Source organism: Pinus tabuliformis, chromosome 2_2, assembly GCF_031772625.1.
Source record: "Pinus tabuliformis cultivar Carrire ecotype Pingquan chromosome 2_2, CPIR1, whole genome shotgun sequence".
In the NCBI taxonomy this organism is placed as follows: Eukaryota; Viridiplantae; Streptophyta; class Pinopsida; order Pinales; family Pinaceae; genus Pinus; species Pinus tabuliformis.
The window spans coordinates 19,323,681-19,467,859 of record NC_142300.1 but is presented as its reverse complement, the minus strand read 5'-3'; the positions used below and the strand labels follow the sequence as shown (position 1 = coordinate 19,467,859).

The 144,179-nt window shown below is 38.1% G+C and overlaps 1 protein-coding gene across 1 annotated transcript; it reads right to left on the bottom strand.

Moving 5' to 3' along the window:
- Positions 1 to 7,359: 7,359 nt before the first annotated feature.
- Positions 7,360 to 8,447, bottom strand: LOC149191328 (uncharacterized). The gene has a single exon (XM_089404172.1). It carries the CDS (start codon positions 8,249 to 8,251, stop codon positions 7,514 to 7,516), a length of 738 nt encoding a protein of 245 aa, XP_089260298.1. The 5' UTR covers positions 8,252 to 8,447; the 3' UTR covers positions 7,360 to 7,513.
- Positions 8,448 to 144,179: the final 135,732 nt, after the last annotated feature.

Genomic DNA, 144,179 nt, shown 5'->3' with positions numbered 1-144,179 from the left:
GGGAAAGCTAGTTATGTATCCCTTCAACTTTCTTCCTGAATCAAGCTTGAGCTATCTAGATTTTTTATCGGTGAAGTAACTTTTGCATCTTTCGTTAGAGGCATGTGAGAAAATAATTAATTGTCTTATTTTACCTCTTTATCACAAATTATGGTTATCCTTCATGAATGAGCTCACTAGGAAAAGTTACTAGGTCCTGAGGACAAGGGAGTGGCAGGTGCTATAACTCTTTGATATACTTGCGGGGTCCAAGAGTAGGAACTAACTAAGAAGGTTCAACCATGCACTTAGCTGTACTATTTGACTACCCAAAAGAACTAGAGAGTGGTCTCCCCAAGTATTATTCTTGATGTACTTTAAGAACAACATTGCCGATTATCTTATTTAAATCAGGTTTCAAGTATACCTAGGGGACTTCCTATGTACCTAAATGTTTGTGAAGTGAGGTTCCATATACAAGTACTATCTGAGGCGATACTTCTCAAAGGGGTACTAGCAAGGGTTACAAGAGTTTCCAAACAGGTGAAACCATGTGTATTTCCCATGTGTAATCTTCTCCAACTGCACTTTACCCATTGGATAACAGATCATTGACTTATTTAAAGACACTAGAACACGTCTCTAGAAAAATTAAAGAATGAGCTTGCTAACCCCAGAAAAAGTTCTTGAAATCACCAAAAAATAACTTGTGCAAGGTAGAGTTTGAGATTGAAAAAGTAAAATGATCACAACTTCTATTATACTTCTCAGATTGACTATTAGATTCCAATTATGAAAATCCACATCACTTCTAGATCAATTGCTACTGTTGTATATTTTCCAATCAAAAGTTACACCAATGATAAGTTACATACCTTTCAAACCTTAATTTGAAAATTGCCTAGATAGTTGACCTTTGTCCTAATATATCTATGAAATTTGAAGCCATCTGAGTCTAAAATTTCAGCCTGTAGTACTCTTATATGACTTCTTAAACTTCTGAAAATTTCACACTCTCAAACTTAACAAAATAAAGTTATAGAAAAAATTCCATGATGCCTCTTTTTTAAAATTCATTTCAGGATTAGTCACAAACTCTTCGTAGACTATATCTCTGAAAGTATAGCGAACCAAAACATAAAGTTTTGACCACCTATACTATGATATTGATACTCATCCTCCACAAAATTTCATTATCTGAAACTTCCTAGAAAATAATTATAACAAAAAATTCCATGATGACTTGTTTAAAGTAATGTCAGGATAAGTCACAATCCATATCGTCCATAGGTTATATCTCAAAATGTATAACAAATCAAAGCTTGAAATTTTGACATGAGCCTTGATATTTTTTTTGTCTCCTTAAAATTTCGTTGTCTAAAACTTGCCAAAACAAAATTATATGAAAAATACCAAGATATCTTGATTGAAGGAGAAAAACCCTAGGATCATATGCTCTGATACCAAATGTATGCAATAAATACTAAAATAGCTTGAAAATGCAACCTCTTTAAGGGGTCAACCTTCTTTTACAATAGAACAAGGTATAAATGAAAAATGAGAGATGTTCCTAAGACTAGGTCTCTTTGGTGTGTGTGTGTATATATATATATAGGAAACAGAGGGTACAATTATAATGAAAGGTTCTAGCCAACCAACTAATATAACACTACAAATGTAATGACTTAATATCTATGGTCTTATAAAGAATTATTATGCTTAACATGAGGCCTTGTCTAGGGCTTAATAAAGACAAATAGAAAGCATTTCTCCATTCTTTTAAAGGAAAAGAGGGGCATTAAACCATCATTACAAAAATATGCCATCATGAAATGGTGTGCTCAATACAAGTGGTAGATAACTAACTTCCTCACATAACCAAAGGGATAGTTGGACTAATTATAGACCTTAGACATCATTATCGTGATTTTGAAGGTTATTTCATATAATTTTTCTATCTCCTTCCATGAAATATCATCACCCTCGCCTATTTTTAATTGAAGGACTTAGGAAGTACGGGGATTCGTAGGACCTTATGCCTCATAACCTTATACAACTTATACAACTTATGGTCAATTTGACCTTATGCCTCATAACCCTTTTGTGAGTCCAGAAAAACTTAAAGAGGTTCAATTCATCCAACACAACCAAGGAACAACCCTTGAGAAAAACAAGGAACAAAAGGCAAACAACAAGAAAGGTAAAATGGGGAAAGTTTCCAAATCCAACACCCAAGGGAACAACCAACCACAAAGAGAAGAAGAGATAACTCAACCAAACTAAGCTTTTAAATATGAACCCAAAATAGTTGCAACATTAGAAGTTCAACCCAAGAACTCAAGAAAAACCATATTTTCCTCTTCTATCCAAGGACTTGAATTATCCTTTGACCTAGCAAACCTGGAGCCCCTTTATGCAGAGGTTCAACTTGTAGATTGCTTAGTGAAGCCCATTGCTGATCCAATTTCCTTAATCACTATCATTCCATTATCACTAGCTTAGATTCTCAATGTATCCAAGCTTAAAATGAGTTAGGCGTCGAGCGTGCATCAACCAACCTTTACTGAGAGTTTTGCAAGCCCAGATGAAAAGTTTTACTCCACTATGAATAGTGACTTTCAAATTGTGTAGACAACTCTATGGAAAGAATTCCATCGTTCTCTAAAATCTAATCTATCAATGTCTAATTCTAATTTTGTTGATGTTTATGGAGTTTAGGCAACAAGTTACAACTAACAGTAATATTCATGATGAAATTGAATCCACTACCAAGGCTATTGCTTCCTAGGTTTCTTTGCTTCATCGCCCTTTTTACCCTCCCTCATAAGCTAAACCTGACCAGACAAGGGTTTTATCAAGGCAAAAACTAGTCCCATGGGTGTAAAGTGGATTTTCATGCCCTAACAAAGTGGAAGGAATGGTTGTATAGGTAGTCATGGTTAATCAAACTGTCATACAACATTCTTCATGATCATCCATGGTCACATAGCAAGTTTGTTTGTCTCTTCCATCTTAATTAGAGACATCCAAGTCTACCTTGAGAACAGATTCCAAACTTCAAATAAGCTAGGTGTCAAGGATTTTATCAAGCAAAACCAATCCCATGGGTGTACAATGTATCCTCTTGTCCTAGTAGAGTGAAAATTGTGGTTGTAGAGGTTGTCATGTTTGACCAAACTTTGACATACAACATTCTCCTTGGTCATCCATGGCCACATAGCAAGTTTGTTGTCTCTTCCATCTTATTTAAAGAGATCCAATTCAACCATTAGGAGAGACCAAACTTAAAATGAGCTAGGTGGCAAAATAAAAACCAATTCCATTGGTGTATAATGGATCTTCATGTCCTAATAGGATGAAAACAATTATTGTAGAGCTATGTTGCAGGAAATGTACCCCTGCGTACCAGCCACATTTCAGTGCAAAAACTCCAAAACACGGCTGAAACACGCCTAAAACACATTTCAGTGGGGCTGAAACACATTTCACATTGTTGAAACATGTTTCATCCAAGGCTGAAACACATTTCACATTGTTGAAACATGTTTCATCCAAGGCTGAAACACATTTCACATTGTTGAAACGTCATTCACCAAGTTTCAAAATCCATATGACATATGTTAATGTTTGTACATGCGTAGGGCCATCCAGTGCACTTGTGTGGCCTATTGTTTCACATTGTGGAAACACATTTCAGCCCAGCTGAAACATGTTTCAGGTGCTGTAGACCAAGTTTCAACATCTGTGTGATGTGTTTCAGCATCTATACAATGTGTGTTGGGCCATACAATGCGCTTATGTGTCCTATTTTTGGCCCACGGCCCACTAAAATTCATTTTAAAGTAATTAAATATTAATTCTTTTAGTAATTAGGTTTTAATCACATTTTTTGGAGATCTCTAGAAGCCTCTAGAAATAAAAAGTATCTTATTGCTTATTATTTTTGGAGTAAAAACTGCGTGACCAGAATTTTGGATCTGAAATAAAAAAGTATCTTTTAAATCATGAATCTATATTCTAAACCATAATGTTAAAACTCAAAATTTCCCCATTTCCTAAATTGAGGGGTCACATTTCCATCGCATTTCCATTTCAAATTCAGGTTTCCATTTCCCCATATCATGCAACTTAGTTATAGAGGCATTCCTGCTTCACCAAATTTCGTCATCCAACATTTTCCTTGGTCGTCCATGGCCACATAGTAGATGTATTGTCTCTTCCATCTTATTTAGAGAGATCCAATTCTGCCATTAGGAGACAGTCCATATATGGTGAAGAAGGAATCCAAACCCCTTCAGCCATTACTTCCCTTCTAAACTTATTGGCATCCTTTCTATGCATGTGAGTTGTGCAACATCCAAGTCCCATAAAGGAAGTTGGAACCCACTTCTCGTCGATAAGAGTTATCACTTAATTCCATTTCCCAAGGATTGAAGTCACAAGATTTTGGTTCCATCCATTCAAAAGAGATTTCATACTTTATATTCCCTTTCAAGTTCATCTCTTAAGGCCCTGATCAGTATAGGTTACCTATCCTCCCCTACAATTTGCAATTTCATTAACTACTCTCTATACTCTTGCACTGACATATCCTTTTGTTTCAAATTATAAAATCACCTAAACAAGGTCTAATAATTCCCTCAACTCGTTGTCTGGGACTTAATCTTCTTCTCAACAAACTTTACTCTTCTGGGTCAATCTTCAACTATGTCCTCCATGTCAAATTATTGCTTCTTGAACCGAATCTATTACTACATCTAGGTTTTAAATCTCCTCAATATTGGGTTCATTGTTTCAATATTGCTTCTATGAGCCCTTCTAAAGCATCAAGTGCTTCAATCAGAGTGTTGGCAGGCAATGCTTGCTTTTCCATCTTCAAAATCCTTAATCTCTTCTTTATAGCCTCTACGAGTCTACCCTTTTGCATACTTGTCATCTATACCCCCTGACGTGAATAATCTACCTTCCCCTTCTTCGCCAACAAAAATAACTCTGCTTCATCATCCTCTGCAACCAGGCTTTGGTTTCAAGTGGGATTCTGTCCTCTTCATCTCAAGCTCTATTCAGAGTTCTGGCTACCTCTGTACATTTCACCTCTGGCTCATTTTGACTACAAGTTCCTCCGGATTTTCGGGTTTTCTTTCTGATTTATTGGACTACTAGAGGAATCTTTCCATTCTTTGGCGCCCTTGGCATTATCTTTGGCATCCCATCCTGCATCGGGAGACTTGAATTTGTAGTGGCAAACCCTCATATAAGTTGGGTCAGGTTTTCTGCATTTTCAGGCCTATTCTCCTTTGTCTGAGCACACCAATTCTGAGACTGTCCTGTATATTTATAATCAAGAGGTAAAGCAAGACCTTCAGGTGCACAAGGAGTTAATCAAGGACAACAGGGATGCCCTTGGCACAATTACAGTGAAATTACAGAGTCATGATCATCAAATTTCTTCACAGAATGATACTATTATGGGGATTATGCCCCATTTGAATCAAAGGGTAATGCAGTTGGAAATGGAATGTGCTTTCCTAAGAAGCACACAGTAAAGTCAGAATGATATTTCAGGTGCTTCCAAGCACATAAACTTGGACACTGCAGAGATTGGAGAAATCAGGGAAGAAGACACTGTGTGTCAGCTCTTTGAAGCCATGGAAATAGGAGATTTGGAACCAGTGCACTCTACCCAAGGAATGGAAGAAGCTGACAGCTGTAACATCTTTTATTTTTCTAATGTATCTCAAGGTTTTACTAATACTAGGAAGCTTTTACAGGATTTATACTTGTGTGAACTGTTGGAAATCTTTGTTAGCAGTCTTTTGTAAGCTGGGAATTTTAGACATGGAGGTGTCATGCCTAGCTTATCTGGAATTTCAAAGAACAATGTACTTCTGCTGTTTAGCTCTGCTACAGCTTATTTTTGATTAATACGAAAGTTTCCTAGTTTTGGTTTAAGAAAGAAAAAGGCAACTCTGCTGTGAACAATCTTGTTGCCTCTGACACTAACATTGATGCAACAGCAGTTGTGAAGACCTTGTCGGAGAACTGGTTATCCTTCCTTAAGCAACTTGCCTCCTCTAGGCCTTGCAATACCCTATGACAAATAGCGACTCTACTGTACACAACTAGTAGCGGCCAGGCAACAAAAACCTTATCAGTGCAAAGTAAAGACAACAGGGACTTTGATATCCTCTGAAGAAATATGAAAAATGATTTGTACTCTAAAGAAACAATACAAGGAAAAGACCCCGTTTATACAAGTAAACTATTAACAACACTCATATCACTTCTACCTATGCTTTCTATCAAGTCACCTGTTAGTAAAATACAGTTTCATTTCAGTTACAACAATTTCTATTGCAAATATATACCGGACTTCCAACCATTTGGCTTCCCTCTTAAATTGCAATGCTTCATCGTCCTGTGATATTTCTCCATCGCAGCAATGGAATTGTACAGTACACACAACCCCCACTCCCCACCCCTCTCAATTGTCTACATGGACACTTCATCCACGAAACCAAAGATCTAACCATCTGGGGTACCCAATAATAGATCAGAGGTGGAGCTCTAAGCAATTTGTTTCACCATCTCGTTGAGTATAAGTAGAATAAACAAGAAGAATGGATCGAAAGGCCCAAGGAAAAAAGAATACATAATTGAGTATCGTGCATTTGCATTCTTTAAATTTTCGAGTAAAAATCTCAATGTCATTATTCTTAATAGAATTTCATTATCAAATGAATTCCATAAACTTCATGCTGTGTAAAAATATCCATGAGTTTCGATCAAAGTGCCCTGGAAAAAACCAACAACAAATGAACGCTTTTGAAGCTAACAATGACGAAACGATGAAGCGGAATTGAATAGATACTGTCAACGAGAGCCATTGTTAATATTATACAGTTTCAAAGTCACGACAGGAGGCCAAAGAGTTACAAGGGAAATTTCCCGTAATATTGATCTTTTAGTATTGAAGTTTTATTTCTTTTGTAACAGGGGGTTGGTTACATGGTAAAGTAAGGGATGTTTCAAATCCCGCCGAGGTTAGAATTCCTTGGTGTACACGGTTGGTTCCTCATGGGTTATCTCACCCATGCAAGTACACCGTTTCAAGTGATTGAAGACCAGGGTACAAGTCTCAGGTTACTCCGGTAGAAGGGATATCCCAACACCAGTTGCTTTTATGAAGGGATCTTCTTAAATGTCAAGCTGACTACACTACTGCATTGTAGTATTACAAAATTGGGATAACAGCAAGGAGAAAAGTAAAATTATATATTGAATCAAACAGCCTTATTTGAAGAAAATGGCTCGATCAGAAATTTGCAGAAAAAATATAAATACCTTACCGTGGAATCAATGAAAAGAGAAGTGTCCAGCTGTAAAAACATTGTAAATTTGAATTTGAAATTGAGCCAAACGGATCTAATACAATTTACATTGATAAAGGACCCTCTAGAATCTTTTAATATATACACAGACGTGACATATTGCTAGAGAAGCAGCAACTGCAACCAAGAATTCTTTGTTGTGCTCAGAAAACAACAAGGAAAGAAAACATGATATATATCAAGATGCAGGCATATGCTACCAGGCTCCGGTGTTGATCAGCATGCGGCGCCAACACCACCAACAGGTTGGTAGACGCTCTGGTGCACCACAGCACAGTCAATCCTGCCATGATGAAAGTACCAATTCCCCTGTGCGGGACAACAAGTGAGAGAGCGGAAAAAACCACCATGGGCACCATAGAATAGCCCACCATGCTGAGGCACCTGTACAAGTCCAAATTCCCATCTCTGCCAGCCAACATATTGAACACCACATAGAGAAAAAACGAAGCCATACATATCCACCCCAGTATCACTCCAAATTGAAGCTTCCCTGCCAGCAGCTGAAAGAAGCCCATCATCATACACAAAACAAAGGGCCCTGACAGGTCTGCGTCTTCATGCAAATCAGAATTCACTCTGATGGGGTTCAGAATATTCAGAGTCTTCTTCATTATCAAGTGGGTATTTATTCCAAGTTCTTCCAACAGCGGTGGCTCCTCCTCAAAACTACCAAAAGCAGCCCCTCCATGGCTAGGAAGAGGAGGCGGGAGGCCATAGGATATCGAAGAAGATGAGGAAGCGACTGGGATATCGAAAGAAATAAATGGTAAATTTGGATTGCTGGGGAAGTCTGGGGCACGAGGATTTATGGTTATAGGCCTTCTCTGTTGAGGAACTGTTATGCCCACATGTGATTGAGGGTGGGAGGAGAAGTCCATGGGATTCAATCAACACTCACTGCAGATACAGCACAATTGTATTCCCTTCCTTCAATTGAAACCCAATTCAATATATGCACTGCACTGTAATTTGGTTTTTGAATTTCCCCTTCTTAAATGGTTTTTCTGGTCGTCTCGGCTTTTTAAGGTTTTTCTGGTCGTCTCGATTTTGCTTCCGCTGCAAGGAAGTAAACGAATTTCACTTTAAATGCATATATTGGTAATCTCTTTAGGTGATGGTACTTGTCAATTCTCTATTGGTTAATATATCTGGCACCGCCATAGCTGTCCACAGCATCTTTCCACGTGGATATTTCTTTTCCATGTATTATTAAATAACTCTGATGGATTTTTCTTTAAAAAACACGGTACTGTAAACTAGGTTTTACATAACCGTTGTAAATGCTTAAAAATAATATTAGATTTATATGTTTACGTGTGAAATAATTTCATCCCATTGCTCAAGAATGGGGCTTCTCAGAATTTTCAAATGGATAACCCCAAATAATATTTAAACGCATATTTTTATTTAATTAATCAATTAATTAATTTTATATAGATAGAGAGGGTTAAGATGAAGGAAATAGATGGGCTTTGGAGTGTGTTATAAAATTGTTTATTTATAGTTAAGAGTTTGTTTTTTTTCACATATAAGGAAACATGTTAATGGGTTCCAAGGCCGAGGGGTATTTGGATTGAGTGGAAACTTATCTCTTACGCACTACGAGTAGGTAATCTGAGGAGAAGCAGTGTTTTTTCAATAACAATGATGAGTCATCTTATATTTGCAGATAGTTGCTGGTGATAGTTGTCCCTATTGTTGGTTTGACAACTACATTATGATTGGTTTTTCCACTGTGTATTATAAAACAAAACAAAAAAACAAAAAGTTGAAGGATATGGATCTGGTAAGAATTTACTTCAAGGAGTGTTTGGCCACCAACATGACTTTGCGATAGTAGGGTTTGCTACCAAGTTTGAATTATTATGTAATCTAGTTTAGGTGCCATCAATATCATAGTATGGGTGTTTTGCAACAAATTATTTGTTGTTTTTCAAAAGGTAGATTTGGGTCCTAAAGGATTCGAAGAAGGGTGGCAATTTGATGGCCTCAATAGAGGGCCTCAAGGGTTCTTTTATTGAACTATTCATTGGCTTTACTTGTTTAGCCAAGAGGCTCATTCTACAACTCATATGAAGGTGATGTGTAAGTATGTTCGTGCTAAACATGGAGTTGACACGTGTACTTTTTAAAATTAAAATAAACTATCCTCTAAATAGAAAAGCAACGAGTTGTCTTTAGTGAGACTTTTTGGAAGCTTTTCCAGTTGGTTTTTTAGGTCTAATTTCTCTAAAATCCGACAGGAATTTATTGAAATCGCAAGCTTGATGGGTAACCCCTACACAATCGAAGTGCCCTAGGATTTTTTCAGGGTGTTGAATCCATATATACACTCCAAAAACTAGTTTAAATAACACAAAGCAAGATTTCGCCTCAATTTTTTCCGTCGGATTCTGGCACCGGAAAGTCAAAACAGTTGCACTGAATCCATATATACACTCCAAAAACTAGTTTAAATAACACAAAACAAGATTTCGCCTCAAATTTTTCCATTGGATTCTGGCACCGGAAAGTCCAAACAGTTGCACTAAAGACAACTCTGAAAAGCAATGCCAACTATAATAAAACACAAAAACCAATATGATATGCATGTTTAGTTATTTGTCCATATGACGTAATATAATTTTATGTAAAGTAATTAAAAGTTTAAAAAATGTGAGTAAGATGTTTAAACCGTATACTTTTAAGAAATATTTCAACATGGGATTTAAATAAACTATGTGAAGATCTATGTTAACTAGTTTATGTCAATATCAAGTTCATATATATCTATATATAGAAAAAAAAATATTAAAAGAAAATATTTTAATATTGTATATAATAAAATATTCAATGTGGACTTAAAAATATATTAATTAGATAAAAAATCATTTGAAATGTCTTGATGCACGTGTTATGTAAAATATTTTAATGTCAACTATGTATCTATTATATATTGTTTTAAAAAAATTACGTATATGTCTGTTGACAGTGTTGAACCTGCCAACATTCAAGGGGTGTCCCCAATATGTGGTCCCGATTAGACCTCACACCATTTGGGATAGGAATCCCATCTGGAATACGACTCGGTTACCATTTTCTTAAAGATTTTCCTTGGCTCTAACTGTCAACAAGAGAGAGGAATGCATGTGTGCCTTCGAAAAGCAAGTAAGTGTGCCTGGTGAGTGTTTAGTTGTAGGTGTGTTAAGGTTCTTCTACTGCGAAGGGAAAAGAAGGTGAGCCTCTAGGAGAGAGGTAATAGTACCACTTTGATAGAAACACACACCTACGAGAGATATTTGTCTAACATCCAGTGGAACAGTCCACAATGATGCAATAGGCATTGCAACCATTACAACACATTCTCAATATGATAAGCACTAAAATAACCGAAATAGTTAAACTACTTTAGTACAGGTGAAAACAAACATAAATCATAAACATTCATAGAACAGTGTTACAAACATTCATAATCCATGCATGAAGAACGTGTTGGCCATCAGGCTTCATATATTAAGTAAAAGTCCCAAGACACATGTATACAACGAACACCACTAGCTCCAATAGTGGAGCGTTGGAGCCACTACTTTCTCCCCAAAAGAACTAGCTTGTCTCTCTAATGCATTGTGGGAGGATCCAAGGTTAAAAGTTCTTTGCTCATATAATGAGGGTGCATATGTAACCAATGGGGTGATGCTTCATCTCCCTCGTGAGCATTTAACTCCCCTCATGATTGTTTGACTTTCTATGACTTGTCGACTTTACATGACTCTTCATATTTTTTACATGTCCTTTTGACTTCCACTTTACAATACATTTTGAATATGAATTTATATAATCCACAAAAGTGATGTGGCACATGGTGACTCATGACATGACATGACACTGATGACATGGAAATATCAAGTCATTCTTGTTGCTTCTTGGTATGTGTCTTCTTGAGAATGCTCTTCCTTCCACCTCCATATGGCTTAAAGATGAGGAGTCTTAAGTGATATGAGACCTTGAGCAGCAGTCGCAAACTGGTGTCCCTTGCTTTTTTATGATTGGTCCGCTTCCATATTTAGCTACAGAGGTGTTTTCTTGCATGTTCCCCTTCTCCATCTCCTTCTTCATCATCCTATCATGGTATGATAGAGTACCTGCATTTGCAATTCACTCATGACAAGACGAAATCAATCCGATAAACCCCTAGTCTAACATGCTACATGATAATCCACTGAATGAGCCAGAATCGGATGAGGGAGGGGCTTAGTGGCTGTGCAATTACACAACTCAGGTAGTCAAGTGTCAGGCTTGGGCCTTGAGACTGCGCAATGTGCAGTTCAAGCTGGATTGAGCAAGAAGATTGTGCATTTGGAGAGCTCAGTGAGCTAGGATGAGGGATTGAGTGTTAATTATGCCTACTGTGTAGTTTTGGAAGGCAGAGGAGGCCAAGTGACTACACAATTGCGCAGTTCAGGAGCTCAAGGGCTAGGCTTGAGGACTGAGACTACGAAATGTACAATTCAAGCCTGGCTAGAGGGCATGATTGCGTAGTTTTGGAGGTCAAGGTACGGGCTTGAGCACTGAGACTGTGCAATGCGAAGTCCTGGGAGGCAGGAACTGCGCATTGCGCAATGTCGAGAGGTAGGGTTATAGCATGAGGGTTGGGACTACGCAATGTGTAGTTCAGGAATGTTGGATGAGGCTAAGTTGCTTGGTCGAGGTCTTTTCAAATGTTTCTAAGTGTGGGATCGATGAAGCTAATGTGAACGGTGATAGGACTTGACTATGATCACACACTTAGAACACTTGACGACACAACATAGATCATCCAGAACACATGAACAACAAACTTCCCTAAGTGCAACGACTTTGTGATGACAAGTGCGAAAACAAAGATACACTTTGCGACGACAATGATGACACTTGTGCGATGGTGCTTAAAACTTTGGAAATGAGTGTGACAAATGTTTACACCAATATAAAATGGACCCATGGTAAAACAGAACTCGACAAGTTTTTCAATCACCTTAACTCCATTTCCCCTGATATAAAATTCACTATGGAGCTTGAAGAAAATATGAGCATCCCTTTTTTGGACATTCTTATCATCAGAAAAGAGGATGGCTCGTTGGGCCATAAGGTTTTCAGGAAATCAACTCACACAGAAAGCTACCTTCATGCGGATTCCCACCATCACCCAGCCCAAAAGCTTGGCGTTCTGAACACTCTTGCCATTAGAGCCCTCCGAATTTCTGACTCAGAACATATAAATGAAGAGAAGAGGCATTTAATTTCAACTTTCAGAAATATAGGCTACAAGGATCATGAGATTAAAAAAGCCATAAAGAAAGCTGAAAGAAGGTTGTCCTCTCCCAAACCTAAAGAGGAGGATCAACCTCATGGTGGTAGGGTTTTTCTACCTTATATCCATGGGGTCACAGATAAAATGGCAAAGATCCTAAGAAAGAGAAACATTCTAACGCAATTCTCAGCTCCTGGTACCATCAGACAAAGTTTAAAATCTGTTAAGGATGATATTGATAAACAGCAGCTCAAAGGAGTCTATAAAATAGACTGTTCGTGTGGAAAAAGCTACATAGGTGAAACTGGTCGCTCCCTCCAGACAAGACTGAAAGAACATGGCGCTGATATCAGGAATGGAAGATCTCGTACCTCAGCCTTGGCAGAGCACTCCTCGAAGACTAAACACCACATCTGCTTAGAAAACGCCTCAATTATCGCAAGAGAAGAGCAGCATCAGAAACGGAAAATCAGAGAAGCCCTCGAAATCTTGAAGCATCCTTGTAATCTGAACAGAGACAGCGGTTTGGAGATTAGCGGTAGCTGGCTTCCCCTGATCAGTGAAATCAAGAAACGTCAGCCTGGCCCCAGGTAAGTTGTCTAACAGGTAAGTTGTCTAACAGGTAAGATAGTTATCAATATAGATATTAATATAAGTTTACATATTAAATATAAATAATATTATTATAGATATTAGCAGTGTTTTGATTTTCATAGTAATATTGTCATTAGGTTATTTATATTATATTAAAGCCCTAATTATTAATATAACCTCAATGTTTGATTTTAATAAAATTGAGGCATTAATGCATGTTCTAAAATAGTCTAGTTTTTAATATTGAATTAATATAGAATTTAGGTTATATTAATATTAATTTATTTAGATAGTGGTTAGGTTTTTATTGATATTTCATATATTAAGCTATATAGACTTTATGTTATATAAATATAAATATTAAGTTATATAGTGATCAGGTTTTATAAAAATATTAGGTTATATAGTCATATTTATATTAATATTAAGTTATATAGTCATATATATTAATATTAAGTTTTATGTCATATATATTAATATTATATAGTCATATAGAGTCATTAAGTTATATAGTCATATATATTAATATTAATATATATATATTAGTTTTTAGATAATAAATTTATATAGAGTTTATGTTATATTAAGGTTTATGATATTAAAATATATATATTAGTTTTTTAGATAGTGATATAGGCATTAGGCTTTATTGTTATTAATACTAATATATATATATGAAGTTGTATAGACCTTAGGTTAGAAAAATATTTAGTTATGTCTTTAGGTTATATAAATATTAATGTTATTAGGATTTATGATATAAATATTAATATATATTCTAGTTTTTAGATATTAATACCAATATGGATTTTAGGTTATTTAAATGTTTTTTGATATTAATATCATTATATATATTAGTTTCTAGATAATTATATTATTTAAAAAAAAATTAGTTTAAAGATTTTGTTTTAAAGTTATTAAATAAATAAGATTAATTTATTAAAATTATAATAAAAAATAAAAATTTAAAATTAAAATTAGGTTTCATTATTTATCTTTCCTGCCGACCTGTGCTTTGCCTCTATTATTCATCCCTCATGAGTATTTATTTCCTCCATCTGGCTCTTCTTTTATCATCTTTTTCTTCATCTTTCTCTTTTCCCTGATGATGGATCCCATTTGGGATTCAAAACGTTGGTGTAAAAACTCCATTACTGTGGGTTCTCCGATCAAAAATTCAAAGAACAACTCATCTACACAAATATAACCCCTTGAAACCACCAAAACATGCTTATATGCATCATACGACACTTAACATGTAAAAAGACGACACTTTGATTTTCTTTCAAATGGGAGAAAAACACTTGGAGAAAACACATGCAATGAGTCCCAATGTTTGTGACAACAATATGCAAGATCAAGATAGGGTATGAAATTTGGATGTAGGAAAAAATTTTGGAGGGTGTTGTAGTAGCAACAACACTTAGTGATAGACTGGTAGAACTCTAGCTTCTTTATTTGGTTGACTCTTTTGTGCAAGGTCTCAGTTCTTTAGGGAGTATTGATTCATCGTGTAGATCACTTTCTCTTCCCCAATTACCCTGCGAACAAACATGGTCCCCTTTGTGCCTTCTCGGATAAACACAAACATAAGATTCAATAATATTGCAATGTTTGGAATCGAAAATGGTAGTGTAGTTCGCAAGATTTAGATTTTCAGAGTATATTTTTTCATCTCTAATGTTGCTCCGCTGCCAGCAGGCCTAGACGGTGCCCCAGTGGAGTCACTAAAAGAACACAAACATTGCTCCACTGCCAGCAAGCTTGGACAGTACCCCGGTGGAGTTGTTTACTTCACCTCTCTGCACAGGAAGCCTTTCTCTTCTTTCGCCTTTATTTATATATTTAAATAGGATTGTGCATAGGAAGTTATTCATTTTATGGGCGGAAGAGGGATCTCAACTTATTGAGAGCAGAAGAGGTTGTTCCTTCATAGAAGCATACAAGACCTCTGATTTAGGTTTTCTTCTTTGATTTTTCCCCTTTTCCTCCTCTACTGATTGGATAAGCATGAAAACACCGAAACATAAGGAACTGAGTATGGACATAAGGTTTCCAGAATAGACACAGTTATCATGGTTTGAGGCAAAATTCTCCTTATGGACGGATCATATTTTCCGTCAGAACATCATCGACCAAAAGATGTAACCAACAAAAAGAAGGAGGACCAAAGGTTAGCCAAATGTTGTAGTGTCACAAGACTCTTTTCAACTCAGCCACACACAAAGAATCCGGAAAACACGTCCACACACGATGCTTATTTAAAAAAATGAAAACAAAAACAAGACCAAACAAATAAAAAAACAAGAAAATAAACTATGTACAGGGGGCAGGGTACAACCCCAGATCATCATTTAAAATATTATTTTAAGTCTTGGCCATTAACAGGAAGAGAATCAATCTTCCCGTCTAGTGATTGAAGATGATATGTGTGTTGGCCAAGATTTTCGTGGACAGTTAACAATTTGATCCACATGGATTGAAACTTAATGTGGTTGTCTTTGTCTTCATGGACTTTTTCCCATTTTAAGACTGGGTCACCCACACTAAATTCATTCTTCCCTGCAGACTTCCAGTCGAACCACCTCTTGATACGACTCCGGTGAAGAGAAAAAAATTCTTTTGCTTTTTGTCCTTATTCTTGTAGCTTGCAGAGGGTGTCTATCCTACTCTGAACTAATAAGCACAACTTTCCCTGGGATTCTTGTGAAACTTGAAGGGCAGGAAAATAGATGTTCAGGGGTAGGATGGCTTCTTTTCCATACACCAAGAAGTAAGGAGACATATTCAGAGAAGGTTTTGGCATGACTCGGTCAGCCCATAAGGCATTCACCAAAGTGAAGTGCTAGTTCCTCTGTTCAGAGAAAACAAACTTCTTGATAATGCAGATAAGATTCTTATTTGTTGACTTAGTAAGACCATTTCCCTGTGGATAGTAATTAGCTAAATGTTTCAATACAATTCCATTTTCCAATGCAAAATTATATCATCTTAATGATGAAAAGTACGTTGCATTGTAAAAAATAAGTGAAGTAGGAATGTCAAGCTTGGAAATGATATTCTGCTTAAGGAAATTGATCACTTCTTGATCATTCACCTGTTTGAGTGACACTGCTTCTGCCCATCATGTGAAGTAATCTATGGCAGTGAGAATATAGCGGTGCTAGTTTGATGATTGTGGAAAAATATCACCAATCACATCTAGGCCCCATTGTTGAAATTGTTCTTCCACAACGATAGGCTGCAACGGGGTGGCTGACTTATTTCCTCAGTCGGCTCATTTCTAACAATTCGGACACTTGCAGGCATATGCATGAGCATCTTTGAATAATGTGGGCCAATAGATACTGATCTACATAACTTTGTGCACTCTTGTGTCACCCATAAAGTTCCCCCGGCTGGTCCATCATGGAGGTAACACAACACTCTCTCTGAATCATGTGCTTCTAAGAATCTGAGCAATAATCCGTTATGGTGTTTTTTGAAAAGCACCCCATCCACCAACTGGTAAGATAATGCTTTTAATTTAACTTCCCTCTTATGCTGTGTCGATAAGTGAGAGGTAAAAGTGTCATGCTCAAGATACTAGCGCACATCTTCATACCAAGAGTTAGAAATAAAAATGGGGGAGGTTCACTCAACATTATACATTTTTATTTCTTGCTCCCAACCAGATGGATCATCTTCTTTTGCATCCACCGCTTTTGCTGTTATCTAACATAGACTGTGGCCCTTGATGGTGTGAGCTACTTTGAATTCTAGGTCATAATCTTTCAAACCAGTCATCCAATTAGCTCTTCTCTCACCCAACTTTTGTTGGACAAACAATGATCTGACTGTTGGGTGAAAAACAAAGATAATGTAATGATTCTTCAAGAGATAGGCCTGGAAGTGCTTTACCACCTTATAGACTACATATGCATGTTTATCAATAGCAAGATAATTAAGCTCAGGTCCTTGTAGGTTAGCACGCATAAAATATATTGGTCGCTCATTATTCTAATCATCTTTCTGTGTAAGCATGACGACAAGAGAAGTATCAGAAGCGAAGGTGTAGAGTAGAAAATATTTATTGAAATATGGGTTGTACATGGCTGGTGCTTCTACGACCTCTTGCTTGATACAAGAAAATGTATCCTTTTTCCTTTTATCCCACTTGTATATTGCATCCTTCCTTACCATCTCCTGCATGGGTTTGACAATTTGAGCGTAATAAGAGATGAACTTGCAGAGAAAGTTGATATTACCTAGGAAGGACTGCATAGCTTTTATGTTCACTAGGAAGGGAATCTACATAATAGCTTTGACCATTTCTGGGTCTATCTTAATCCTAATTTTCGCAATAATGTGGCCAAGACGTTTCCCTCAGACACTGAAAAATTACTCTTCTTGGGATTAAGGGATATCCTGTATTTCTGACATAGCTTGAAGATTTTCTTCAAATGGCATAAGTGGTCAAATCTCCTCTTTGAAAACACCATGACATCATCAAGATAAACCACTACACTTTGTCCTATCAGTCTATGAAATGTGATGTCCATTGCATGTTGAAATGTCGCACCGCCATTGACTAGCCCAAAAGGCATTCTTTTGAATGCAAACGTGCCCCACTTAGTTCATAATGTAGTTTTTAGTTTGTCATACTCTGAGACCAGAACTTGGTTGTAGCATGAATAACCATCAAGCAAAGAAAACATCTCTAACCCCAATACTATCTATAGTATATGTTCCATAGACGACATAGGGTAGTTGTCTTTATCCGAGGGGTGGTTCAAGTTTCGAAAGTCAACACACAAGTGGATTTCTCCAAACTTCTTTCTTACAGGGACCATATTTGATACCCAGGTTGAATGTCACACCTTGTGTATGATCCAAGCATCCAACATCTTTCTCAACTCTTTTTTAATCAGGGGCTCAAGCGTCAGATGTACCTTTCGTAACTTTTGCTAAAAAGGATTGGCCCCTTCCTTGATCAGGATAACATGTTGGATTATTCATGTGTCATAAGTTTTGAGCTCATCATATGTCCACGCAAACACATATTAGAACTGATTGAATAAGTGAATGAAGGCTTGTCGCTCTTGTGATGTGCAGCAAGTATTGAGATTGACAAACTTCAGATCTTTCTATGTTCCAAGATTTATTTGTTCATGCGACAATGTTGAACAATGGGTTTTTGTGTTGATTGGCCCTCTGAAGCAATTCTACAAGTCATACAACTTTTTCTTATGATACCATGCCTTTTAGCATGTGGTTCTCTTTATTCATGCAAGCTGCATCTTGCAACGCTATTTCGTGCTAGTCTTCATCAATAGCTGCATCTTTGAATACATCAGTGTTCGCCATATAGGGCGACATCTTTTGGTCATCATTAAAAATGCGTAAATTAGTGATATTGTTAGGGATGTATGGTTTTTAAACAATTTCAATAGAAAAACCGTCCCTAAGCTGTGATAACCTAGTAGCAGCATTTGCTAATGTATTCGCAACTACATTACACATTCTAGGAACAGATATGATATTAAAAGCTTGGAAATTAGAAATCAAGCACCATACCTCTTGTTGTTAACCTTTCAAATGAGGTGACACATAGAGTATAGTATTACGTAACTATCATACGATGATTTCATAGTCACCTACTACTTTGAGAGCCCCAACATTGAGGTAAATGGCCTTTTGTAAGCCCAAGATGAGTGCTTCATATTCTGTCATGTTATTCATGCACTCAAATTCTAAGCGGCTTGAGATCAGGTGTTTTCTCTATGACGGGCTACTAAAACACAACTAGATCTAGAGCCCTCCTGTGTATTTGAACTGTCAAAATATAAAGTCCAAACATCATATGTATAAGAACTATGCCCTACACTACTACTACTACTACTACTACTATGTACTGTACAAATGTCATTTCCGCTAGTTGGACTAGGAAGGAGTTTCAACTATGTGTGGTGGGACTGGAGAAGGTTGAGCAAGGTAGCACCCTGTTTCAGTCTCCAAGAAGCAATTGCCAAATATTAGATCTGTGAAAGCAACTGGTTCATTTTTCCCTTCGAAGGGTGTGACACTATGCTTCAAGTAAGGTTCTGAGTTCACCGGGATTTGGTTATTTCTTCCCCTATACGAAAGCCATAAATGTGACCAGTTGGTAGCAAAATACCCCTGTAATTGGTTGGACCAGTCTCTACTCAACAATACACCATATTCTTCCAGAATGTCCACAATTACTATATTTATACACTGATGAACTCGTTGATTGGATGATAGGTGGATAAGCACATTTCTTAGTTCAATGATAGCATGGACAAGAGTCTTGTCCAGATGAATGATTTGTGCATATGCTTTATCCCATTTTTCATAGATTTTCTTAGCTACAGATAAAGAAATTACATTCACTGATGCACCAGAATCAACTAATAAATTGTGTACATTGTAATTAAAAATTTCAAACGTTAACAAAAATGAAGGGTAGAGTGTGTTAGCTTCTAATGTTAACGTGTTAAGTATTGATTCTAGGGGACCAAAAGACTTACTAGATCCCTTCTGCGAAGAAGCGTTGTTACCTGAGGCGGACTATTCAAGAGTGTGGATGAGCACTTCCCACTGGATTATAATTCTTGTAAGTTCGAAGAGTGAAATGTTAACACAAATTTTCTTCATGTCTTCAACTATATTATAATCAAGTGCATCAGGGATTGCCTAAGTGTCTGGAGAAGTAACTTGATCTCATACTTCCAGAGTAATGGACTTGATTTTACCGTTGGTGGAAGTACTCTTTGTTGTAGCAGTGTTTCCAGACTTTCTCTGAGTATTCTGTGCTGAGTTGACATGCGGTGTGATCTTCCTTAACAAAAGTTCTTTCAGTTTCTGCCTTGTCAAAATTTGGAAACCAGAACTTGGCTTCTCAAATTATATTGACTATTCTGCTTTTGAGATGGGTCCTCACTCAGTGGTTTCTTTTTAGCAATTTTCTTTTTAGATGTGGTGAGCCCTGGTATTGCACCAAGAATTTTGCAAGTCCCAAGGGCTCCTCAACTCAAATTATCAACCCGGGGTTTGTATAAACTTAGAGGTGACAGTGTTATATGCACAACAAATACGATTCCACTCATACCACCCTCAGTTATGACATTATATCAAAAGTGCTCAGAGACTATTCCTCCTACTGAATTAGAATGAAAGCTTGATGATAAAGGTACAATTGGAAATTACTTCTAGCTATGAAAGTGGAAATTCCATTGACTCAACTTGTAAATTCTAACTAATCAACTCATGAAAGGACAAAGGCTAATCTACTTGTAGAAAGAAAGCTAGTTTATCTTGCAAAATCCATCAAACTACCAAATCTACTTGCAGAAAGGAAACTATTTTATCTTGCATAATTCATCAAACTATCAATCAGAATTGCATGTCTGATCTACCTAGTTCACACTTGCTTGTAAATCATTAACCTACTTGCACTATACTTGTGATAAAAAAACTAACTCTACTATGTTTTTGCAGTGAAGAAAAGGAAGGGTTAGAGTGGCCTAGGAACTTCCCCTGATCACAAAATCATAGTTGGGGGTCATTATTCATCTATACTAAGTCAAAGTTGTAGTGGGGATAAAATATTATGAAGGAAAGCAGTTTTATAGGTTTGCTATAGGCGATTGCTACATGAGGTCTGTAATGTTATAGGAAGGTTTGTAATGCTACAAGAAGGCCTATAATGCTACAGGAAGACATCCGAGTGGTTTTTGAACGTGAAAATTTTGTCTTGAGGATATGGATAAGTGGATGGAAGTTGAATCAAATGGAGGGAGGTTGGTTTGAGCCCCTAGCTAAGCTCAGGACCTCTCAGAGGCTTGTCTTGCACTAGGATGAGTGCTCTCGTTATACTAGGAAAAATGACTTATAAAACATGGATTTGGGACAGAATTTGGAAGTGGAAAGAAAAGATGAAGGAGATCAAGATGGAAGTGGTAAAGGTGCCCTTCCCTACAGATCAACCATCCCTGCAACCAATCACATGCATGCATCCATTCATCATTAACAAAATGAAATAACTTATGATGGAAAAGATGAGTTGAATTTAAAGAAGATCTAATTTATGCCATAACATTTATCTAATCACTAAATTGACTTCTAAGTTATAGAAAACAAATGTAAAACAAGACAACTTATCTATTTTCAAGAAATCATAAACACAATATTTTTGGACTTTGGTTATGAATCCTTCCACTCATTCTCCCACAAGGGAGGTGATGTAGAGGCTACAACCATAGGATTTTATAGATTAACTCTACTGGAATGAAAGAAACTATGAACTGCTTGGAATCAAGAAGTAACATAAGTACAAGAAGAGGGACCAAAGCCTCTGGGTTGGGTCCAAACCCAAGGGGCTCAGCCCTTTGAAACTAACTCAGATGCAGCTTAATCTAGCTTCTCATTATAAAAAAGTATAAGTCTAATACATCAAATAAAATTTTAAAGTAATAATGTCAAGCTTGAAGCTCAATAGCTACACCTAGCTGAACAAAAAATTTGAATCCTAATGAGCTCTTCTTTTAGGTTATTTATACAAAAGGTTAGCTGAAGCAACTCTCTTGAAAGTAGGAGTGGTTCCCTCCTTGATCTCGAAAATGGTGGATCTTGTCCCTCTTGGTCTTCACTTGGACTAGGAGTCACTCAGCTGCCAATGAATTTGAACTAGTGAGAGAGGATATTGTGATCCCAAGCCGAGTTTAGGGAGTTAAGGAGGTGGAAAACCCCATAGATTCTCTCCTAGTTGTCTCCATCAAGCCCCTGCATAGTAATAGCCTAAAAAATGCTTCATTTTCCTGCAATTAAACCACATTAGGCCACATACTATGAAAAACACCTTTTACTCCTCTTACTAAGCATAATATAACAAAAAATGTGAATTAATGTAAGAGAAGGATAGTTTTAAGGTTGGAGGATGGCATAATGATCTTCAAAATGTACCTATTGATGGGACTCATCATCACCCCCTGCTGAAGGTGTTTCTCATCCTTTGAGAAACTCATTCATCCATGTGAAGCTCTTTCATGGCCTTGGTGGCCTCCTTGACATCCCAAGGCTCCTCAGATGGTGTGCCCTCTTGTGGGTAAAAACCTACATTCCTCTCTATCTTTTTCCACTCCTTCTACTCTTTTGCTTCATCTCTTCCTTCTTGTAATCCTAGCAGCAAGGGTGGACTGAGTTTGAGTCCTATCCACCTGATTTTCATCCTCTGCATGATCCTCTTGTACAATGGTGTTCTCTCCAAGGAATTCCTTAGCCTTTCAAGAGATTGATATTCTGTGATATGTAGGCTATGGGTTCAGGCATGCCATCTCCTCTAGTAAGCTTACAGACCTTCCCAACATCATAAATATGTCTTCAAAGTGTAGAATGGCTTTCTCCTAGGTATCAATGTATTTGGGTGCTAAATAAGCATCATTGGAGATGAGGTTATGATTGCTAATGATAGCCTTAGGGAGCTCTGCCCTGATATACAATGGTTCCTTCTCCTCTTTTGCCATTACCTTTTTCACCTCTTCAGTGCTTGTCTCCTCATGAGTCATCCAGGATGCTAAAGCCATCAACTGCATATCTTCCAATCTTGAATTGGGATCCCAAAAATTCATATTGGTCAAAGTGATGTTGTGCATATAAAATTCAAACAATTTTTCCTTGTCTTCCATGTTAATTTGGTTGCAAAATTCAATGAACTTCCCGTAGTCCTGAAAAGGCAGAGATCTGTATTGTGCCAAATTTTTGATTTGGAACTACAACCATTATTCTTTGATAAAGATGGCATAAGAATTTAATGGATGTCTGCATTGAAGGGCTTCCATGGAGAGACTTGCCATGGTGGTAAGTTGTGTTTCTTTCTCTTGCAGCCTCTCTCTCAACCTCATGTTTTCTACATGTAGTTACTCCATTATAAAATTTCTAATTCTCAAATCACTTAACTCTTTGCCCATTTCAATTACTTTCTCTCCCATAAGGCCTACATCCTCCACATTCTTATATTTAGTAATTTGCATCCATCTGTGGGTTCTACCTCTCTCTATCTCAAACTCATAAACGAGTGGGGTTGCAAATTTTTAAGGGATAATCCTTCCTCCTCCAATGAATTTGTAGTAGGATACTAGGATAGGTTGTGGGTTAGGTTCTTTGAGCTCTTGCAGGTCCTTTCCAATAGTCTTTGAGTTGGTGGCTTCCTTTTGTAACTCTTTCTTATGCACTTGTAACTTCCCATGTCTCGCCTATAGCAGACTCTGCCCCTCCTATAGCAAACCTTGTCTCTCCTATAGCAAACCTTGATCCTCCTATAACTTCTCTTTTTCTTATTCCTCAAAGGCATATTGTTTCCTTGGCTTTTTTAAGGTGACATACCTAGTGGTAGGCCTACTCAAAGGTGCTATATGTGACTTGGTTTTAGGTTTAGGAAGAGTGACCTCCATAATCTTTCCTTCACTGGGTCCTATTTCTTCCTTTTTGCTTGGTGACTCATCAATAATTATAGGAACCTTTGTAGGAGTTTGTGGCTTCCCTTGTCTAATTCTAGTGCTCTTCCTGGTTCTGAAATACATTTGACTTGGTCTTGATTGCTTCCTCTTGGGATTGACAAGAGTGCCCAATGTAGCTAATGTTGTAGTAACAACATGTTCATAATCTTCTGCTCCTTGGGGTGGAGAAGTATCCTCGGGGCTTACTCTTTCTTCTCCTTTCTTCTCCCCATCTTCTCCTTTCATATCTGCTTATTCTTCCTCTATCTCTGCTACTTCTTTTCCTCTATTTTTATTTCTTCTTCTTTTGTTCTTGCTACCTCTTCCTCCTCCATATTTTCTCCTTCTTCTTCCTTTGTGTTTCCTTCTCTTCCTCCAATACTAGAGGTTGGAGTCTCCCTTTGGTTGAGGGTTTGTGTTTCTATGAAAATCTCCTTGTCCATGTCCACAAATTTGTTCCATATGATAGGGATCCTCAAGTGGTTTAGAGAATCCACCAATATTAACTTGATGAGACCATGGTGAGATAAATTCTAGTGTTTTCCTTTCCTCACCTTCTAGCTCATCTCCATGATTGACTGTAGGATGAAACAAGGGACACTAAGTCTTTGAGAGAGAGGTAATTATGCCTTAAATCTCATCTCCCATAGTAGCCTGAAGTGGTAGGCATAAACCACACTTAATCTCCTTTCACAAGATATATATTTAAGGATATGGTAAGCTGCCTCGTCGTAAGGGTAAGGTAAAATTTCTCTTCTCACTCCATTCTTGTCTTCTACAGGCTTCACTTTTGAAAGGATGAATTTTTCCCTTGCAGTGACACTTACTTGTTTGTCTTCTTTGCTCCACCTAATTCATAGAGGAAAGGTGGTCACTTTTCTCATGGTTTCAATTCTAAGAGAGATGGCCAACCCTGTGATAACTGTTGTCGCATTGTCTTCTTCTTGAGATTGTAATTCCATGGAAAATTCATGGGCTAGATATCATCAACCCATTCAACAACTCAAAGAAACCCAACCACTGGTGTCTTCTTGATTCAAATCTCTTCAACTACCTAAATTAACCAAGACCTTTTACTTCTGTGATGTTAGCATAATTGCATATGAAAGAGTATGAAAAAGACACGTGCATATTCAAAGAATATGAAACATAATGACAACCATGAAATCAAGAACACATAACACATTGATAACGGAGTTCACCCAGTGTGGGTTACGTCCCCAGGCCTTGGTTTCAAGAGTGGGGAGGTCGCTTCATTAAATGTTGCAAGATGACGATGAGTACATATTACATTCTTTATTATTACAAGGATAAATTCCCTCAACCAAAGTGGCATGTCTCTCCATGAGACGTTCTCAGGAACTCTCACTCATATGGGAAAATTCCCTCAACAAGAGTGGCATGTCTCTCCACGAGACGTCCTCCTATAGGACCCCTCACTCAAATGAGTCTTCCTTTGACATGACAATCTAATCAATTCTCACATGACATGGCATACAAGTATCCGTCAACATAATGGTAATAGGGATCTCAACAACAAAAACAATCTCAGCAAATCATAAGAAAAGCATGACATAACTACATCATTTACCTCCACTTTTGGGGATGGCCAGAAAATGAAAAGCTTAGCTATTAAAATGGACATCACCGCTGAATTCATGGTGCGAAATTGTGTCAAATGACTATAAACTCTTCCCCTTTCTGACACGATCAAATTCTGGACCCTCGGGAATCTTGAAGATTCCCCCAAATATTCCTTCCTGAAGATGGCTGAAAAATCTGCTGCTCAGATGAATATTCTGAGCACACCACTACACTCCTTGTGAAATTCTGTCAAAAATGTCTATAAAGTTGGCATCATTCCGCCTCTGTAAAAAATTAGCCTCCAAGGGAATCTTCTAGATTCCACAAAACTCTACCAAGATTCCTTGTTGCTGGCCCCCTGAATTTTTGCTGCTCAGATGGGGAAATAGACTGCATAGTTGGACTCCTAGCGAGAAAACATGCGGAAATGACTATAAACTTGTCAAAATCTGTCATTGGCACCTGTGGCCCTGTAAGGGAATCTTTTTGGCATCTTGGCATATTCCCCCGCTCATGGTTCCGCTACCCAAGCCGCTCCTAGTTCTGCCACTCCTCCATCATCGGGCCCCTAGTGGAATGGCAATGAAAGGTTTAAATACATTTGGACAGACGAATTTTTCCATATGGGCCATTTGGCTCATTGGCAAAGACTGAGATTAGGCGATCGGTGGTCGGGGGTTCCAACCCCACCAACCCCCAAATAGAAAGCGTGTTTTCTTTGTTTTAACCATCCATAACTGTCGTGGTTAGAATATACATGACTTTATTTATTCTTAGCAACATTCAAATGTGACAAGGTTCAAAACATATGCGGTTGGAGTACTGTGTGTGGTTGGTTATGTTTGAATGTGGTTTTGTTGCATAACCATGGGCTATGGGTCATCGAGTGGGGTCTTGGGTCTCCTGCGGGCCTTGACCCGTTTTGATTACAATATATATATATATATATATATATATATATATATATATATATATATATATATAGATATATAATATGACTATTGCAGAGGTGTCAGGGGTGGTAGCTTGCCACCCCAATTTTAATTTTTTTTTTTAATTAAACATAGAGACAAAATTTTCAACTGGGTTTTTAAGGGTCACTAGTGAAATTAAGTAGGCAACGTATTTTCTCATTCCGGTGGCTGGATTTCGTGCGCCGGGACTTTGCCAAATTGTTGCCTCATTAGGACTGCCACTGGGCCAAGTTTGACCAGAAATTTGATCGGCTATAGATTGAGCATACACACTCGGATTTGAGTGTCGTTTGCATTATTGGAATCAGGGAAACGAGCACTACTATCTGGTTCTAGTTTCAATTCAATACAAGGACTTTTATTTTTGAGCTTATCCAAAGCCACTACTGAATTTTGAGCATGTCTGGAGCCACCCAGATCATTCCTCCCCACTGAGGAGCTTTTGGTCCTCCAAAAGAATGAACATAATCTGCAACTTATGTGTTACATTGTCTGCACCACAAGTGTCCTGACAGGCCACACTTCCTTCTCCTTCACCCTTGTTCTTTCGAGCCATAAATGATGAACTAACAATCACATCCTCTACAAACCTGTATTACATATTTGCAAATTACATGCTCAATTACATGACCAACCATGACTGAAGCATCCCCATACTTTCCAAGAGTTTATAAGAAAAACTCTTTGGTCAATTTTACATCAGAATAGAAACAAATACCCCAACTATCGATAAAGGCCAAAACATCATTGTTGCTTTAATAAGCGATGGAAAACACATCATCACTTTTATAGTTTAAACTGCACCACCTGATTTATAAAATGCAGCCATGACAAGCTACCATATCTTGTAAAACCACATCTCACTCATAAAAGTGAATGGGTCATCATCCTGGAGCTGATTCGCTTGTTGAACATATTTTCCAACTGGTTCCTGCATGGGCACTTTGTCCTTGAGACATTGCTCTAGATGGAGCCTCCAACATGTGGATCTTTGATGTCCATCTTTCTTGCAATGACTACAAAAATTCTTCTTCCTCCAAACCTTCTTAACCTTCTTCTTTCCCTAATGTGGAAAAGTCCTTTCACGCCTCATCCTCTTTCTTGCTGTCATTCTCTTCCAACACTCAACAACTACACGGTAATGCATTCTACAAAAACTACATAGTTTTCTATGCCATGATTTATGTTCAGCATTAACATGCTTGTAATCAAAATGAACTTTAGAACACTGAGACTTGTTATACCTTTCTCAACTATTTATGGTGCGATCTTGGCGATGAGAGTTTGCCTTAGCTCTTTATCTGCGATGTGCACTGTCATTGGAGGATTGTGACGTGTTCCAATCATCCTCTTTCTTTGATGGCTTCGACAATGTCTTGGAAGCTTATGATACCTTTGAGCACTCTCCTTCAGTTTACCCCAAACCTACAAATCGAGGTCTTTGTACAACCTCCGATGGCTGAGTCATCCCTTGTCCATTAACACCAAGTCCTCCTCCTTTATAACCCATCTTGGTAAGGAGTTTCATGCTAGTTTCTGAAATGGGTACCTCCATATGTCCAACATAAATAGCCTCATGTGAAAATGAAATTGAAGAACGATCAACATTGTTTACCTCGGTTGTTGATTCTGAAACAGGTGGTGATGGCTTTGCTAAGCCTTTGTTGCGCTCAACTCTCCCAAGGCCTCTTTTGTGGCTCGTAACTGAATCTGAAATCTCTGCTTCTCCTCTTTTTCTTCTCGTATAATTCTTCTCAATTCAACATTATCTTCTTGAAGGATCTGATTGATCTCCTCATCCGAATGATGAGAAGACGATGAAGAAGATGAACAATCACTGGAAGATGGGGATGGAGCTTCATTCTCTACTCCTTCTTTCTCCCATTCCTCTCTTTCCATCTTCTCCTCATAATATGCATACATTATGTCCACCATGTGTGCCATCCTTAGAAGGTCCTTATAGAGATATCTATTGTTCTCCATTTCCCTTCTTGTTGCATGTTCAATCATGCAATTCACATAAGTGAGAAGACCACTCTAATACCAAACTTGATATGGATCTCTTTAGCTAGTGGAATTAACAAAGACCTTTTACTTTTGTGATGTTAGTAGAATTTCATATGAAATAGTATGAAAAATCCACATGTGCATACTGAAAGAAGATGAAACATAATCAAAACCATCAAATCTAGAACACATATGACATTGATAACGGAGTTCACCCAAGGTGGGTTACGTCTCCAGGCCCTGGTGTTAAGAGTGGGGATGCTGCTTCATTAAATGCTGGAAGATGATGAGTACATAGTACAAGGATAAATCCCCTCAACCAGAGTGGCATGTCTCTCCATGAGAAGTTCTCAGGCTCTCACTCATATGGGCAAATTTCGTCAACAAGAGTGGCATGTCTCTCCATGAGACATCCTCCTATAGGAACTCTCACTCAAATAGGTCTTCCTTTGGCATGACAAGCCAATAAATTCTCACATGACGTGTCTTACAAGTATTCCTCAACATAATGGTAATAGGGATCTCAACAAAAAAAACATCATCTCAACAAATCAGAAGAAAATCATGACATAACTACATCATTTACCTCCACTTTCGAGGATGGTTGGAAAATGCAAAGCTCAGTTGTTGAAAAATACATCATCGCTAAATTCATGGCACGAAATCGTGTCAAACGACTATAAAATTTCCCCCTTCCTGACACTGTCAAATTTTGGATCCTTAGGAATCTTGAAGAGTCCCCCAAAGATTCCTTCATGAAGATAGCTGAAAAATACGCTGCTCGGATGAATATTCTGAGCACACAACTATGCTCCTTATGAAATTCTATGAAAAATGAATATAAAGTTGGCATCATTCTGCCTCTATAAAAAATCAGCCTCCAAGGGAATCTTTTAGATTCCACAAGATTTTGCCAAGATTACTTGCTGCTGGCCACCTAAATTTCTGTTGCTCGTATGGGGAAACAGACTACCTGGTTGGACTCCTGGCAAGAAAACATGCAAAAATGACTATAAACTTGTCAAAATTTGTCACTTGCACCTCTGGCCCTCTAAGGGAGTCTTTTTGGTATCTTGGCATATTCCCTCGCTCATGGTTCCGCTGCCTAGGCCACTCCTAGTTCCATCGCTCCTCCATCGTCGGTCCCCAGTCGAATGACAATGAAAGGTTTAAGTACATTTGGGTGGGAAAAGTTTTCCATATGGGTCGTTTGGCTTGTTGGAAAAGACCGATATTAGGCGATGGGTGGTTGGGGGTCAGGGGTTCCAACCCCATTGATCTGAAATAGAAAGCATGTGTTTTTATTTTTAATCAGTCATAATCGTCGCGGTCAGAATAGGAATGAAACTGTTTACTATTGGCGACATTCAAATGTGACATGGTTAAAATGATATGCGGTTGGTTATGTTTGAACGGTGGTTTCGTTAAATTGTCGTGGGCCATGGGCCGTTGGGTGGAGTCCCGGGTCTCCTGTGGGCCCCGAACCATTTTAATTACAACATATATATGTAATGTGACTGTTGTGGGGGTGGCAAGGGTGGCAGATCGCCAACCCAATTTTATTTTATTTTTGTTTTTAATAAAACATAGAGCCAAAATTTTCGACTGGTTTTTTAAGGGTCACTAGTGATATTAAGTAGGAAACAAATTTGCTCATTCCGATGGCTAGATTCCGTGCATTGTGTCTCTACCAAATTTTTGCCTCGTTATCACTTCCACTTGGCCAAGTTTTATCAGAACTTTGACCAACTATAACTTGATCATATGAACTCGTATTTGAGTGTCGTTCACATTATTGGAATAAGGGCAACTAGCAATATGTTCTAGTCCTAGTTTCACTTTAATATGAGGACTTTTATTTTTGAGCTTATCCAAAGGCACTGCTAAATTTTGAGCATGTCTGGAGCCACCTGGATCACTTCTGAAGATTTCAACTAAAGGAGGGTGTTGGTGAATTCTCTTGGTGTCTGAGGGTTCCCTTTTGTTATATCCTCCCCCCATTTCTTCTCTATGACTTCTTGATGCTATGTAGGTGTGGAATTCAAAAAATTTATAACAGTCTCAGTGGTGAAACAATGGTAAAGTTCTTGGTAGTAGTGAGGAAGAAAGGTGGCTCGAATTGATATCAACCAAACTATTTTCTCTTCTCTTAACCACAACAAACTTCAAAAATACCTCCTACTAATCAATTGATTGTTATAGGCTCTTAATTTCAAGCAGACTTCTCATGTAATTGGGTGTAGAAACAAAGGAGGGTGTCACTTAATTCTTGTCAAAGCAATCCCGGGTGTGCATGAAGGTTTTGAGACAGTATCGAGCCACTGTGACTCCTTTTTCTCCTCCCAACTCCTCCTATAGCTCCTCTCATCCCTCCTGTATCAATTTGCAGGCCTACTTGTAGCTTTCTCTTGTAGCACTTGCAGATAAGGTTCAAAGCTCCTTAGTGGCACTCTAGGTTGCTTGATGCACTAGCTCATCCTTCCTCTACCTATTTTTGGAATGAGTGATGGTGCAAATGAATTCGAGCCAACACATAATATCCTCTTTTGGTTAAAATCTTGGAGTGCTTTAGTGACTTGGCATTAACATGAGTTTCCTCTTTTGGACCATTGTCCCCACTAACTGTAATCATTTCTCTCTCCTTGTGATTATCACCCCACTCTTCAAGGACACCACTTCATTTTGAGTTGACATTTCCACATTGCATGGGTGACTTATATCATAGTTGAGTTTACAAGTCGAGGTGGCAAAGTTCACTGGCCACATCCAGCCTATTTGTTAGGCCAGGAGGTAACTCCTCAAAATGAGATAGTGTATTCATTTAGGCTGTTCATTATTATATACATGAGGGAGTGACTGTTGAGTTTCATCTCCTGATGAATCTCCATTTTCTCTATTATTTATTTACACTATTTACAATTGTTCACCCAATCCCTATGATTAGGTGTCAACATCCCCCCCCTTAATCTGAAGGGATGTTGGTGAGTCCAAGCATCGTTTTGAATCTTTCAAGCTTTTCTCTTCCAAGCTCTTTGATGAAAATGTCTGCAATTTGCTCATTAGTGGAACAATGGTGAAGATGGATTGTTTTGGCCTCAACATGATGTTGAATCAGATGATATTTTGTATTGATGTGCTTCGTTCGATCATGGAACTTTGGGTTCTTGGCAAACTTTATTGCCGAGGTATTGTCAATCATGAGTGGATTCAAATGTACTTGTTTTACCTGCAAATATTCTAGAATTTTCCTGAGCCACATAATTTCTTTTGTTGCCTCAGTTGTTGCCACATATTCTTCCTTTGTTGTAGAATCTGCTGGAACTGATTGTTTGCGTGATCTCCAAGAGACAGCTCCTGATCCAATACTCATAGCATAACCCGAAGTAGATACCCCAGTTTCTTTGTCTCCATCGAAGTCTAAATCAGAGTATCCAATCAAGCTGAAGTCGCCCACCTGTGTATACTTGATTCCAAAGTCTCGAGTTCCCTTCAAGTACTTTAGAACTCTTTTTGCAGCAGACCAATGTCCCTCACAAGGCTTTTTCATAAACCTGGAGAGGATTCCAACATCAAACAAAATGTATGGTGTGGTCGTAGTCAGGTAGTTGAGACTTCCTACAAGATGTCTATACTTTGTTACATCTGTAGAGCTGTAAAAAGGGTCTTTTTAACCTCTATTTACCTTCACATTAATTATCAATCCAAGTACGATATTTTTATCTCAAGAGTGTACTCAGTCTGAGGCGGTCACTTGTCCAAGAGTAATGCTTGCAGTATAGTGCTTACAAAAGTAACTGAATGCTAGAAACAAACTCTAATTGTAATGGTAAGAAACTTAAATGCTTTGTAACTAAATCATTCACTCAAGAAACTACAACAATCATCAATCAAGGATGCAGTAATGATAACTCTTTCCCCTGTAAACTAATGTAAATGATAATCAATTATGGACAAGACCTCCAATCTGAGAACTTAGACAACAGTAGTCAATGTTCATTACAGTTGTAGATCTTACTATTCACACCAAAGCAAATGCTGGAAATGACAATTCAATTTGCAAAAAAGGAACATCAACTAATCTATTGAAAAGATCGAACAACAAAGAACTAAATTAAGTAGTAATCTTAACCGAAAGGAATTGAACAACACTCTTCAAGTAATAAAGGAATTGAACGACGATCTGAACTAATAAAGGGGTTGAACAACAATCTAAGAAAGGAATAGCAAACCAAAACAGAAATTGAACAACAAACTTAATTAAGTGCGAACACACAGCGACTATAGAATTAGTAATCTTATTCTAGCATAATGGACATTAACCACAGATATAAAGGAACGGCAATTGCAATTATATTTGAACAGCAATCACAATTGTAAGTGAACTGTAGTTAAATGAACAACAATATCAATCTGTAGATGAACATCAATATCAATCTATAAATGAACAACAATATCCAAATTAGACAGTGTGATATTATTTCAGAATGAATAGCATAACATTTTCAGTTGCAAATAATAATCTTGCTATTTCAATTACGAATTCGATATAACAGAGCGAGTCAATGAAATGTTCAGGAACAGAAGATTACTGAATAAAGCGAATTTAAAGGAATGCAAAGGAAATCAAACCACACACGACTGTAATCGGAAAATAATGATACAAGAAGCAAGTGATCCACTAGGGTCGGGCCCTTAGCCACCAGGGAAGCACTGCTGTGGTTACTCCAAGATCAGATAATGGAACAACAACTGAGTTATATATTAATCATAAAGGCAGAGTTACAACTATCGCTCTTTAAAGAGAGTCGATGATCAAAGTTCAGATTACAACAGTAAATTCTACAAATCAACAATAATATCCGTCCTTTGGGCTACCAGCGCTGTCCCTTTTTATAATAGCCAGGTGGAAGTACCAAGAGTACCGATAAGCCTTGAAACAACGATCCCTCAGGATCAAAGGATCCTGAGGGATTCACTACATCTTTGATCTTCAGTTATCGTTTTGTCTTCTTGCGCTGATACCACGTTTCCTCTTCCTTTTCCTAGGTCATGCGCTCCGATCTTGATCTCCTCGTCTGTATGCGGTTTCCTGTCAAAGCGACAACAGTTGGTTCTGCTTTATCTTTTCCTCCGGAATAGTGATTTTCCATTTTCTTCACTTTCTGCATAGAAAAAGACAATAATTAATCATTTTACATCAATCACAAATCTCCTTAATTCTATCATAATCCTTTAACATATTACCATCTTAGAATGTAAAGAAGTTATGATTTAAAGGAAAAGATAAAGAAATAGATGGTAAATACATACCTCTTCCAATGCTCAACACACCCCCTACTTACCCTTTTTCATGCCCTCATGAAAACATTGTAATTGACATGCAAGGCAGTTAGGGAATAGGTTCGGGAAGGATTTTCATACAGTGGTCTAAAGCCATGATTTCTAGCTAAAACTTCAAAAATATGCCCTATCTAGCCTTCAGGCAATTCATATAGGGCCTTATACCCTGGTGCAGGGTATCAAATGACTGGACTTCGAAACCTACAGCCTAACCAATACAAGCCTTCTCTTAGGATGAGGTTACTATAGGTAACCACGCGACCAGCAGCTAACTTAAAATTTTCGTAATTGAATGGCTCTCTGTGTTGGACATTCTAATTGGAAGTCTTGTATCAGAGTTTAGCTACTGCTATGGCAAGGTATTTGATGGATAGGAAGTATTCTACCCCTTGCTAGACAATTGTTGTGTGAATGGGTCCCATTGTTTGGATCACACCCTTCTTTCTCATTAAGCTTCTATGCTTATTCAACAGTTGTAATGAGTTTCTTGGTTCACCCCTTACCCACAGATCTAACCCATTCTCCTGTCTCTGAAAGGTATTATGGGCTTTAAGCCACTTTATCTAGTTAACAACAAAAGAGATGAATGCATGAAGTTGGATATCACCCACAAAAGAGCTAGGGTTCTTTTCTGTTTCACCGTCCAACATAAGATTATGCAAATAAAACTCACATAGCAATCGCTAAACTTTCACCCCATAATGCTTACAACAGTTTATGAAATCATCAATAGTTTTTAACTCTATAGGCACCCCTGCCTTGACAACCTTAATTTTCAATTGTAAATACCTTTCCATAAAAAACAAAGCATATTTTTTGGCAAGTGCCCTACATGCTAGAACATCAGTATATAGAGAACATAAGGTATCCATTTGACTCATAACTATGTCTAGTCTATTGGTTACCTTTTTAACTTTTTCCTCTGCCCTTCGCCATCTATCGAAGGCCTTGCTCTTCGATGCATTGATGTTCTTTACTTGCTACTATAACTTCTGATATTTCTCTTGAGGAACAGTTTCCTCTGTGAGCTTCTCTATCGTTTGTTGGGCCTGTGCCAAATCCTTTTGAAGTTTCACTATCCTCGGATCATTGTCCATCATAACATTTTTGGGCTGGAGATCTACCTGGATCTCCTTATTGTGACATCTAGTTCCTATAGTCTACGTTTCCTTCTCATGAACTGTCCGATCGGTCATGATGCTAGAGGACAATGCCTCTGTCTGGACGTCCTTATTACAGACTGGTGTGTTTTCTATTTGGGCTTCTGCATTTGTAACAACCACATGCTGTTCCTTGCGGTCTTGAATAATAATGGGTTTGACTTGAGTCCTTCTGGTCTTCACTTTATGGGGTTTCACCTGGGTGGCTGCATGCTTTGCTCCAGGGGTTCTTTTTGAGATCTTCCCCATTTTTAGGACCCTTATTTGTTGTCTGAGTTGTTTAATTACATTTAGCAGTCTCTGTTGTTCCTTTCGCAACTTTTTGATTTCATTTGTTTTCTTCGAAGGAACAGTTGTTTCTTTTCTTGGGCCTGGGCTTTGTTCTTCAGGGATTGTACCCTCGCCCTGGCTTATTTCCATGTTTTCTACTTGGAATACTTCTTCAGTGTTCTCGTCCTCCTGATTAGGTTTTTCAAGGGAGGAAACCCTGGTTTGATCTGCTATTTCCTGGGTGATTTCTACTTCTACTTCTTCTTCGTCATTCATTTCTTCGGATACACTCTTATTGTGAGCAGAGTGTTCCTGAGATTGTCCTTCTTCTTCCTCCTCATCACTCATCTCCTCAGATGCACTCTTACTATGAGCAGAGTGTTCCTGTGATTGTCCTGCCTCGATATCGGGATTGAGTGGGTTGTGGGCTGGACATACTCACCCATATTGGCCAAAATTTGGGCCAATTCATCTTCTTGCAAAGGGTTTTGTAATGGGCTTTCACTGGGTTGCTCTGCTTCCTCCCCTTCTTCCTGGCCGGAGTGGTCAGTTTCCTCTTCCAGTTCCTCTTCTTCATTTTCTTCTAATTCTTCTTCTTCATTTTCCCCTCCTTCAAGTTGTGGGGGTTGCTCGTCCTCTGAGTCATATACCTCTAATGGTTGACTGCTGTTTTCTTGGGGGTTTCCCAACATCCCTCTGCTTCTCCCCAATCTGACAGATTGTCTTCGTTTCTGCAGTCTAATTGATGTGCTAACAGTGCTTTTTTGTTTTGGGGTTGGCAAGGCCAATCCCCCATCTATTGAGAAAAAAAATTCTTCCCAACTACTCTACTGTTGGGCGAGACTGTAACTGGCTATTAGCCAAATTAAACCGTGATGACTTACTACTGATTCTACATGACGAGATTTTCTTATACTTCGAGCAGCATCATGCAATAAAAAATTTAAGTATGCGGGCAAATTCACAACACATTTTTGTTTTAACACAACTAACAGTTTGAGATGGCATGGTCTTACCACGTCTTTTCTGCTATCGCAAGTGATGTAGCTTTGGACAATTTTGGCCAATTCTGCCCAAGTTTCTCCCAAGGTTGCAGGCATGACTCCTTTTCCTTTGACAGTAAGGCTTTGTCCTTCATCCCGGAAGATGGTTATAGCGTCTTGAAGTCTCATTTTTTTCAAGGTCCATACTGGTCCAACAACTAGTAGTCCCGAACTTCAGCAATTATCGCATCTGTTATTGTTATTTGCCTCCCCCTCACCATGGAATGATCTTCTTGCAAATTCTACAGAAATTCAATGGCCACCGTCTCATTAGACTGTTGTAGTCGGTTAAGGTAGACAATCCATCTCACTCTTTCTAAAATTTCGCATGCAGCATCGGAGACCATTAACACCTACGGTTCGCTGCGTATTGATCTGCCTCCCATTTTGTTCAAGCTTAGCACACTGTTAATTTTTAGTGCAAAAACACAGAGACAACGATGGAACAACAAGCTGTTCAAGATTTAGCTCACTGTTAATTTTTACAGAGAAAAAACACAGAAATGGCGATGGAACAACAAGCTGTGCATATTGGGAAATACAATACCGTTAAACTTGCTATTCCCGAGTTTTGATGGAGTCATAATACCTCCAATTAAGGAGTTGACATGTATGCCAGTGTATTATGGAGATCACCTGTGCCCTCCTCGCCCGAAATGTGATAGGTCGTCCTTGGCCGGCAAATAAAGGAGTAGCATGCTGGACTACAGTCGTACAGGAAAATAAAGGAATGGCGTATAGATCCATGACATGTTTACAAAAATGAACGGATTACTGAAATCGAGGCTTATGATGGAAATTGCGAATAAATATGGAAATGTCGTGATATGATGCGAAAAATAGAGGATAGGACAGTTTGACATAAGTAAAAGTTCTTATGCGGTCATTATCCACTTTAACCATTATGATTGATTTATAAATGATTTTCATCTATAAAAGGTTCGAAAGGGTTATATAACATAATCTCATTTGAAAACAATATAACGATATAAGAAGAAGGGTATATAATGACTATTGGTGTATGAGAAATATGACTTCAATACCATCAGCAGAGCTCTGTTGCCCACAGGTGTCCATAACCTTGACAGAGTTGCTTGTTTCACCCTTGGAACCATAATCCTTTGTGTATGCCTAGGAAAGTACTGTGCGATGTTAGAATGGAGACCATTGTGTTGGCTTGGTTACCAGATGAATCACAATGCCATTCACCAAGAAGGAGTGAATGGTGGGCAGGCTGGCTCATGATGAGACCTCCTTTTCCAAGGACTTTTTTACTTTTTTGATATGCCTCTTGGATCATATCCCTAGTGTGGTGGCCATAGTGGGAATGCCACTTCACTTTCTTCCTTATCATTATGGTAGGCTGGCTCTTGATGAGACCCCCTATCCTTCATCTGACAAATCATATTAGTAATCATATAGATATATATTTTTTCTTTTTTCTTTTCTTTTATATAGCACTTTCCTATTTATATACAGAGGGTGGCTCAACACTCCTTAAGAGTAGGGATGGTGGAAGAAGTCTGAACATCTCAATAGAGGAAATTATGCCCTTATTCTTATTCAATAATAATGATCAAAGAGAATTATGAAGATTTAGAAAGAACCAACATGATAAAAATAATCAATCAAATTGGTTTTAGTGAAAATAAAGACAGCAAAGTGATATAAATAGTTGTGTCCTTTCCTCTTTTCTCTTATCGATTCAAAGCAATTTCTCTAGAGATAACGATTTTTCTTTGGTTTGCTAATTTTAGTATCCTCTAGTTTTTGTATTCTTGCATAAATGTATAGTTGTGCCTTAAATGAACCATCATTTACAAAAATCGTCTAAATGATGAAACACATACACACACAAAAAACAAAAAAAATGCACTCAAAAAGTGTTGTTCTTTAGATGGAACAGCTGTTGTTCTTTAAGAGGGACAACAAAAGAACATCTGCACACAAAAACCATGGTTCCTTTAAGAGGAACAACAAGCAAAAGAAAAAAAACATACTCGAAACTGTTGTTCCTTAAGAGGAACAACAAATAAAGCAAGCACGAAATAAAATACCGCTCCTTTAGCGGAATAGCCTAAGATCATCCGAAATCGAAACTGTTGTTCCTTCAGAAGGAACGATGAAAAGGAAAAAAATGCGAAGGAGGGTTTTTCCTTTAAAAGGAATGGCAAAACAATCTGGCGGAAGTGTTGTTCCTTCGGAAAAGAACGGCAAAAATGTAGAAATGCTATTCCTTAGGAAAGGAACAACAAAATGCGAAAGTGTTGTTCCTTCGGAAAGGAACAACAAAAAATGAAGGTGTTGTTCCTTCGGAAAGGAACGACAAAAATGCAGAGATGTTGTTCCTTTGGAAAGGAACAACAAAAAACGAAAGTGTTGTTCCTTCGGAAAGGAACAACAAAAAAATGAAAGTGTTGTTCCTTCGGAAAGGAATAGCAAAACAACGGAAATGTTGTTTCTTCGGAAAGGAACAAAAAAATGCAAAAGTGTTGTTCCTTCGAAAAGGGACAGCAAAAAGGCGGAAATGTTTTTCCTTCGGAAAGGAACAACAAAATGCAAAAGAGATATTCCTTCGAAAAGAAACAGCAAAAAGGCAGAAGTGTTGTTCCTTCGGAAAGGAACAACAGAATGCAAAAGTGTTGTTCCTTCGAAAAGGAACAACAAAAAGGTGGAAATGTTGTTCCTTCGGAAAGGAACAACAAAATGCAAAAGTGTTGTTCCTTCGAAAAGGAACAACAAAAAGGCAGAAATGTTGTTCCTTCGGAAAGGAATAGCAGAATGCAAAAGTGTTGTTCCTTCGAAAAGGAACAACAAAAAAATGGAAATGTTGTTCCTTCGGAAAGGAACAACAAAATGCAAAAAAATGCAGAAATGAAAAAATCTGTACAGAAAGTAATTTATACAAGCAAAAAAGAAAAAGTTATGTACAAAATTTAAGAACAATGAAATTACTTAGTGAACCAATGCCGAGGAAGGATTATTTCCCTCAGCAAGAATCTGCATATCTGAGCTACTAGTAAAAGGATTCCCGGGTAAGCGGTTTATGGTATAGTTTCACTTGGTGGCCATTTGCTTTAAAGGTATGTCCAGATCCGTCAATAGTAGTCAAAGTAATGGTGCCATTGTCATGCACTTTCTGGATTTCATACGGTCCAAGCCATCGAGTCTAAAGTTTTCCCGGAAAATCCTGAAATCTGGAGTCATATAGGAGTGCCCAGTCTCCTTCATGGAAGATTTTCTTTTTGATCAGGGCGTCATGCCATTTTGCTCTCTTTTGTTGGATTAATGCAGTGTGTTGAAGAGCCGAGAGCCTAATTTCATCTAGCTCGTTAATTTGCTATAATCTATTAGTCTGGGCCTCATTTAAATTCAAACCGACCTCCTGTGTTGTTCTTAACGTTTGTATTTCGAACTCTATTGGAAAGATGGGTTCCTTTCCAAATACTAGCTGATATGGTGAATAATTGGTGGTGTTTCTCCACGTTGTTCGATATGCCCACAAGGCCTCCGGCAATCTTGAAGCCCAATCATGCCTGTGTGATGCAATGGTTTTTGTCAATATTGCCTCTATCACTTTATTCGTGCTCTCTACTTGGCCATTTGCCTGTGGGTGATACAGAGTGGTAATTTTGTGCTGAATGTGATAATTTCTTAATGTTGCAACGATTTTATTACCTACAAACTTCGGTCCTCCATCCATGATTATGTCCCTCGGAAGGCCATATTTCACAAATATTTGAAACAGGAAATGAATCATAGAGTCCTTTGTAGCTCTTGGAAGTGCCTCTGCTTCAACCCATTTGGTAACATATTCTGTTGCTACTAGAATATACGTTTTCTGATTTGATGATGGGTTGATAGGACTAACAAAATCGAGCGCTCAACGCTCAAATGGTTCGATTACTAACTGTGGGTTTAAAGGCATTTCATTGGACTGTCCAGGGTGTCCTGCTCTTTGGCAACTGTCATAGGATTGAACAAATTTCTTAGCGTATTTAAATATTGTGGGTCAGTAATAACCTGTTTGCAAAACCTTGTGACCAGTCCTTCGATCTGCGAAATGTCTGCCACACGGTCCGTCATGACAGGCTTTCAGAATCTCAAATATTTCGTCTTCACGGACGTATCTGATGATGTGCATATCTGCCCCTGTATGAAACAGGTAGCCCCAAATCCAAGAAAATCGGGCACTATGTTGCACAATCTGTTTTCGTTCATTGGGGGTCAGATGCTTTGGTAATTTTCCTATTGCTAAATAATTTGCAACATCAGCATACCACGGTGTCTTGACAGTAACAATAAATAAATTTTCATCTGGGAATTGATCTTCGACTGCTGCTGCATCTGCTGGCTTCGGCATTCGTGAGAGGAAATCAGCTACAGGATTCTCTTTCCCAAGTTGATCTTATTGTGATGACAAATTCCTGCAATAAGATCAACCATCTGGTTACTCTACCGTTTGTAATAGGTTTGTTTGCTAAATATTTTATGGCAGAGTGATCTGTATATAAAACAATAGGATATCTAGTGATATAATGCCTAAATTTATTTACAACATGTATTATAGCTAAAAACTCTTTTTCAGTAACGGTATAGTTTAGCTCAGTAGGAGACAAATTATTGCTAATATAATAGATTGCATATGGTTTTTTTTCTTCTTCCTACCCAAGGACTGCTCCAATAGCTGTGTCTGAAGCATCCGATGAAATTTGAAATGGCAGGTCCCAATTTGGGCCTCTGAGCACTGGGGCTATTGACACAAGCTTTTTTAGATCCTCAAAAGCACAGTCGCATTTATCTGTCCAAACAAAATCAACATTTCCTGTCAGTGCGTATAGAGGTGCAGCTATTTGAGAAAAATGTTCTATGAATCTCCTATAATAACCAGAAAATCCAAGAAAACTGTGTACCTCTGTCTATGTGGTAGGAGTAGGTATTAACAAAATTATTTGAATTTTGGTTAGATCTACCTATATTCCAGCCGCTGAGATATAATGACCTAGGATGAGCCCTTTGGTCATCATCATATAGCACTTTTCATGGCTCAAGCAGAGCCTGGTGGCAATACATCGTTGCAGCACATTTTCCAATGTGTCTAGTGTTGGCTCAAAATCATCTCCGTATGGTGTGAAATCATCCATGTATACTTCGAGCCCTTCATTTATTAAATTAGAAAAGATGTTGAGGATGGCCCTCTGAAATATGGCAGGGGCATTGCATAGGCCAAAGGGTAGGACTCTGTAAGCAAATGTTCCCCAAGGATAGGTAAAAGTAGTTTTGTCCTGGTCTTCAGGGGCAATCTGAATCTGGTTGTATCCACTGAAGCCATCCAAGAAAGAAAAGAATTTCTTTCTTGCTAATGTGTCTAATACCTAATCAATGAATGGAAGGGGAAAGTGGTCTTTCTGGGTTGCTTTGTTTAATTCTGTAATCTACACAAATCCTCCACTTTCCATTCTTCTTTGGCACTACTACTAGTGGAGAGACCCACTTGCTATCGGAGATTGGATAAATAAAGTTTACATCCAAACAACTTTCAGAATATCTTTCAGGTGAGGGTTGAGTCTCCGTTGGGGTTGGTGAACGGGTCTAACATCCTTTTCCATATAAATGTGTTGCGTACATAGTTGGGGATCAATTCCCTTCATGTCTAGATAATCCCATGCAAAAACTTCTTTATATTTTCTCAGTAGTTGGACCAGCTTTTCTTCTTGTTTAGGAGTCAGGTTATTGTTGATGTTCAAGGTTTTTCCTTGATCAATCTCTATAGTTTTGCTGTTTGAAACAGAGATAGTGGGTATTGTTTGATCATGAGTGTCATTGAGGGGATATTCTTCTAGTTCATTGTTAAATGCTGCCTCTATCATGTGACATTGTACATGGGATCTGGATTCAGATTGGTTAATGAAGTTGCTAATAACGTCATCCTCTGTTTGATCTTTAAAATCGAGGGCATCTTCTATGGTTAACAGGGACCTAATGTTTTCTGTAAGGTATGATACAGGTTATTTGTTAGTTTTTTTTATTGTTACACTTGGCTGGGCTGGAGGGTATAGAGCTAGATTATTGATATTACTCCCACTAGTTATGGTCATACTGCCTTGTCGGCAGCCAACGTGAGCATCAGCAGTCGCAAGCCAAGGTCTACCTAAAATTAATGGGTGTCCATCGAGTCGGTTTTTGGGGTTGATTATCAAAAATTCGGCAGGATATTCCCAGGAATCTACGAATACCATTACATCGTGTAGTGTACCTTTTTGCCTAACTACTGATCGGTCAGCTAGTTCTAATAATGTTGAGGTTGGTTCCACTGACGTAATACCCAGTTTTTGACAGGTGGTGGTTGTCAAAATATTAATTGCAGCCCCTAAATCAACAAGGGAATTTGAAAAGGTTTGTCCATTGATTTGCACTGTCACTATAGGATTCCCTAGGTCTTCATATTTGACAGGTGCTTCTCTTCCTGATAACAGATCAGATAGGGTGCCAACTACTTGGACTGTTGGGTTAGTTGTTATTCTCCTCTTTGGCTTCCTTATACATAGCTCTTTGATGGTTTTTTCATATATTGGGATATCTTGGATAGCTTGGAGAATTTTGAGAATGCAATAAGATGATGGAGCTTAGTGGAAAGAAGTCACCTTCACTAAGTGGGCCCGTAGGCTATTTTTGGCGCAAAGTCTATTTTTAGACATATGGATCATGGTATATGAGTTGCAGGATGCTATTTATGGATGATTGGTCATGTTGGTAAAAATAGATGGACTTCTATTTTTAGACATATGGGCGGTTTCTATTTTTAGACTGCCAGGCTAAAAATAGAACAGTCGAATATTATTAGCTCATAATAATATTTGGACTATAAACATTATCTTATCCTCTTGGAGCACTTCAGTTTGAGCTACAGATGTGGCACATGCAGTTGTCAGAAGGAAATATGCTTTTCTTATGGGTCAGTTGAGCTATTGCATGATGGACTTCAGTTAGAACTCAAGTGGTTGAGTTTGGTGGAGTTGATTGAGGAGTTGATGGAGTTGTGTTCAGTTTGACTTGGTTGAACTAGTTGTATTTAGTCTAACTGCAGAATACACTAGTGATGAGTGATGTGAATTAATTGTTAATTAATATACTAATTATTAACTCATAAAGCAACTAAAGAATACATCAGTTAACTCAGTGCATGGACAGTTCAGTGGAGACAGGTGTTAGAGGTTGAGATTGCTATCAGTTGTGACTATAGTTGTGCATGAGATTTGCACAATCAATGGATTGAGTATTGCCAATGAGGATTGCATGGTTCAGCCAAGGGAAATACAAGTTTGGATCAGCCATACTCATCTATTCTCATGCAGGATTGCGTAGTGGAGGCAGGCAAGTAGTGGAGGAGATTTGAGCCTGTGATTGATTCAGATCTGAGCTAGTTTTGTATGTAACAGGTGGAGATAGTACTGAGTAATTGTCAGGAGTATTGCACTATGTATTGTTACATGTTCTCAATCATTATAATATACAAATAGTGTGGGGTTTTTAGCTGTATGCTTTCCCTGGGTTACATACTGTGTTAATGTGCACATGCGATTGATGTTTCAGTGTTTTTAATTCCGCAAAATTGATGATCAACGTAGAGGAGGTTATGTATTATGCATGTATTCCACAATAGTGTATAATCGGGATAATCTTTGTGAATAAGTGTCATATTATTCAAAATTTCTACATGGTATTAGAGCTGTTGATCATCAAATCTATTATTCAGAAAGTGTTTACATTTTATTTCTTCAGGCAGAGTCTGTAATCGGGCCAGGTAGCCTCTGGATTCATCCTTCTTTTGGAAGGTGAGATATCCGGTAAAATCCCATATAGTCAATCTCTGTACGAGAAATACTTTGTTCTCACGAATTTTAGATTAGAAGCAGTTGAGTTTTGAGCTGGTGGAATTCGAATTTGCAGCAGTGTTTTCTTGGTGTCAAAGTTGAAATGTCTTTCAACGGATTGCGATTGGAGTATGCTCTTGAGGGTAGCTCGAATTATATTGCATGGAAAGACAGGATGGAGGTGGTGTTAGATGATAATGGGTTGAAGGAGTTCATAGAGGCTGAGGTCCCAAAGCCTACTGATACTGCTGAAGTTGAGGCTTGGCAAAAGAAGACAGCAAAGTGTCAAAGGATTCTGTTGGAGGGCGTGAAGGATCACATTGTGTCCAGCCTACATGGAAAGGATTCTCCATACTTGATGTGGAAAGCGTTGACAGATATATTCCAAAGCAAGAGCGACCAGAGGAAGTTGGCGCTCAAGGATAAACTCAGAAAGGAGACAATATGCCCAAGTATCTCACGAAGTTCACTCAATGCAGGGATGAGCTGGGAAGTGTGGGGGTGACTGTCAATGATGAGGACTTGGTGAGCTTGGTTGTACTTGGTCTTCCGAAGAGTTGGAATTCCTATCAGGACTCTGTCAATGTTGGGAGAAATTGCCAGGATGGGAGAGACTTTGGTCAGATCTTGTGCAGGAGGAGATCAGGCGGAATACCAGGGACGAATCTTCATCAAAGGCACCTAATGAAGAAAATTGCGCTTTGGCTGCCAAAGCAAAGAAGGGGAAGAACAAGAAAGCTTCTCATTCCGGTGCGAAAGGCAAGAAGCAGGACATGTCCAAGGTGAAGTGCTTTCACTGTCACCAGCACGGACACTATGCCACAAATTGTCTGCAGAAGAAGAAAAATAAGCAAGCTGCTGGATCTGCAGCGGGAGAGGCCTTAGCCTCGCAATTTGAGCTTGATTTTTCGTTGATCGCATGCTTGGTATCAAGTGTGATGGGATCGGTATGGTTCTAGGACAGTGGTACGTCTTTTCACATGACAGGAGATCGGGATTTGTTTTCTGATCTGGAGGAGAAAGATCTTGGAGTGCACATCGAGATGGGCGATGATGGTAGATACAGTGCGACCGGTATCGGTACCATTTCCTTTGAGAGGGAGTCTGGTAAACCCTTCGTATTGAAGGAAGTGATGCATGTTCCAGGATTGAAGAAGAATCTTATCTCTGTGGCGATGTTAGAAGACAAGGGATATGATGTTGTTTTCAGCGAGGGAAAGGCTTTCCTGCGCAGTAAGACAACCGGAGAAACCCGGAAGATAGGGGTTCGAGTTAGGAACCTTTATCAGTTGCATGTAGATGGCTGCGCAGCAACGGCATGCAAGGCAGAAGGATTAGTGAGCCAGGATGATGGCGAGCTGTGGCACAGGAGATTGGGCCACCTTCACCATGGAGCCTTGAAGATACTGCAGTAGATTACTACTGAGCTTCCTAAAGGCACCCTTGCGCAGTCAGATCAGTGCAAGGGGTGTACTTTGGGAAAATTTGTGAAAGCCACCTTTCACGAGAAGGATAGTCGCACCACGACGATCCTTTAGAGAATTCACACAGACGTGTGTGGACCTTTCTCAGTAGCTTCGATAGCAAAGCACAGGTACTATGTGATCTTTGTTAATGATTTCTCTCGAAAGTGCTGGATCTTCTTCATGCAGAAGAAGAGCGAGACATACTCAAAGTTTTTTGAGTTCAAAGCACAGGTCGAGAAGGAGTCGGGGAAGAAGGTGAAGGCTCTTAGGAGCGACAATGGTGGTGAATTTATCTCTGGCGAGTTCAAGGATTTCTGCAGCACAGAAGGGATTCGAAGAGAGCTCATAGCTCCCCATAACCCATAGCAAAACGGGGTTGCTGAGCAGAAGAATAGAAAGATCGTGGGTGTTGCATGGGCGATGTTGCATGATCATGGCCTACCCCTTCACTTGTGGGCAGAAGCATGCAATACTGCAGTATATATGTAGAGCTGTTGTCCTCACAGGATACTTGGCATGAGTACACCCGAGGAGGCTTATTCTGGTAAGAGGCCTGATATTTCTCATTTGAGGATTTTTGGTTCTAACGTTTACATGCATATGACGAAGGATGTCAGGAAGAAGCTAGACTCGACTGCAGAGGTTGGGTATTTTTGGGGTACACTGATACGCGCCACAACTATCGTGTGTATTTTCCAGACAGTCACAAGACTATTGTGCGACGGGATATCAAATTTCAGGAGGAGAAAGCCATGAAGTGTTCGCTTGAGAGGGAGCCACACTTGCATGCAGATGAGGAGCTATTAGTTCCTAAGGATGAGCTTCAGGACCTGGATCAGCCACAGGACGACGTTCATGGAGTGGAAGAGACCACTCATGCAGCGCCAACCATAAAAGGGCGAAAGCACATTACAGAAGTTGAGCAACTGGCTCAAGATGCAGAGAAGTTTGTAGGACCACCTACAGCTCAACGCAGACAGAGACAGTTACCTGATCGGTACACTGGATACATGGCTCTTGTGAGAAAATGTGTCGTGACTGAGCCATCCTCTTTCGAGGAAGCTGTGGAGGATCTCGCATGGGTAGATGCCATGGTGGAAGAGTATGATTCGATTGTCAGAAACAGTGCATGGGAGATTGTCCCAAGGCCAGAAGGGAAATCAGTGGTGGGTTCGAGATGGATCTACAAAGTGAAGCAGGCAACTGACGGGAGTGTGGAGAAGTACAAGACAAGATTTGTTGCCTGAGGCTTCTCACAGATAGAGGGGATCGATTATGAGGAGACCTTTGCACCTGCCGCAAGGTATTCTTCCATACGGACGATTCTTGCTCTCTCAACGCAGATGGGGTGGCACATTCATCAGATGGATGTGAAGACTGTGTTCCTCAACGGAGTCATTGAGGAGGAGGTGTACATAGAACAGCCCAAAGGTTTTGAGATCTTCAGCAGTGAGTCGCATGTGTGCAGGCTCAAGAGAGCGTTGTATGGGTTGAAACAAGCACCACGTGCTTGGTACACACGGATAGACAGTTATTTAACCGGGCTTGGATTCTCCAAGAGTGAGGCGGATCTTAACCTATACCAGATTGTGGTGGAGGGTAAGTTGCTTATCATTGTACTTTATGTAGATGATTTGATTCTAACAGGTGATGAGCTGTTGATACTTTCATGCAAGGATGATCTTGCTAAGGAGTTTGAGATGAAGGACTTGGGCCTCTTTCATTAGATCCCGGGATTGGAAATTTGGCAGCGCAGTGATGGACTATTTGTTTCTCAGGGTAAGTATGCTCGGGAGATACTGGAGAAGTTCAACATGCATGGCTGCAAGCCTGTTGATACTCCTCTTCCTGGAGGTTGGAGGAAGGAGGATGCTACTTTAGCAGAAGTAGTGAATGCCACTGTTTATCGACAGTTGGTGGGGTCGCTTGTGTATATGGTCAATACACGACCTGATATATGCTATGCTGTTAACCAGCTTTCAGAAGCTATGGTTAAGCCAACCAAGCTCTTTTGGAAGGCAGGCAAGCATGTATTGCGTTATCTCAGAGGCACACTGGGATATGGATTGTGGTACAGACAGGAGGATGAGGTGAAGCTATGTGGCTTCATGGATGCAGATTGGGAAGGGAGCCCAACAGACAAAAAGAGCACATTTGGAGGGATTTTCAGTATCGGGTCGACAATAGTTTCTTGGTACAACAGGAAGCAGAGATCCGTGGCACTCAGTTTAGCAGAGGCTGAGTATATGGCAGCAAGTTTGGCTGCATGCGAGGCTATATGGATGAGGAAGATCCTGGTCCGATTGTTTGGTTCATACTTGGAGCCTACTGTGATTTATTGTGATAACCAGAGTTGCATTAAACTCTCGGCTAAGACAATATTTCATGATAGATCTAAGCACATTGACATTAGGTACCATCATATCAGAGATTGTGTGCAACGGAGAATCATGTTACTTTCATACATTCCAACGGAGGATCAGGATGCTGATATCTTGACGAAGGCGCTCACCAGGAGCAAATTCGAATACCACCGAGGCAGGATAGGGGTTGCTGATAATCCATATCTTGTTGAGAGGGAGTGTTGAGAATGCAACAAGATGATGGAGCTTAGTGGAAAGAAGTCGCCTTCACTAAGTGGGCCTGCAGCCTATTTTTGGCGCAAAGTCTATTTTTAGACATATGGATCATGGTCTATGAGTTGCAGGATGCTATTTGTGGATGATTGGTCATGTTTTTAAAAATAGATGGAATTCTATTTTTAGACATATGGGCGGTTTCTATTTTTAGACTGCCAGCTAAAAATAAAACAGTTGAATATTATTAGCTCATAATAATATTTGGATTATAAACATTATCTTATCCTCTTGGAGCACTTCAGTTTGAGCTACAAATGTGGCACATGCAGTTGTTAGAAGAAAATACGCTTTTCTTATGGGTCAGTTGAGCTATTGCATGATGGACTTCAGTTAGAACTCAAGTGGTTGAGTTTGGTGGAGTTTATTGAGGAGTTGATGGAGTTGTGTTCAGTTTGACTTGGTTGAACTAGTTGTATTTAGTCTAACTGCAGAATACACTAGTGATGAGTGATGTGAATTAATTGTTAATTAATTCACTAATTATTAACTCATAAAGTAACTAAAGAATACATCAGTTAACTCAGTGCATGGACAGTTCAGTGGAGATAGGTGTTAGAGGTTGAGATTGCTATCAGTTGTGACTATAGTTGTGCATGAGATTTGCACAATCAATGGATTGAGTATTGCCAATGAGGATTGTGTGGTTCAGCCAAGGGAAATACAAGTTTGTATCAGCCATACTCATCTATTCTCATGCAGGATTGCGTAGTGGAGGCAGGCAAGTAGTGGAGGAGATTTGAACCTGTGATTGATTCAGATCTGAGCTAGTTTTGTGTGTAATAGGTGGAGACAGTACTGAGTACTTGTGAGGAGTATTGTACTATGTATTGTTACATGTTATCAATCATTATAATATATAGATAGTGTGGGGTTTTTAGCTGTATGCTTTCCCCGGGCTACATACTGTGTTAATGTGCGCATGCGATTGATGTTTCAGTGTTTTTAATTCCGCAAAATTGATGATCAACGTAGAGGAGGTTATGTATTATGCATGTATTCCGCAATAGTGTATAATCGGGATAATCTCTGTGAATAAGTGTCATATTATTCAAAATTTCTACAGAGAAGTGGGATTTTTATACACAAATTTCTAAGTTCTCCCAGAATATCAAAGTCAGGATGTTCTATAGGGGGCGGTATGATTAATCATTCTGGGAATGGGGGAGAAGATGTGGTTGCTTGGTCATGAGTTTGTTGTCTGACCACATCCTCTTCTTGTAGCGGTTGTTCTTCAGATAACTGATTTTCAACTTGAGCATTTTTATCTCCCTTAATTTCTATAATGCGCCCAGACCTTAATTGAAGGTCGTTGCACTCCCTTAGATTGGTTTCTAGTTCTGGTGTTTCGATTATTTGAGAAAATTGAACTGGTCTGTTATTTGGGTTTGGGTTGGGTTGGAATGGGAGTTGTGGTCTTAAGTTGGACTGGGGATTTTGTTGTGGTGCATATGGCGCTGGTAGTGTAGGTTGAGGGAATGGAATGGTTCTTGTTGGCTGATTCGTCGGTCTTTGCCAGTTTGTCTGCCAGGCTTGACTTTGTGAAGTGGGAGGGGACCATTGTGTTGGATATGCATTGTTTTGCCAATATGGTGGAGAGTAGGGAAAATTTGGCCAATTAGATTGGCTTGTTTGATTCGGCCATGGTGATGATGAAGGAAATGGTTGTTGTGACCAGTTTGAAAAGGGAGGTTGATTTTGCCACATTGTATTATATTGCTGAGCATGATATTGCGGAGGCTGGAAAGAAGAAGATGGATTAGAGGACATACCTAGTTGTCGAGGCTGCCATTGACGATGCTGATTGAGTAGGTACACTGGTTTTGATTCTTCTTCCACTTCTTTGTATACTGCTTTCAAACCCAGAAGTGAGGGGCAGTTCTCTGTGGAGTGATCTTTTGTACAAATAGCACAGACTTGAACTGCATCTAGTGGGCATTCTTTATTTCTATGTTTCTTTTTGCATCTAGGGCAGAATATTGCCAGATTTTGTTCTACTTCTGCTTGTTTCTGTTTCGCTTGCATAATATCGAGCTGCGTTGTCAGAGTCCCTAATATATCAGTTTTAAAATTCTCCAGTAAATTCCTGATTTCTACGCGGGTTACTCCTTCACCGACGATCTTGTTGGCCCTTGTGAACCTGTCACATTCCACTGGTTTTTGCCTTGTGCTGCCTCATGAACTCCTGATGCACAAATCAATAATGTCAGCAAAATTTTCTTGATATATGTTGCATTTTCCCATAATATTTAGTGCTTCAACCCATTGTTCCTCCATTCCTTTAATTAATGTTGTTTTTAATACATTGTCAGGTAAGGGTAATGTTGTATAAGGAGATCTTTGAAGATTATACTGAAAATGTTCAACATATTCTTCTAGTGTCTCATTAGGTCTGGCTACCATCTGAAATATTTCATCCTTTAACTCTCTAGACCTACAATAATCCTGGTATTTCTTTAGGAAAGCCTCTTTCACCTGATCCCAGTTATTTATGACACCTCCACCTAACCCCATAAGCCATCGTAAAGGAACCCCTTTTAATGTAGAGGGAAACAATTTTAGCTTTTGGGGATCGGTGGTATAGTCATTTGCCCTGCACAGTACATCGAATTCGAACAGAAATGCATCTAGGTCTTCCGATGTTAGGCCATGAAATGTAGGAATATGATGAAGAGGAATGGACTTCATAGGTGCATTAGCTGCAGTATCTACAATGGGATATTGCAGTGTGGAGGTTTGAGGTGTTTGCTGGTTTTGGGCCATTTGGTCAAATATGTGCCAATATCGTTATGGCATTTCTAGGAGGTTATTCCTAGGCTAGCTAGAAGGAGCAGGAATGGCCTTAACAACACTTCCTTTGTCTGGGATGATGAGAGTTCCTTGCTAAACTAATGTCTGGGGGAGTCTTAGCCCTTCAAGTTCTTCAGCTTTATTCTGGATGATTTTGATGGCACTTCCCTTATCTGGGCTGCTCAATGGCTGAACTATTCCAAGAGGAGATCTTGTTTCTTCGGTTTCCCCTGCTTCTCCTCCTCCTTCGTAGAAATTACTAAGGTTCCCTTCTTGTAACGATTTTGGGCTAGAATTCTTAATTTCTTGAAAATCTTGCTCCTATGTTTGGCTGTGCACCTCAACAAAGGTTACAGATGGTGATTTTGTGGCCCGAAGGGAACTGGTAGGTTGTCTAGAAATAGCTTTTCTAGGTCCTACTGACGGTTGAGATTCTGCTTTTTTAAGGATTTCATCTATAAAGGTCGATCGGCCAAGGGTCACTGGACACTTCGCTTTATCAAGCTTGGGTAGTGGTTTAAGATTCTTTTCAAGATTTTTCTGCTTAGTCATGCACATAAATTATTATACCCAAAATAACAACAAATCCGTAGTAAAGCGGGCGGGGGAGCAGGGCTGTTACATGATCCGTACGCAGGTTCTTACCTTCCGTTTTTAAAACCCAACTCTCTCCTAGCAGGTACTTACACTACTCTCTTTTCAAAAGAAACAAATGACTACACTCTCCCCAGCAACGACGCCAAAATGTCGAGTTGTAAAAAGGGTCTTTTTAACCTCTATTTACCTTCACATTATTTATCAATCTAGGTACGATCTTTTATCTCAAGAGTGTACTCAGTCTGAGGCGGTCACTTGTTCAAGAGTAATGCTTGCAGTATAGTGCTTACAAAAGTAACTGAATGCTAGAAACAAACTCTAATTGTAATGGAAAGAAACTTAAATGCTTTGTAACTAAATCATCCACTCAAGAAACTACAACAATCATCAGTCAAGGATGCAGTAATGATAACTCTTTCCCCTGTAAACTAATGTAAATGAAAATCAATTATGGACAATACCTCCAATCTGAGAAATTAGACAGTAGTAGTCAATGTTCGTTACAGTTGTAGATCTTTTTATTCGCACCAAAGCAAATGCTGGAAATGACAATTCAATTTGTAGAAAAGGAACAACAACTAATCTATTGAAAAGATCGAATAACAAAGAACTAATTTAAGCGGCAATCTTAACCGAAAAGAATTGAATAGCACTCTTCAACTAATAAAGGAATTGAATGGCAATCTGAACTAATAAAGGGGTTGAACAACAATCTAAGAAAGGAACAACAAACCAAAATAGAAATTGAACAACAAACTTAATTAAGTGCGAACACATAGCGACTATAGAATCAGTAATCTTATTCTAGCATAATGGACATTAACCACAGATATAAAGGAATGACAATTGCAATTATATTTGAACAACAGTTAAATGAACAACAATCACAATTGTAAGTGAACCATAGTTAAATGAACAACAATATCAATCTGTAGATGAACAACAATATCAATCTGTAGATGAACGAAAATATCAATCTGTAAATGAACAACAATATCCGAATTAGACAGTGCGATATTATTTCAGAATGAATAGCATAACATTTTTAGTTGCAAATAATAATCTTGCTATTTCAATTACGAATTCAATATAACAGAGCGAGTCAATGAAATGTTTAAGAACAGAAGATTACTAAATAAAGCGAATTTAAAGGAATGCAAAGGAAATCAAACCACTCATGACTGTAATCGGAAAATAATGATACAAGAAGCAAGTGATCCACTAGGGCTGGGCCCTTAGCCACCAGGGAAGCACTGCTGTGGTTACTCCAGGATCAGATAATGGAACAACAACTGAGTTATATATTAATCATAAAGGCAGAGTTATAGCTATCGCTCTTTAAAGAGCGCTGATGATCAAAGTTTGGATTACAACAGTAAATTCTACAAATCAATAATAATATCCATCCTTTGGGCTACCAGCGATGTCCATTTTTATAATAGCCAGGTGGAAGTACTAAGAGTACTGATAAGCCTTGAAACAATGACCCCTCAGGATCAAAGGATCCTGAGAGATTCGCTACATCTTTGATCTTCAGTTATCGTTTTGTCTTCTTGCGCTGATACCGCATTTCCTCTTCCTTTTCTTGGGTTATGCGCTCCGATCTTGATCTCCTCGTCTAGATGCAGTTTCCTATCAAAGGGACAACAGTTGGTTCTGCTTTGTCTTTTCCTCCGGAATAACGATTTTCCATTTTCTTCACTTTCTGCATAGAAAAAGACAATAATTAATCATTTTACATCAATCACAAATCTCCTTAATTCTATCATAATCCTTTAACATATTACCATATTAGAATGTAAAGAAGTTATGATTTAAAGGAAAAGATAAAGAAATAGATAGTAAATACATACCTCTTCCAATGCTCAACAACATCCTCAAATTATTTTCCTTCAATGGATGTGAGCTTTAAGTTTTGTTCCATTGGAGCAGTCAGAGGATTGCATTCAGCCATGCCAAACCTGTTCAACAGATATCCAATGTACTTCTTTTGAGAAAGGAATATGGACTTCGGATGTTGAGTTACTTCAATACCAAGATAGTAATGAACATAGCCCAAATCAGTCATTTCAAAACCTTTCCTCAATTCCTTCTTTATGGATGCAATGTAGCTCTCATTGTTCCCTGTCATCAAAAGATCATCTACATATACCACAAGATATACAAATGTTTTGCCAACTTTCTTGACAAACAAAGTTGCATCATCAAGATCATAATGTTTGAAATTGAGTTTCAGACGATACTCAGTTAGTTTTTCATACCAGGCTCGCGGTGCTTGTTTGAGGCCATACAAGGATTTCACAAGTTTTCATACTTTATGTTCATGTCCTTTCACAACAAATCATTCATGTCCAGACATAAAAACATTCTCTTTTAGTTCTCCATTCAAGAAAGCAGTTTTTACATCCATTTGATGGAATTTCCAACCGTTCTAAGCTGCTAGGGCAAAGAGTGTCTGAATGGTAGCCCATTTTGTTGTGGGAGCAAAAGTCTCCTCATAATCGACCCCTTCCTTCTGTGCAAAACCTTTTTCCACAAGCCTGGCTTTGTGCTTGTCAAGTGATCCATTAGCTTTATACTTGTTTTTGTAGACCCACTTGCAGCCAATTGGTTTGGTTCCCAATGGAGGATCAACCAGCTTCCAAGTGTCATTCTTTATCAAGGCATCATACTCCTTTTGCATTGCTTCTTTCCATTCATCGTGAGAAGAAGCTTCTTTGAAGGAAGTTGGTTGAAAATCTATAGACAAATTCAATTCACAATCATAAGAAACATCCATATCAACAGGTGAATTAGAGTCATCTACATCACCTCCATTTTGTCGGGTTGAATTTCTAGTTTCTAGTTCCTGTCTTTCCAACCTCATCAGGATGAACACTTTCAAGTGTCTTTGTCAGCCACTTTGGGAGACCTTTCTGAGATGGTCCAGACTGCTTAGTTGATTGAGGTGGGATTGAATCAAGATTGAGTCTCCCAATTTTGTCAATCACATCACTCAAAGCATCATCCATTGTTGGAGTTTCATGCGGGGGAGAGAGTGCTTTAGAAGAAGATTCCACAGGTTGATCTAGTATAGGAATCCCCCCTTTAAGATGTGGAATCTGATTATCAAATTGTTGAAATGATTTTTCATTTTCGAATCTATCCAAGCGATCAAGTTTCCTCTCAACAACATTGTCAGCTTTGGATGATTCAAGAAAGATTACATCTCTAGATACAACAAACTTTTTATTGACTTCATCATAGAGACGCTATTCTTTGGAGGTGTTTGAATACCCCAGGAAGATACACTTACGACTTCTTGCACCAAGTTTGTTTCTATGTACCTTTGGTATCAAGGCATAACAGGTGGAACCAAAGACCCTGAGATGCTTTACCGAAGGAATGTATCCATACCACATTTCATAGGGACTCTTGTTTCTAATAGAACTACATCATCCCAAAACATCAATTTTACATTTTTGAAAAACATCATGGAGCACACCATATTTAAGATAGTCCTATTCATTCTTTCAGCTACTCCATTCTGTTGGGGATTATAAGGCACAATTGTTTGATGTTTGATCCCATGTTGGCAAAGATAGTTTTCAAATTCATTTGAAGTGTATTCTTTTCCATTATCAGTGTGAATAGAGACAATATGAGATTGTGCATCATTTTCAATCCATGTATGAAAGTTCTTGAATGTTTGAAAAGCATCATATTTGTTCTTCAATAAATAAACCCAACACATTCTTGTGTTGTCATAAATAAATGTCATCATATATTTATTTCCATTTGCAGAAGGAATAGGCGTTGGACCACATAAATTTGAAAGAATGAGTTCAAGTTTTATATGTGCTCTGGAATGTAAATCATGAAAATACTATTTGCTATGCTTTCCTAGAATGCAAGAATCACATTGCTTAAGTTTCCTAGGAATTGTAGGCAAACCAGCAACACCATTTTTCTTCAACAAGCGGAGGCTATCATAGTTCAAGTGTCCAAATCTAGCATGCCATAATAAACTTGATGGAAATGTACCTTCTTCATAATGAGAATTGTATGAGAAATTTTGTGCATGAGAAGAGGTACCCTGCAGCTTAAGAAGCCTTTGTTCTTTATCCCTGTCATGAAAAGTGAGTGGTCTGATTCTTTTCTCACCTCAACCTTGCCATAAAACATATGAATGGAGTGTCCTTGCTGGTGGATGTGGACCAATGACAACATGTTTCTCCTCAGTTATGGGAGATATAAAACATGATGCAGGAGAAAGTCTGGAAGACCAGTCAATTTAAGCCTGATTGTGCCAAGCCCTGATGGCTCGAGTTTTTATTTGTCTCCAAAGTATACTGCTTCATCAACATTGTCAGTAAATTCTTCAAAAAAATATCTTCTAAAAGTCATGTGGCAAGTTTCTCCTGAATCAAGCAACCAATCATTTTTCCAAGAAGCAAGTGAAGCATTAAATAAGTCTTCATTTACTCCAATATTACAGTGTGCCACAACATAGTGAGCGGATTCAGGTGCTTTACCTTTCTCTTTGTCATTATTTTTAACTTTGGGTTGGTTTCTTTCCTGCTCAATTTTTTCCCAAGGCAACTTGCATGTGGATGCATCATGTGATCCATCTCTTTTGCAGCGTATGCAATGCAAATCTAACTTTTCTCCTTGAGAGTGTTTTCCCCCCCTGCCTCTGAAATTTCTTCCTCTTCCTCTTCGACCACCTCTTCCTCTGGAAGAATATTGAGTAAGATTCTTCTCTCTATGTGCAAGACACACAGCCTCTTCAGAATATTGAGGAGCTGTATTCTTCCCAAAAGCTTTTTCTCTTTCAACAATTTTTTTCACAAGTGAGTCAAAGGTAATATCTTTGAGGTTTCCATTTTCTTGTAATGACTCAAGATAATTTGAGTAAGTGGGATAAAGTTCCTTGAGAAAAGTTATCAGAAGAATGTCCAGTTCAACATTAGTGACTTTGATATCATGCATAATAGATTTTACTTCTGATGCAAGAGCAAGAGGATCATCATTTTGTAATTCAAGGCTGAAAATTTTAATCATGAGTTGAACAACTTCAAGTGCAAAGTGTGAATCATAGAGTTCCTTCAGTTTTTGTAAGGCTTCGAAAGAATTTTAAAATGGCGAAATATGGTGATTCACCTCTTCATTTACTGATGTTGCAATCAATGCATAAGCCTTGCTATTCTTATTTTCCCAAATGGCGAATTCCTTGTCTGAGATAGGCTGTTTTGGCTCTTTGTCTCCGTCTCCAACACACACTCCTTTCCACAACTCATTAAAAATGAGAGTGTGTTTGATTTTCCGTGACCATTCTGGATAGTTCTCCTTGCTGGTGAGAACCACTCCCACAATAGATATCAATGAATGCATTTTAAAAAATCTGTGTATTGTAAAAAAAATGTACCTCTGCTACCAATATGCTATAAGAAATTGCAATTCTAATGTATATAACAGAGGTGTATATGGAGGAGGGAGAATTTTGGAAAAAGTATTAATTGTGTATTGACCAGAGTGTAAAAAGAGTGTGGAGCATTACGATATATAACTGAGCAGAGTCCCGTAACCGGGAGAATCATTGCATGAACATAGTTTTGCTGGAATCATATATCATTTTTTCTTCCATGAGCTGACACTGAGTCCCATAAATGACAGAGAAAGGAACAATGGTGGCTGGTGCATGCTTAGCGAGCAATGGCACAATTGGGGGAGGACAGACTAGCTGTTGAGCTTAACTTGAAATCTGTCTGTCTCTTCAAATTCGGTTTATTTACACTAGCAATCTACCCAGAATTTACCTCTGAGATAACACGCAGCCCCAGGAAAGCAAACTCGGTCTAGAGGCAGTTTCAGAGTGGTGTACAACTCTCCTGTTATTACTTTCATAACTATGGCTAGCTTAGGAAGTAAATGTGGCCACGCTCAACTGATGCACTCAGTCTTATGCGTTCCCAGCAAACTCAGCCCTCCTCAACAGCACTTCGAATTCTGGGACTCGGGTGTGAACTGGTCTTCAGGTGGTAGAAAATCAATTCGAGTAGGAGATATCTCATACAACAGCAAAAATGAGTGGGTTTCATTTCAACTTCCTCAAGAAATCCGTCTAGCCAATTAAATGAAAGCTCTAGACTTAGCGTAAGCTCCAGAAATCAACCTCTGGTGAATTGTTAGTTTTACAAAATATGCAGAACATAGATAAGAGCATTCAGCGTGATAGAGGGGCGGAGGACAGACTATAGAAAAAATTGGCAGAAGGGAGTTACAAGGGCATAATGGGATGCCAAAGATAGAGGATGGGACCTGTGCTCTGATACCATGTCAGGCTAGGAGGTAACTCCTCAAAATGAGATATTATATTCATTTAGATTGTTCATTATTATATACATGAGGGAGTGACTGTTGAGCTTCATCTCCTGATGACTCTCCATTTTCTCTATTATTTATTTACACTATTTACAGTTGTTCACCCAATCCCTATGGTTAGGTGTCAACACTATTAAAACACCTTTTCTCGCTCAAAACACATTTTTGTCATTTTTATCCAGAGGGAGGAGGTTAGGGTTTCCATACATGAGCCTACCAGTGGATTGAATTGTTGTAGAGTTTTTCATGTTGGAGATGGACTATATAGCATTATGATAAAGGGATTTGACCTCTTTGACTTATTTCTTGTTCATGTATTCATTATTGATGATACATTGACTATTGTTTTTAATGTTTGTTTGCAAGTGCCTCTTCTGATATCCAAGTTGCTACTCATGGTGGAAAGCCTCCCTGAGAATGAGGTGTCTCTTCATAGTTGCAACCAAAGCTTCATCATCCATTATGGTGGTGGAAAAAAAAATATCAGTGAATGTTGTGTGGTTGCATGGGCTTCTACATGAAGAGTGTCGTCCTATAATAGTCTCTTGATCTCCCCTTGAAATCTTCAGTTTGCATGAGGGAGATGATGATAAGACATTAAGATAGGGTTAGAGTCATGAAGGAGTAGTGTAGACACTGTATAAATATAAAATAGTGGCTTCTGTGGTTTTTTTAAAGGTAGGACAAAGTGGAGAGTTTGAGAAATTTTTTGGTGAAATGGAGTGGATGGGTGATGGAAAAGTCATAGGAGGACCCTATTTATCATTTCTTATAGTTAGAATGGTATCTTGGGTTGTTCTTCTCCTTGGATCTCCCTCTTGTAGCTCCAGAGGCTCCTCCTATAGCATTACAGGATCTCCTGTAGCAATACATGTCCTTCCTGTAGCATCATAGAGAGGAGGTGAAATTTGAATTTCTTGATGTTGGGATTGTTGTGTGTGGAGAATGATTGTTCAGAGGTCTTTGTTTCAACTGGATGTATACCCCAGGAAGTTTGTACACCCCTCCACGCAGGGGGGTGTGGGAGGGACTTGTCCCCCCGCGGGGGTCCGGGGGGGCCGATCCCCCTCGGCTGGGGCATTCGGGGGCCAGCAGTCCCCCAATGGGGGCTCGGGGGCAGTGCCCCCGAAGCTAAAAACAGATGTAAAATTGCCTTGTAAAAGTATAGTAATTTATAGTCAATCTGGGCCATTCATTAGGCGGAAGATCAGACGGTAGAACTTATGTTTAGTTTAGGTTTTTTTGCCCTAGAAGGCAACCCCTCTCTTTGTATGAGGGAATTGTATTTGAGGCTGTGTAATAGATGTGTATTCTGTGAGCGAGAAATAGAGAGGTGAGACTGAGAGAGAAAACAGAGGATATTACAGCGGATCTGCTGTAGGTTGTGTCTCTTCATTTTGCTAGATAATAGAAAGGAAGGACTGGCTGTTCGGGGTGGATGTAGCCCAAACTGGGTGAACCACGTATATATGTGTCTCTCTTGTTTTATGCATTTTCTGTGTTTATATTTCTGCAATATTTTATGTGTTCCATTGCTCTGTAATATATAATTTTATAACAACTGGTATCAGAGCCGAAGGTCTATTTGGCTGATAAACTCACAGGAAAGAAGGGTTCCTCGTTCGAGTGGGAGAAATGGTGGAAGATGGTAAGTTTAGGGTTGAGAAATTTAACGGCCAAAACTTCTCGCTATGGAAGATGCAGATGGAAGATTATCTGTATCATAAAGATCTGTACCTATCATTGAGCGGAAAAACAAACAAGCCACGACTATGATAGATGAAGAATGGAACCTTCTCGATAGAAAGGCACTCGGAACAATACGGTTGTGCCTCGCTGCGTCAGTCGCCTTCAACATTTCGAAGGAAACAATGACAGAGGGTTTGATTCAGGCGTTGTCGAAACTATATGAAAAACCTCGGCCTCAAACAAGGTATTTCTTATGAAACGGTTATTTAATATGAAGATGTCGGAAGGTGGATCTGTTGCAGATCATTTAAATAATTTTAATACAGTTACAAGTCAGTTAAGTTTTGTAGGGGTAAATTTTGAAGATGAAGTTAGAGCTCTGTTATTCTTGTGCTCATTGCCAGAAAGTTGGAATGGTTTAGTAATGGCCATTAGTAACTATGTCTCTGGATCTAGTACTTTAAAGTTTGATGATGTTGTCGGTGCTATCCTTAGCGAGGAAATGCGACGGAAAAGCTCCAGTGAGACATCGGGTAATGCTTTGAGTGCAGAGTCTAGGGGAAGAAAAATGGAAAGAGGAAAGAGCTCAGGATATCGCAGTAAATCAAGGAAAGGCAGATCCAAGTCCAGATCGGGGATAGTGTGCTGGAAATGCGGAAAGAAAGGACACCTAAAGAAAGACTATAGATCTCGGAAGGGAAAATAAGGAGATGCACAACAAGAAAACAATCATGAAGCAAATGTGACAGGTGAGGTGTTACAAGATGCTTTGATTCTTTCTTTTGAAAATATTACTGATTCCTGGGTGGTAGATTTAGGGGCCTCATTCCATGCCACACCTGATAAGAAATACTTTCATGACTATGTTCAAGGAGATTTTGGACAAGTTCGTCTGGGTGATGATAAACCCTGTAAAATTGTTGGAATGGATAAGGTTCTTGTAAAATAGAAGAATGGAAACCAATGGCTACTAAAGGAGGTAAGGCATGTTCCAGGTTAAAGAAAAATCTGATTTCAACAGGGCAATTAGGCATGAAGGTTGTGTGACAACTTTCACAGATAAAGCTTGGAAGGTCACCAAAGGAGCCTTGGTAATAGCAAAAGGTGAAAAGGTTGGTACATTGTATTTATGCAATGGTATTTCTAACTCTGTTAATGCTTTAACTTCCAAAGGAGCAGATGTAGCATTATGGCATCATAGGCTCGGACACATGAGTGAAAAGGGGATGAAGATTCTTCACTCAAGGAATCCGTTGCCGGGTTTGAAGAATGTTGATTTGGACTTCTATGAGAATTGCATTTATGGAAAACAGAAGAGAGTCAGATTTCTCAGAGTTGGGAAAGAAAAGAAGAGCGAAAAATTAGAGCTTGTGCATACAGATGTATGGGGACCTGCTCAGGTATCATCTGTCGGTGGCTCTCATTATTAGGTTACCTTTATTGATGATGCAACTAGAAAAACTTGGATTTATTGTATTAAGAATAAATCTGATGTATTTGATACTTTCAAGAAATGGAAAGCTTTGGTTGAGATTGAGACAGGAAGGAAATTGAAGTGTCTTAGATCAGACAATGGAGGTGAATATTGCAGCAAAGAGTTTGATAGGTACTGTTCAGAGCATGGAATTCACAGAGAGAAGAAAGTTCCAAGAACACCACAAGAAAATGGTGTGTCAGAAAGGATGAACAGAACAATCATGGAGCGTGCAAGGTGCATGAGATTGCATGTAGGATTGCCTTTACAGTTTTGGGCAGATGCTGTAGATACTGCTGTTTATCTAATAAACAGAGGGCCTTCAAGTTCCTTGGATGGTGGTGTTCCAGAGGAAGCATGGACAGGTAAAAAGGTAAACTACTCCTTTTTGAAGCCTTTTGGTTGTGAGGCCTTTGTCCATATTGATAAAGAAATAGAACAAAGCTTGAGGCAAAGTCAAAGAAATGTACCTTTATTGGATATGGTGTTAATGATTTTGGTTATCGCTTATATGATTACGAAAATCACAAAATCATTAGGAGCAGAGATGTAATATTCAATGAAAAGGTCTTGTATAAGAATCAGTTGCAGGAAAAGAAACAGGAAAAAGAAAACAAGGAATACACAGTTCTTGATGAAATTACTGAAAAAGTAAAGGTGCCTGAAAACAATAATAATCAACAACCACAACAACAACAACCACCACAATAGCAACAAGCATCCCAAACACCTGAAAGTGGTGTTAGAAGATCTACCAGGATAAGTAGACCCCCTGAACGATACTCTCCTTCATTATATTATTTATTGTTGACTGATTCTAGTGAACCCGAATGTTATAAAGAAGCAATGCAGGTTGAAAGCAGGAAGAAGTGGGAGGTAGCCATGGAAGAAGAGATGGACTCCTTAATGCATAACCAGACTTGGGACTTAGTCAGGTTGCCTGCAGGAAAAACTACATTGAAGAATAAATGGGTTTACAAGCTGAAGGAAGAAGATGGAGGAAAACAGAGGTACAAAGCTAGACTTGTGGTTAAGGGGTTTGCACAGAAGAAAGGTATTGATTTTGATGAAATATTTTCTCCTGTTGTTAAAATGACTTCAATCAGAACTATTTTAAGTCTAGTAGCAGCTGAAGATTTTCATCTTGAGCAATTAGATGTAAAGACAACCTTTCTCCATGGGATTTGGAGGAAGAGATATATATGCAGCAGCCACAAGGATATGAGGTGAAAGGGAAGGAGAAACTAGTGTGCAGGTTGAAGAAGAGCTTGTATGGCTTAAAACAGGCTCCAAGGCAGTGGTATCTAAAATTTGACAGGTTTATGTCTGAAAAAGGTTATACTAGATGTCACTCTGATCATTGTGTTTATCTGAAAAAGCAAAATGATGGCAGCTATATTATATTATTATTGTATGTAGATGACATGCTTGTTGCAGGGTATAACATGCAGGAAATAAATGTGCTCAAAAGAAAATTGGAAAATTCATTTGCAATGAAGGATTTGGGAGCTGCAAAACAAATCCTTGGTATGAGAATCACTAGAGACAGGAAAAATCGCAAATTAACATTGTCTCAGAATGAGTACATACAAAAGGTGTTGAAAAGATTTAATATGCACAATGAAAAACCAGTTAGTACACCTTTTTCTAGCCATTTCAAACTTAGTAAGGAAATGTGCCCAAGACCCAAGAAGACATGGATTATATGTCTAAAGTTCCATATGCATCAGCAGTTGGAAGCTTAATGTATGCAATGGTATGTACAAGGCCTGATATTGCACATGCAGTCGGAGTTTTAAGTAGGTACATGAACAATCCAGGAAAGGAACATTGGATGGCAGTGAAATGGATTCTCAGATATTTGAAAGGTACCACAAATCAAGCATTATGCTTTGGTGGTTCAAACATTTCTCTACAGGGATATGTTGATGCAGATATGGCAGGTGACAGAGATAAAAGGAGGAGCACTACAGGATATGTATTTACTGTTGGTGGAATAGCTGTCAGTTCGGTTTCAAAAATCCAAAGTGTTGTTGCACTTTCAACAACAGAAGCAGAGTATGTTGCTGCTACAGAGGCTAGTAAAGAAATGATTTGGTTACAAAGGTTCATGGGTGAATTGGGTAAGGAGCATCATATGGGCACGTTATACAATGATAGCCAAAGTGCCATTCATCTTGCAAAGAACTCAGCATTTCCTTCTAGGACTAAACACATACAGCTCAAGTATCATTTCATACGATTAGTGTTGGAAGATGGAGAGTTGAAGCTGGAAAAGATACACACTAGCCAGAATCCTGCAGATATGCAAACAAAAGTTGTAACCATGGAGAAACTGAGAATATGCTTAATTTCAATTGGTCTTCAAGGATGACGATGAAGATGAGAAACAGCCAGGTCCAAAGAGGAGTCATTTTTCTAGCAAATGAAGCAGCGGTGGAGTTGCTACAATCATTTTCCAAGTGGGAGATTGTTGTGTGTGGAGCATGATTGTTCAAAGGTCTTTGTTTCAGCCGGATGTATACCCCAGGAAATTTGTACACCCCTCCAGGCGGGGGGGGGGACTTGTCCCCCCTGCGGGGGTCTGGGGAGCCGATCCCCCTCGGCTGGGGGTTCCGGGGGCTAGCGGTCCCCCGGCGGGGGCTCGTGGGCAGCGCCCCCGAAGCTAAAAACAGATGTAAAATTGCCTTGTAAAAGTATAGTAATTTCTAGTCAATCTGGGCCGTTCATTAGGTGGATGATTTGACAGTAGAACTTATGTTTAGTTTAGGGTTTTTTGCCCTAGAAGGCAACCCATCTCTTTGTATGAGGGCATTGTATTTGAGGCTGTGTAATAGATGTGTATTCTGTGAGCGAGAAACAGAGAGGTGAGACTGTGAGAGAAAACAGAGGATATTACAACGGATCTGCTGTAGGTTGTGTCTCTTCATTTTGCTGGATAATAGAAAGGAAGGACTGGCTATTCGGGGTGGATGTAGCCCAAACTGGGTGAACCACATATATCTGTGTCTCTCTTGTTTTATGCATTTTATGTGTTTATATTTCTGCAATCTTTTATGTGTTCCATTGCTCCGTAATATATAATTTTCTAACAGGGATGGTGGAGAGAGATAGTAATATGAATGGAGCGGATGGATAAGAGATGTATGGATGGAGGGATGGATGATAGCTTGCAGGTTTTGGCTCGTATCCATGAAATATGCTACTGTATAAAATCCTGCAAAACAAAAGACAGGTTAGCAAACATTATATAAGCTTCTTCCTTGTTCTTATTTTCCTCTTTTTATTTTTTTATTTTTTTTATTTTCTTGAGACACACAGGCTGCCTCAAAGGATTTCACACATTCCTCCCACATCTATCGAAGTAACTGGCCAACTGGGGTAAACATGTGACAAGAGGCTACTATGATATGATTCAACCTCATAGGTATCCTTAAGGAAGTGGAATCGATGGAAACCATCAAACATACCTTCCACATTAGCAAAAACACTCCCAGGAGCCATCCCAACCACACAGGTATCATGCCCCTGGGTCCCACTGAGTTTTCAAGCAATTAAATCTCTGGATGCTCCCATTTTATGTTCATGCCAATTTCCAGGGAGCTCTCAATGCTCTCACAAGCCTACATGCCTACTTCTGAGGACTATTTCCAGTAGACTTGTGCTAGAGTCCGCGGGATTTACAAAACTTTTCAAGCCCAGAATTCTGACCACTTCCCAAACTTTTTGTAACTTCCAGAATCCATTAAACACATGATGAAAAAACTAACAAACCAAAAACTAACTACAGCATTAGGCCTGACCATCCCCAACCGGGGCTGACATTATGTCAAACACTCGACATCAATACAATCTACAGATCTACGATACAAGACAGAGCATGAATGACTGAAAACTCTTACGAGACATGAAAACAAGGATCACCACCTTCTCCCTTGGACTGTTATTACATCAATTAGGTATTGCATACATTATCCTTTCAGTTACAAGTAAATACATGAAATAACCATGACAATAACCAATCATATAACCATGCTTATAACCAACATTAAACCATGAAAATAACAGTGAGATATTAGCCATTAAATCCACATATTAATAAGTACAAAAACAAGAGAACTTAGCCTCTATTAAACATAGGCAAATCTGACCAGGTTTGGGACTTCCACGTACCACCTGATTGGAGACATGGCTGAGCCAATTCTTTCTTTCAACGATTCACCCCCATGCCATATTCCAAGCATGAATGTGGGATCTCATTGATAAACCAATCCAAAAACAACCAAGGGAAACCAGAGGTTAAACCACCTCCACCCTCACCAAACTGTGATCACACCAAAATCGATGCTCTGATCACAAAACCAAACCGAACTTGGAATTCCATCCAGAATCCATCACTATCCTTGAGGAATTTTATGTCTCCTTGTCTCTTAGGCTTTACCGCAATCCAATCCCGTATCACTAGGCCCTAAATCGAGACATCTCCCTCGGGCTTTACTGTGTATCTCGCAAAAACCAGTCAAGGGATTCCTATGCCTTCGGGAATTAACCTTGAGACCACCTCTGCCTTGGATTCTGAAATGCATATGGAAATTCCAAAGCTCAAAATCGAGATCAACATCCCAACACACCATGGCATCCAGAAAAAGGCAAGGCTAGGCTGAAAACCATTTTCAAAACCTAGCAAAACCATGCCACCGACAGCAAGAGAACCATACGCCAACATGCAAAGCCATGCATATCAAAACCAGCTAGGAAATCACACATGCAATATGTTACCTGAAAGTATTCTTGTTGAAGTTTCTTGATCCTGCTCTTCCTTGCTTGCTCCTTACTTTCCTTCCTTCCCTTTTTCTTACTTTTCCTTCCCTACTCCAAAGCTAGAGTGCTCCAAGAAAACTCTAAGTGTCCAAGAGTGAGAGAGAGAGAGTAATGAGAGAGCTCCAAAATTGAGCTGAAAAAGGTTACAAACTGATCCTCATAAGCATTTTTATCAATTAGGCCTCTATTTTCTTAATTTTCCATTATTTTCCTTCATTTTCCTTCATTTTCCTCCACACATGCAGCCTGTGACCTTTCACCTTACTTTTCTCCTATTTTCCTTTATTTTCATAAATAAATGTACCCAAAATGTCTTTTTACCTTTTAATGCCTTTGAATTTGTCAATTTCCTTTAGCCATAAACACATCTAGTGATGCCCACTAGGATATCTTTGCCAACATTCAACTTGGAATATGTGTCCCTTAACTGTGGTCTTATTTTTCCTTTATTAAATTTTATTACATGAAATTTTCACGAGGGCTATTACAGAACCCTCCCCCTTGGGGAACACCGTCTTCGGTGTTAAACCACACCAAGACCTCAACAAAACCGTTGAAAAGAAAACATACTACCCATGGAGCTTTATAACTTAGCTCGTTGCAGTATTTACAATGAATGACCTGCGCAAAAGAAAACATCTTGACAAGATAACAACCACACTGCTTATTGGAGCTTTATAACTTAGCTCATGGTGGTAATTACATCCATATACATATGTACACATACCAAAACATCAAAAAAACATATGCAAAACATATACCAAACATCAAACCAAAACTGCTTTGCCTCAACCGAAAAAGAATGAAGGATACATGGCTCGCATCTGATCCACCATCTCCCATGTAGCTTCTTTGGGCCCAAATTTCTTCCATTGCACTTTAACTTGCTCTATGTATTTTTTCCTGAGCATGAGATGCTTCCACTGCAATATGCATTGAGGCTCTGGTTGGAACTCTCCTTGTTGCTCCAACTACAATACAAACCAATCAATAACATGATCAACATCCATTATATACCTTTTAAGCAATGAAACATGGAAAACATCACGGACTTTCACTGTTGGAGGTAGTGCAAGTCGACAGGTCACTGGTCCAATCTTCTCAAGGATCTAAAAAGTCCTGTAATAGCGTGGTGCCAACTTGGCACATGATGTAATCTTCAAAGAGCTCTTCTTGGGCTTGATGTGCAAATACATATGCTCCCCAACCTAAAACTCCTTGAATGCCCTATTTTGGTCCGCATAACTCTTTTGTATATCCTATGTTGCCTTTAGATTCTTCTTTATAACTTGCATTTCTTGTTCCATGTCTGCCAACATATTCGGTCCAATAAGTACCCTATTCACTGGATCACTCCAGCTGATGGGAGTATTACAACTCTGCCCATACAATGCCTCGAAAGGACTCATCCTCAACGACTCATGATAACCATTGCTCTATGCAAACTCAACCAATGGAAGATACTCCTCCCATATCCTCTACTAGTGCATCACGTACATCCTCATCATATCCTCGAAGATCCTATTGAACCCCTCTGTCTGTCCATATGTCTACGGATGATAAGCTATACTAAAGGCTAACTTTGTACCTAAGTTTGCAAGTAGTTCCTTCCAAAACTTGGAATTGAACTTTGGATCCTTGTCCGACACAATCTTCTTTGGAACACCATGTAATCTCACTATCTCTCGGATGAAAACCTGTGCCACCTCACTAGATGAATATGTAGTCTTCACTGGAATGAAGTGAGCTACCTTGCTCAACCTGTCGACCACAACCATAATAGAATAATGTTGTCTCACTGTCCTTGGAAGACCTGTAATGAAATCCATGGAAATTACCTCCCATTTACATTATGGAATCACAATAGGTTGTAGTAGACCACTTAGATGCTTACATTATGCCTTCACCTGCTGGCAATCCCAACACCTAGCCAAGAACTCTGCCACTTCCTTCTTTAGATTTGGCCAATAGTAGAACTTCTTCACCACCGTCAACATCTTCTAAATCTTGTGTGACCTGAGTATGGATTCACGTGAAAATCCCTTAAGATAAGCTTATTGATCTCACTGCAATTTAGCACAGAGATCTTATCCCTGAATCTCACCAAACCATTTGTTGTGAGAAAATAATTTTCATCTCGATCACATGTACCTGTACTTGTACTTTGTTGTAACCTATGCATAATCTCCATATACGTTTCATCCTATTGTCTTGCCCACAAGATCCTATACTGTAAATTTGTCCCTAAGAGCTCATAACTGCTATATGATTCACCTGTACCTTCCTTCTAAGAGCATCTACAACCCAGTTCTCCTTTCCCTTAATGTATTCGATCTCGAATTCAAACTCACTAAGGGTAGACAACCATCTAACTTGCTTGGAATTTAGATTTGGTTGGTCAAACAAATATCTCAACCCACTGTGATCACTCATCAATACAAACCTACTATCAAGAAGATAGTTCCTCCACATATTCAATGCATGTATGATCACTTCTAGCTCAAGATCATGCATCAGATAGTTATGCTCATGCTCATTCAGTTCTGTGACTTAGAGAACACTACTTTTTTGTGTTGCATAAGAATTCCACCAATTCCTCTCTTGCAAGAATCTATACAAACTAGAATCTTCTTATCTGGATATGCGATATTTAGCATTGGTGCATGTGTCAACAACTGCTTGAGTTGCTCAAAACTAGTTGCACATTCTTCTATCCATTCAAACTTCTTACCTTTCCTATCCAATGATGTGATATGATATGCAACGCATGAGAAGTTTATGATAAACCTCCTGTAGTAACCTTCCAATCCCATCAATGATCTCACCTCATCCACACTATTAGGAGCTGCTCACTCCATGATGGTCCTTATCTTTTCTGGATCTATTGGTATGCCTTCCTTGGAAATGACATGTCCCAAGTAATGCAATTATGTCTAAAAGAAGCTTCACTTGCTAAGATTAGCATACAACTGATTCTCTCTTAGTGATCCAGGAGGATCCTCTAATTTCTCCAAGTTCAAAGGTCTCAGTTGTTCTCGGAAATAGTGCCAAGTTGTAGAACTTGTCATGTTGAATCCGAAAGTACCTTCGATTTCTCATTTGGCCTCCAGATGAAGGATAAATTTCCCATTGAAGTTTATGGTGAAAAAGTGCAAAAGAGGCCTACTAGCCATGTGGCATTCACACAGCACGGCACGTGGCAATGGTCAAGTCAAAGTCCAGTTTGGGTGCATGGTGAGATTTTGGGTTCCAAAACATAAACACTATGATGGACATTTATCTACATGGTGAGTATTAAGCCTATGCCTAGTGCATTTAGATAAGGTTCATAACTATGGTTTACAACCATATTCTAAGGGGGCACAAATATATGGTTTACAAACTATGGTGGTATATGGTTTACAAACTACATGTCAAAACTATATATTAAAAACCTAAATATCATGGTGGCATAGTTTCAAATGTCAAACCTTATATTAAAAACTATATAGTAAGTGGTGGGCGCATAAGACATGTAAACAAACCTATGGAGAAAAAACTATGGTGCATATGTATTAAACCCTTTCTACAATCAAAGGAAAAGTTTACAAATACCTATGGTTACGGTGGCAGCTAAGCGGTGTGGCGGTTGTATGGAAAGGTGGGTAGAACATCGTAGATAGGTGCCATACATGGAAGCAGATGTGGCATCAAGAATTGATATGGCATGGATTTGGTTTCCACGGCGGAGTCTTCATTTATGGCATGCACAATTCATGATCTGTTGGCAAAAAGTCTATACCCATCAACGCACAGTGTGGGGGTTTGGTCAATGGGTCCAACATGGATGGCGCATCAAATGCCACATGGAAGCTTCACCACCAGGGGTTCGATGACATGGGTTGCCAAAACACTTGATTGCCACATTTATCACATTCACCGCTGATGCAAATGCTAGATCACGAGTCAGAGATTTGTGTTAACTGTTGGGGAGTAGGTTAAATGTGCCACCATCAGACTTCAGTTGATAGCATGTTTAAACAGTCAAAAAACACGTCAGCAAAGGTGGATGGTATACGTTATCGGTCCAATCAATATATATGTAGTGTTAAACATTGTAACTACACCAAAGCTTAATGCGTCATGTATTATTGCGCCAAAATTATGTATGGTATTAATGATATATGGATTATGGATATGCGCTAAGAGCAAGGTTTGCGCTTGGTGTTTAAATGTAATTGCATCGAGTAATAGGTAGTTCACCTAACCAAAATCACTTGCTATGTATAGCCTAGGAGGTTCGACCCTAGAACCTGCCTGAGGCATTATAAAAAACATGCCATTACACCATTGCAGTTAGCACTGAATAGTGAGTTTTAGAACAAGGTGTTTTATGTGACTGTTTTTCTTCATGTAAGCATATCTTGGCCATCCTTGAGCCATTTTTAGAATGGAGACAGGCGTTGGAAAGCTGAGACGGAGGGATTATTTTTTACAGTAACCAATTGTGCCTGCATGCACATATTATTTGGTGGATTTCCATGCAAAAACATTTTTGGAGCATTCCTAATATAATGGACACCCATTGGAAGCGGTCCTAGAGACATAGTCCAGGGGGGACAAACTCCGTCAACAATGTTTTTTGTGTTTGTTTATTTTATTTATGTTGTTTATTATTCATTTCAGTTCACAAAGTTTGATGTTTAAGACATATTAACAACTTAATTTCCCTCTTTCATTCACACATATGCAACCTTAGTTAATGTTGGTGAAATTGTGAAAATAATCAATCCTGTAGATTTCAGATCATATTTTGGTATCAAAGCGAGGTTGATCATGTTTAAGCAAGATATTTTACAATGTGAATGCTGACTAGATCCAGGTCGCGATGTGGAGAAGGGAAACTTGAAGAGACAAATCCAGATATTGGAAAGAGGAAAGTCACTCGAAAGATGACATGGTCAAATGAAGGAGAAGCTCCTGAGTTAAGACATATGAGCAATTTTAGCAGATATTCCTTAATATGCAACAAATGATTGCGGAGCTTTATGAAGACAAGAAGACTAGAGATGCAACTCCGTCTTCAAAAAGTAAGAAGGAGAAAAAGGGTAAGGAGAAAGTTGATGGTGACGAATCTCCTCCTTCTCCATCTTCATCTTCTAAAGGCATGAAAGAGAAAAAGGACAAGAAGAAAATTGATGGTAATGAACCTCCTTCTCCTCCATCTTCATCATCTTCTGATGATTCACGTTCAGATTGAATCAAAGATGAAACATAAGAAATTTCCTTTCCTGAAGCTTGATGTTAAATTTGAACTGCCCATATATGATGGTGAAATGAATCCTGAAAAGTTAAATAACTGGATTAAACAACTTGAAGTGTATTATAGAATTCAGAATATTGTTGATGATTCTATGAAAATTCAGTTAGCTACACTTAGAATGGGGGGAACAACTTTGATTTGGTGGGAAAGTAAAACTCAATCAGATTTGAAGCATAAAGGTAAAATTATCTCTTCATGGTATAAGTTTATTAAAGCTCTTAGAAAGAAGTTCTATCCTTTAGGATATATGCAACAGGTTGTAATATATTGGCAACATTTGAGGCAAGGTAAAGGATAGAGTGTGCAAGAGTTTACATAGGAATTCAGGAAAAATACATTAGTACTTGAAGTTCCATTAAACACATGAGAAACTTTGTTAAAGTATATTGGAAGTTTGCATTCTTATTTGCAACATACATTGCTTATGTTTAATCCAACTGACTTTGATGAAGTATGTGTGCAAGCCATTCATATTGAATCAGGTGGCAGACCTTTTCAGTGGAAACCATTCAAGCAGTCAGAACACAAAGACTCCAAAGAAGGCAAAGGAAAGGGTAAGTTGAAAGGAAATAAATCGGGACAACTAAGAAAGAAGGAGAAAGGCCTACTTGTACTCATTGTCAGAGGGTTGGACATGATGAGTCCAAGTGTTGGAAGCTTCATTGAGAAATTAAGCCAAAGAATTTCCTTAAAGAGAAGGGTGAAACGAAAGTGAATGCTGCAGTCCAACAAGATTTGGGATCTGACTTCGGTGACGAACATAATATTACCGCAATGAGTCTAACATGTATACTTTCTAAAGCTAGTTCTAGTTCTACTTACTCTGCATCATCTTCAAAGACTAATAATGTGATTGATGAAAAGAAGAGGGTTGAACTTTTTCACATAAGGATTATTTCCAAGCACACTAAGATAGACACATTATTTGATAGCGGGTCACAAGCAAACTTAATATCTGAGGAACTAGTAAGGAAATTGGAATTGGAAACTAAAAATCATCCAAAACCATACCCTTTAGGATGGTTGAAAGAAAACACTTAGATGCATGTCACAAAACAGTGTCATTTAAGGTTTGCAATTACAACTAATTTTGTTGATGAAGTTGAGCTAGATGTGATTCCTCTGGATATATGTGGAGTTGTGTTGGGTAGTCCATATCTTTATGATATACATGTCATTTTTCATAGAAGGGAGAATAAGTATCATCACTTTAAAGAAGGAATTGAATACATTTTCAGGGAACATTGAAGTAAGACAAACTTGGATTTAATCAATGGCAATCGATTGAAAAGGTTAATAAATTCAAGTAAAAGGTATTTTCTCATGATTGTTAAAAAAGAACCTAAAGACAAGTATGATGCTTTTCAAGGGTGTGATTCTCAATTTAAGGACAAATTGGTTGAAATAGTAGATTCTTATGAAGAATTGTTTAAAGAACCAAAAATTCTCCTTCCAAAATGAGAAATACAACATGAGATTCAATTACTATCTATTTCACCTCTTCTGAATATTGGCATGTATCGTATATCAGTGATTAAATTGGATTTAAGAAATGGTTATCATCAGATGTGTATTGCAGAGAATGATGTTTGGAAAACTGCATGTAAGACTAGACAGGGGCTTTATGAATGGTTGGTTATGCCGTTTGGTTTATGTGATGCTCCAACAACTTTAATGAGAGTGATGAATGATGTGTTTTGTTATTTTCTTGATAAGTTTTTCATAGTCTATCTGGATGATATTCTTATTTTTAGTTCAAGTTGGGAAGTTAGAAGTTTCATGGGTGTAGTTTAGTATTGGAGGAATTTTGTTTTTCATTTCTCTTTTATTGCATCACAACTTCATGCTTTAACAAGTTTTAAAGCCTCCTTCTACTGGGGAGGAAAATAACAAAAAACATGTGATACATTGAAGCAAAAAATTGTAATAACTCCACCAGATCTTCAACAGTCGTTTGAAATATAAATTGATGCTACTAGGTATGCAATGAGTGTAGTTTTATTGCAGAAAGGAAAGCCTATTTGTTTTCATTATGAAGCATTTTCTAAAGCAGTTTCAAACTATCCAACTTATGATAAAGAATTATGTGCAATAATGGAAAGTGTTAAACAATGGAAACATTATTTAATGGGAAAAGAAACAACGATTCATATAGATTATCAACCACTTCAATACCTTCAAAATCAAACTAAGTTGCAACAATCTTGACATTATAGATGGATGGGTTTTTGCAGTAGGTCCACTTAGTAGTCAAGTATAAGAAAGGTACAACAAACAAAGTAGTTGATATGTTGTCAAAATATTCTTGGAATGTTTCAGTTATTCTATAAACTAGTTCTTTAGCACATGAAAGTTATATAGAACAATATGTTGCAGATATTATTTTCAAAGATATTTGTGAATCACTAACTCAAGGTGCTCAGGTGGAAGAATTAAATTACCATGTTCATAACAAGTTTTTTTACCATCTTGGAAAGTTGTGCATACCGCAGGGATAAATAACGCATGTGATCAGGAAATCACATTCTTCACATGTTTTAGGGCATGTTGGTGTAGGAAAGACAGTGGCACAGCTACAAAGGTTTTGCTATTTTCCTCAGATAAATGAAACAGTTCATAGGTTCAAAATGTGCCATGATAAGCATCGAAAGGGTCATCACTTTTAGGTTGGTGATCAAGTATGGCTTTACATCAATAGAGTAAGGATGAAAGATGAAGGTAAAAGGAAGGACCGCACTTCTAGGAATGGAGATTTCAAGTATTGTCGAGTGAGACTCAAGGGCATGAATCCAACCAAAGCAAGGTGGATGGAGATCAAAAGGGTTAGGGATCTATACCCTCACCTCATGTCTATTTAAAACCAAAATTTTGGTGGTCCAAAAGCTTCTAGTGGAGAGGAATGATCTAGGAGGATCCTCTAATTTCTCCAAGTTCAAAGGTCTAAGTTGTTCCTAGAAATAGTGCCAAGTTGTATAGCTCGTCGCGCTAAATCCGACAGTACCTTCGGTTTCTCATTTGGCCTCCAAATGAATGAGAAATTGCCCATTGAATTTTATGGTGAACATGTGCAAAAGAGGCCTACTGGCCATGTGGCATTCACGCAGCTCGACACGTGCCAATGGTCAAGCCAAAGTCCAGTTTGGGTGCATGGTGAGATTTTGGGTTCCAAAACCTAAACACTATGATGGACATTTATCTACATGGTGTGTATTAAGCATATGCCTAGCACATTAATCTAAGGTTCAGAACTATGGTTTACAACCATATTCCAAGGGGGCACAAATATATGGTTTACAAACTATGGTGGTATATGGGTTACAAACTACATGTCAAAACTATATATTAAAAACCTAAATATCATGGTGGCACAGTTTCAAATGTCAAACCTTATATTAAAAACTATATAGTAAGTGGTGGGTGCATAAGACATGTATACAAACCTATGGAGCAAAAACTACGGTGCATATATATTAAACCCTTGCTATAGTCAAAGGTGAAGTTTGCAAATACCTATGGTTACGGTGGCAGTCCAACGGTGTGGTGGTTGTATGGCAAGGTGGGTATAACAACGCGGATAGGTGGCATACATGGCAATGGACGTGGTGGCAGGAATTGATATGACGTGAAGTTGGTTGCCACAACGGAATCCTCATTTATGGAGTGCATAGTTCATGATCTATCGGCAAAAAAGTCTATACCCGTCAATGCATAATGCAGTGCTTTGGTCGGCAGGTCCAGCATGGATGGCACAGAAAATTCCACGTGGAAGCTTCACCACTGGGGTTAGGTGACACGGGTTGCCAAAACACTTGACCGCCATGCTTATCACGTTCACCACCAATGAAGATGCCAAATCACAGGTCAGAGATTTGTGTTAACTATTTGGGAGTAGGTTAAACACACCACCATCGGACTTCGGTTGACAACATGGTTAAATAGTTAGCAAACATGTTGGCGGAGGTGGATGGTATAAGTTATCAATCCAATCAATATATATGTAGTGTTAAACATTGTAACTACACCAAAGTTTAATGCGTCATGTATTAACACATTGCACCAAAATCATGTATGGTATTAATGATATATGGTTTATGGAAATGCACTAAGACTAAGGTTTGCGCTTGGTGTTTAAATGTAATTGCACTGAGTAATAGGTAGTTCACCTAACCAAAACCACTTGCTATGTATCGCCTGGGAGGTTTGAACCTGGAACCGGTCCGGGGCATTATAAAAAATATGCCATTACACCATTGCAGTTAGAAGTGAATAATAAGTTTCAGAATAGGGTGTTGTATGTGAATGTTTTTCTTCATGTAAGCATATCTTGGCCATCTTGAGCCATTTTGAGAATGAAGATAGGCATTGGAAAGCTTAGACAGAGGGATTCATCTTTTATAGTAACCAACAGTGCTTGCGTGCATAGACTAGTTGATGAATTTCCATGTAAAGAACGTTTTTGGAGCATTCCTAATATAACAGATGCCCATTGGAAGCGGACCCGAAGACGTAGTCTAGGAGGGATGAACTCCATCAACAATGTTTTTTGTGTTTGCGTCTTTTATTGTTGTTGTTTATTCTTCATTTCAGTTCTCAAAGTTTGATGTTTAAGGCATATTAACAACTTAATTTCCCTCTTTCATTCACACATATGCAACCTTAGTTAATGTTGGTGAAATTGTGCAAATAATCAATCCTGTAGATTTCAGATCACTTAGCAATATCAACACTACTACTAAATGCTCAACATGCTATTTCTCATTCTTGGAGTATATCAAGATGTCATCAATGAATACAATAAAAAACTTGTCCAGATAAGGACACAACACACTATTAATCAAACACATAAACGTAGCTGGAGCCTTAGTCAAACCAAATGGAACTTTAAAAAACTCATAATTCCCATACCTGGTCCTGAACGTAGTCTTGTAGATATCCTCTTCCTTGATGTGTACCTGATGGTATCCCAATCTCAAGTCAATCTTAGAGAACACTGCCACTCCCTTCAATTGATCAAATAAATCATCAATCCTTAGCAATGGGTACCTGTTCTTGATCGTTACCTTATTTAGCTTCCTGTAATCAATGCATAATCTGAGAGTACCATCTTTCTTCTTTATGAACAACACTGAATCACCCCAAGGTGATACACATGGCCTAATGTATACCTTGTCAATCATCTCCTTTAATTGATATTTCAAATTTACTAGCTCTGAAGTGCTCATCCTATAAGGTGCCTTCAATGCTGGTGCTGCCCCTCGCACCAACTCAATAGATAAATCTACTTCTCTGTGAGGAGGTAACTCTAGAATCTCTGTTGGAAACACATCCTGATACTACTGCAAGACAGGGTACCTCTTGAATATTTCTGCACCCTCTGCAATATAGGGTAACTCTTAAAGATTTCTGCATCCTCAAACATCTTTTCCCTTGTCACTAGATATATGCACTGCAAACATCACACAACCTTTTTTGCAACTACGCTTAGCCTGCATAGCAGTAACCATCCTCATTGATGTAGGCTTATTCTTTCGTTGCAAAATTCTCTTTTCCCCACTATCATCCACACACTCAATGGCCTTGTCGAAACAATCCACTTTGGTTCCATGAACGTACATCCGATCCATAGCAAAAATCATACTATACGATCCCAATGGTAGTACATTCAAATGTGCTGCTATAGGCATACCATTTAACTCAAATGCACAAGATCTTACCCAATGGTGAAATCTCTTCTTTGTACTTGTAGCCAACTGTACCAACCAAGATTCTGCATGCACTTCTTTTCTCAAATCACACTTAGCCACCAGTTCAGGGTTAATATAACTATAGTTAGATTCATGATCAATCAAAATAGAAACAACTTGATCACAAAGCTTACTGCTCATCTCAATGATAAATTCCCGATGATCCGCCTTCATGTTGTCCAAAATTACAAAGATCCAAGGAATGCTATGACCAATATCACCAACTATATGCGCCTCTTGAGCACTATAGATATGGGGTATACCACCTTGATAATGCAGACAATCCCTCTTACGATGATCCTTGCCACATATCCAACACTGCAACGGTGCTCTACCATCGCCTCTAGTCTGTTACTCTCCATGTTGCTTGTCAAATGTATTGGACTTCTTGTAAGGGACTAGATTTTCTTTCTCACTTGAATCTTGAGGTCTTTCTCTCTTTGGTGGCCATTTTCCTTTAGCTTTCTCATTTCCTTTCAAGTCACGTTTAGGCTCAAATTTGCGCTTTGACTGCTCATAACAATGTTTCAACTTTTGGATGGCATTCTCCAATGATATAGGCTCATCGAGCTCATTCCGGTCTTTATATGCTACTGGTAGTCCACTAATGAATCTCTGAACCTTAGCCTTCTCCTCCTTGAGGTAAGGCACATATATGAAAAACTCCAAGAACTTTCTAGTATACTCATCATCTGTCACGGAACCCCTCCGCAACTCCTAAAAATCCTTAGCTCTGTCATCATAGTACCTTTTCGACAAATACTTCTTCTTGAAGAGCCTCTCAAACTCATGCCAAATCAATTCATCCTCATAAATACCTTTGACATTCTTCACATCTTCCCACCAAATATCTGCTTTACCTTTGAGACTAAAAGTGGTTATCCTTGCTTTCATGTTTCTTGAATAATCATGCAATCTGAAGAACTTCCTCATACCAAGCAACCATGCTTCTTCATCCTGTGATTTATTCATCTCTCCATCAAAGGTAGGTGGCTTTTCTTTCTTAAATTCATCCAACAAGTATCCCCTATCACTCCTCCTGTAATGATGATATCGATGATGATCATGATGCCTCTCGGAACCAGAACTAGAATAGCACCCGTGTCTATCACCCCTCCTATCCAGAGTATCCAAGGACCTGCCATCTCGAATTGTTTTACCTCTATCCTTCCTATGACCACCATAACGCATGCTTCTATATGCCCCATTAGTTTTATCCTCATGCTTATGGTTGATCCGAAGTGGTCCCTGTCGCTACAACTATGATAAGCTTTGAAGGAGTATTTCATTAATCTCTACTTGTTTCTGTTGTGCCTGCATGATTTTATCATTGTCCACCTTACAACTCCTTAATTCTTCCATCAAGCTTCTCAATGTGTCTACTAATTCAGAGGAGTGTCCAACACCACATTGCTCATTTGATTCATAGGGAGAATATTTGTAGTCTACTATCTTACTAGTCATTTTGATCTCTTTCCTACATGGTATACTATGTCAGTGAAACCAAATCACAATAAATCAACGTATCTTAGTATACTTAGGGGAGGATATCTTGTCTGCAAGATCAACAAATCAACGTGATACATGTACAATATAGTCATGACAACATATATAATATAACACATAGGCATATACCCATATGTCCATCATTCTAGCCAGAGTTTAGTCATCAATACATGATCATATCAACTACACATACCATGACCTCATGCAGGAAAACAACAACCATGTCACTGCATACTAAATTATTCCACCATGAACAACATGTAACAAATCATACACCCATGATGATACGCTTCACACAAAAACATCTTCCTTCACATGGTGACATCACTACAACCATTGTCAACACCATGCATATGCAACAAGCACATAAACCAGAAGGATGATTAACACACATGCAATCGACATGAATTCATGACCAACACATAGCCCATCCAGTCCGAGGAGTGAACCATGCTCTGATACCACTTTGTAACACCCTCCTCCCATATCTACCCAAGTAACCGACCAACTGGGGTAACACATGTGACGAGAGGCTACTACAATATGATTCAACCTCCTAAGTATCCTTAAGGAAGTGGAATCGATGAAAACCCATCAAACCTACCTTCCACATCAGCAACAACACTCCCATGAGCTATCCCAACCACACTGGTAACATGCCCCTAGGTCCCATTGAGTTTTTAAGATATTAAACCTCTAGACGCTCCCATGCTATGGGCATGCCAACATCTAGAGAGCTCTGGATACTCCCACAAGCCTGCATGCATGCATCAAGGGATTATATCCAGCAGACCTCTACTAGAGTTTGCGACATTTAAGGCACTTTTCAAGCCCATAATTTCGGCCACTGCCCATAAATTGTTGTAACTTTTGGAATCCATTAAACACATGATGGAAAGACTAACAAACCAAAAACTAACTCTAGAACTAGGCCTGACCAACCCCAACTAGGATTGAAATTCTATCAAACACTTGACATCAATATAGTCTACAGGTCTAGGATACAAGACAAAGCATGAATGATTGAAAACTCTTATGAGACATGACAAGAAGGATCACCACCTTCTCCCTTGGACTGTTATGACATCAATTAGGTATTTCATCCATTATCTTTTTAGTTACAAGTAAATACATGAAATAACCATGACAATAACCAATCATATAACCATGCTTATAACCAACATTAAACAATGAAAATAACAATGAAATATTAGCATTAAATCCGCATATGAATAAGTACAAAATCAAGAGAGCTTAGCTTTTATTAAACATAGACAAATCTGACCAAGTTCGGGGCTTCCACGTACCACCCAACCATAGACATGGATGAACCAAATATTTCTTTCAGCTAGTCACCCCCGTGCCATATTCCAAGCATGAATGTGGGATCTCATGGATAAACCAAATAAAAAGCAACAAAGGGAATCCATAGGCTAAACCACCTCCACCCTCGCCCAACCGTGATCACACTAAAAGAAATTCTCTGATCACAAAACTGAACTAAACTTGGAATGCCATCTAGAATCCATCACTATCCTTGAAGAATTTTCTATCTCCTTGTCTCTCAGGCTTTACCGCAATCTAATCCCAGATCACTAGGACCTAAACTGAGACACCTCCTTTAGGCTTTACCGTGTATCCCGCCAAAACTGGTCAAGGGATTCCCTGGCATTTGGGAATGAATCTTGAGACCACCTCTGCCCCAGATTCTGATATTCATCCAGCAATTACAAAGCTCAAAACTGAGATCAACATGCCAACACACCATGGCATTCAGAAAAAGGCAAGGCTGGGCTGAAAACCACTGTCATAACTCGGAAAAACCATGCCATCGACAACAAGAGAACCATACATGAACATGCAAATCCATGCATGTCAAAACCAGCTAGTAAATCACACAGGCATTATGTTACTTGAAAGTATTCCTATTGAAGTTGATTGATCCTATTCTTCCTTTCTTTCTCCTTGCTTTCCTTCCTTCCCTTTTTCTTGCTTTTCCTTCCTTGCTCCAAAGCTAGAGTGCTCCAAGAAAACTCTAAGTGTCTAAGAGTGAGAGAGAGAGAAAATAATGAGAGAGCTGCAAAACTGAATTGGCAAAAAGTTACAAACTGATCCTCAGAAGCCTTTTTATCAATTAGTATTCTATTTTCTTCATTTTCCATTATTTTCCTTCATTTGTCTCCTCACATGCAACCTGTGACCTTTCACCTTACTTTTATCCTATTTTCCTTTATTTTCATAAGTAAATGTGCCAAAAATCTCTTTTTGCCTTTTAATGCCTTTTCCTTTGCCAATTTCCTTTAGCCATAAACACATCTAGTGATTCCCACTAGGATATATTTTCCCAACATTTAGCTTGGAATACGTGTCCCTTAACCATGGTCTTGTTCTACCTTTATTAACTTTTATTACATGAAATTTTCACCAAGGCTATTACAAAGGGGGTTTTAAACCTGCATGCCTACCCTAGGTGCCTCAAGGGAGGTTTTCACCTGGGGATCTTTATTATTAGTTTCTTTTCCTTTTTTCTTTTATCCTGGGTTGCCTCATAGAGGTTTTCATCCAGCCTTTTTTATTTTTTCAAATTTCCAGGAATTTTGTGGACTGGAAGGTAGGAAACTCCCAATCACATTTAATTCTTTACTGACAAACTATTAAATTATTCCTTGGACATAGGTATTATATATAGCTTCAACGTATAACCATTTACAAGTAATGGAATTGCTTCCTCATCAATGGTTCTGATCTGGACACATCCATTTTCTTGACACTTTTCTACTAGGCATGGACCCAACCATCTTGTCATTAGCTTCCCTTTAAAATATTTGAACCTAGAATCATATAACAAGGCCCAAACCCCTTCTTGAAAATTCTTTTCCTTAATATGATTTTCATGCCAGACCTTCCTTTGAAGTTGTATAACTTTAGTGTGTAGGAGGGCTTGCATTTTGAACTCATCTAAGCCATTCAGTTGGAGAAACCTTTCTTGTTGTGTTGTAGTGACATCTAAGTCCAACTGAGGCCATTCTCAAAGTTTTATATTCAAACTCAATAAAAGAAAATCATTCTTCCCATAAACAAAATCATATGTAGTCAAGCCAATGGTGGTTTTCAAGTGGTGCTATAGGCCCAAGTGGCCTCTACTAGTCTCTTTGCCCAATCTTTCTTTTGTTTCTAACAATATTGGTGAGGATGCTCTCCAATGCTATATTTGTGACCTCTACTTTCCCATTTGCTTGAGGGTGATAGGCAGTGGATGTCTTGTGCTTGATATGGTGTTGCCTCATGAGATCTTCAATAGAACTGGATGTGAACTGTGCTCCTTGATCAATGACTACCTCCCTTGGATACCCACATTTGTAGAAGATATTTTCTCTTAAAAATTCTGCCACTTTCTGCTAAGTTGTTGCTTTGAATACCTTTGTCTCAACCCACTTTGTCAATTAATCAATGCACACAATTATGCACTTTTTCTGTCTTAATTGTGGATCAATTGGCCCATTGAAATCCATGACCCACTTGTCAAATGGATCTAAGGCCACTTGAGGTTGTAGGGGAATTTCATCCCTAGGTGTGGGCTTTCCCATCCTTTGGCACTGATCACATATAGTGGTGTATCTCTTTGCATCTTGTTGTAAAGTGGGACAATAGTAATCAACATGTAAAACTTTAAAGGCTATCCTTTTTGTAGAAAAATTATCTCCATAAGGCCCATCATGACATGCTGAGAGGATTTCAAATACCTCCTCTTCTCTTACACATCTCCTCAATATTTGATCTGGTCCTAATCTAAAAAGATTGCCCCCAATCCAAGTGAATGGAGAGCTTTTTCTTACAATCTTGCTTTTCTCCCTAGATGATAGATTAGGAGGGAACCTCCTAGCAACCAAGTAGTTTTCTATATCAAAAAACAAGGAGAAAGCACCAAGATGGCAAAGAGGTGCTCATTTGGCAGTTGATCATCCACCATCTCTTTATTACCTGGAGGCAAGGTTAACCTGGACAAAAAATTTGCAACCACATTTTCTTTCCTCGGTTGGTCAATAATAGTCAAATTAAATTGGTGTAACAATAAAAACCATCTAATTATCCTAGCATTAACATTAGTCTTGTTCATAAAATATTTAATGGATGCATAATCGGTATGAACAAAAGTTTGGCACCCAGTGATATAGTGCCTAAATTTGTTTAAATAATGTACTACAACTAAGAGTTCTTTTTCAGTGACAGTGTAATTTAGCTCAGCTTTAGACAAATTCTTACTAATGAAATAAATGGCATAAGGCAACTTATCCTCTACTTGTCCCAAGACTCACCCCACAACTTTATCTGATGCATCAATATGGATATGGAAAGGCAATGTCCAATTGGAACCCCTTAGAATTGGTGAAGTGGTCAACTTTTCTTTCAACACTTCAAGGGACTCTTGACAACTACTGGTCCAACAAAAATATGAATCTTTGGCCAATAAAGCAAACAAAGGTGAAGCCACTTTACTAAAGTCTTTGATGAATCTCCTATAATACCCATCTAGTCCCAAGAAGTGCCCGACATTTCTTTGTTTCTGAGAGGTAGGGACCCTTTTGATGATGGCAATCTTGTTTGGGTCTACCTGTATCCCTTCCTTGGATATGGAATGGTCAAGGACAGTCCCCTCATTCATCAAGAACTCACATTTCTTAGGGCTTAGAGAGATATTCATTTCAATGCATTTCTTGAAAACCTTGCAAATATTAGAGGGAGCTTCATGGAAGTCACATCCATAAGGAGTGAAATCACCCATGTATATTTCAACAGAGTCATGAACCAATTCAAAAAAAATACTCAAAACTTCCATCTGGAAAGTAGCAGGGTCATTGTACAAACCAAATGGAAGAACTCTATAAGAAAAGGTACCCCAAGGACATGTGAATGTGGTATTATCTTGGTCTTTGGGCTGATTTGGATTTGATTGTATCCACTAAATCCATCCAGGAAGGAGAAGAATTTCTTCCCTACAAGGCCATCTAGGACTTGGTCAATGAAGGGCAAGGGAAAATGGTCCTTCTTTGTAGCCTTGTTGAGTTCCTGGTAATCCACATAGATTCTCCACTTCCCATTCTTCTTAGGAACTAACACAAGAGGTGACACCCACTCACTATCTGAAATGGGGTATATGAACCCTACATCCAGTAGTTTTTGCAGTTCTTCTTTCACAATGTCCTTAAGAGTTGGGTTCATCCTTATCTGGGGTTGGTGCATAGGCTTGCATCCCTCCTTGATGTAAATATGGTGAGTACAAACTGAGGGATGCACACCTTTCATTTCCTTATAGTCCCAAGCAAAAGCATCTAGGTGTTGCCTCAAAACTTTTCCCAATTGTTCTTCCTGGTTGGCAGAGAGAGAAGGGTTGATCTTTAAGTTTTTGGATGGACCAAACTATACAATATTGACATGGTCTGGACTTGAGGCAATAGGGCATAATTCATCCCAAGGTTTACTTCTAGATTATTTCATCATTGCATCAACTGGTATGGGAGTGGGAGGTTGATTATGATGGGTATGGTTAATGAGGTCATCTTCATCAGGTTTACCCCCTCCTGTAATGGTATCTAGAGTGCATATTGGGTGGGGGGTGGTGTGATATAGTTCATATTCTTCCTCCTCTTCTAACTACAAGGGTAATTCATACTCAATAGAAGGTTGAGCAGGAGGATACAATACCAACTGTTTAGACAAGTGCCCATTCTTAATGGGCATTTTCCCAAATCTACAAATAATGTAAGCATCAACCATGGTGAACCATGGCATTCCCAATATGAGAGGATAACCATTAAACTTGGTTAACTAGAAAATCAGTAGGATACTCCTAAGAGTCAATGAATACCATAACATCTTCAACAACTCCCTTAGAAGCTACTGTGGATTTGTCTGCAAGTTGCAACACTGTGGTGGTCTTTCTCAAAGGCCCTTGGAGATTCAACTTTAGCATGGTTTCCTTAGTCATCACATTGATTTTAGCCCCACGATCAATCAAGGTATTAGGGAATATAAGGCCATCAATGTGCACATCTACTACTGGGCTTTTAGGGTCTAGATATTTTGGGAAGATCACCCTCCTAAGCATCAAATCAGATAATTGCCCAACAACATTTATGGTTGGGGTGTCTCTTTTTCTTCTCCTAAGATTTTCAAAACATTTCTCCTTGATGAGATTATTATAGATGGGAAGATCCTTAATAGCCCAAAGAAGGGGTATCTTAACACACAAATTCTTCAATTCTCCCAGAAGTTCAACCTCTTGTGGGGTGTGCTGGATAGGGTGGATCAACCTTTCAGTAAAAGGAGGTGGATTGAATTGAGGAACACTCTCTTCCTTCTCTTCTTCAATCTCTTTAGGTGGAGAAGGTGGGCAGTTATCTAGAAGAACTCTCCCAGACTGAAGGTTAATCTCTTGGATTTCCACAACATAAGTAGGTTAAGATGTCTCTCCACTATATACCTGATGTGATTGCTTGTTGTTCAGGTTCGGATTTGGTTGACTAGGAATTTGAGGTTTCTTAGGTGGAGTAAGATGCATGAGTTGTGGTTGAGGTTGGGGTGGATGTAGTAAATCAGGAGGTTGGTTAACTCGAGGCATCCACCCTTGTGATGCATTTCCCCATTGAGAATATTGGGGTGGATATGGTTGAAAAGGATGGTTGACAGGTTGAGGAGGATATGGAGGAGAATAAGGCCAAGAAGGAGGTGTGGACCAGGATGGATGAGTGGAAGAGTACCAAGGTTGCAAGGGTGCATTTTGATTTTGATTATAATAGGAGTAGTGTGCACCTTGCATGTCTTGTTGATATGGCTGAGGTCCTTGAGGTATTCTTTGATTGATGAAACAAAGTTGCTCTGTCCCCCTTTCTTCCCCTTGATATACAAATTTTAGTCTTGACAAATAAGGGAATTTGTCTATTGCATGATTTTATTCACAGACTATCAGACATCTATGACATTCAATGGGCACTCATTCCTAGGATGTCTTTTGGTGCATCTAGAGAAGAAAATAGCTAGTGCTATTTTGGCTTCCTCTTTCTTTATTTTGATTTTCATGGTATCCATTTGCAATGCAAAGGTTTGTATCATTTCACTGTTGAAATCCTCCGACATGTTACTTATCTCATTATTAATGGATGTTATGGAGGGAGAGGAATTGACCAAGCCTTGACTAGACCTAGCCTTCTTCTTGGTAGCCATAGAGTGATTCTTGAACACAATTGTGATGTCATCATCGGATACCTAATAGATATCTCCTCCAAACAACATTTTTAGGGTTTCCAACATATCCTTCCTGATCCATTAGAGAAGAACTAACTTGAGTGAATCAAGATCAAGGGTACAATTGGCCCTCCTATAATTGAGTTGAAATCTCTCCTCATAGTCTTCTAGGTATTCATAAAGAGTAAGAGTCATCCTAAGTATTTCTTCCTTGGTTTATTTGGACCTAAAATAGTCCATGTACTTGATATTGAAGGCATGTTGCATTTGGGCTCAAGTATTTATGTTATCCCTAGGCAGAAATATAAACCAGCGCAAGGCTGCATCTTTAAGGGTAGAGGGGAATAAATTTAGCTTCTGCTCATCAGAGGCATAGTCATAGGTCCTAGAGACAACAACCAATTCAAACATGAAGGTGTTATGATCCTCAGAGGTTAAGTGGAGGAAGTGTGGAAGGGAAGTAGGGCTTCAGTTCTTCATTCTAGCCTCTCCATTGGTCTCCCTAATAGGGAAAACCTCATTGTCTCTATTTTCAACCATAGTTTGGGTAGGTGAAGTGGATTCTTCTTCTTCCCCAATAGGTTCTTCAAAAATTTTAGTTTGCTCACCTAGAGTGTATTCTAACTTCCCTTTAGTCAGAGAGGGAAGCTCAAAGTCATCGAAAAAGAGTGAAGGTTGATTATTTGAGGTTGTGGGGGTTTTTGGTAAGAATTTTCCTTGATTATCCCTACTCCTATGAGGCATTGAAGAAATATTTATGATTTTTTTTTTTTTTTTTTACTTTTTCAAAAACTATATGGAAAACATGAAACAATGCTTAAGAAGAAACAACATCTACTTAGACACCTCCCGGAAATGATGGCAAAAGGTGGTGAGCCATGGTATTACACCAAGAATTTTGCAACTCCCAAGGGTTCCTCAACTCAAATTACGAACCCGAGGTTCATACAAACTTCGAGCTGACAATGCTATTTGCACAACAAATAAGATTCCACTCATGCCATTCTTAGTTATGACATTAGATCAAAAGTGTTAAGAGACCATTCCTCCTACTGAATTAGAATGAAATATTGTTGATAAAGGTACAATTGGAAATTAATTCTAGCTATGAAAGTGGAAATGCCATTGACTCAACTTGTAAATGCTAACTAATCAACTCATGAAAGGACAAAGGTTAATCTACTTGTAGAAAGAAAGCTAGTTTATCTTGAAAAATCCATCAAAATACCAAATCTACTTGCAGAAAGGAAACTATTTTATCTTGCATAATTCATCAAAATATCAATCAAAATTGCATGTCCCATCTACCTAGTTCACACTTGCTTGTAAATCATTAACCTACTTGTGATAAAAAAAAAACTATCTCTACTATGTTTTTGCTGTGAAGAAAAGGAAGGGTTGGAGTGGCCCAGGAGCTTCCCTTGATCACAAAATCATAGATTGGGGTCATTGTTCATCTAGACTAAGTTAAAGTTGTAGTGAAGATCAAAACTGATGAAGGAAAATGATGCTACAGGTTTGCTACATTTGATTTCTACAGGAGGCCTGTAATGCTACAAGAACGCATCCGAGTGGTTTTTGAAGGTGAAAATATTGTCTTGAGGGTATGGAGGGGTGGATGGAAGTTGAATAAAGTGGAGGGAGGTTGGTTTGAGCCCCTAGCCAAGCTCAAGACCTCTCAGAGGCCTGCCTTGCACTAGGATGAGTGCCCTCGGTATACTAGGCAAAATGACTTATAGGACAGGGTTTTGGGATATAATTTGGAAGTGGAAAGAGAAGATAAAGGAGCTCAAGATGGAAATGGTAAAGGTTCCCTTCTCTGAAGATCAATCATCCCTACAACCAATCACATGCATACATCCATTTATCATTAAAAAAATGAAATAACTTATGATGGAAAATATGAGTTGAATTTAAATAACATCTAATTTATGCCATAACACTGATCTAATCACTAAAATGACTTCTAAGCTACAAAAAAAAATGTTGAACATCACAACTAACACTAATATATTTCCAAGAAATCATAAACACAATATTTTTGGACTGTGGTTGTGAATCCTTCCATTCATTCTCCCACAAGAGAGGTGATGTAGAGGCTGCAACCACAAGATTTTATAGATTAATCTCTATTGAAATGCAAGAATCTATGAACTTCTTGGAATAAAGAGGTAACATAAGTACAAGAAGAGGGACCAAAGCCTTTGGGTTAGGCCCAAACCCAAGGGTCAGCCCTCTGGAACTAACTCAGATGCAACTTAAAATCCAACTTCTCTTTATAAAAAAGTGCAAGTCTAATACATCACATAAAAGTTTAAAGTAACAATGTCAAGCCTGAAGCTAAATAGCTACACTTAGCTGAATTTTTTTTTTGAATCCTAATGAGCTCTTATTCTAGTTTGTTTATACAAAAGGTCAACTGAAAAAACTCCCTTGAAAGTAGGAGTTGTTCCCTCCTTGACCTCAAAAAGGGTGGATCTTGTCCCTCTTGGTTTTCACTTGGACTAGGAGTCACTCGACTGCCAATGAATTCGAACCGATGAGAGAGGATATTGTGATCCCAAGCTGAGTTTAGGGAGTTAAGGAGGTGGAAAAACCACCTAGATTCTCCTAGTTGTCTCCATCAAGTCCCTGCATATTAATATCTTGAAAAATGCTTCATTTTATTGCAATTAAACCACATTAGGCCACATACAATGAAAAACACCTTTTACTCCTCTCTAAGCATACTATAACAAAAAAGGTGAATTAATGTATGAGAAGGACAATTTTAAGGTTGGAGGATGGAATAATGATATTCAAAATATATCTATTGATGGGACTCATCAAGTTGCATATACACAACTACATGTATTTACTACGTGTCCAACATTCGTTGTTTCTTCAGTTGCAACAATTTCTTCCTTTTCTTCCGCATGCTCAGTTTTCTCATTAGAAAGTACTCTATCGATGAAATACACAACTAGAGAATTCATGTTATGGTTCCATTGCGAGCATGTCTTTTCTGAGTGATATTCTTGATGAAATGAACAATATTGATCCATGTCCATGCTCTCAACATCCAACACGGCGTTTGAGCTTTGTGCAGACTTGGTGGGCTGATTACTGTTGTTGCCGGAGTTGGAAGCCCTTCTCATAAAGTTGAATTTAGGAGGCTTGTTTCTTATGGTGGTCTTGCTTGACCTCCATTTTAACTTGACCAACTAATTAGATAGAGAGTTGATGGTGCGGGTCAAGCTCTCAAGTTTGGTAACCTCCTTTTATTTGGCCTCACCTAAGGAGGCCTGAGATATTTTGCCCATGTCTTTAGAGTCCTTTGATAATTCATTGTCAATGATGACTCAAATCTCACACAAGTCCTTTTCAACTGTTATTGCTTCTTCATAATTCTCTGCAAGAGTCGGTTTCGTAGTTCTCTTTACAAACTACATGATGCTCGTCGGTAAGGCAGAAGTATAATAATCAATAGTGATGGAGTCGTGAGGTTTCATAACTATAGGAAATCTATTCAATATACAATTAAACCTCTGATTGAAATCTTTAACCTTTTCTTTCTGCTCCATATTCATATTTTCCATCTCTTTCAATAACATGGCAGCGGTTTCGTCATCGACAAATTTTTCAAGAAAAAACTTCTTAAACCCCTTCCAATTCTGGATTGAGTTCGGAGGGAGACTATGATACCATACAACTTCTCTTCCATCCAAGGTACAAGGGAAAAGTCTACATGCAACATCATCATAATGTACCTTAAGCATTTGCAGATGCAGGTAGAAGTTGTCCAAGTGGTCCTCTGCCTTCACTGCTTTGTCAGGGTCATACTTCATTAATAACTTTTCTGGGTGCCTTCGCATCTTGTATAACACACCCGATAGAGCAAGTGGGCTATTGGTCATCCAATATAGATCTTGGTCTGCCATATCTTCGTCTCTGTGCTCTTCCTATTCTTCTTCGGAATCTGATGGATTTTCTTCCTCTTCTTCTTCACCACCTAACCTGATGGAAAGTGTCATTTGAGACTACAACATTGTGTGCATCACCTCCATAAAAAGATGGAGGATGCTTTGGTTTCTCTATGATTTCTATAGTCTCTGATATATCTTCAAGGGTGGTAAGAACCAGATTTTTGACTGTCGAAACCACTATCCAAGTAGAAGTGGTTGTGTTCTTCTTTCAAAAATAAGGTAGATTGTGTACTCCAGGAATCAGTCTAATATCCTTTGCAAACTTACAGGTTATAGGCCAGATGGCCCAGATGTTCTCATGAGATATTTCAAATGTTTTTTCAAGATTGGGCTGAGAAGATCCGCCAACTTTAGGAATATGAGTAGGGCAGGTGCTAGGAATATTGTTGCCTTGACCAAAAGAAGTGTGATGAGGGTGGGTGAGGTTATCAACCATAAAAATCTGGCTGCCCTCCTTCTAGTGTTAAGAATGTTGACAGTGCTAGACCTGCCAACATTCAAGGGGTCTCCCCGATATGTGGTCCCAATTAGACTTGACGTCATTTGGGATAAGAGACACATCCAGAATACAACCCGATTACTGTTTTCTTAAATATTTGTGTTGGCTTCAACTGTCAGCAAGAGAGGGCAACAAGTGTGTGCCTTCGAAAAGCAAGTGTGCCTAGTGAGTGTTCGGTTGCAGGTGTGTGTTGATAAGGTTAATACTCTCTGTGGACAGAGATGATACCTCTAGCCCAATGAGTGGGTCTAGCAATTGAAGGGACAATCAATTAGACATCTTCCTAGATTATGATTGAAAAGTAGAACAAGAGATAAGGACTACCTTTCTCTGATGCTAATCCAATTTCCTTTGTTGAGATCCTCGAACTGCTTGTGTCACATACTTATTCTTGCTTCTTCCAGCACTTATGTACCTACACAAGTGACTAAGAGACAAAAAAGCATACCAAAACTAATACAAAACCCAATAATAACCTATTTAGCTAATCAAGGAATGCCAAACCAATACATACATGAACATATATATTTTGGGAAGATGAACCCACAATTGTATTATTATTTAAAGAATAAAGAGGAATATTACAACCATAGCCTTGATTTTGAAAGGATATCCTTGAGTGGTAATCCAAGTCCAAGCCAAGAAACTCTCCAACACTCACTCCAAGTCTAATGAATAACCTCTAAGCACAAGCTAAGCATAGGGGTGCAAATGGACGTAGATCAACCATTTGGGAATGGTAGAGGGGGAATTTATAGGCTAGAAGTGGGAGCTAGGCCTACTCCAAAGATAATATTAGGCCCACATCTTAAGTAGGTAGCTCATAGGGATGAGACAAAGAGGTCAATTTAGGAGGATTCAACCTCATCTATGTGAAACCACCTCCAACTCGTCGCTCTGGAAGCTTCTAGATCACGAAGCTTCTCATCCTCTTTGGGAAAAATTCCTTTTTGAGAACATCGCAAGTATGAGAGAAATAGAGCGATTCCATTGCTAGCTTTACAAGGTGAAACAGGCGATCATCACGGTTTTGAGCTTCATAAGGGCAATGACTCTCATTTTAGGGTTTCAAGAGCCATTTCTTCAGGGAAAGCTCCAGGGATTTTCCAAGAAAAGTTAAAGGAGGGATTTGAGTTGTATACATTGATGAGTATACTGTATAATGATCATGTTTCAGGAACTTCAGGGTATGTCACAGGGAAGTGCAGGAGGTGTGACAAAATACTGTGTAACATATGCCCCCTAAAGCATGAAGGCAGAATGAGGAGTGATGACTGAGATGCTTTACGAGCTTTTGGCAAGGACGAGGACACACAATGTTAGGAGACCTACAAGTCAAGGATGCATATACATATACAAATTTGTGATCAAGACATGAATCCACGACATGGACGCAACCATCCGGATGATGAAGACTAGATAAAAGATCCATGGTATGGGCGCAACCATCCAGATAACGAGGATCTTCATAAATATAAAGTCTCACGGTATGGTCACAACCATTAGTATAGTAGAAACATGTGTACAATCATGCATAACATAAAACTCCATACAGCCTGAGCCATAACAGACAAGACTCAGGGCCTTGTACTCCATCCCGAACTGATCAATGTATGAATTCCAGCATGCGAATAAATGTGTTGAAGTTGAACATGCTAGAAAACCACCTGATTACCGGTGAATGATGTGGACGGTTAACAAGTGCGAGAGAAACCACCAATAATGACAATGGATCTCAAGGTACAACAATACAATCCGTGAATTTGATAATGAAACTAAAGTCAAAAACTCGTGGAATCACCCGATAAAAGCCAATAATGAAGACCTGTCATTAGATTGAAGAACTAGCCATTAGGGCATGCCAACTCTAAGGTACTGAAAGGGAGTTCCTAAGTCATCTTCCTGGATAATGAGCTGAAGTCAACAGGAAGTGACCTGTCAAAGGAGGGAAATGATGAATCCCCCATCATTGACATGAAACAAGGAATAAAGTGGAGTGATATTCAGGACTGTAACAATGACTCAAACAATGTGTAGGTAAATAATTGCAAATTGGACCTGTCTTGAACATATTGGCGACACAACTTTGACATGTGGCAGCATCTGACTCAACATGGACTAAAGGTCATGATGACAGAGTGGAATAGTCAAATGGGAGGCAAAATGGATCACCCAAACCCAGGAGGACAAGTGACTGAGTGAGGATGCCCCAAACCCGACACGAGAGCAAAAGAGTGTCATGTTCAAGAGATACATGCTGCCTATAGAAAGGATGTTTCATCTTCATTTTTCCCTATTATTTCTAGTGAGTACCCCATTTATTTTTATCACAAGCTTGAATGGGATAGAATATTCTTGTCATGTAAGTTCATTCTTCGAATGAATCCATCCTAGTAAGTTTTACGAGCCCTCGAAAGTAGAAGCTCAGTCTCGTCATGGTGACGTGTTGTTCGTCGCAAAGTTTTAACGAGCTTGACGTAAGAATAATGCAACATCTTTTTCATCTTTAGAGAGTTTGAAAAAGAAAACTCTATCATGTCCCTTTTCATAATTTGTCCCTTGAACCCAAAAAGGTAGAAAACAATATCTGAGGGAACCTCCTAGCCATGTTCGACTAAGGTGTTCCTTTTTCGTAGAATAGTCTATCTCAGTCTGGAAAATGGTTAAACTTATACTAAGTAGACGCCAATTCATTTACTTGAACGAGTTCGAAATTATAAGTACTCAAAAATATTTTCATATTTTTGGAGTCTGAAAAGAGCTGAAAGGGGACTCCACCTGGAGGAACGAGTGGTATAAAAGGATAGCAACTGGTTCTGGTAATGATGGAACTGCTCCAAACATGTAATGGTCAAGAGTCTGGCTAATAAGACCACTCATTGTAGACATTCCTCAGGCAAGGGTAAAACAACCAAGTGAAAGAAAATGATTGGCCAAAGAGATGGTGGCAATGAAATGCAGCAACCAAGGCTCATCTAGCAAAAATTGACTAATAAAAATGGAAATAACAAAATGGTTTCATTTTCACACAAGATTGAATCATGGGAAACTATGCTTGAAATAAGTTTGCATGCCCCTAGCATAATGAATCAATTAGAGGTACATGCCCTCCAAGCTTCATTTCTTTCACCTAAGTGGATGGAAAATAGGTTCACTTACAAGATCAAGTGAAAGACTTGACTTAGATTTTACGAGATCTAATCGAAGACTCGAATTGGAAGGGGATTTGTTTCATTTTTTAATGAGCTTGACACAGGAAAAGAAACTATGCTCATGACACCTTGTTTCATTTTTTAACAAGGTTTACACAAGTAAAAGAACTATCCTCATATCCTTTGTTTCATTTTTTAAGGAGCTTGACACAGGAAAATAAGTTATTCGCATAACACCTATTTCATTTTTTAAGGAGCTTGACACAAGAAAATAAGTTATGCTCATAACACCTATTTCATTTTTTAACGAAGTTGACACAGTAAAAGAACTATCCTTATAACCTATTTAATTTTTTAACGAGGTTGACATAGTAAAAGAACTATCCTCATGGTCCTTGTTTCATTTTTTAACGAGCTTGACACAAGACAAGGAACTCTGCTCCAGATCCCTTGTTTCATTTTTTAAGGAGCTTGACACAAGACAAGGAACTCTGATCCATATCCCTTGTTTCATTTTTTAAGGAACTTGACACAAGACTAGGAAATCTTCTCCATATCCATTTGATCATAAACCAAAAGAGGCCAAGATGTCAAATTAGGATGATTCGACCTCATCTATCTGAAACCACCTCTAGATCGCTGCTCTGGAAGCTTCTAAATCATTAAGCTTCTCATCCTCTTTGGGAAAAATTCCTTTTTGAGATCATCACGAGTATGAGAGAGAAAAAAGTGATGCCATGACTGGCTTTACAAGGTGCAACAAGTGATCATCACAGTTTTGGGCTTCATAAGGGTGATGACTCTCTTTTTAGGGTTTCAAGAGCCATTTCTTTAGGTAAAGCTCCAGGGATTTTCCAAGAAAATTTAAAGGAGGGATATAAGTTGTATACATTGATGAGTATACTGTATAATGATCATGTTTCGGGCACTTCAGGGTATGTCACAGGGAAGTGCAGGGGGGGTGACAAAATATTGTGTAACAAATGTGTCAAGGTTATTCAACTATAGAGGGAAAAGAACATGAGCCTCTAAGAGAGAGTTAATAATACCACTATGATAGAAACACACACCAACGAGAGATATCCATCTAACATCGACCATAATATTCCACAATGATGCGACACAAATTGTAACCATTACACAATATTCTCAATATGATAAGCACTCAAATAACCGAAATAGTTCAACTACTTTAGTACAGGTGAAACAAACATGAATCATAAACATTCGCAGAAAAATCTTACAAACATTCATAATCCATGCATGAAGAATGTGTTGGTCATCAAGCTTCATATATTAAGTAAAAGCACTAAGACACATGTATACAACAAACACCACTAGCTCCAATAATGTAGCGTTGGAGCGACTACTTGCTCCCCAAAAGAACTAGCTTGTCTCTCTGATGCCTTGGAGGAGGAACCAAGGTGAAAATTTCTTTGCTCATACAATGAGGGTGTATATATAACCAATGGGGTGATGCTTCACCTACCTTGTGACCCTTTGACTACCCTCATGATTGTTTGAATTCCTATGAATTTTCGACTTTAATTGACTCTTCATATTTGTACATGTCCTTTTGACTTCCACTTTACAATACATTTTGAATAGGAATTTACATAATCCAGAAAAGTGATGTTACACATGCTGACTCATGACATGCCATGACATGACGCTGATGACATGGCAATGTTAAGTCATTCTTGCTTCTCCTTGGTATGTGTCTTCTTGAGAATGCTCTTCCATCCACCTCTATATGGCTTAGAGATGAGGGGTCTTCAGTGATATCAGATATTGAGCAACAATCACAAACTGGTGTCCCTTGCTTTATTTTGATTGATCTGCTTGCATATTCAGCTACAGAGGTGTCTTCTTGCATGTTTCCATTTTCCATCTCCTTCTTCATCATCCTGTCATGGTATGATAGAGTAACTGTAACTGCAATTCACTCATGACAAGATGAAATCAATCCGATAAACCCCTATTCTAACATGTTGCATGACAATCCACTGATTGAGTCAGAACTGGGTGGTAGGCTAAGGGAGAGGCTCAGTGACTACGAATTGCGTAGCTCAGGTAGTCAGGGGTCAGGGTTGGGCATTGAGATTGTGCAATGTGCATTTCAAGCTGGACTGAGTAAGCAGATTACGCAGTTAGGGAGCTCAGTGAGACAGGCTGAGGGATTGAGCACTGATTCTTCCTACTATGACATTGTGGAAGGCAAAGGAGGCCATGTGAATGTGAAATTTCACATTTTAGGAGCTCAAGGGTTGGTCTTGAGGATTGAGACTGCACAATCCACGGTTTAGGCCTAGATGGAGGGCATGATTGCGTAGTTTTGGAGGTCAAGGTCCGGGCTTGAGCAATGAGACTATGCAGTGTGCAGTCCTAGGAGGTAGGAACTGTGCATTGTATAGAAATTTCACCTGTAGAACAAACCGATATATGCAATGTCCTAAAGCATAATACTTGTTCTACTTCTACAAAACATTAAGCAGAAGAATAATCGAATTCATGAGCAACATCAAGTAGAAACATGCATAATTGATCAAGAGAAATAATCACACATAACACGAGATATATCCAGGGGAGATCACCAACATAGAACCCCAACCATGTATTATCAATCAAGTGGAAATCCTCTTCACAATACAAAAATAATTAGCTCTCAAGCTATTCAATTCTCAATGAACTATGAAGATATGAAGATATGTCTCATGAACTAACCAAGCCCTATTTATATAGGCTTTACCTATGGTCCTTGCGTAGTTTGCTTAGGAAATAATAGAAAAAGCATATGTTATTAATTCCAAACATACCAAATTAACCAATGGTCCAACTAGGCAATCCTTGAGGACACTAGTTCCCCAACCATGCAAAAACTACTTACTAGAAATAGTCAAGCATCTGATAGTACACTGTCCCACATCTGATCTCAACTGGGTCTCTGACAGAACTGACATGCAACATTTATCCATGAGTGAATCCTTAGTTATCTAAAATAATAGCTTTCACATGCATGCAAGCATTAACAAACTATATTTTATTATTTTAACAACTTGTTAAAATAATCTAACTGGACATGACTAGTTCGAACTAAGTCAAATGATTCTCTCATTATAGAACTCATACTTATTCCCTCAATCAGTGGAGGAAATTAAGGATAAATTCCTCAATCGGTGGGACAACTCAGGTGCATGCTCAGAAAGACTTCAAATTCGAATTTCCTTAACTAATTAACTCAACTGAATTAATCAATTAATATTTCTAGCTGTTGTTAAGACCAAAATTAAATTTACTTCCTATAGATAGACTAGGGACTGCTATGAATAGGAAGGGACCCAGAAATGCTATTTTTAGAACTTTCTATTTTTAGCAGTTTCACCTCTCACCTAATGAGGCCAATGACCTCACTGGCCAAACTGCTATTTTAGACATGCTATTTTTAGCAAGTCTATTTTTAGCACATTCTAAATTTAACATTTCTTGTTGCACATTTTTCAACACTCCCTCTCAACAAGAAAGGCTTCCTCTCGAACCCGATCCTATAACTCTGGAATGTTCTGCATGTAACACATCTACCCAGTCCACTTGCTCCAACAACACTTGGAACAAAAACACTCCCAACTGACCACTCTGTTGGGCTAGGAACATACTCTGATGCTAAAGCTCTACCTGCTACTAACAAGTGCTCCCTCTTTGACATCTACGCTACTGCAACATATCCATGCATCTCGCACCATTGCACACCTCTCTGTGCCACCTAGCACTGTGCAAAACACTTGTGCCTCTCGCATTGCTGCAGCTTGCTAGCTATGTGCTATCCTGGGATTCCCTGCACTACCGCTCTCTCTTTCGCTCCATCCGCATCTATCTCTACCCAATCAGTCAATTCCTGCTACTCCACATGGGGGCTCCCGTAGCAAGGTCTCATCCAAGAGGTTGGGTACCTCAAGGATCCTGCCCCTCCTCCTTGGGACAATCACTCTATATCACCCCACCTCCTACCTGGAGGTATGGCTGCATGTGATCCCTCAGCCCACTTGGCTCGAAGTTTCCTGCTACTGGAGGTCTCTGCATGAGTAGATGTCTCTACTCGATCTCCACTCAGCTTCCCCTGTTGTGGCTGCTCCACAACCTCCTGAAGCTGCTGCACCAATCGTGGCTCCTCCACAATCGTCTGAGACTTCTTCTGGCTCTGCATGTTGAGAGGTAATATACCCTCCCTCTCAACCACCAAGTCTCCATCAGTTGCATTGCTTCTCAAGGATTTGCATGCATCTTGAACCTCAAGAGCATACAGGTTCTTGACTCGTGAACCAATCTGCTTCACCTGTCTAGTGATGATGTGTCTAAGAAAAACCTTTCCCTTACTGAAGACTACATCATAGCCTCTGTCTTCTAGCATCGCGATCGACACCAAGTTTCTATTCAGTCCTGGTACATACTTGACATCGGTCAAGGTAAGGCGAGCTCCATGTTCCCTCTGAAAAATAACCATGCCTACACGTAAGACACTATACTTCTCATCATTACCCATCGCTATGAGTATCTGGAGATCTTTCTCCTCCAAAGTACTGAACAAACTCTTATTGCTGGTCATGTGGAAAGAAGCTCCACTGTAAAGAAACCAACCACTTCCCACCATGGATGAAACCATGCATTTGAAGAGTGTGAAATCCAACTAAAACTGTGAAGCAAGTGCCTCACCTTCATATCCTTCCCCGGATCCCTTCTTGGATTTTCTCCGTGGACAATTTGCAGCATAATGGCCCACCTCATGACAACGAAAGCGTCACAATTTTGATTTGTCAACCTTCTTCCCATCATTGGAAGAACTGGATTCAGAAAGAGAAACCTTCTCCTTCCCCTTCTTCGCCTTACTTGCTAAGGCACAGTTCTCCTCATCACGCATGGATGAAGAACTGTCTCTGGTGCTTCGTTTGATCTCCTCCTGCATCAAATCCGACCATAGTCGTTCCCAATCTGGCAGTTTCTCCCTTCCATTCACTGAGTCCTGGTAGCTATGCCAGCTCTTAGGAAGGCCAAGGAGTGCTAGACTCACCATATCCTCATTCGATGTCATGACTGCTACACTTGCAAGCTCATCCCTGCATGTGATGAGCTTGGTCAAATACATAGAGATTGTCTCATCCCTTTCACACTTGATCTTTCGAAGTTTGTCCTTCAATGCCAGCTTCTTTTGATCACTACTATTCTGATATAAATCTTTCAATATTTTCCACATTACATGCGGAGTCTACTTCACATGGAGGCTCGAGACAATGTGATATTGCACTCCCTCCAAGAGAATTCTCCTAGCTCTAGCCACACTTCCTCCATTCCACCTCCTCAGTATTGTTAGCAGGCTTAGGAATTTCTTGATCAACGAAATCCTTAAGGCCATTATCTTCCAAAACTGCCTCCATGCAATCCTTCCAAGCTATATAGTTTGAGCTGCCATCAAGGGCATACTCAAGCCTCAAACCATAAAACACCATCAATGAAATAGATTTGATAAGAACTTGAGATCTATATCCTGAATAATAAACTTCGAATTTCTCCTACTAGTATACTGTTCTTGCTTGATCACCCGTGCTTTGATACCATGTAGAAATTTCACCTGTAGAACAAACCGATATATGCAATGTCCTAAAGCATAATACTTGTTCTACTTCTACAAAACATTAAGCAGAAGCATAATCGAATTCATGAGCAACATCAAGTAGAAACATGCATAATTGATCAAGAGAAATAGTCACACATAACACAAGATATATCTAGGGGAAAGCACCAGCATAGAACCCCAACCATTTATTATCAATCAAGTAGAAATCCTCTTCACAATACAAAAAGAATTAGCTCTCAAGCTATTCAGTTCTCAATGAGCTATGAAGATATGAAGATATGTCTCATGAACCAACCAAGCCCTGTTTATATAGGCTTTACCTATGGTCCTTGCGTAGTTTGCTTAGGAAATAATAGCAAAAGCATATGCTATTAATTCCAAACATACCAAATTAACCAATGGTCCAACTACGCAATCCTTGAGGACACTAGTTCCTCAACCATGCAAAAGCTACTTACTAGAAATACTCAAGCATCTGATAGTACACTGTCCCACATCTGATCTCAACTGGGTCACTAACAGAACTGACATGCAACAGTTATCCATGAGTGAATCCTCAGTTATCTAAAATAATAGTTGTCACATGCATGCAAGCATTAACAAACTATATTTTATTATTTTAACAACTTGTTAAAATAATCTAATTGGACTTAAATAGTTAGAACTAAGTCAACTGAATCTCTCATTATAGAACTCATACTTATTCCCTTAATCAGTGGAGGAAGGATAAATTCCTCAATCAGTGGGACAACTCATGTGCATGCTCACAAAGACTTTAAATTCGAATTTCATTAACTAATTAATTCAACTGAATTAATTAATTAATATTTCCAAATATTGTTAAGACCAAAATTAATTTTACTTCCTATAGATAGACTAGGGTCTGCTATAAATAGGAAGGGACCCATAAATACTATTTTTAGAACTTTCTATTTTTAGCAGTTTCACCTCTCACCCAATGTGGCCAATGACCTCATTGGCCAAACTTCTATTTTTAGACATGCTATTTTTAGCAGGTCTATTTTTAGCACATTCTAAATTTAACATTTCTTGTTACACATTTTTCAACACATTGTGCAGTGTCAAGAGGCAGCATTATAGCTTAAGGGTTGGGACTGTGCAATGCATAGGTCAGGAAGGTCGAATGAGGCTAAGTTTCTTGGTATGGGTCTTTCCGAATTTGGCCAAGTGTGGGATCGATGAAGCTGTTGTGAACGGTTATAGGACTTGACTATGATCACACACTTAGAACACTTGACGACACAACATAGATCATCTAGAACACATGAACAAAAAACTTCACTTAGTGCAACAACTTTGTGACAACATGTGCGACACCAAAGGTACACTTTGCAGCGACCGTGACGACACTTGTGTGAAAGTGCTTAAAACTTTGAAAATGAGTGTGACAGATGTTTACATAGTAATAGAAACTCATCTACATAAATATAACCTCTTGAAACCACCCAAACATGCATATGTACATTGTGCGACACTTAACATGCAAAAATATGACACTTTTATTTTCTTGCAAATGGGAGCAAAACACTTGGAGAAAACACATGCAATGAGTCGTAATGTTTGTGGTGAAAATATTCAAGACCAAGGTGGGCTCCGAAATTTGGATGCAGGCCAACATTTTGGAGGGTTTTGTAGCAACAACAACAATATCATATAAAGTTATTTAAAAAATAAGTTTTTAGGCCTTTTTATAGTTTGGTCCTTTTTAAGGTATATGTTTTTATGTTAAAATCCAACAAAGATTTTTTGGAATTACAAGTGTAAGTTGTACTCTATATAGCATTCACAAATACACTTTAAAAGATGAAAAATTACACATTGTATTTTCACTTAAAAATAAGTTTAGACCTGAAGAAATTTGATCACTCTCGGCTCATGTTAGATCCAAAGTTATATGGATCTAGGCTGGTTATAATCTATGGCCTTGGAAGGAAGGTAATCATATGGGAGTCATAACTATAACAGAGGAGAGTGTTTCTAAGCATGGAGGGAGAGGTAAGAATATTTTTACTTTTATTGTGATAACAAATGGTCTTTAAATCAAGGTTATCTACGATCATCTTTTCTTAATAATTCGAAAGATAGCTAATTGTTTTTAACATATGTGGGTTGTGTCAATAGAATTACTTATTGGGAAAATATTTTTTATTGCAACTAGTCTAGCGATGACATTTAATATCCCGGTAACAATGTTGTATTCCTGGAGGTCTCAACTTTAATATGTCATCTCGAGGTCCACACAAACTTTAGAGGTACCATTCACTTTATATGCAAGTCACATTCCTTCTTACTTATCAATGCACACTATTCTATGAAAAAAAATATCCTCTTAATCAATTTAAAAGGAGTAGCCATGAGATAAACAATTACTCTAGTAGGAATAAAATTTATTGTAGGAAATGAAGTTTCAAAAAGTAAACACTATATGACTTTGTAGAAAAGGGACTAAATTGTACTTACGAGGAATAATTAAATATTGCATCCAACAAGTGGCCCCGCCTGAAATTTGAGTAAAATCATAGGGAGATAAGTTGAAAAAGTAGTTTTTAAATTTTTGCTAATTTAATTCTTCTACTTTTTTACTCCAAAAATGGTGAATCATCCCCCATGGTTGACATCATCATCTTGAATCCTATTGGTTCTTATAAAGTTGATTTTGGCTGTACATTTTTGGTTTGAGGCCCATTTTTTACCTCAAAATTTCTCTAATGATTTTTTTCCCATTAATTTAAATTCATAGTACATAAGATTGAATGAAATAGTTGTAGAGCTGCAATATATCAAAATATTTTCTTACCTCCCCAGGCCTAGCTTAGATCCCCTTCTTATACAAAAATTCTTAGGGAACAATATCCTCAATAGTAGGGTTGATTTCCCTCCAAAAATTCCTACAGTATGGATATTGTGTCTCCTTGGATTTGTTGCGCAACCTCATCTCATTCTCACTACTAATAAAGCTTCGATTCAAGCAGCCCTTGAGGTTCACATTGACAGTTAGGGGGACAAGGTCCCTATCTTTATGGTAGGTAGCTAGGAGGCTATTGGAGGAGGACTCATTTCTTTCAAAATCTTGTCCAAATTATGTGCTAAGGCTACAAAAAGGTCATGAAAAGTTTTAGTATGATTTAAATCATTTAAGAATTCACCCAAAACAAGGCATAACATATAAATGATCAAAGTGCATACTAAACAAGATCAAATATGCATGTTTTCAAGGTGGTAGAGGCTATAAATGGGCATTTAAGCATACATTGTGAGGGGTCATCATTTAATTTGGCTCATATTATGCTAGGAAGAGATCTCAATTTTCCTCTAGGAAGTTCAAAGATTCTCACGTGGATATCCTTTCAAATTTATTTTCAAAGGTGTGCTTGACTGATGTTGAGCCTATATAATTAAAGCCAATTTAGATGAAAAAAAGGGTTGGAGTGGATAAGATTACCAAGATATTGGACACATTATTACTATCTTAATCCCTTTCGGAGAAGATGTCAACGTTAGGTAGTGGGTAGCCTTTGGTTGTGTGTGGAGGGGGGGGGGGGGAGGGTGATGATGGGGAGAAGAGGATGTTCTAATCATTTCCTCATATATGTGAAACCACCTCTAGCTCGCCGCTCTGGAAGCTTCTAGATCATGAAGCTTCTCATCCTCTTTGGGAAAAATTCCTTTTTGAGACCATCATGAGTATGAGAGAGAACAGAGTGATGCCATCGCTGGCTTTACAAGGTGCAACAATTGTTCATCACGGTTTTGGGCTTCATAAGGGCGATGACTCTCTTTTTAGGGTTTCAAGAGCCATTTCTTGAGGGAAAGCTCCAGGGATTTTCCAAGAAAATTTAAAGGAGGGATCTAAGTTGTACACATTGATGAGTATAATGTATAATGATAATGTTTCGGGCACTTCATGGTATGTCACAGGGAAGTGCAGTAGGCGTGACAAAATACTGTGTAAGAGTGTGTCAAGGTTATTCAACTGTAGAGGGAAAAGAACATGAGCCTCTAAGAGAGTTAATAATACCACTCTGATAGAAACACACACCAACGGGAGTTATCCATCTAACATGGAGCATAATAGTCCACAATGATGCGACACAAATTGCAACCATTACACAATATTCTCAACATGATAAGCACTCAAATAACTGAAATAGTTCAACTAATTTAGTACAGGTGAAAACAAACATGAATCATAAACATTCACAGAAAAATATTACAAACATTCATAATCCATGCATGAAGAATGTGTTGGTCATCAAGCTTCATATATTAAGTAAAAGTACCAAGACACATGTATACAACAAACACCACTAGCTCCAATAGTGTAGCGTTGGAGTCACTACTTGCTCCCCAAAAGAACTAGCTTGTCTCTCTGATGCCTTGGAGGAGGAACCAAGGTGAAAATTTCTTTGCTCATACAATGAGGGTGTATATATAACCAATGGGGTGATGCTTCACCTACCTTGTGACCCTTTGACTACCCTCATGATTGTTTGAATTCCTATGAATTTTCGACTTTAATTGACTCTTCATATTTGTACATGTCCTTTTGACTTCCACTTTACAATACATTTTGAATAGGAATTTACATAATCCAGAAAAGTGATGTTGCACATGGTGACTCATGACATGCTATGACATGACAATGATGACATGGAAATGTTAAGTCATTCTTGCTTCTCCTTGGTATGTGTCTTCTTGAGAATGCTCTTCCATCCACCTCTATATGGCTTAGAGATGAGGGGTCTTCAGTGATATCAGATATTGAGCAACAATCACAAACTGGTGTCCCTTGCTTTCTTTTGATTGATCCACTTGCATATTCAGCTACAGAGGTGTCTTCTTGCAAGTTTCCCCTTTCCATCTCCTTATTCTTCATCCTATCATGGTATGATAGAGTACTTGCAACTGCAATTTACTCATGACAAGATGAAATCAATCCGATAAACCCATATTCTAACATGTTGCATGACAATCCATTGATTGGGTCAGAACTAGGTGGCAGGCTAAGGGAGAGGCTTAGTGACTACACAAATGCGTAGCTCAGGAAGTCAGGGGTCAGGGTTGGGCATTGAGATTGTGCAATGTGCATTTCAAGTTGGACTGAGTAAGCAGATTGCGTAGTTGGGGAGCTAAGTGAGACAGGCTGAGGGATTGAGCACTAATTCTTCCTACTGTGACATTGTGGAAGGCAAAGGAGGCCATGCAAATGTGAAATTTCACATTTTAGGAGCTCAAGGGTTGGTCTTGAGGATTGAGACTGCACAATCCACAGTTTAGGCCTGGATGGAGGGCATGATTGCGCAGTTTGGGAGGTCAAGGTCCGGGCTTGAGCACTGAGACTATGCAGTGTGCAGTCCTAGGAGGCAGGAACTGTGCATTGTGCAGTGTCAAGAGGCAGCGTTACAGCTTAAGGGTTGGGACTATGCAATGCATAGGTCAGGAAGGTCGAATGAGGCTAAGTTTCTTGGTCTGGGTCTTTTCGAGATTGGCCAAGTGTGGGATCGATGAAGCTGCTGTGAACAGTTATAGGACTTGACTATGATCACACACTTAGAACACTTGATGACACAACATAGATCATCCAGAACACATGAACAGAAAACTTCACTTAGTGTGACAACTTTGTGACGACATGTGTGACACCAAAGGTACACTTTGTAGCGACTGTGACGACACTTGTGCAAAAGTGCTTAAAACTTTGGAAATGAGTGTGACAGATGTTTACATAGTAAGAGAAACTCATCTACACAAATATAACCTCTTGAAACCACCAAAACATGCATAGGTACATTGTGTGACACTTAACATGCTAAAATATGACACTTTTATTTTCTTGCAAATGGGAGCAAAACACTTGGAGAAAACACATGCAATGAGTCGTAATGTTTGTGGTGAAAATATTCAAGACCAAGGTGTGCTCCGAAATTTGGATGCAGGCCAACATTTTGGAGGGTTTTGTAGCAACAACAACAATATCATATAAAGTTATTTAAAAAATAAGCTTTCAAGCCTTTTTACAGTTTGGTCCTTTTTTAGGTATATGTTTTTATGTTAAAATCCAACAAAGATTTTTTGGAATTACAAGTGTAAGTTGTACTCTATATAGCATTCCAAAATACACTTTAAAAGATGAAAAATTACACATTGTATTTTTCAATCAAAAATAAGTTTGGACCTGAAGAAATTTGACCGCTCTCGACTCATGTTAGATCCAAAGTTAGATGGATATAGGCTGGTTATAATCTATGGCCTTGGAAGGAAGGTAATCATGGGCTATTTGGGGGGATTATGGGAGTCCTAACTATAAATGAGGAGAGTGTTTCTAAGCATGGAGGGTGAGGTAAGAATATTTTTACTTTTATTGTGATAACAGTTGGTCTTTAAATCAAGGTTATCTGCGATCATCTTTTCTTAATAATTCGAAAGATAGCTAATTGTTTTTAACATATGTGGGTTGTGTTAATAGAATTACTTATTGGGAAAATATTTTTTATTGCAACTAGTCTAGCGATGACATTTAATATCCTAGTAACAATGTTGTATTCCTTGAGGTCTCAACTTTAATATGTCATCCCGAGGTCCACACAAACTTTAGAGGTACCATTCACTGTGTATGCAAGTCACATTCCTTCTTACTTATCAATGCACACTATTCTATGAAAACAAATATCCTCGTAATCAATTTAAAAGGAGTAGCCATGAGATAAACAATTAGTCTAGTAGGAATAAAATTTATTGTAGGAAATGAAGTTGCAAAAAGTAAACACTATATGACTTTGCAGAAAAGGGACTAAATTGTACTTGTGAGGAATAATTAAATCTTGCATCCAACAAGTGGCCCTGCCTGAAATTTGAGTAAACCGTAGGGAGATAAGTTGAAAATATGAGTTGAAAAAGTAGTTTTTAAGTTTTTGCTAATTTATTTTTTCTACCTTTTTACTCCAAAAATGGTGAATCATTCCCCATGGTTGACATCATCATCTTGAATCCTATTGGTTCTTATAAAATTGATTTTGGCTGTACATTTTTGGTTTGAGGCCCATTTTTTACCTCAAAATTTCTCTAATAATTTTTTTTTTCCATTAATTTAAATTCGTAGTACATAAGATTGAATGAAATAGTTGTAGAGATGCAATATATCAAAATATTTTTTTTCCCTCCCTAGGCCTAGCTTAGATCCCCTTCTTATATAAAAATTCTTAGGGAACAATATCCTCAATAGTAGGGTTGATTTCCCTCCAAAAATTCCTACAGTATGGATAATGTGTCTCCTTGTATTTGTTGCGCAACCACATCTCATTCTCACTGCTAATAAAGCTTCGATTCAAGCAGCCCTTAAGGTTCACATTGATAGTCAGGGGGACAAGGTCCCTATCTTTATGGTAGGTCACTAGGAGGCTATTGGAGGAGGACTCATTTCTTTCAAAATCTTGTCCAAATTATGTGCTAAGGCTACAAAAAGGTCATGAAATGTTTTAGTATGATTTAAATCATTTAAGAATTCACCCAAAACAAGGCATACCATATAAATGATCAAAATGCATACTAAACAAGATCAAGAATGCATGTTTTCAAGGTGGTAGAGGCTATAAATGGGCATTTAAGCATACATTGTAAGGGGTCACCATCTAATTTGGCTCATATTATGCTAGGAAGAGATTTCAATTTTTCTCTAGGAAGTTCAAAGATTCTCACGTGGATATCCTTTCAAATTTATTTTCAAAAGTGTGCTTGACTGATGTTGAGCCTATATAATTAAAGCCAATCTAGATGAAAAAAAGGGTTGGAGTGGATAACATTACCATGATATTGGACACATTATTACTATCTTAATCCCTTTTGGAGAAGATGTCAACGTCAGGTAGTGGGTAGCCTTTGGTTGTGTGTGGGGGGGGGAGGGTGATGTTGGGGAGAAGAGGATGTTCTAATCATTTACTTGTTTTGTTAGAAATGGATTCAATTGGGAAAAGACTACCTAGCCCTTTCAAATTCAATTTGGGATGGCTTGAGGAAGATTTTTTCAATTCGATAGAGGGAACATGGACACCTTCTAATGGACCATCAAGGGTTTCTATTTCTCTCTACTTTGAAGAAAATATAAAATAATTCAACTAAACCTTTATTACTTGGGACCATATGAAAAAAGTGAAGGATAAGAATTATGTAGTAGATTCTAAGAAAAAAATGGAAGATTAGTATAGTAGAGATGGGTGTGGGGGGAGGTTATTTTCTTGAGGTGTCAAATAAGAGGTTAAATTGTTGGAACAAAAAAATAAATAAATTATATGTGAATAAAATTGAAGTAATTGGATGAGAGAGAGGCCATTTGAAAGCTAAAATGTCATGCCTTTTGGATTTTCAATGGTGATGAAGACTCCAAAGTTTGTCATCAATATGCAAATCATAGAAAGGATATCAATATTATTTGGAAAGGGGTGAGGCTAGATAGTATGACAATCCTTAGTTTTGAAGATATAGTCAAAACAAGAGTGGAGAATTTTGAATACATATATAGAGTTTAGCATAAGGATTCCATAGCAAAAGTTATGAGGATGACATATTTTTCTATCTAGTTTTCTAGTATTGAAGATAATGTCAAGTTGTTGGAAGTGTATGGATGAATTTCAAATTGTTCTTTATATATTTTAGAAGGATAAAATCTTTGTACCTTTTGATTTTTTCTTAGGTTTTTATGGCCTTCCAAATTTTTAGTACATTAACATGAAGCGAGTTTATGTACACTTTTGCAAAGTAAAAATAATATAAAACAACATGTCCCCCATTATGTAGTGTTTTGGACATGCTGGTTTCCTTACAACTACCTCTTGTTCTTTCATGTACCTTTTCAAAAAAAAGCATCCTTATAATACTCGGAACATCGACTAATTCAATGTCATCCACTAAATGCACTAAAAAGTATACTTAAATATCTATGAAGCTTGATGTTGGTTCTTTGTTGAGGGTGTAAACAATTTCTATAATATTTCCTTTTTTATCAAGGAATGAATCAACGACTATCTCCCTTAAAGTAATCCAATTATATTTAAAAAACACCATAATAATATAATTTTGAACATTGCTTATGAATTAAATATTTATAAAATTCAATAAATATTTTATAACTAGTTAATGATCATGTTGGTATTTTTTGTTGCAACGATAGATTCATGAATAATAGAGTTAATAATATTCACCTTACAAAATCAAATGACCTTGCCATCGGTACTATAGATCTTTGTGGAAGTTTTCATTAAAACAACCTAAAAAATCTAGAGGATAAACGCATTGTATAAGAAAAGGGATCATCAATTAAGATGTTGGAATTTATATTAATAATATTGTAGTTATATATACATTTGTGTAGTCATGTATGTGTGCAATATGTATATGATTATAGAGCATTAGGTCAATTTTTAATAATCATGAGGTCGAGTAACATATCTTAAATAGGTTATAATGGTCATCTAACTTGAAACCATTGGAATCTCCATCAATAATGAAGGCTTATTTAATGAAACACCATATCTTGTTAGCGTAATTGTGGTAGATAAAACAATTTTTACAATGCATGCTTCATTTTTATTCAACAAGCATCTCACTTCTAGTAAAGTATATTGATCTTGCCATACTTCAACATGATTTGCCCATACATACTTCTTTTTATCTAGGACCTTCAAGTCATTCCTTAATAGATTATTAGCCATTCATCATAAGAAACATGTCTCTAAAAAGAGTTAGATACATCATACTTTTTCCATGGATAGTTATTTTTATCTGGGACCTTCAATTCATTTCTAATTGATATATTATTATCCAGTCATCATAAGAAAAATATCTCTAAAAAGAAGTAGATACATACCTTATATAGGTTATAATGGCCATGTGACTTGAACCCATTGGCATCTCCAACAATAGTGAAGGGGTTTATTTAATAAATAATATAATACCATATCTTGTTGGAATAATTGTGGTAGATAACAATTTTTACAATTTTTGCCTCATTTTTATTCAACAACCATCTCACTTCTACCAAAGTATATTGATCTTGCCTTCCTTCAACATATTTTCTCGATGCATACCCATTTGTATTTGGGATCTTCATGTCATCCCTAATTGATAGATTATTCGACATTCATCATAGGAAACATGTATCTAAAAAGACGTAGATACATTTTAATTTTTAAAATTTTCATTGGGTATAATAATAGGGGGGGGGGGGGGGGGAGGGTGATGTTGGGGAGAAGAGGATGTTCTAATCATTTCCTTGTTTTGTTAGAAATGGATTCAATTGGGAAATGACTACCTAGCTCTTTCAAATTCAATTTGGGATGGCTTGAGGAAGATTTTTTCAATTTGATAGAGGGAACATGGACACCTTCTAATGGACCGTCAAGGGTTTCTACTTCTCTCTACTTTGAAGAAAATATAAAAGAATTCAACTAAACCTTTATTACTTGGGACCATATGAAAAAAGTGAAGGATAAGAATTATGTAGTAGATTCTAAGAAAAAAATGGAAGATTAGTATAGTAGAGATGGGTGTGGGGGGAGGTTATTTTCTTGGGGGGATGATGGTTAGTTGTTTTTATTTTTTTGGGTCCATTATGTCTATTATAGACAACATGCATGAGATCTTGTAGTTTCATTTTACTTTTGTCTGTATGTTTTTGTTAGTATCTCCAAGCCAACGCGTCCAATCAGAATGAGGTTTGATACATTTTGACTATGATCCAACAATTATGTAACCATTTGAAAAACTAATAGAAAATGTTGATTTATAAAAAAATAAAATATTTCTTATATACTAGAAATTTAGCATTTTTTTTTATTTATATGTCACTTGATTCTTTCTAGTTAGTAATAAACCAACATTATTTTCTTAACTAACATCTAAGGAGGAAGGTTATTGTTGATCAAAACCATAGCCTATTTGCTCCATATGCTAGATTGATAGGATCGAGGATTAACCCCATCCATTGCAAAACCAAATCTTATGCTCCACTTCTCATCAACAATTTTTTTTAGCCAAGTAGATTATGCGTTTCATGAACATTGAATCTAATGGGATTCACATCACTTTATCATTATTATCATATTGTACAACACTTTATTTGTTGTTTTTTTCCAATAACATCATCACAAAAATGAGAATTTTAACATTGTGGACACTTTTTTCTCTCCTTTGTTATCTTTTTAGAGAATGAAATTTTAGGGCATGCAGGAATAGAATCATAGAACACCATTAAATTATGAATTATTTATTCCTCCTCAATAGTTCTTAGAAGCCCATATTCCTTTACCAACAACTTGTTATGTAATACATTGTTGACACAGAAACATATAATATGCATAATTATGATATTTCCAATTATTAAGAACATTTTTATATATAAATCAAGTTTATAGAAAATTATTTGATTAACTAGGATTAAAAGTGTGTCTATTGGATCAAAAGTATATAAAACCTCAACAATGTTGAAAACTGTTTCACACTACAACTATAAAATGCCATATTTCAATTAAAATTCAACCTAGATAGGTTGATTTTTTTTTCATTAGCTTGAAATATAAGTTTATTAAACCCTCAACAAACCCTTGAAATTTTGGGCAAAACTTGGGGCCCCACTTATTTGTCCTTGATGAATATGCTTCTTTCTTTGGGGAAGCACATTGTTTTTTATTGCCTTACTACAATGATTTTTTCTTTTAAATGGTAAGTTACATGGCCTTTCACAATTCACTTGTTCAATTTTGACTTAGTTATTTTCTTGGGATTTCTTCCTCTCTGAGTCTTGATTTATTTCCTACAGTAAATTTTTCCTTCTTAATCTTCTTTTGTTCAAACTTATATGGTTCTTAATTTTAGATCATGCCTAATCCTCAAATTGAGCCCCCTATTCACTTTAAGTACTTTGTAAATTCCCTAATTTAGAAATTGATCTAATTCAAAAATTGGGACCTCCTTGTTGTGTGGAATTTATGATTGTGGACAAAAGTAATTTCCCTAGACCTAGTGGACTGGTATAGAACAATAAAATACAAAGAATATAGAGTTTTCCTTAGAGAAATTGAAGAATGGTAAAGAAGCGTACTTGGAATCCATCGAAATATTTACTTTCCTCCTTGCTTTTAAGCTCCAATCGTAGCTCTAATTGCTATAATTAGAACCTGCACATACAACTAAAACACGCCAAGGATTTATAACATCTACGTAGCATAATTCAATTACTCTATTCAATGAATCAACAAGGGATTGAAATACATGGATGTAAATGTAACACAACACGTATAGGAAAACAAGATACTCTTTGTATTAATAGAAATAGGAGAGAGTTTACAACCAAGAATAGTAGCTGGTCTTGTAGAGATATCCCCAATTTGACTTGTCCTTCCTTGTCACAAAGAACACATCAATGTCATCATAATGCATGAATATGATGTCTCCTTTAGATTCAAGGCAACACCATGAGGGCATAATCAGTCTCCAAAAGCCAACCTTGATGTTATGGATGACAGTAAATTTATAGGAGAGGGATGGTAGTTTAGGATTTACCATAATGAGGTTGAGATCCACATATGATGGGAGGATGATCTCAAGGGATAAGAGGTGAAGTCTCCAAGGAAGGATGAGATAGGACTCGAGCTTCTTATCCAAGGTAAATAGTTAAAAAAAACCTTGGAAGCTTATGGAAGAGGAAGCTTTAGAAATATTTTTAATTTTCCTAAATTTCTAGAATCAATGCACTCCAATCAAGGAGAAACTAGTGCTGATACAGAAGGGATAAATCATTGCACATAGGTGGCCAAAGGGGTAGGGTGATTTGGGGCTGAAAACATTGATTTTGAGGAGTTAATCCTAGAAACTTTGACTTTTAGAAAGATAATGCTTAGGGATTTGTGTAGGGATGATGACAACATGTTCACAATGTTATCCTCTACAATGTCCCAAGCCGAGGTGGAGATCGAAAGGGGTAAACTCAAACCGCTTATAGTTCAACAGCTAGCCCTACTAAACTAGAGAGGTATCTCTCTAAGTATTTCTCAGTCAATGACTGAAAAAGAAATGGATTTTAGGCTAGATGTATAAGTTTTGTTTGAGTGTTTGAAAATTTAGGGTTTTTAGGTTGCTGGACCAGGGATGAGAGCAAGCAATTAGGTCAAGGTATCAAAGTTTGCAGTAGCAGGCATAAAGAGGAGCAAGATAACAATGTCTTGTGATGGATTTAAGATTTTGGTCAATGTAGTGTAGGGTCTGAAAGCTTAAGAAATCATAATGAGCATGTATTAGCATGAATTCATTAATCTAGAAGAAGAGATACATAAACATGATTTTCCACATAAACAGAGCTTTGAATCTAAAGAATTCTGCCTATATGACTGTAAGGAAAATCACATGAAGAAAGAAAAGCATGTTAAGAGAGATGAATTCATTCATAAAAAACTGATATGGAAGAGAAACAACACCACAAACTCACTGCACAAGTATTCCTGAAAAATAGCTGCAACTGCTCCTTGATTAACTGTATGAAAGCATAAGATACAAGTCCTCTCCTCTGAAGTCCAACCCTTCTCTCTGAATGAGAAATGATACATATAGACTCAAACCATCTATTCCCCACCTCGAGGGGTTGAATCCCTAAGTGGTGGAACATTTCCCAAGAATCTCTCAACCAACAAGAGAGAGTGAGAAGGTCAAAAACAAACTCTTCTCTTAGACTTTGATTTGAGTTTTGCTTCATTTATGAGGCCTAATTAAGCACAAAAACAACCTATCATGCTAATTTATTCCAGAATTAAATAATCACGTCTTTAAAATATAAAAATTACATCATAAAACCAATATCTGGCAAAAATAAACTGAAAAAGACTACTACAGGTATAAGTGTAGCACATTTAGCCATAAGCGCAGTGCACTTAACTATAATCATAGCACCATATTGCAAGCAGATTTTGGAAGCCTTCCTGAAGTCAAATTTGAAAAATGAGAGAACAATCAACTAGAATTTTCTGTCTAGATTCCAAAACAACATGCATTTTTGAAAATGACCCATGGAAAGGCCTTCAAAAATTTATTCTCCCAAGTGACTCTATAAGTTCAGCGCCTGCTTCAAAAAGTGGCAAAAAGTTACTTTTTAACCTATTTTTTTGGTTTTTCTCCTAACCAGTTTGTTGACATGATTCAAAAAGTATATATATGAGATCCTTAGGGAAATATCTATGCAGGGATATATATTTTTAGGCATTTGGAGCTCTGTGGTGAAAGCGTAGCGCCAAGGCACTGTGCTGATAGCCTTCACTGTGTTTTTAAAATAGTAAAAAATCATCAAAAATTTGAAAATGACAAAAATTTGTCCAAATCTTCTCAAAATTGCTAAGTGAAGTTATGATATGATATGCTATGCCATGAGGGATGCCTCAGCAAGTAAATCAAGCTTCTCCTTGTCCTTTTGACGTGTTAGGGTTTCCTTGAGCTTCTTCTTCAAATGCTTGATTCTGACTTGGGATATTTTGTTTCTTGTGTAGTAATGCATAGCCATATGCCTCTGCAAGTTATTGTCCCTGTTTGCCTTCTTGAGGAGCTTCTCTAGGTGTCCATTGATCTTATCAAGCCAATATACCCTATCTTCATTGATTTCTCTAGTGATTAGGTCATCTACCATAATCTGTTCTTTTGGTGGAGAAACCTCCCTTTCTCAAGGGCTCTCTTGGATGCTCTTGTTCTTGGTCTCCCTAATGTACTTTGTTTTCCTTTACCTTTTGACACTTTCATTTTAGCCACTTATTTTCCCTTTGCATCTTCCTTCTTTGAAACAACTCCTTGTTTATCTTGGATCATTTGGTTCACTTTCAATTGCATATTCTCTTGCTGCAAGAATGCTATTAGAGAATTTGCCTCTACCAACTTGCCTTCCAATATCTTGATCTTAGTCTCCCTATCCCTTATGATATGATCTTCAATTATTCCTTCATATCCTTTCCCCATATCTGACACATTTGTACCTGGATGAGAGAACTCCTCATGTTGTGAGGAAACTCTCTGTTCACCTGTTGTAGGTTTGGCCCTTTCAACAATCCTTTGAGAAAACACAAGCCTATCACCTCTCGCGTATGTCTCAGACACTTCTACCCTGTCTTTCCTCTTGGTTGGTCTGCTTGAAGAAGCAACCTCTTACCGCACTTGTGAGCTTGAAGGTGTTGTTTCATCAATAGACCTAGGTGAAGAAGATGGAGGAAAAGATGAACTTGAAAAGTGATCCCAAGACAGATTTTCCTGTGCTAACTCATGAAAAACTAGCACTTTCACTAAGCCATGATGAAACAAACTAGTATGGTGATTCTCTCTGAGCTTTTGCACCTTTTCTCTCATTTTAATCAGACTTTTGTACAAATAATGAGACAAATTGATTTGTTGAACACTGGTGAAATGCATCAAAAGCTTCATGTGGTACTTATACACCCTAGAATATCTACTCTCACATGTGAAGTTCTTCATGATCATTTTCATGAGAGGGGTATATCTTTCCAACAAATGTCTGAATGGAAAAATATATGTTGGAGCTACCTTGTATGGTGCCTTTAGGTACATCTTGTAATTTTGAAGGTCAAGGTCTTCTCTCTTGAACCAAATTTCTCCAGTGTTTGGAATCCCTGTAGCTGTGACAATAATTTGCCTTGAAATAGTGAATTTAACTCCTGCTATGGTCACTTTATCCTTTCTAAGTTTGGTGGCAAAAGCACTAGTAAATTGATCATGATATTTCAATTCCTCAATACTCTCGCAAAATGTAAGACAACCTGCATCTTCAAATGATTTCCTAATGAATGGATATGATAAGATATCACGGGTTGAGGTAGGTTCATGTCTGATTGCATTGTCTCCCCTATGCTTCCTTTGTTAAGAGGTTTCAGATTCATGTCAACACTTAGCTCTTAGGATAGAAACTAGGGTTTTGACTGTAGGAAAAACAGGGGATTTTCAATAGTTGTGAGGGAATTTAGGGAAATGAGGGGATAGGGAAATGGAAAAATTATAGGAAAATTTGGAGGGATAGTGAGGGAGTTTAGGAAGCTAGGGAAAGTGGAATTTCAGGATTTGGGTGAGTGGAAGGGTTCCAAACAAAGAAAACACAATCCAATGGTTTAGAAGGTGTAGTCTGTCTAGGGTTTAGGTAGAATTGATGAGTTTTGAGAGTGGGTTTGATGGAGGGTGTATAGGAGGGTGTGTTTAGGATAGATGATGGTGTAAAAGCAGATGGATATAAGTTTTAGTAGCAATTTGACATGAAAATGATGAAAACCTTGCTAACTATATTAAAAAACCCTAGGAGGTGGACATGAGATATAACAAGCATAATTGAGAGAATGAGAGAAAGGATTGAGCCCTAAGATAACCACCAACCTATATTAGCAACATCACAGTGTTAAAATGATGGAGGAAAACACTTCAGAGAGCTCACAACCTTGGAGAGATGATGGAGCAACTGCGTGGTATATGTGTAGTAGAACAGAGCTATTTGCGCAACACCAGTTTGAGAACTCGACTTATGGATGAAAAAAACTATCCTTGTATGAAAATATCACCTTGGTTAGATGAGATGGAGTGTTGGAAAGTGAAATGGGCAGATGGAGAGTGAATGAGAGTGAGTGATGACCCTTAATAAGTTGAGAAAATCAATTTTTCCTTTGCAAAATGACAGTGGACCCACCATAATAGTTATAACTTGGACTTGATACTTCAACTTCATGATCTTATGATGATATTTAATTTAGGAAAATAAAATAAAAAACATAACTTTAAAACCTTTGTTACCATGTTGATCTCTACTATTCCTCATAAAATGATATTTAATGGTAAAAATACCAACTTTCAAAAATTAAACCTAGTGACCTAGTGGTGATCTAACATAGGCTTATTAGGTGAATTATGGACAAAATGATTATGGGACTCTACTAACAATGGTTTGAATTCACCAAGATGGTATCCTTTGACCATGATACTGAAAGGAATAGTAGATATTGACCTTCCTAACCAACGATCAAATTTTTTATTGAAAAACCCTTTGAAACTATACAAATTTGACCTGAAACCCTAAAAATAATTATGTAAAAGCACATTTGATCGCCGGTGACTGACATGAATGACAGACTCTAACATTGGCTCCAGCTGGGGATGGCAGCTCCTTGGAGGTGTCAAGAACACTGTAGACCAGGTAGCCTTATTCATTGGGCAATGGAGTCAAAATGCCATAGACTTGACTCAAACTGAAAATTTACTGACAATTTGACATGACTTAACTCTAAAAGAGAAATAAAATTAGTAACCAATCAAAGAAGCCTTATGGCCTTCTTCCCTGGCTTCAAACTCCTATGATAGCCACTTGACACTTGAACATAAAAATTAAATTGCCATATACAATGGTGGTGAAAATTTGTAGAAAATTTTCAAGTATGGTAGTGCGTGAGAAGCCTACCATTGATCGATCCCACTGAATAATCTTCCCCATTCATCTCCTCCAATAGAAAAGAATTATTTCCTTTAAAAGCTGAGATTCGGTATCGCCCTTTCCATAAATTTTCAAACTTGCCATGTTTGCCTTTTTCTTCATTCCTCGCATCCCAACGAAGAACCACATCTCCTAGATTGAAATTGTCTTCTTTTGTCTTGCGATCATAGATATTTTTTATTCTTTCCTGAAGTTTAGAAGTATTTTGAAAAACTTCCTCCCTAGTTTGCTGTAAATGGATCATTTGATTTATCCTTCACTGCATATCATTTGTTTCGCTGTCCATTTCCTACAGAATTTTCATGACCAGGACAGCAAGAGATGAAGGAAAAATAGTATCAACCCCGTACACCAACTGAAAAGGAGACATACCTATGGATTTCTTAGTACTGACCCTGTCCGTCCATAAAGAATTAATGAGCTTTTTGTGCCAATTTTTCTTATTGACTTATAACACTTTCTTGATGATGTTGATCAAATATTTGTTGGAAGATTTGGTCAGATCACTCCCTTATGGATGATAAGAAGTAGAATGCCCCAATAAAATATGATATTTTGCACAAAATTCCACCATCTTCTTGGACTTGAAAGCAACAACATTATAGGTGATTATCTTCTGTGGGCAACCAAATCTAGACAAGATATTAGATTCAATAAACTGAATGATAACAACATAAGTAGCTTGCCTGGTAGGGATTGCCTCAATCCATTTTGTAAAATAATACGTGGCTATTAGGATCCATTTGTGCTGTATAGACGATGAAGGATGGATTTTTCCAATAAAATCAAGACCCCATTGTTGGAAAGGAGCTGTGATTGAAATGGGTTGCAAGGGTAATGGTAAAAGCTTTCTTTTTCCGTGAAAAATTTGACATTCATGACAACTCATCATTGTTTTGTATACTCAGAAAAAAGAGTGGGCCAATAAAAATCGGCTCCCAAAATTTTGTTTTCCATGGTTTTCCAGAAAAGGTGGCCAAAACAATCTCCTTTATGGAAATCTCTCATTACATCCTTTGCTTCATTTTCAACCAAACAGTTCAGCAACACACCACCCAGATATTTCCAAAACAAAACACCATCAAGAATGCAATATTTTGAAGCTTTCAACTTTAAAGATCTAGTTTTACCTTTGGGTACTTCTGGTGGATGATTTAAGTGCTGCAATACATAAACAATGTTGGTGTACCAAGGAGATGAAGTGAACATGTTGGACACTTGTAACTGTGAGTCTTCTTCTTCTTCCTCAGAAAGGGAAGCAATCAGATTAATATCTAATGCATGCAAATTAGATTCAACCATGAGCTTAGCCAAACCTTGTCCCTTGATGAGCTTTGTGGGATTTATCTCCAAATCATACTCTAGCATGGCTGCGATCCATTTTCCCCGCCTGCCTTCAGGATCTGTCTGCACAAGAACTTCTTTTACAGCTACTGTTGGAACATAAGCAATGGTGTGAGAATGTAGAATATAAACTCGAAAATCTTTGAGAGCTTTCACCAATGCCAAAGCCTGCTTCTCAATTATGTTGTATTTTAGTGTTGCATCCCTTATTGTTTGACTAAAAAATGCTATAGGCTTTTCATTTTTCTGATCTTTCTTTTGCATTAGGACAACTGCTAAGGTATGCTCAAAGGCGAATGAAAATATGATGAAATCTGAAGTATAATATAGACTAATCAAAGTAGGAGCAGTAGATAATGCAAATTTGATTGCATTGAAAGACTTCTTGGCATCAAGAGACCATTTTACCTCGTTGTCCTTTTTCAACATGTCTGTCATTTCTCTCAAATGTTCAGCGAGGTTGGGGATGAATCTTCTCAAAAAATTGATTTTCCCATTAAAAGACTGAATTTCTTTTTTATTCCTTGGGAAATCTAATTGCTGAATGGCTTGAACTCTTGCAGGGTCAATGCGAATGCCATCCTTGGAGATAATATGTCCCAGCAACTTACCTTCTTCCATGGAAAATAAACTCTTCTTTGGATTAAGTGATATACAAACTTTTCTACATTTTTGAGAAACAATTCTCAAATGATGTAAATGGTCTTCACCATATTTGGAAAAAACTGTGAGATCATCTAAATAATTTACTAGAAATATATGCTTTTCATTAGCGAAAGATATGTCCATAGCTCATTGAAAAGTCGCTCCTGCATTCTTTTACCCAAATGGCATCTTGGTGTACATGAATGTACGCCATGGTGTTGTGAAGGTTGTCTTCAGCTGATCATCCTTATGCACCAAAATTTGATTGTACCCAGAATATCCATCAAGGAATGACATCCTGGAATACCCAACTACCCTCTGAAGAATATGATCCATCTTTGGCAAGGGATAATTTTCCTTCAAGCATAAATTGTTTAAATTTCTGAAATCAATGCAAAGGCGAATCTCCTTGGTCTTCTTTCTCATTGGCACTAGATTGGAAATCCATTCAGAAAATCTAATAGGAACTATAATACCAGATTTATAAAGCCTATTTACCTATTTTTCTATTGATGGCAACAGCTTAGGATTTATCCTCCTCAATTCTGGTGAAATGGCTTTTGATCAGGTTTGACCGGAATAGTGTGTTGAATGATGTTCTTGTCATACACCTTCAAATCTAAATAATCCCAAGAAAACACATCAGAAAATTCTACCATCAAAGCAATGTACTTACTTTTCATGTCAGGAGGTAGAGTATTTGACAATTTGACCATCTTAGGCTTGTCTGTTGTACCAATGTTCATATCTTCAACACCTTTCTCTGTGGGGGAACATGGTGGGATTTTTTGCAACACCTTCTTGATCAAAAAAATCTTTCAAAGGTACAAGACCTCTTGGAATGTTATTGTCCTTCAGTTGTAGTATTTCAATCTCAGTTACTTCAATTTCTGGATCATTCATATTAGATGCATCGTCAATGCGAGAATTATGGAATTCATATTCCATCTATAGAAAATTATTGATCTGTTTTTCATCCCAAAACACCTGCCAATATCTCATATTACCAGGGACAGTTGGGTGATGTTTAACATGAATTGAATACTTCTGATTGGAGTGAATGGGAATCTTCACCATACTAGCTGCAATAGCAAGTGAATCAGCTATAACATTCTGAGTTCTAGAAATTAGAGACAGAGTATATTTTGAAAAAGTTTTTAAGATGTCAAGGACAACATTGCGATAAGATCTCATTCTTGGATGCTTGGCCTAGTATTCCCCTTTCACTTGTTTGATTACCAACTCGAAGTTGCCATAAAAAAAATTTCTTTGCTCCCAACTTTTTCAGAATTTTGAGGCCAACAATCAATGCTTCATACTCCGTCTCATTCTTTGAGCAGTCAAAGGCCAACTTATATGAACTCATTCTTATATTGCGTGGAATTTTACATGAATGATGCAATGGACCATGAATCCACACACCAATCCCATCTCCTTATTTTCCCAATGCACCATCAAATTCCATGGTCCATAGAACATTTTCTTCATCTGGAAAAATAAATTCTGAAGGCTGAACTGTTTGAGCTTTTGGAGGATGAATCGCTGTCTCAACAAACTCTATTTTCTGCACTAACTCAACAATCTTTTCAAGAGAATTTTTAGGCTGAAAACATTCTTCATTCTTCTCTTTTCCTTCAACAATAAAAAATTTCTGCACACTACTTATGACATTCGAAACTTCTGAAATTTATACAAACTGACTATCATCATCTACTGAATTCATATCGCTATACAAAATGAAAGAGTCTAGCTCAATGTGCACAGCATGGATAGGATTATTTATTGGGTTTTATTTGCTACTAATCATGAATTTCATCTTCTTCTCTCAATAGAGTTTTCTAAGCTTCCCAAATACTGGAATAGTAGCATATGAAAAATCAAGTTGTAAGGTTCCTTTCAAATTTCCCCCCCAAGATCGTGAAAGAAACATACCAAACCGAGGAGGTATATCAGTGACCACTACATCCATCAAAATGTTCTTGGCCAGATTTGGTCCAGAGACACTACTAAATCTTTGATAATGCCAAGACATTTCACTCTTCCCAAATCAAATGAGTAGAGGTCATGATAAGGTCAGGAGATACTCAGTCCTAGTTTGTCCATGGTAAATTTTGGCATAAGGTTATGTGAGGCACCATCATCTAGCATGGAATTATGGAGAATGGAGGATGAAGTCATGAAGTTTGAGACTAAGATAGAAAGGTGGGATTTCACTATCTTCAGGACTTCCTTCTTAGGCTGGACCAAATATAATTACAGGCTCATCATCAGCAACATTTACTGTGTCTGACATCTGGTCTACCTTCAACATTTTAGCAATTTGAAACTTGTACTTATCATTCTTTACTAATTCAGTTAGAGGAATTGAAACTTTCAACTTAGAAATTTCATTCTCTAAACTAAATATATTATATTGCTTTTCTACCTCTTTTGCAGCGATGTCCTTCTTTTCAATATGTCCTTTAACTTGAGACTCCTTCTTATGAATTTCACTTTGAACCTCCTTATCCTTCCTCACATTGCTGGTAGAGGCTTCATTGGTTTTATCCCGACTCAATATGACAATCTCCTTTTCTTTATTTTGATTTGCAGGAGTCGTTTCTTTGCTTTGTGTATTTTTCTGTGCATTCTACCTCTTCAAATTCAATGTAACATCCACATTTCTGTTCCTTAAGTTGTATTGTTTCTGCAAATGACTAAGATCGTTATGATATCCTCTTTGGTCTTCTTCGGTTTGCACTACCAATAGATCATTGCTTGCAAGTACAAGATGTTGATCACTTGGTATGAAAGACTCTTTAGAAAACCGATCTTCCTCAGTCAGAAAAGTAGGCAGCTCATCTTCCTCAAAGAAATGATTTGCTTCTACAATTTCCTCTTCATCTTCTTCCTACCCTTCGGTGTAATTTTGCTGAAATTGTTGTGTGTGGAGCATGATTGTTCAGAGGTCTTTGTTTCAGCCAGATGTGTACCCCAGGAAGTTTTGTACACCCCTCCAAGCGGGGGGGACTTGTCCCCCCCGCGGGGGTCTGGGGGCCAGCGGTCCCCCGGTGGGGGCTCGGGGGCAGCGCCCCCGAAGCCAAAAATAAATGTAAAATTGCCTTGTAAAAATATAGTTATTTCTAGTCAATCTGGGCCGTTCATTAGGCAGATGATCTGACGGTAGAACTTATGTTTGTTTAGGGTTTTTTTCCCTAGAAGGCAACCCCTCTCTTTGTATGAGGGTATTGTATTTGAGGCTGTGTGATAGATGTGTATTCTGTGTGAGTGAGAAACAAAGAGGTGAGACTGTGAGAGAAAACAGAGGATATTACAGCAGATTTGTTGTAGGTTGTGTCTCTTCATTTTGCTGGATAATAGAAAGAAAGGACTGGCTATTCGGGGTGGACGTAGCCCAAACTGGGTGAACCACGTATATCTGTGTCTCTCTTGTTTTGTGCGTTTTCTGTGTTTATATTTCTGCAATATTTTATGTGTTCCATTGCTCCGTAATATATAATTTTCTAACAACTGGTATCAGAGCCGAAAGTCTATTTGGCTGATAAACATGCAGGAAAGAAGGGTTCCTGGTTCGAGTGGAAGCAATGGCGGAAGATGGTAAGTTTAGGGTTGAGAAATTTAACGGCCAAAACTTCTCGCTGTGGAAGATGCAGATGGAAGATTATCTGTATTAGAAAGATATATACCTACCATTGGGCAGAAAAACAAAGATGCCGACGGGTATGAAAGACGAAGAATGGAACATTCTCGATAGAAAGGCACTCGGAACAATACGGTTGTGCCTTGCTGCATCAGTCGCCTTCAACATTTCGAAGGAAACCACGACAGAGGGTTTGATGCAGGTGTTGTCGAAACTATATGAAAAACCCTCAGCCTCAAACAAGGTATTTCTTATGAAACGGTTATTTAATATGAATATGTCGGAAGATGGATCTGTTGCAAACCATTTAAATGATTTTAATACAGTTACAAGTCAGTTAAGTTCTGTAGGGGTAAACTTTGATGATGAAGTTAGAGCTCTGTTATTCTTGTGTTCATTACCAGAAAGTTGGAATGGTTTGGTAATGGCCATTAGTAACTCCGTTTCTAGATCTAGTACTTTAAAGTTTGATGATGTTGTCGGTGCTATCCTTACCGAGGAAATGCGACGGAAAAGCTTCGGTGAGACAACGGGAAATGCTTTGAGTGCAGAGTCTAGAGGAAGAAAAATGGAAAGAGGAAAGAGCTCAGGATATCGCAGTAAATCAAGGAAAGACAGATCCAAGTCCAGATCGGGAATAGTGTGCTGGAAATGTGGAAAGAAAGGACACCTAAAGTAAGACTGTAGATCTCGGAAGGGAAAAGAAGGAGATGCACAGCAAGAAAACAATCATGAAGCAAATGTGACAGGTGAGGTGTTACAAGAGGCTTTGATTCTTTCTTTCGAAAATATTACTGATTCCTGGGTGGTAGATTCAGGGGCTTCATTCCATGCCACACCTGATAAGAAATACTTCCATGACTATGTTCAAGGAGATTTTGGACAAGTTCGTCTGGGTGATGATAAACCCTGTAAAATCGTTGGAATGGGTAAGGTTCTTGTAAAACAGCAGAATGAAAACCAATGGCTATTAAAGGAGGTAAGGCATGTTCCAGATCTAAAGAAAAATCTAATTTCAACAGGGCAGTTAGGCGGTGAAGGTTGTGTGACAACTTTCACAGATAAAGCTTGGAAGGTCACCAAAGGAGCCCTGGTAATAGCAAAAGGCGAAAAGGTTGGTACATTGTATTTATGCAATGGTATTTCTAACTCTGTTAATGATTTAACTTCCAAAGGAGCAGATGCAGCATTATGGCATCATAGGCTCGGACACATGAGTGAAAAGGGGATGAAGATTCTTCACTCAAGGAATTTGTTGCCAGGTTTGAAGAATGTTGATTTGGACTTCTGTGAGAACTGCATTTATGGAAAACAGAAGAGAGTCAGATTTCTCAGAGTTGGGAAAGAAAAGAAGAACGAAAAATTAGAGCTTGTGCATACAGACATATGGGGACCTGCTCAGGTATCATCTCTTGGTGGCTCTCGTTATTATGTTACCTTTATTGATGATGCAACCAGAAAAACTTGGATTTATTGTATTAAGAATAAATCTGATGTATTTGATACTTTCAAGAAATGGAAAGCTTTGGTTGAGATTGAGACAGGAAAGAAATTGAAGTGTCTTAGATCAGACAATGGAGGTGAATATTGCAGCAAAGAGTTTTATAGGTACTGTTCAGAGCATGGAATTCGCAGAGAGATGACAGTTCCAAGAACACCACAAGAAATTGGTGTGTCAGAAAGGATGAATAGAACAATCATGGAACGTGCAAGGTGCATGAGATTGCATGCAGGATTGCCTTTACAGTTTTGGGCAGATGCTGTAGATACTGCTGTTTATCTAATAAACAGAGGGCCTTCAAGTTCCTTGGATGGTGGTGTTCCGGAGGAAGCATGGACAGGTAAAAAGGTAAACTACTCTTTTTTAAAGCCTTTTGGTTGTGAGGCCTTTGTCCATATTGATAAAGAAAATAGAACAAAGCTTGAGGCAAAGTCAAAGAAATGTACCTTTATTGGATATGGTGTTAATGATTTTGGTTATCGCTTATATGATTATGAAAATCAAAAAATTATTAGGAGCAGAGATGTAATATTCAATGAAAAGGTCTTGTATAAGAATCAGTTGCAGGAAAAGAAGAAAGAAAACGAAAACAAGGAATACGCAGTTATTGATGACATCACTGAAAAGGTAAAGGTGCCTGAAAATAATAATAATCAACAACATGAACCACCACAACAGCAACAGGCACCCCAAACACCTGAAAGTGGTGTTAGAAGATCTACTAGGATAAGTAGACCCCCTGAACGATACTCTCCTTCATTATATTATTTATTGTTGACTGATTTTGGTGAACCCGAATGTTATGAAGAAGCAGTGTAGGTAGAAACCAGGAAGAAGCGGGAGCAAGCCATGAAAGAAGAGATGGACTCCTTAGCACATAACCAGACTTGGGACTTAGTCAGGTTGCCTGCAGGTAAAACCGCATTGCAGAATAAATGGGCTTACAGGCTGAAGGAAGAAGATGGAGGAAAACAGAGGTATAAAGCTAGACTTGTGGTGAAGGGGTTTGCACAGAAGAAAGGTATTGATTTTGATGAAATATTTTCTCCTGTTGTTAAAATGACTTCAATCAGAACTATTTTAAGTCTTGTAGCAGCTGAAGATTTGCATATTGAGCAGTTAGATGTAAAGACAACCTTTCTCCATGGGGATTTGGAGGAAGAGATATATATGCAGCAACGACAAGGATATGAGGTGAAAGGGAAGGAGAAACTAGTGTGCAGGTTGAAGAAGAGCTTGTATGGCTTAAAACAGGCTCCAAGGCAGTGGTATCTAAAATTTGACAAGTTTATGTCTGAACAAGGTTATACTAGATGTCACTCTGATCATTGTGTTTATTTGAAAAAGCAAAATGATGGTAGCTATATTATATTGTTATTGTATGTAGATGACATGCTTGTTGCAGGATCTAACATGTAGGAAATAAATGTGCTCAAAATAAAATTGGCAAATTCATTTGCAATGAAGGATTTGGGAGTTGCAAAACAAATCCTTGGTATGAGAATAACTAGAGACAGGAAAAATTGTAAATTAACATTGTCTCAGAATGAGTACATACAAAAGGTGTTGAAAAGATTTAACATGCACAATGCAAAACCAGTTAGTACACCTTTTGCTAGCCATTTCAAACTTAGCAAGGAAATGTGCCCAAAGACCCAAGAAGACATGGATTATATGTCTAAAGTTCCATATGCATCAGCAGTTGGAAGCTTAATGTATGCAATGGTCTACACAAGGCCTGATATTACACATGCAGTGGGAGTTGTAAGCAGGTACATGAATAGTCCAGGAAAGGAACATTGGATGGCAGTGAAATGGATTCTCAGATATTTGAAAGGTACCACAAATCAAACATTATGCTTTGGTGGTTCAAACATCTCCCTACAAGGATATGTTGATGCAGATATGGCAGGTGACAGAGATAACAGGAGGAGCACTACAGGATATGTATTTACTATTGGAGGAACAACTGTCAGTTGGGTTTCAAAAATCCAAAGTGTTGTTGCACTTTCAACAACAGAAGCAGAGTATGTTGCTGCTACAGAGGCTAGTAAAGAAATGATTTGGTTACAAAGGTTTATGGGTGAGTTGGATAAGAAGCATGATATGGGCATGTTATACAGTGATAGCCAAAGTGCCATTCATCTTGCAAAGAACTCAACATTTCATTCCAGGACTAAACACATACAGCTCAAGTATCATTTCATACGATCAATGTTGGAAGATGGAGAGTTGAAGCTGGAAAAGATACACACTAGCCAGAATCCTGCAGATATGCTAACAAAAGTTGTAACTAGGGAGAAACTGAGAACATGCTCAATTTCAATTGGTATTCAAGGATGACGATGAAGATGAGAAACAACCAGGTCCAAAGAGGAGCCATTGTCCAGCAAATGAAGCAGCGGTGGAGTTGCTACAATCATTCTCCAAGTGGGAGATTGTTGTGTGTGGAGCATGATTGTTCAGAGGTCTTTGTTTCAGTCGGATGTATACCCCAGGAAGTTTTGTACACCCCTCCAAGCGGCGGGGGGGGGGGGGGGGGGGGGGGGGGGGTGCGGGGGGGACTTGTCCCCCCCGTGGGGGTCTGGGGGGTTCGGGGGCCAGCGGTCCCCCGGCGGGGGCTCGGGGGTAGCGCCCCGAAGCCAAAAATAAATGTAAAATTGCCTTGTAAAAGTATAGTTATTTCTAGTCAATCTGGGTTGTTCATTAGGCGGATGATCTGACGGTAGAACTTATGTTTATTTAGGGTTTTTTCCCTAGAAGGCAACCCCTCTCTTTGTATGAGGGTATTGTATTTGAGGCTGTGTGATAGATGTGTATTCTGTGTGAGCGAGAAACAGAGAGGTGAGACTGTGAGAGAAAACAGAGGATATTACAGCGGATTGCTATAGGTTGTGTCTCTTCATTTTGCTGGATAATAGAAAGGAAGGACTGGCTGTTCGGGGTGGACGTAGCCCAAACTAGGTGAACCACGTATATCTGTGTCTCTCTTATTTTGTGTGTTTTCTGTGTTTATATTTCTGCAATATTTTATGTGTTCCATTGCTCCGTAATATATAATTTTCTAACAGAAATGGAGCTCTTACTTGTCCCTAAGTATCTTGATTTCACTGCTCTTTCTACCTATTTCTGAATTTTTGTTGCTGCTGTCCTCAAAAATTGGATTCCTTATTGAAGGCTCTGCTTGTCAATCTGTTATAGACATTCTATCCATCATTCTTTCCATTGTTTTAATTAGAGTGTCAAGCTTTACATCTGATGATGATGAAGGCTCTTCTTTAAAGACAACTTTCTTCTCAGGTCTCTCAGGATTTGTTTTAGATTTCTTGATGAGTAGATTAGCTTCAAAACTTACTACATTTTGCTGCATTTCTTCAAGAGTTGCAAGGTCTCTCTCCCTAAGCTGATATGCCATGTCTGGGTTGAAGGCATCAGGATAGTGGAGAAGTGCTAAACTAGGTGGAGGTTTCATATCGTTAGGAATGGAATTATACACCATATTGAACCTTGTTGTGAACTCTTGGACTGTCTCATTTGGATTTCTTTTCATTGAATTGTACTCAGCCAAAATCTGCAGTGGATTTTTATTTTCTTGCCATCGTGCTAGGAACAACTCTATCAACCACTGAGAGATATTGACAGAATTAACAGCGAAACTGCAAAGCCATTTCTTCACATCTCCGGAAAAACTCTGAGCTGTGATTCTCATCTTAGCTTATTCTTCATCAATCTCTTCCATATCGATAAAATCTACCAATTTATCAACATGTTGTTGGGCTGTGATTTTTGAGCTTCCATCAAATAGAGGGAGCCTTTGGCCATAGTTTCGAGGTAAAGCAACAAGTTGCGCAGGTAACATGAGAGGTGAAAATCGTGCCATGACCACTGGAGGATGTAGTAGAGGTACTACAATGGGCTGTGTAGGTAAAGATGATGACACTAATGAAGGTGGTGGAAGAAGAGATGAGGTAGCTGATGTATTTGGAGGTGTAGTAGCGGATGAAACAACAGTTAGGTATTCAAGCTGGTATTGGATGTAAGCTTTTTCAGTGACAATTTGTAGTTGGTCAGCTAGACTTTGGAGTTTATCAAAATTCAACCATAGTTCATGATAAACTTTAGAAAAGAGGGATTCAGAAGAAAGGAGATGACAATCAAATTGAAAAGGTTCAAATAATACTTCAGAAAGGTAAGACTCAGATTTTGACCTTGAAAGAGATAGTTCTAACTGAATATCAAAAGAAAGATGCTCAAAAACAAATAAATTTTTATGCAAAGAAGCAGTCCTTTTTATTTTTCGAGTTTCACTTTCACATATAGGTGATTTGAGTTTTCTGAGTAGTTTTTTTGGGTCATCAACAATAAAAGGTGGATTTAGGTCAGGATTTGACCTAGTATGTCTTTTAGGAGCCAGAATTTTCACAACTTAAACTTGATGAAATTTCTTAAACCATCCTATCTTTAGATACTAGAAGTTGTCACCTACAGAACCAGTCTTCTTAAAATTTCTAATAGAATGAATCCCTGGAATGATTTATTAGTCGTTTTCCTGGCAACGATGCCAAAATTTTATCCTCTACAATGTCCTAGGCTGAGGACAAGATCGAAAGAGGTAACCTCAAACCACTTGCAGTTCAGCAGCTAGCCCTACTGAACTAGAGATGAATCTTTCTAAGGATTTCTTAGTCAATGACTGAAAAAGAAATGGATTTTAGGCTAGATGTATAATTTTTGTTTGAGTGTTTGAAAATTTAGGGTTTTTAGGTTGTTGGACCAGGGATGAGAGCAAGCAATTAGGTCAAGGTATCAAAGTTTGCAGTAACAGGCATAAATAGGAGCAAGATAACAATGTAGTGTAGGGTCTGAAAGCTTAAGAAATCATAATGAGTGCGTATTAGCATGAGTTCATTAATCTAGAAGAAGAGATACATAAACATGATTTTCCACATAAACAGAGCTTTGAATCTAAAGAATTCTGCCTATACGATTGTAAGGAAAATCACATGAAGAAAGAAAAGCATGTTAAGGGAGATGAATTAATTCATAAAAAACTGATATGGAAGAGAAACAACACAAAAAACTCACTGCACAAGTATTCCTGAAAAATAGCTGCAACTGCTCCTTGATTAACTCTATGAAAGCATAAGATACAAGTCCTCTCCTCTGAAGTCCAACCCTTCTCTCTAAATGAGAAATTATACATATAGAATCAAACCAACCATTTCCCCACCTTTAGGGGTCGAATCCCTAAGTGGTGGAACAATTCCCAAGAATCTCTCAACTAACAAGAGAGAGTGAGAAGGTCAAACACAAAATCTTCTCTTAGACTTTGATTTGAGTTTTGCTTCATTTATGAGGCCTAATTAAGCACAAAAAAAACCTATCATGCAAATTTAATCCATAATTACATCATCAAGTCCTTAATATATCAAAATTACATCATAAAACCAAGATCTGGAGAAAATAAACTAAAAAATATTTCTACAAGTATAAGTGTAGTGCATTTAGCCATAAGCGCAACGCACTGAGCTATAAGCGTAGCGCCATCTTGTAAGCAGATTTTGGAAGCCTTCTTGGAGTCAAATTTGAAAACTGAGAGAACGGTCAACTAGAATTTTCAGTCTAGTTTCCAGAACAACTTAAATTTTTGAAAATTACCCATGCGAAGGCCTTCAAACATTGATTCTCTCGAGGTGACTCTATAAGCGTAGCACCTGCTTCAAAATAGTGGCAGAAAGTGACTTTTTTACCTGTTTTTTGGCTTTTTCTCCAAACCAGTTTGTTGAAATGCTTCAAAAAGTATATATCTGAGATCCTTAGGGGAATATCTATCTAGGGATATAGAATTTTAGGCATTTGGGGCTCTGTGGTGAAAGCGTAGAGCCAAGGCACTACGCTTATAGCCTTCACTGTGATTTTAAAATAGTAAAAAATCATCAAAATTTTGAAAACGACAAAAATTTCTCCAAATATTCTCAAAATGGCTGAGTGAAGCTATGATATGATATGCTATGCCATGAGGGAGGCCTTAACAAGTAAATCAATCTTCTCCTTGTCCTTTTGACCTGTTAGGGTTTCCTTGAGCTTCTTCTTCAAATGCTTGATTCTGACTTGGGATATTTTGTTTCTTGTGTAGTAATGCATAGCCATATGCCTCTACAAGTTATTTTCCTGTTTTCCTTCTTGAGAAGCTTCTCCATGTTTCCATTGACCTTATCAAGCCAATACACCCTATCTTTATTTATTTCTCTAGTGATTAGGCCATCTACCATAATTTTTTCTTTTGTTGGAGAAACCTCCCTTTGTAGTTCAAAGGCTCTCTTGGATGCTCTTGTTCTTGGTCTCTGATGTACTTTACATTCCTTTACCTTTTGACACTTTCATTTCAGCCACTTCTTTTCACTTTACATCTTTATTCTTTGAAATAGCTGCTTGTTATCTTGGATCATTTGCTTCACTTTCAGTTGCATATTATCTTGTTGCAAGCATGCTATTAGAGAATTTGCCTCTATCAACTTGCCTTCCAATCTCTTGATCTCAGTCTCCCTATCCCTTATGATCTAATCTTCAATTCTGCCCTCATATCATTTCCTTATATCTGACACATTAGTACCTGGATGAGAGAACTCCTCATGCTGTGACGAAACTCTCTATTGACTTGTTGTAGGATTAGCCCTTTCAACAATCCTTTGAGCAAACACAAGCCTATCACCTCTAGAGTATGTCTAAGACAGTTCTACCCTATCTTTCCTCTTGGTTGGTCTGCTTGAAGAGGCAACCTCTTGTTGCACTAGTGAGCTTGAAGGTGTTGTTTCATCACTATACCTAGCTGAAGAAGATGGAGGAAAAGTTGAACTTGAAAAGTGATCCCAAGCCAGGTTTGTCTGTGCTAACTGATGAAAAACTAGCACTTTCACTAAGGCATGATGAAACAAACTAGTATAGTGATTCCCTCCCAGCTTTTGTACCTTTTCTGCCATTTTAATCAGACTTTTGTATAAATAATAAGACAAATTGATTTCTGGACACTGTAAAATGCATCAAAAGCTTCATGTGGTACTTATACACCCTAGAATATCTACTCTCACATGTGAAGTTCTTCATGATCATTTTCATGAGAGGGGTATATCTATCCAAAAAATGTTTGAATGGAAAAATATATGTTGGAGCTCCCTTGTATGATGCCTTTAGGTACATCTTGTAATTTTGAAGGTCAAGGTCTTCTCTCTTGAACCAAATTTCTCCAGTGTTTGGAATCCCTGTAGCTACAGAGATAAGTTGCCTTGAATAGTGAATTGAACTCTTGTTATGGTCACTTTATCCTTTCTAATTTTGGTGGCAAAAGCACTAGTCAATTGATCATGATATTTCAATTCCTCAGTTCTCTAGCAAAATGTAAGACAACTTGCATCTTCAAATGATTTCCTAATGAAGGGAGATGATAATATCTCATGGGTTGAGGTAGGTTCATGTCTGATGACATGTCCTCCCCTATGCTTCCTTTGTTCAGAGGTTTTAGATTCCATGTCAACACTTAGCTCTTAGGATAGAAACTAGGGTTTTGACTGTAGGAAAAACATGGGATTTCCAATAGATGTGAGGGAATTTAGGGAAATGGAAAAATTCTATGAATATTTAGAGGGATAGTGAGGGAGTTTAGGAAGCTAGGGAAAGTGGAATTTTAGGATTTGGGTGAGTGGAAGGGAAACACAGTCCAATGGTTTAGAAGGTGTAGTTTGTCTAAGGTTTAGGTGGAATTTGATGAGATTTGAGAGTAGGTTTGATGGAGGGTGTCTAGGAGGGTGTGCTTAGGATAGATGATGGTATACAAGAATATGGATACAAGTTTTAGTAGCAATTTTACATGAAAATGATGAAAACCTTGCTAACTGTATTCAAAAACCCTAGGAGGTGGACATGAGATATAACAAGCATAGTTGAGAGAATGAGAGAAAGGATTGAGATTTAAGATAACCATCAAATTGTATAAATAGCAGCACAATATTAAAATGATGGAGGAAACCACTACAACGAGCTCACAACCTTGGAGAGATGATGGAGCAGCTGCCTGCTATATGCGTAGCAGAACAGAGTTATTTGCACAGCACTAGTTTGAGAACTCGACTTATGGATGCAGAAAAAACTACCCTTGTATGACAATCTCGCCTTATTTAGATGATATGGAGTGTTGGAAAGTGCAATGTGCATATGGAGAGTGAATGAGAGTGAGTGACGATCCTTTATAAGTTGAGAAAATCGATTTTTCCTTTACAAAATGATAGTGGACCCACCATAACAGTTATAACTTGGACTGGACACTTTAGCTTCATGATCTTATGATGATATTTCATTTAAGAAAATAAAATAAAAAGCATAACTTTAAAACCTTGGTTACCAAGTTGATCTCTACTATTCCTCATAAAATGAAATTTAATGGTAAAAAGACCAACTTTCAAAAATTAAACCTAGTGACCTAGTGGTGACCTACCACAGGCTTATTAGGTGAATTATGGACAAAATCATTATGGGACTCTACTAACAATGATTTGACATCTTCGGAAAAAAAAATAATGATTTGACTTGACCAAGATGGTATCCTTTGACGATGAGACTGAAATTAATAGTCGAGACTGACCTTCCTAACCAGTGATCAAAATTTTTATTGGAAAACTCTTTGAAACTATAAACATTTGACCTAAAACCCTAAAAATAATTATGTAAAAGCACATTTGATCGCCGGTGAATGACATGACTGACATGCACTAAAACACAAATGTTGATTGATCTAATTTGTAGGCCTATTAACTAGATATGACAAAATGGCTTATAATAGATTTCCCCCTGAAGCACAAAGTGAGAAACGATAGTTTACGACTAAAGTGCTTTACCTTGTGACAAGTCTAGATCAAGAACCACTGGTTGATATCATAATCTGTTGCAATACATATATTTGTTGAGGGAGGCATACCCATGCTCAACACATAAGCTAGCATTACATGTAAAATGATAAATAATTCTATCCACCAATGACAAAGAGTGTATGCATACTTGGATGACTGTATGTATGATCATAGCCATCATACTTTTGTAATCTTGTATTAATCCTAAAAGTGCATCCTTGATGGATGAAACTAGATCTAGGGTCTTCTATCTCATTTACTTGATCATCCATTATACGAGTCTAACCATGTGAATGAATGAGATGAAGACGAACATGGTATACACCATAATATTACTAGCCAATGATGTGAACCATTAACATACACGAGAATAACCACTGATGATGTTAATGGTTATCAAGGTACTTCAGTACAATTAGTATGGTGTGAATGAATGAGCTAAATTCAAACACCACACATCGTCTTTCGGTCAAAGGCAAATGATGAAGACCTATCGTTGAGAGCGAGGAAAATTACCATTGATGTATTCAAACCCCAAGGTACCGAAGGGAGTTTCTAAGTCAACTTCCTACATAGTGAGTTGACGTCAACAGTATGTGTCCCATCGTAGGAGGGCCTTGATGTATCCCACATCAATGACACAAAATGGGTCTTAAGATTTGATAAATAATGATGTTGATGTGGAACTGGTTTAGGAATGGCATACATGAATGAAGGCTTAAGAGTATTGTAGTATATATCAATTGAATGATTTCTCTTGAACATATCAGTGAAATTAAATAGAGTTGGAAGCATTGACCCAAAACTGAATGCGAAGGCTTTGATATGGTGTGATGAACCAAAAAGACAAGCGAATTTCCCAACCCAACAGTCACAAAGATGAAGCGAAAGAGTGTTATGTTCAAGTGTGACTCGTTGCCATTAATAGGTAGAGTACCATGTTTTCCCAATTTTCTCAGCCATTTTTGGTTAATACCTCTTTATTTTTTAATAAGCTTGAGGAGGATAACATATGATTGATTTGTAAGTTCATCCTTTGGATGAATCTCTCTGAGTATTTTTAATGAACCTTTAGAAGTTGTGATTCGACCTTGTCATGTTCGACGAGTGCATGATTGTTTGATGCTTTTAAAAGTACAACGAAGGTCTAACTCAACTCCTTTTTCATGTTTAGAGAGCTTGAAAAAGAGGAGAAAAAGAAACGCCAAAGGTTCCTTTTTGTAAATAGCCTCTTGATTCCTAAAAGGCAGAAAATGAAACTCAGCAGAACCTCTTAGCCATGTTCGACTAAGGTGTTCATTTTTCGTAAAGGCAGAGAACGATACTCAGGAGAACCTCTTAGCCATTCTCGACTAAGGTATTCATTTTTCGTAAATAGTCTATCTCAGTCCGGAAAAGGGTTAAAATTATACTGAGTAGACATCCATTCATTTACTTTAACGAGTTCGAAAAGAGAAGTGATCGATAATATTTTCAAATTTAGGGAGTTTGAAAAGAGTTGAAAGAGGACTCCAGAGTGTTCCTTTTTCATATTTTACAGAGCTCGAAACAACGAAAAAATATGCTCTTTGGTAAAAATGATATGTTTCGATTCAAACATCTATAAATCCATAAAACAACTATTAACCTGCTCTGAACATCACCAAAAAATTAAAATATCTAATACATGGTAAAATTAAGTCATATTTAGGCCAAAATAATAAAATATTAATAAAATAATCATGAAAATGACCATAAATAGGCAAAAGGTAATTTCATTTTTACCATTTTATATTTTACTTCTTGGTGAGTGAGTTTTGAGTGCATTTTTACTCTAATATTTAGCAACTGATTGTGGCCAATACAATGGATCATTTTGAGTGTCTTCACTTCCAAGTAAGAGATCTCACCTTCCTCTTTCTTTTACGGTTACGATTTTTTCATTTCATGCATATTTTTTCAAGTTTTGGGTAACCGAGGGATTTAATTTTGCACCCTAGCTCCAGTGCACCCTAGCAGTGTCGAAAGGTGCATTGGGAAAGAAAAATATGAACTTTGGAGAGAATTGCAAAGCACCGTCTCCCTAAGGAAGGGTGCGCTGGGTGCATTTCAAAAAAATGTTTTGCTTCTTTCACTCAAATTTCTCTCAATTTTTTTGCATGGGATTCACTCTAATGATTTTAATTTTCATGTTTCAAGTATCCATCAGAATGAAATGAATTTAATTTGGTGATAAAGAGAACATTAATTCAAAGAAATGGATGCCACAAATGGTCCAACAACCATTCAGGAATTGGGAAACTATGGGCTTCTCAAGTTCTTTTGGCTTCCTGGGATGAAACAACAGATGGAACTATTAGAGTATCTTGTCAGGGAATATGATGTTCAGGCACAAGATTTTAGGCTTGGAGCACATATGCTTAGCATACATGCGGAAGACATATATTTCTTGACAGGTTTATTGAGGATATATGATCCTATCTCATTATCTGGTTCGAAAAGGGGTGGAGAGATTGTCAAGGACTATATCACTGTACACTGTGGACCTCGATCCCAACCAACCAAATATGGGAAAATCGAGATAAAGGATGTGGTCCATTTTCCTCTGAGCACAATCTTGTTTATCATTACTATATTGGCCAATAGTGCTACCTTGCATTTGGCTAACATGTCCCAAATGCAATATGTTTTGGAGTGCATAGAGCCGACATTATTTAACTGGAGCGAGGGAGTACTAGAAAACATGAAAGAAAATCTCACGAAGGTGAAGGATGGACGATTGAAAAAATTTGGGTATGTTTCCATTTTGATCTCATTTTCCTTGGAGAGGATTCCATTACTCCGACCATAACATATCTCGCTTGAGCTCTCGGATCCTAAAATTCCACAAATGCGGAAATGGGTGGATCTCATGTCGAGACATGCAAGTCCATCATCCATGAGTTTCACTCCATTATTATTCCAATTGTAGTGCATGCAACTCATTATGATTGAAGACTATCCATACGCTGGGATGGATTTCCGTGGGGACCCATAGCTCATGCTTCATGATGGCGAGTGATGGGTGCGATAGGTAAAACAAAATAATTTTTATCATTTGATTCATTTTTGAGTTTTACAAATTTTTATTTTTTATTTTTGATGTATCCAAGACTTGACCATCGATTTTTACATGCAAACGTTGGATCCATTCAACTAGTGGTTTCATCTTATCTTTGGCGTGTTGGAGACCCACAATAGGCACCAGTTGGAGTGCAAGTTGCTGCAGGGGGGTGAGAGTTATTGTAGGATCTAAATGTAGTTGAAACTCTTACAGAGGTCGAGCGGCATATGAAGGGATTGACCTAGGGCATAGTTGAGACTAGGGTCGATCAGATCCTTATGAGATTGCAGAGTCATACTATTAGTATGCCTGACCGTATCATTCGACTGTTGTGAAAGATTGCGTATGGCCATATGTGTCTTGGGCATAAGTTTTTGTAAAACCAAACTTTTGTATATCTATATATCTATATATATATATATATATATATATATACCTATCAGTGTTTCTTGTGCATTCTATCATCTTGTTCAATGTATGTGATGTGAATTGAATTTTAATTTACATATGTTGCAAATGTCTATCTAAAACATGATTTGCTAATGCATCTTTCAATGTATTTAGACTTCTAGGAATGTGTTGATATTGGATATAATCAAATTGTATTTCCACAAGGTGAACCCTTAAGAACATACGAAGCATAGTTGAACTTCTAACTAAATAGACATTAGTAAACTGTAGTACTACAAGTTATGAGTCTGATGACTATATGGCAGATACCATGAGGAATATCATCATACAATAATTCGATCACTGCGTTATACTCAACGATATTATTGGTAGAGTGACCGATACAAATTCCTTGTAAACTCACTAACTTGCCACTTGGAGCATTTATAACCCATGCTGCAAAAGAAAGGTTCAGAGTACTATGACTAGTGCCATTAGCATAGCGAACATATGGTTGAAGGGATGCTAACATCTACAAAACAAATTTAAATGGGATCAAAAAGAAGTGTAGGAAACTATGAAGGGAACGGGCTGCAAACACACTTAACACATCTATATACAACATGTACATAGTGAACTACGCAAAAATAAATTAAGTCTAGTATTTCTTGAGGTACAAACTATTTCTAGGCTGCGCCAACAAAACTCCATCGAAATTAAGAAGCTCGTAGGCTCCCTTAGTAAGAACACATTTAACAATGTATGGGCCTAACCACATTGGTTCGAACTTCCCAGATCCTTAACTTATTAGACTCTTAGTCATATAACAAGACAAGGTCTCCTTTCGAGAAGGCACGAGGATTGACATTCTTATCATATTGCACCTTAATGTTTTTCTTATCTGCCTCATTAGCCATCCCGACATCATGTTGGGTTCAATCTAATCATGTCATATGTAAGAGACACTCTTCTAAGGAAGTGGCAGGGAGAAGTTTGAAAAAAAGTTTCAGAGATGGAATTTCACACTCAATAGGAAGGATTTCTTCCAGACCATATACCAATTGAAATGGTGTGAACCCAATAGTAGTCAAAACAGAGGTTCGATATGCCCAGAAGGCTACATAAAGGATAAGATTCCAATCCGATTTTTGGATCCCTATCATGCGTTGAAGCATCATTTTCAAAACTTTGTTGATTGCCTCAACTTTCCCATTCGCTTGAGGGTAGTAGGGAGTTGAGCTCTCATGGTGGAGGCCCAACTTAGCAATGAGTTCAGACACCATGTGATTATGGAAATGTTTCCCATGGTCTGTAACTATATCTTGTGGTACACCAAACCTTGTATGGCATGATTGAAGAGAAACATATAATTTTTTTCGCTGACATTATTTTATGTAGGCATTGCCTCAACCCACTTAGTAAAATAATCTATCACCACAATGACATATCCATGTCCCCGAGTTGAGTGAGGTTTACATGTCATAAAGTCAATGCCCCATTTAGCGAAAGGTCCAAAAACGATAGCATGGTGTAAAGGAGCTGGTGGATCACGGGTATTATGATCGTATATCTAGCAGGCACGACACTTTTGGACCACAAGGATGTAGTCACGAAACATAGTAGGCCAAAAGTAGCCAACAAGTAAAATTTTCTGTGTGGTGGCGTAACCAGAAATATGTCCACCACATGCCCCAAAATGACATTCATTTGAAGCTTTCTCGGCGTCCTCATGGGTGAGGCACCTTTGAAAAGTCATATCAATACCATAATGATAAAGGGTGTCGCTAATTATAATATAGTCTTTAGCCTGATGTCAGATATGTCAATATTCAGAGCGAGAGGTATTGGGCCAGAGAGTCTAGGTCTGGAGATATATAATGATGTCTCCATACCATGGGTCAGATGAATCTATTAGGAATAACGAATCATCTGGAATAGAATCATCAAACGTCATTTATGTGTCTGTAGTGTAAAGGCCATAGATTTTTTTGGTAAAGAATAAGGATTTCTTCGACTTGGATTTGATGAACTCCAAATCGAACTCCTAGAGGATGATAATCCATTTGGAGTACTTCCCCCCCAAAAATTGTCGTGACAAGATGTAAGTCATGGGGTTGCAATAAAAAACAACCATAGTCTTGCGAAGCAATATATAATGACCAAACCTTTGGACAACCTAAACAACGTCCAAAGCTAAATTTTCAACATGAGTATATTTGATCTTAATATAATTTAAGTTCTCACTCAAATAATAAATAGGATGTTCGTTCCCTACATCATCCTCTTGGACCAATACCATAACGATGGTAGTAACTACAACAATGAGGTACATGGAATCATCACGTTGTTAATATGAGGGATACAACAATGATGCCTGAATTAGAACATATTTCAAGGCATCAAATGCCTTTTGGGCAGTGTCGTCCCATTGAAAGGGAACACATTTTTTTAACAAGTGAATAAATCCTTTGGTCAATTCGGCATAGTTGGGAACAAATCTTCGTAGAAAGTTAGCCTTCCCTTGGAGTCATTGAAGCTGAATAAGAGAGGAAGGAGCAGAAAGATCTAGGATCACCTGGACTTTCAATGGGTAAATATGAATTCCTTGCTTCAATACAACGAATCTAAGAATTCAACCAGATCTTACACAAAACAAACACTTGTGCGGATATAGCATAATATTATAATGCCGACAATGCAAAAATATAGCCCTAAGATGCATCGAATGATTAACACGATGTTTCAAGTGAGTAGGCAGGTTGTCCAAATATGGTTGTATGATGTGCTTAATATCATGGAAAGCATAATTCATTGCCCTCTAAGAAGTCACATTAGCATTTTTCAATCCGAAAGGGAGCTTTTGAAATGCAAATGTGCCCCACGAAAAAATAAATGCAGTTTTATGTTGGTCCGATGGGAGAATGCATATATGATTGTAGTAAGAAAATCCATCCATAAACGAAAATACTTCACTTCTAGCACAATCATCAACAATTTGGTTAATAAATGGAGTAGGGTAATTTTTCTTAGGATAACTACGATTAATGCCCTGGTAATCGACACACACAATTTTTTTTCATTCTTCTTCATGACAGGAATAATGTTTGACACCCAATTAGTTAGAGGTATTGGGTAGATGAAACCAACACATAGAAGTTTTTCAACTTCGTCCTTAATAACGACAACTTTCTCAGGATGGACCAAAGTAGGCATTTCCAAACTGGTTTAGCATCAGGATATGTTTTGATTTCATGTACAACAATGTTTGGGTCAATACTTGGCATATCTTCATAAGACCAGGAGAAAACGTCTCTAAACTCCGGGAAAAGGGATTTATAAGCCTTGATCTCATCAGGAGAGAAAGATGCACCAATATGAATATTCTCGATAATTCTGGGTTTGAACGAAATATTGAGAGTAATATTCTCTTCAATATTCAAAAAATTCTTCTTAGAATCGATATCATGGATAAATACAAAATTCGTAGACATCTAAACATCATTGGGCCAATAGATATCACTAAGATTATCCTCGGAGGAATCTCACAAGGAGGAACGATGATGATGGTAATCCCACAACACATCATTTGGCATCATGATCTCCATGATGCTCTGATCAGTAGAAAATGTACGAGAGAACAGATAAGAGAATGTGTCATAATATAAGGAATGATAAACCTAATTGATCGAAGAGGAGATATCAAAATGTGCCACACAGGCTGAATAGATGGCTTCATAGTCGAGCTCAATGGGATTGAGTGACATGTGGTCACCTAAGGTATCAATATTAGATTCATTTGGTACTACCCAAGGATTAGATGGAGTAGCACAATAAGATATCATGTTGACATAGGTAACCAGATTAGAGTTGTCAGGAAGGGACCGTGGAAAAGGAGGAGGAAGTGAAAAGGCTCCCATGAGGGAAGAGTCCTTAAGTAGGCCAACCCCAATATGTTTATACGGATGTGGGGTTCCCCCCATAAGAGGGATGTGTCTAGTAACTTGAGAATTGGTAGCAAAGAAAGTGAGATGATCAATGGCTACTATACCCCCCTTATGAGGGAAAGCTATCATTCTGAAATATGTTGAAACAACAATAACCATAGTGTAAACCCACGTACAACCCAGTAGAAGGCTATAATATAATGGTCCATTGATAACTTTTACTTCTACTAACACTGTCTTGCCACATAATTCAACTTGTAACAAATTCAAAGTTCCATAAGGCTTGAATCCTCTTCCATCAAAGGCCTTAAGAGTAGTCGGTGACTAATTTAATTGAGGAGAACCAATGGCATTCCAACAAGAAAGTGACATGATACAGGTTGAAGCTCCTTCGTCCACAATAGTGTGATGGATGGTCTTACTTTGAATGAAAACCTGAATCATGAAAGCTAATTGGGATGGAAGTCAAGGTGTATGATTCTCATGATTAAAAACTACAAGGTTAGAATATGAGGGATCAATACATCCAATTACAGAAAGTAAAGCCTTCTTTTGGGTGGGACAATTTTGCAACACCTCGAGATTTTACATAGATGAAGGAGCTTGAGCCATATCTTTAACAATTTTATAATTCTGAGTAGCTCTTGCACAAAGGTTGAATGTGGATTTATGGATAATGGCATTGGGAGGCTTAATATTAAATTTAGTAGGAATCACATTTGGAGTAGGATCTGGTAGAGATACAGTAGAAATAGAAGGTTGATCAATAGCCTGACCAGTCGAGGGATTCGAATTACCATAGTCTTTATTCCTGGTTGCCACCATAACTTCATTTTTCAGCTTGGTGGTGGAAAGCATCATAACCGAGGAAGAGGAAGCGAGATATCGAGCAACCATGTTAGTCTCCTGATTAGGAAAGGGATTTTTCAACACAAAAGGTGCAATAAATGATTTAAGGATTTGATTTACTTCTACTCAATGTGGATAGTCATGAGTGAAATGCTCCCCATTAAAAATTAAGCATGGATAGCAAGGTTTTTGCTTTTTAATAGAAGACTTCTTATTTTGTTTTTCCTGCATAGGATTATCTTTCTTCTTTTTACCTTTTCCTTTCTTCTTACTTCCTTTTGCTGAGATTTTCCTTTCGTGGATTAATTGTCATTAATATCAAAAGTAGAAGCTGCAAGAGTAGTGGAAGTGGGGTTTTGGGCAGCCAAAGCAAGATTTGAACCAGATGGTTTACTCACTGACTACTGGCTAGCAGAACCAAACACGCCATAACTGACATGTGATTCTTTACCAAAAGATGGGGGAACAATTTGTCCTGGTCGTAGAGAAATGGGTATTTTATCGTAAAGCATGCTAGATTGTGTATAAAGAAGATCCAAATATTGGGCATGAGAAATTACTTTCTCTTCAATCACAACTCCACCCTTATTGACATCTTTAGTAATAGGTGCTAATAAACACTTAGTGAACCATTCAACTAACAAATGACCAGGAACAAAGGTTTTAACCAAATGATGATGACATTGCCACTCATGAATGTGACCAAACTGGTCAAAAGTTTGGTTCCAGTCTGATCAGGTGCTCAAAATTATGTTGAAAAATCAAAGTGTCAGAATTTTTTTAAACTCAACTTCAAATCGAAGAGCTTGTCATTCTGATTCCAACGGTGTGAATGACACTCAAATCTGAGCTCGTATGCAAAAGTTAGAGCAAGTCAAAGTTCAATTTTGACTTGTTTACATGGCAAGATTGGATAACGTGGCAGGCCCTTCAGCGAACGAGGAGGAACCAACTGGTAGGCTGCCATTGGCCACCACATATCACACGTCGCAGTCGCAGGCGGAAAGGTTTACAGAATCGGCCCCTGAGTAGAGAAGGGTTGCTCTGGGATAAATCACAATCGAAAATCGATGAAGGGAAGTACTATGGAAATCGGCCCCCAGCATACCTAGGTTGTGATGCGATGGATCACAGATCACAATCGCACTTCACAGAAAACAAAGTCCATTTTATGACTTCCTGTTGGTTCTTTGCAGATTGTGATAAGTTCCCGGATGTGATATATTTATCGGTTCCATTTCATAGTACCGTTGGGTCCACCGATATCGCAATCGAAAATTGGTTGTTTTATTCACAAAACATAAGCCCACATCACTTACCAATGGCGATTTGCGATAAGATCAACCAAAAAATTATGGCCTGCCGCACGGTGAAATTTTTGCCCAGTTGGCAAATTTTAGGCCGAATTTGATGGTTAGTGGTCAGAAAAGGGGAATTTGTTGAGCAAATTGTGGGAGAACTAGGAGAGATCATAACTTCTTCAGTTCTTATCAAAATTAGGTGAAAAAAGAGTAAATTCTAGCAGTTTTGGCTATTCTGAACTCATTAAGACAATTTTCAGAGGCATTTGGGCATTGTAAACACACTTTTGTTGCAATTTTTTAGCATAATAGAGAGGCCTAAGAATTGGAAGATGGACCAAGGAGACGTAGCCTAGGAGGGGTGAAATCCTCATCAAATCTCTGTGTTGTGTGTTGTATTTTGATGGTCTTTGCTGTTATTTTGCTGTTGTTCAGCATATGTTTTATGTTAAATTGTTTATAACATTTACATAAATTTTTTTCACATGAATCAATTAATTAAGAAAACATGGTGAATCCTTAAGCACTTGATAAGAAAATGATAAGCATCTTGGGTTTTATTCTGAATGGGGGATTAGCACAACATTACTAATCTGCTCCATTTTAGATCAAGTTGGTATCAGAGCTCTGGTTTTTGCTTACTAGATTTGCTTGTGCAAAGAAGGATTTAAATGTTTGCTAGTTTTGTGTCATGCTAACAAGGTTAAAACTCAAAAGAGGTGAAGGAAAGCTGGTTGGAAGCCCTGAAGTTGGGTCAAGGGTGAGAAGAGCAAGGTTTCCATAATCTCCAACACCAATTCAACCTCAAGTTGTAGTTGAGACTCCATAGACCATGTGAAGGAGAACCTACAAACATGACAGAAGATGAGAATACCTTCAAAAAGGCTTTCTTTGATATGATAGAGATGGTGAAGGTCCTCTACAAGGAGAGGAATAGTAGGTTGCAAGGAGAAACTTCCAAACCTCCCAAAGGAGAAGGCTCTTTAGGAGGAGGTAATGGAAAAGGAGATAATGGGAATGGAGACAAACCTCCACCCTCTACACCATATTCTTCATCTTCTTCTTCACAAGTATCTTCACACTCTTCCACTAATACAACCCTTACTCATACTCATCATCATTCTTCAAAAGGAACGTGTAAATCATCGTTTTTAAAACTTGATGTTAAATTCGAGTTGCCCATGTATAATGGTGAAGTGAATGCAGAGAAACTTGATAATTGGATTCGTTAGTTGGAGCTGTATTGTAGAATTCAAAACCTTCAAGAGGATGATATCAAAATTCAGTTGGTTTCGTTAAGAATGGAGGGTGAAACACTCATTTGGTGGGAAGCAAGGACTCAAGATGAGATCAAAAAACATGGTAAGATCTCTATTACTTGGTCTGATTTCATTGCTACTATAAAAAGACAATTCTACCCTTTAGTTCATATGAAAAAAGCTATCATGAATTGGAAAAATTTCAGATAGTTAAAATGTCAAAATGTGCAAGAGTATACTCAGGAGTTTAGGAGAAGAGCTCTTATGTTAGGAGTAGATTTGTAGTCAAAAGATACTTTGTTAAAATACATAGGAGGTTTGCATAGCTATCTTCAACACACCATTCTTTTGTTCAATCCCATGAATCTTGATGAGGTCTGTGTTAAAGCTACACACCTCGAAGCAAGAGGGAAAAATGTACAAGAGGAAGGTAAGAAGAAGCCATTCTAAAGTGGTGAAAGAGGCAAAAAATCTAAAGGAAAGTAGAAGAAAAATGCTTATGTTAAGAAAGAAGGGGAGAAACTCGTGTGCAAGAATTGTTCCAAAGAGGGCCATGATGAAGCACATTGCTAGAAGCTTCATCCTAAATTAAGACTGAAGAAATTTAACAATAAAGGGAAACAAAAGAAAAACGATGTTGTACAACAAGACTTGGGTTTCAACTCAGGTGACGAAACAAATATTGCAGCCACAGTCACTAAAGGAAAAGCCATGGAAAAAACAAGCAAAGAGGAAATCGTGGTAAGCACTAGTGCAACAAATAACTCCAACAATGCTTCAAATGAAGAAAATAGAATTGAGCTGTTCCATATCAGAGTTATTTCCAAACACACCAAGGTTGATACGTTGTTTGATAGTGGATGCTAGGGAAATTTAATTTCTACAGACTTGGCCAAGAATATGAATCTGGAAACTGTGCCTCATCATGAACAGTGTCCGTTGGG

Bases quoted from the DNA above. Each gene is read 5' to 3' on its own strand.
- LOC149191328 (XM_089404172.1), bottom strand. From the start codon at position 8,251: ATGGACTTCTCCTCCCACCCTCAATCACATGTGGGCATAACAGTTCCT.